Source organism: Zalophus californianus, chromosome 3, assembly GCF_009762305.2.
Source record: "Zalophus californianus isolate mZalCal1 chromosome 3, mZalCal1.pri.v2, whole genome shotgun sequence".
Classification (NCBI taxonomy): domain Eukaryota; kingdom Metazoa; phylum Chordata; class Mammalia; order Carnivora; family Otariidae; genus Zalophus; species Zalophus californianus.
The window spans coordinates 65761103-65881549 of record NC_045597.1 but is presented as its reverse complement, the minus strand read 5'-3'; the positions used below and the strand labels follow the sequence as shown (position 1 = coordinate 65881549).

The window sequence follows — 120447 nt, the reverse complement described above, 5'->3', positions numbered from 1 at the left end:
CATTTACATTCAGGGTAACTATTGGAAGATATGAATTTAGTACCATTTTATTGCCTATAAGGTTACTGTATATTGTTTCTGTTCCTTTCTGGTCTATGTTACTATTAAGCCCTTTCTTTGCCTAGAGGACCCCTTTCAATATTTCTTGTAGGGCTAGTTTGGTGTTTGCAAGTTCTTTTAGTTTTTGTTTGTCCTGGAAGCTTTTTATCTCTATTTTCAATGACTGTCTAGCTGCATATGGTATTCTTGGCTGTATATTTTTCTCATTTAGTGCTCTAAATATGTTATGCTAGTCCTTTCTGGCCTGCCAGGTCTCTGTGGATAGGTCTGTTGCCAATCTACTGTTTCTACAATTGTAGGTTACAGACCTCTTGTCCCGAACTGCTTTCTGGATTTTCTCTTTGTCTCTTGAGACTTGTTGAGTTTTAGTATTAGCTGTCAGGGTGTTGACCTATTTTTATTATTTTTAAGGGGGTTCTCTGTGTCTCCTGGATTTTAATGCCTGTTCCCTTAATTTCCAAATTAGGGACATTCTCTGCTATAATTTGCTCCGATATACCTTCTGCCCCCTCTCTTTATTCTCCATCATTTGGTCTTCTGTATCACTAATTCTCTCATCTGCCTCAATTATCCTAGCAGTTAGAGCCTCCATATTTTATTGTACCTCATTAATAGCCTTTTTTGACTTGGTTAGATTTTTCTTTTATTTCTCCAGAAACGGATTCTCTAGTATCTTCTATGCTTTTTTCAAGCCCAGCTATTATCTTTATAATTGTCATTCTGAACTCTAGTTCCAACATCTTACTAATGTCTGTATTGATTAGGTCCCTCTACTGCCTCTTGCTCTTTTTTTTGGAAGTGAGTTTTTCTGTCTTGTCATTTTGTCCAGAGAATAGATGAATGAGAGGACAAAATGCTAAAAAAAATGCTAAAAGGGTAACATTGATCCCAGAAAAATATACAGTAAACAAATCAGAAGAGAGCTGAAACCAGGGGGAAAATAAAATGATGAGGCTGGTGAAACTAACAGAGACACACACCATATTTTGGGTGTATTTTGGTTAGAAGAAATTGCCTCCCAAAATTTTAAAGATAGAAAAACATATACAAGGGCAAATACAATGAAGGGATGGAATATAACTGTAAAGATGAAAATTAAAAAAGATTTTAAAAAAGGAACTGATAAGTTGGTTAAAAAAAATGTAAAAATATTTAAAAAAAGAATGTGATCAGGTGGAAGACTAGGACATCATACACTAGATTTAGGGTATATTTTGGCCTGTTAGAAGAAATTATATCCCAAAATTTTAAAGATAAACTTATTAAAATAAAGATAAATACATTGAAGAGATAGAATATTATAAAAATGAAAAATTTAAAAAGATTTTAAAAAAGGAATTAAGATGTTGGTTGAAAAAGGAAAGAGAAAGTCAACTAAAAAATAGAAAAAGAAAAAAATAAAATTTATAAAATTAGCTTTGAAAGACTAACGAATCATGGGGGAAAAGCCATGAATTCTATTGTAGTCCCCTAGTGCTGGAGTTCTGCAGTTCGCATTGATTGGTAAACTTGGTCTTGGCTGTTCTTGCTGGTCTTCTGGGGGAGGGGCCTGTTTCAGTGGTTCTCAAATGTCTTTGCCTGAGGCAGAATTGCCCTGCCCTTGCCAGGGGCCAGGCTAGGTAATAGGCTCAGGTTTGCTCTGGGTAGCTTTTGTTCCCTGAAAGCTTTCCGTACAGCTTGGGAGGACTAGAGTGAAAATGGTGGCCTCCCAATCTCCACCCCAGAGGAGCCAAGAGCTCGCAGCCCCACTCCTTGGTGAACCTTCAGAGAAAAGCAATTACTCCTATCGCTCCTGTCTCCAGCCGCACTCCGTGCTCACGCGGCCTCTGACTGAGCGTTTCTCTCTCTGGCACATGATTCCATTTGGTCTCCAAACCCAGCAGATTCCTGTGGTGTGCTCCCGTGCCACTCCTCCTGGGGGAGAAAAGGCAGTCTCCCCGGATTTGCCACTTGTTGGGTCCCTGCTCAAAGAGTAGTGGCCTGACTGTGCCGCAGATCACCATTTATGGCAACCCCGAGCTGAGAACCCACTCCTTGGCTCTGTCTTTGCAGCCGGCTTCCCCGCTCCAATACCTGGGAGCTCTGCTACACTCAGGCACTCCCAGTCTTTCTGTGACCCCGAGGATCCTGAGACCACACTGTCCCAGCAAGTGTTCTACCTCCTGCTTAGCCACTGGAGTGACATCCCTCAGCGGAGATTTCTAAAGGTTCCAATTTTGTGCTCTGCTGCTCTATCACCTTTCTAGTAGCCAGCTGACAGAGGTTCCCTCCCTCCGTCGTCTATCGTTCCAAATATCACCTCGGATTCATTTCTCTGCACGTCCTATCTTCCAGAAAGTGGTTGCTTTTCTGTTCATAGAATTGGTATTTTCTTCGACCTCCTGTTAAGTTTGTAGGTGTTCAGAATGGTTTAACTATCTAGCTGAATTCCTGGGACCAGATGAAATTTAGGTCTCATACTCCTCCTCCATCTTGCTCCTCCTCCCCTTGGACCCTATCCCGTATCACAGAGATCTTGCTTCCTTGATAGAACACTCTAGCAATTTGCTCCTCAGCTGGCTTCCAAATTTGGACAAAATGGATTGGGGGTGTGTGTGTGTGTGTGTACCTGTGTAGAGGACACTTGGTATTAGTCATGGTTTCCTCCAGTGAATAGCTTCCAGGGTGATCAAACTATTTCTTCACATGTGACAACTTTTTGCATACAATACATCTGAAGATATTATTTGGGGCCTTTTTTCCCCCCACCTAATCTATGTTCTTAAAATTTTTTTTTAAATTCATCTTCTGTATCTTTAAGGATGAATAGAAAAAATCTGAAGAAAAGCTATTCAGAAACAACACAATGTTTTAAGTACTTCTGTTGCTAAACTAAATACAAAATGGCAAAATCCTTTAGGAAGTTTGCTTAAACTTGAGTTTGGCCAGAATAGATCAGAGAACTAGTTTCTGTTTGAGCAGAGCTTTATTGAGGCTTACCTAAAAAGTGAAACATAAAATGATTTCTGGCTAACAAGCCCTAAGCTTTGCTTTTCTTTGCTTGTGCTCAAATACCTTTCACAGTTATTGGAGAAAAAGACAAAAGCTCACACTATCACCAAAATCTAGGACTGATGACCTATTTGCCACATCTTGGGCAATTTTCTACCAACTATCAAGCCAGTGGAATGGTAATAAAACAAAACTAGCGTTAAGCAGCTGGAAGCAGAGGATATCTATAAACGCCATTTGTCCTTCTTTACCTCTGTTTAAGAAAAATGTCTGGCCTAACAATCACTCTACTGTGTAGGTCCCTCCTTTTTTGAGGCTAGTATATGACTTCTTTCACACTGTCCTCTTTGATGTTAGGAAAGATCCAAGGGAACAATAACCTCTCTTTAACCTCTCTGTAACTGTTTCCTATTCTGTAAAATGAAGGTTATAATAGTATGTAACTCATAGAATGTTACGAGGTTAAAATGAATTAATCTACATAAGAGCACTCAGAACACTAATGCTTCACAGAGAGCACTACATAAACATTAGCTATCATTATTTCTAGACAGCTGGTGCCTGGAAGTACTCCCAGGAAACTATCCCATACAGCATGAGGGAGGAACAGTCTGTAGAGGCAAAATGAGGCAAAACCCTGGTAGCAGTATATTGAGAACTGTTTTATACACTGAATCTATTGAGTATCAAAGAGCCAAGCAGAGCTTGGTAAAAGGCCTCTGTACAATGAAAACTGGACCAAGCAGCTGTGACGGTTAATTTTTTTAGTTTGACTGGGCTACAAGGTATAAACACCCTTGGCCAACTATTATTTTGGATGTGTCCGTGAGGTGTTTCCAGATGATATTAACATTTTAATCAGTACACCTAGTAAAGCTGATTGCCCTCCCAAAGGCAGTGGACTTCATCCAATCAACTGAAGATCTGTGTACACAAAAACTGTAAGATGGAACTCCTCCTATCTGTTTTAGTTGGTATATTGGTCTTTTCTAGCCTTTATACTCAGACTGAAATGGGCTCTTCTTGGGTCTGGAGCTTGCAGGTTTTCAGACTGGAACTTAACACCATCTGCTCACCTGGTTCTCGGACCTTCAGACTGGACTAGAACAATAACACATCAGCTCTCCTGGGTCTCCAGCTCACTGAATGGTTATCTTGGGAATTCTCAGCCTCCATAATTTCGTGAGTCAATTCCTTGTACTAAATCTCTTTATACACACATACGTGCACACATGTATATTTATCTCCCCTAATGGTTCTGTTTCTCTGGAACACTCTAATATAGAAGTTATACTTATAAAGATTGTGTCTATTAATCTAAAAAAGCAACCCATAACCAAGTGAGCAGAGCAGAAGGAAGTGAAATGGACAACTAAATACAAATCCAATTTTGACAAATCCAATTTTGTGGACTCTGCTCTAAGTTAACTTTGTAAACTTTAGGGTCCACTACTTGTGATTCCACTTCTCAAACTTAAGGCAGAGATTAACTGGAAGCTATTTACCAATTCAATTTTATCTTCACATTATCCTTAGCCTTAGGGAAAGGAGCCATTAATTCTAGGTGTTCCCAAAATACAATCCTGTGTATACATTTGAGGCCAAGTAATTCAGAAATAGTTTATTCATAAAGGGTATTTTTAAGACAGTTTCAAATAAAGTCTAATAAACTAGCTATTAAAGGTTCAGAATATCATTTATAATCAGTAAACAAAAATAAAATGCCATTATTTACTTATGTATTTGCACCTTATAGGTCTGTGAATGTCCTATCTTCTGCCAGAGTGGAAACTATTATACCTCACCCACCATGGATTAAGCCTAAAGCCTTCACATTCTTTACCATGATTATAAATAGAAGCTTTTCTTTCTAATAATTCATTGGCTTTAACATATACAATTCCAATGACTAAATCCCAAAATAAAAATATATTTACCATCCAAAAAATTCTGTTTCTTTTTTTTTACAAAAATTTAGCCTCCCGGAATAACTTAAAGAAGTAGATATGGTAAAATGATTTCTTAAAGTACTTTTCTGTCAATTAAGGTGATGATAATCACTTCAAATTTTAACACAATATCAATCATACACCAAAATTTCCTAGGCTCCTAGTAGATCAATACCAGTCTAAATCCAGAAGACTTAAAAATCTCTTTGTATTCATTCTAAATCAGAAAGACCATCCCCCTTCCTAACAAAGAGATAAGCTACCAAGTAATTTTATAGAACCTCATCTTATTTTTCATGATTAGCTTATTTCCTGTATTGAAAGTCTTTTAAATGTTATCTGAGAATTCTTTTAGTTTAGGAGTACAGTTGTTTTTAGCTTACACACTGAAATTGATAAGCACCTAGAAAAAAAAAATCCACATTTAGTGCAAAGCCAGCAGACAATATTTTAAGTCATTCTTCCAAGTACCAGAGCTAAGGTTACTAAATGCCAAATTTTAATTTCCTACCTTGCTTTTTGAAAGACAGCAAATACAAAAATAGTTTAACATTAGGTTTAATGAGGTTTATAGCACATGTATTATTAGTCTTATTTTAACTGCAAAAATATTTTAGCCACATTTAGAAAAAATAAACTTAATGAGAATATAACCCTATATTTCGAAAGGCCAGATGCAAGAATACTGATTCTTTTCCTTGTAAGTAGAATACATGCCATAAAGCTTATGAAACAGTCACTTCATAGGAATGAATACATTTTTAAAACACTGGTTAATCTGTGGGAAATTCCACATTTGCCTATTTAACAAAAATACATCCACCTTGTAAGGCTTTGGTATAGGTGATTCACAGCACTTCCATCATTTCTCTTTCTTCTTTGCCTCACTCTTCTCTAGTTCCTTTGTCTGCTCACCCTTCTCCCTTTTCATGTTTACATTTGCTCTTCCTTCTTTATTTCTCCCCTTAGAATTATCAATTATTTTATAGTCTTCAAGGAGTGTTTGTCCCGTTTCTTTTGCAGTTTTCTTCACCATTGCTTTGATACCAATGTTGTCGATATTATAGGCAGTTACACCAACATTGATGGCAGAATCTACTGCATCATGTGTAGCTTCTCCTGCAGTATGCCCATACCTTTAAAAGATTAGAAAAAAGTGTAATGAAATTATAAATACAAATTAAGATCTTCTGATGTAGTATTAAATAAGTCCCATGTTTAGTATGTTATTCCTGAAAGCAAAATAAAAGGTTATGTTTCAATTTAATTAATAACTTAAAACACAGTAAAGAATAAAATCAAACTGTGCCAAGGCTGTATCTCTCCTTTAGCAAAAACTGTGAAAATAAACTCAGGCTAGCTGAGATTAATGTAATAAAGACTGTTTATGTTGAAGAATAAAATGTAAATTATAATAAAGATTGTTCATCAGTCATTATTTCCTTTTTTTAACCCGCCCCTTCTGGAAATAGAGAATTTTCAATGAAGCAACCATAGGACACAAAGAATCTATAGTAACTATAAATGGTTTTGAGTTCTACCTTAACTAGACTTTGGTTAGGTCTTTATTTTTTAAAGAGGGAACAGGGGTGGGATAAAAGAGGCGAGGAGCAGAAGGAGAGGGAGAGAGAGAATCTTAAGCAGGCTCCATGCCCAGGGCAGAGCCCAACAGGGGGCTTGATCTCACGACCCTGAGATCATGATCTGACCTGAAATCAAGAGTCAGATGCTTAGCCAACTAAGCCACCTAGGCTAGGCCTTTTAAAGTATCAGAATTTGGGGTTGTCTTTAAGAAAGATTCTACAACACTTTCTCCCTCACTCCACTCTGCCACAGACTCACTGGCCTTATGTTCTTTGAACCCATCAAACACACATGTGCCACCTTAAGACATTTGTACTGGATGGTATCCACCTAAACTATTCTCACCCCAGGTATTCATATGTCTCACTGCCTCACCTTCTTCAAATCAGCTAATTATTATCTTCTTACTATTTCACCTATTTCAACTGCCTTGCTGCTCTTATTCTATAACTTATCACCTGCTACATACTATAGAACTTATTAACTCCCATTGTTTTTGCTTTGCTTATTGTCTTGCTAGAATATAAACCCTATTAGAAAAAGGACTCTGCCATGTTCATTAATGTATCCTATGCACTGAGAACACTGCCTAACATTTCATATTTGTTCAATGAATAAAATGATTAATTCCTGCCCTAATCCACCACACAGTTTCTATAGCATCAAACGTGTAGCAAAGTGGGAAATTATAAAAGCACTATACAAAAGTAGTTATTGACAATTACCAATATCTGTGTTTAATACCATTTCTATAAGAAAATACAAGTTAAAGGCCTATACAAAGATACTAAAAATTATTTCACTGCTTTTTCTCTTTACCACCCTTTTAAAAGCACCAGGTTTTTTCTTGCTTAGCAAGCATAAACTTAAACAACAAACAACAAAAAGGCAACATTTTACAATTTCTCCAGGCCACACTGAAATTTCCTAGGTGCTTTGTGACCTGTATCTGGACATTTTATACTAATACTGGATCTGTTCTTTGAATTCACAAGTCCTCTATCACCATTAGTCTGGCCAGGAACAGTGGACTGTGATCCTAACTAGCTTATTCATGCTTGTTTTTTGTTTTTCCAATCTCAGTGCTAGAAGTGTGAATCTTATGTTCCTGAATGAGGATTCCATTCTGTTCTGTGCCTAATGTTAATAATTAGAACCAGAGGATGACAGAACCTACAATTTGTCAAACCGTACATCTATACCACTCTTTAAAAAAAGATTATTTATTTGAAAGAGAGAAAGCATGTGTGATTTGGGGAAGGGGCAGACAGAAAGGGAGAGAGAGAATCCTGAAGCAGACTCCTCACTGAGTGCAGAGCCAGACACAGGGCTCAATTCCAGGACCCTAAGATCATGACCTGAGCCAAAATCAAGGGTCAGACACTTAACCAACTGAGCCACCCAGGCACCCCTATACCACTCTTGATTGGGGCTTTCTCACCAGTTACCAAACATCAAATCTTCCTTAACTGCTGTCTGCCAGTCCCTGTTGCTTTGCAACCCCTCAGCATTCCATAGCATTTGCTGATTTTGCAGAAGACATGGAAGCTTCTGTCAATCAAGCCCCCACAAATACTATCATCAGGTGGCAATGGCTAAGGTTAAATGAGAAGAAAGAGGTGGTAGCAGTTTCAGCACTGGAAGAGTGAGCATAAGTCTTGGTTGAGCAGGTTTCTCTTAGGGCTTTTCTTTTCCAGGTCTGTGTGAAGGATCTGGAAGCCACACTATAGATGGAATTGTTAAAGGAACTGGGAGTATTTAGAAGATAAGAAAAAGTAAGTGAAGGACATGAGGATAATGTTTAAATACTTGTATAGTTACTATATGGAAAAGAGAAAACTGATCTTATATAGCTCCTGAATAGATGCTATATAGAACTGGTTTTGGGTAATATGACATCTGCCAAAAGAATGACCTTCAGTGAATTTGAATTTGCCCCTTCACCTGGTGCAAATTTAAGGGCGAATTTTAATTAAAATTCACTAAACAAACCAATAAAATACTGTACCTTAAAAAGGTAAATTCCTTATAGAAAAACAATTGTACTAAGTTTATTCTTCAGAAAAATGTAGAACACATTGTATCTTAGAACAAGATAAAATTTTAATGAGGGGACAACAAAAAAGGATCTAACTTACTAAATTTATATGATTTTCCTCTAAGCAATTTATTTATTTTTTTTAGTAATCTCTATACCCAGTGTGGGACTCAAGTATAGGACCACAAGATCAAGGGTCATACCCTCTTCTGACTGAGCCAGCCAGGCATCCCATCCTCTAAACAATTTCAAATGGGAAAAAAAAGAGGAGCTTAAAGGTGAAATTGAAGCTATGTAGATAATGATGAATTATTTAGTAGATACCATATAGCAGATTAGAAGTTATTATTGATTTTTATTGTTCCTGTAGGTCTCATGTTCCTAAACTTAGAATAAGACAAAAGCATTAATGTAACTGACAAAAACAGTCTTAATGAATAGTTCCTACACATTTACCTAAATATTTTAAGAATTATATAGATCCTTAGATAAACCATTAATAATCAAGGAACATATCTGGAATCATAATCAAAACCATGAAAGGTATAAACAATATACTTCTCTAACACAATCTGCATTTAAATATGCCTACGTGAAAAGATAATCTTCTGCATTGGCTTGTAACACCAGAAATCAGATAAGGAAGTATATATAATACATTTGTTTTTCTCCTAGGCATAATGCATATAATTAGGCAGATTCAAAACAACTTGGGAAAATATCATAGGCAATAAGAATACAAATTTTATTATACTATCATCAGTTGGATTTGAGGAGAAAAACACAAATGCTTACGCTATCAAATACTTTTTCAAAGTGTAAACAAATGTAAATTCATAAATATAAAAATATAAATTTATTACATTTACATTCATAATTGTAAATTTATGTAAATAAACAAGAACTAAAATGAAATAACTAGCTCTTCCATTTCTTCAGGGACAATATCATTAAGTTATTACTGGTTTTAATACTTACAGTTTCTTCTTTTAAAAGACAATTTCTACTTCTGGGCCAGATTATTCATAAGTGAGGAAACAATATTACAAAACCCTTTAACATCCCCACTGCCCTCACATCTTTCCAAGGTTCTAATTAAATTACTGCTAAGACCAAAGTAGCTTTATAGTTAGAAATACAAACCTACTTAACTAAATTCTCACCTGTTTTTTCACTCCATGAATCTTTGGAGTAAAGGATAAAGAGAACAGCAATACATACCATAATTAAAATAAATTAGCTCAGAACCACTGTTAAAATGTCCTTTTTACCATATTAAGATCTCCTAAGGACCAAAAATATAAAATCTACACCAAAACCTTGCTAGTTATGTGAATCCCAAACCTTTAATAAAGCTCTACTTAATTGTACTTAGATACGCATTTTTTTTCACCAAAGTAGGAAATGGGCAAAGCCACTGGAAGGATTTACTACTTTCTAACATGACTGCCTACTTATTTCTGCTAACAAATGATACTGATAATCTAAAAATAATTCACTTTTGGCCTAAAAGGCACTTCTGACTTTTTTGGGCTCCTGCAACAAAAGAAAAAACTATTTTTCTAATTACGCCTAATCCACCAAAGTAACCTCACAGCCACAACACAAAGAGTATTACAGATCAAGGCTTTAGGTACCAAGAGGTAGTAAGCTGGAAGACTTGGTTTTTATATTTCCACCAAAAGAATTTCAGATCTATTCTGTATCTTCTTTGCCAAATCTTTTGGTCAAATTGACACTCCAAGATGTTATGTTGCTTTGACTCAAAAGGTATGCATGCCCCAGATGGAGATCAAATCAACTCAGACTGGAAATTAAGTTAGTTTTTCCCAAGCCACAGGTAATTTACTATAGTGGCAGGGAATGTAAATGCATGATAGATAGTGGTTTCTAACTCTAGATACTAAACTTGCACAGATGTCTCATCAAGGACAGGGTTGGTTCAGTAACTGTGCTTTCACACTGCATGACACAAAAAGACCTGGCTTACATCCCAGCTCCACCACTTAACAGGGCTATAATCTTTAACAAGGTATTTAACAGCTCTATGTTTGGGCTTCATTTGTAAAATGGAGATAATAGTGTTAAAGATTTCTGCTAACAAATGATACTGATAATCTAAAAATAATTCACTTTTGGCCTAACAGGCACTTCTGACTTTCTTGGGCTCCTGCAACAAAAGAAAAAACTATTTTTCTAATTACGACTGATCCACCAAAGTGGGTGGCTCAGTCAGTTAAGCATCTGACTCTTGATTTTGGCTGGGGTCATGATCTCAGGGTTATGAGATGGAGCCCCACATTGGGCTCTGTGCTGGGCATGAAGCCTGCTGAAGATTCTCTCTCTCTCTCTCTCTCCCCCCCACTTCAAAAAAAGAAATAGTGTTAAAGATTAAATACATATATTGAAAAGCACTCAACACAATGTCTGATACATAAGTATGAACTCAAATGTTGTGAGTAGATAATTAATACAAATAACTGAGAGTTGAGAATACCATTAATATTACTTTTTGGTTTCTAAATAAAAATTTAATATTAGGCTTTAAACTAATTCAAACTCGGGTCCTTCATACTAGATTTAATTTTTAGATCTAGATTCCTCTAGGACTTATAAAGAATAAAGAGCTAAAATCAGATGATCCTAAGTCTCACCTTTAATAGTTATCAGATTAGCTTGGGCAGATCACTCATTTCTATGTTTCCCCACTTCTTAATATATGAAATAGATGACATACCATCTGTCCATTCCATAAGAATGAACAATGGCAGAGTCAAATAAGATGTGACAATATTTAACATTCTTTGTATACAGAAAGGGCTAATGTTAACAAAGTAAAATAGATTAATTATAATACAAGTTTTTCCCATCAAAACTACCAGCAAACATCACCCATCAAGAACATGCAGTTAATAAGGTATTCAGAAACTACAGGCTTTTTTTTTCATTAAACTTATTCTTTGTATTAATGATGAACAAATATAACCATTAGTAATATAAGGCAAAATCACAGTAATTCTATTAATTTGCTTAAAATATTAAGAAAAACAGAGTAAAAAAAAATTGTTTCATCAGATACTCAATAATGACACAATCATTTTAACCATCCTGAATTTTTGCAAATGCTGTAAGAGATTTAGTCATTAAAATGATAAAACTCAACTTACTTGTATCTGACAGTTTGTACAGTTTCTGCTGAAACATTGTTAACAATACATTTGGCTGCACATTCCAATCCCTGCCAGACAGTTGAAAATCCTGCAAATATATTTAAAAGTAAGTAAAACTACAGCTAAACAAATGGACCTTCCTAGTTAAATTTATGGGTCTGTTACCTTGAACACTACTTGCTGCTACGACCATAGCACCATCCAAGGGAGACTTCCCATTTCTGTCTTTTTTAAGAGATTCTGGAACAAGTTTGCTTCCATGCTTTTTGACATGTGGAGCTAGTTCCTTTCCAACACAATTTGCTACAGTGCAAACTCCGTCAACTAATATAACCATAAAAAAGGGAAACACTTAGAAAAAATGTATTCTTCCCTTGATTTTACTACTCTTACACTTAGCAAAATTCTTACATGAGCATCTAAAGTTGTTTTATTGCATAATTTAGCATTTCTACATAAGGATGAGAACGACGGCTGGCTAGTTTTTAAACAAAGGCTACTATTTGGTTTAAAGATATGTTTGCAGAACCTAATGATTAAAATCTTGCCTCTTAAATATAATGTTCTTTTTGGCAATTTGCTTAAAAGAAAACCAAGACTGCTGCAATGCAAGACTTGTAGGTCCATCTTTCATGTTTTCCAGCTATGTGTATTTCTACGTTTTCTCCATACTGACAAATATTTCACTGACAGAGTAATAAAGTATTTAAGTCTATATAAAAGTAAACAAACCAAAATCTGATTCAAAGAATAATGAATACCAAAAGATAATCTTACTAAATCTAATGATAATTCATTAAGGAGTGATCTGGCCATCTTAAAATACCAAACTTTAGATCTATGATTCTCAAAGGAGAAGGAATTAGAAGCATATTACTTGGGAAGGCTGACACCAGAATCACTGAATCAGCTTAATTCAAACAATACATCCCTCCCACTTGATCCCAACTACTAAGCAGTGAGCTGTCCTTAGAAGAATGTGTCATATTCAAGGATAGCAAATACATTCAGAGCCATTCCTTTTCAAAGGCACAGACACTCCCCTGACACATCAAAATAACCTTTTAACCAATGTTTCTCAAACTAATATGCAAATAACAATCACCTAGGGATCTTGTTTCTGAATCAGTAATGTGTACCAAGTACCTGATATATTTCCAAGGCTCTCAGATAGGCTGATGTTGCTATAGATCCCACTATGAGTAGCAAGGTGACCCTGCTTTGTCCTAATCCTTTACTCTTAAGGTTAAACCATCTAAATGAACATTTAGATTAACCTGAATTGAGAGATCATTTTTAATTTAACTGAAAGAAGTAAAGTCCTCCAAAGTTACTTTACCCAGGAATTGACTGACTTTCGCTGCTCCTCCTGTAGCCTGCTTCGCTATATAAAGTCCCCTGGTCACAGCTGGACTAACTTCCACTGGTTTTTCTTCTGGTTGAATCCGTTCACGGAGTTTAGAAGCACCTTTCTGGATTGCTTTGCCGGTAAATTCAGCACCTTTGACCAAACCCCAGCTCACCCAGGAAGCACCTTTTTAGAGGAAAATTTAAAAGTGCACAATATTAGAGCTGATTATACCTATAAACCCTTTAATAAATCAAAAGGAAAAAAAACAAGGAATTTAATGTTCAGATCCCAAACATACCATAAACTTTCAAGCCAACTTTACAATTACAATATTCTGCCTAGAATACACTTTTTCTAAGTAAATTCATCTTTCAGTACTTAGGTCACAGATCACTCAGTAACATAGTTCTGTATTACCCTATGCTGCTACTACAACTTGTAGGTATCTTCTACATGTTACCACATATCACTATTGTTAGGGACTAATTTTGGGTTTTGGTTCCAATAACACAGTATTTGGCTTAAGGACTCAGGTATCCTTGTTCTCACCTTAGGCCAGGTACCACTTTTACTCTATAAAGTACTGAGAGGTTTAGACACAAATAATGCAAATTGGAATCCAGTAAGTCTAGATCTCAAACACCAAGGCAGAACTCTTGCTTGCTTGCTTTAAACAAAAGGTGTAAGGCAGGGGGTCCTGTTCCTCCCTCAATCCCAAACCCAAATCCCATGATCTCAGCATCTTTTAGTTTGTAACATAAACCTGAATGACAAAGACAGAAGAATACTCAAAAAATACATGAGAAGAAAAGATCTAAGAAGAAAACTGGGAAGCCTAGATGGTTTAGCCATTTCTCATGAGAGTAGTTCCCAGCCCTTTGCTTTGCTCAATGCTTCTTACAGCATGCATGAAAAATGAAACTGTCAAGAGAGGAAGCAGGATAGCATAGACTTCTCTAGTGAAAAGGCCCTGTGCCCACGTGAGGAAAGGAGAAGTGGGAAGGAGATGGGAAAAGAAAAAATACCAAGGAGAATAGTTTCCCCTAAGAGGAAGAAGAAAGTGTTACCCTGCTTTGGAAAGCTTATAATTTTAAGTATTTCCTTTTTGCGGCACCTGGGTGGCTCAGTCGTTACGTGTCTGCCTTCGGCTCAGGTCATGATCCCAGGGTCCTGGGATCGAGTCCCGCATCGGGCTCCCTGCTCCGTGGGAAGCCTGCTTCTCCCTCTCCCACTCCCCCTGCTTGTGTTCCTGCTCTCGCTATGTCTCTGTCAAATAAATAAATAAAATCTTTAAATAAATAAATAAATAAATATTTCCTTTTTGGCTACACCCTGGAAAAACAAGCTTTTAAAGCTAGACATATAAAATACCTTAGTATATTCTCCAAAGGTCTGTGGCACGGTTTTTACGTAATTACCTTGGTCTATGAGTGACTAGGCATCCAGTGATCATGTGAAAATCCTGTTTATTTAAAAATGCTAACAATTGGGGTGCCTGGGTGGCTCAGTTGTTAGGCGTCTGCCTTCGGCTCAGGTCATGATCCAGGGTCCTGGGATTGAGCCCCAAATCGGGCTCCCTGCTCAGCGAGAAGCCTGCTTCTCCCTCTCCTATTCTCCCTGCTTGTGTTCCCTCTCCTGCTGCCTCTCTTTGTCAAATAAATAAACAAAATCTTTTTTTTTTTTTTAAAGATTTTATTTATTTATCTGAGAGAGAGAATGAGAGACAGCACGAGAGGGAAGAGGGTCAGAGGGAGAAGCAGACTCCCTGCTGAGCGGGGAGCCCGATGAGGGGACTCGATCCCGGGACTCCAGGATCATGACCTGAGCCGAAGGCAGTCGCCTAACCCACTGAGCCACCCAGGCGCCCCATAAATAAAATCTTTAAAAATAAATAAATAAATAAAAACGCTAACAATGAAAAACAAAGTGCCAAGTGGTAACTGATTAGAAAAACTGTTGTGGAAAAAAAAAAAAAAGAAAAACTGTTGTGTTTCTCTTCCTGTTTTAGTCAACATGTCCACCTCTAGCTCAAACACTACCCCCACTGTCTGACCCCTGGGGGAGCACCAGGTATCAAACCCAGACAAATATCTTCCAGCCAGAAGTTCCCATAACAATAAAGGGATTGAAGACCTCTATTAAAAATATACATATGGGGTTTAGAGTTAACTTACAGGTTGAAAAGATCTAAGAAGTAAACAGGCTGAACTTGAAGGAAGACTGAGAAATCATAAAAGACAATGAAACAAAGGAAAGCTTAAACAGACTATACTCCTGCAATGAAACAAACAAGAGGGAGAGAGTCCACTGATGACTTAGAATAAATGGAAATTAGATAAATGAAAAGTCATAGGACTGATAAAGAGAAATACTAGATGCAAATTATAAAGAAGCTATCACCATGAAAGACTGTATAATAGAGATAACACATTAAAACCTAAGATATTACAAAAGAAGATCAAGAAATGTAATATTTTATTGGTAGCTATTAAGATCTTTTAAATGGCATGTTTAGTGCCAGATATAGATTTATTCTATCCATATTCGTATTATATGCATCCATTTAATGCGGAAATAGAGCAGACAATGAATGTTTCCTGAATAAATGAGAAGTTGCCAGATGACTTAAAATGATCTCACTCAAATCTAACCCAATGGGGGGCGCTCTAATCAGTCTATTGTCACAGATCCTCTCTCTCTTCCCAAATTAGCTTACTAAACTCTCCATCTAAAATATTTGGCAGCTGCCTTCTTAAAAGTGTAATTCTAGCCTTCCAAGCCAATATGCCAAGCCAATATTCATCCCTGGCAAATTTTAAGCAGTTACTTCACGTTTTTTCACCTTTTATATCCATGAAGCACAATACTGTAGCTTTTACTGATCTTTACTGATCTTCAGACACTGGACAGGAACCAATCACAGGTTAAAGTGAATAAGCTCAATTTAGATCCCTGATTACTTATCTTTGTATAGGGCCTGCATGAGTCAGGTACAAACAGTCTCTTGACAGATCAGATCATTTTCCCTGGAGTAAATCTTGGATATTTTCTGCCACTTTCTTTGTTACTTGTACCTTAAGTATTTGGTGAGCTAGTTGGTTTTCATTCTACCTATTAAAAAGCACGTAAAGGGGGCGCCTGGGTGGCTCAGTCGTTGAGCGTCTGCCTTCGGCTCAGGTCATGATCCCAGGGTCCTGGGATCGAGCCCCACGTCAGACTCCCTGCTCAGCAGGAGGCCTGCTTCTCCCTCTCCCACTCTCGCTGCCTACATTCCCTCTCTCGCCGTGTCTTTCTCTGTCAAATAAATAAATAAAATCTTTTAAAAAAGTAAAAAAAAATAAAAAGCATGTAAAGAGATATGTACTCTGATTGGCAGTTAAATAATTTTAACATAACCAACTATTAGGGCTATTGCTAGAACTGAGGAGATAAGATGAGAAGAAAAGAGTTACTAAAGTCAAGTAGTAAAGCAGGACCCTAAGTGTTATCATAGTGTAGTTTTTGCTCATTTTCAAATGATGCATTGCTGAGAGTTTTTCTGAAACCTCTAAAGAGATCTGTCCCCAGGATTAGCTGATTCTAAGGATGCTCTACCTCTCTGAATAGAACCAGTATGTGGAATCTGTGTGGTACCTAGGAGGCCTAAGATTTAGTGGCATACAATACTTTCCAAAGGCAGCCAAACAGTATCACCTGTTCCACATGTTCTTTCAATATGACTTTGACATTCCTCCCACTGAGATGTGGGTAGGTCTGTCACATCCCCTTAAGTCTGAGGTTTGTTACTTTCTTGTAATGAGTGATACTAGAAATTTCCAAGAATATGTTAGAAAGGGTATGGAGCTTCTGCCTGTTTGCTCTATTATTCATGCTTGGAACCCTGAGTCACCATGTAGAAGACCGACTAGCTTAAGGTTGCTAAGCTGTCAAACACATGGAGACCATGTCTAGGCACTCTATTTGGCAGTCCTGGATTTTGAGCTCTTCCAACCCAGACGCCAGATTTGTGAATGAAGGAGACTTCAGATGATTCCAGCCCCCAGCTACTGAGTCACACTAGTCAGCCTTTGAGTCTTCCTAGCTGAGGTCCTGCCATCATGAAGCAGATACAAGCCATCCCTGTTGTAACCTTCTGGAATACCTGGCCCATGGTACTCCTAAGTATAAACAAATGTGTTGTTTTATACCAGTAAGTTTGGGATGGTTTGTTACACAGCAATAGTAAATAGAACAATCTTGAGCAGTATGAATTAAAAAAAACTTAAGAAAATAACCTTTGAAATTAGTTATCTACATATTTGTGAATATAGGCAAGTTTTCTGAGTGCTGATGTAATGGCCTAGCAATTTGTGAAGTTATGGGGCAGGGTAGTAAGAGTGAAGATTTTTCTTTAGAACATCTTTGAAAATCTTTTTCAAGGCTCAATTTTAACTGTTAAAATTGTAACTGAAAAATTTGGCTTTGTCTTTTCTTATCTCTAGCAACTTTCTGACATGGGCAAAATATGTTAGTTCCTAGTTAATTAATTTCCACTTATTTTAGCTTGCTGGTTTTTCATGTTGAAGGTTTCCTCTGCTTTAGACATCTTTATTATTTTAATGGGTTTTTAGTACAGTGATGGAAATCTGTACTGACAGTCTTTTAACTGACTGGTCAAGATCCCTTTACAGGGTCATGAATTGGCTTAGTAAAGAATGACTGGCAATGTTTTCTAAAAACAAAATAGAAGGTCTAAATCTGAGAACTGTAACAGTTGAAAAGCTAAAATGTTAACCAATGAAAAGTGGAAAGACATGTGTCAGTAATGATCATTCTGGTTTTAAAATAACTGATCTGATGCCCTTTCTAAACAGAATTAAATAGTACGCCCTACATCCCAAACAGCTTAGCTATAATCCTCAGGTCTCTTCATACCTCCATTGCAGTGTGGTTAGGGAGTGCTACTTTGCTTCCAAAGATGGGATGAGTATCTTACCATTTTTTTAGAGGAAGAAGAAGGGGGAGAAGGGGAGAAAAAAGGATTAAAGGGGAATTACAAAGGGGAAAGGAAAATAATTTTATGTTCAGAGAACTATCCTGAAAGTTTTGGGATTCCCAAAGCTTTTCAGAGTGAAACAGAAAATAGGCATGAAGAACTTATACCTCTACGATAATATGTAATGTTCTAAAAGACTAGTTCCTTCTGTTTTTAAGTATTTATAAAATGGTCGCTTAAAACCAAAATACAAAATACTACGTATTCTCTTATGGATTCCAAAGGTTTCACATTATAGGGAAAAGATTAACATTACTGTAATACCTGACAAAATATTTTGAGCCACTTTCTCACTCCATTCAGGTAATTCCTTTGCTTTTTCTTCTGAAACTGGCTCATAGGGTACAATGTGACTCAGATTAACTTCTTCACTTGAAGTGTCTTTAACCTAGTAAAAATGTTTCAAAATGTAAAACAATAAAAAACTTAGATGGGGAAAAATTATAAGCATTATGTAATAAAATATTAAGTCAACAAATACTAGATATAATTAATAAAAATATCTGCAGCCAACATAGTTACCAGCACATTTTATAATATAAAGCAAAATACTACAACTGCCATAAAGTTTACAACTGTACTGGTCTTATATAAGGTCCCCCTGGTAAGTAAGGTTTAAATACCAACATACCTCCAATACAGCATTTATCAAATCATATTTAAACTGATGAGACTATGAGTTCTTTCATAAACCTATCAACCCCTTGATGATAGTATGTGCAGGATACTCAGTAAGATTTAAAAGATTTGTTAAATGACTCAATCATTAAGGAGGGATGTATCCAAATAAACTGCCTTTGATAGAAATCAAGTAAAAGCAAGTAAAAATATATGAGCACGGAAGAATCTGCTATTCCATCCAAATGGAAATGAGGACACAGATATACCTGTATTTCGCTAATTAAACAGCTGTTATAAGAACTAGGGCCAACACTTAAAATGTCAAAGCTAAATTTATTCATTCTAAGAACTTAGCAGGCTAACTCAGAACTCATAATACTATAAAGTTACTTGAAAATCAAACTTCCCAATAGAAACACGAAGAGAACTTCACTTAAAATAAAAAACATTAAAAACAACGTAAAAACTTCTATGGGGGGAGGGGAAGCCATTCATAAATAAAACCCAAAGACAAACTGAACATAATATTAGGAACTTCTATCTTTAATAATGAGCCAATGTCCTAATATATAAGGAGCCCCTGGAAATTTAGAAGAAAAAGACTAGCGACCCAGTAATAAAAAATGGACAAAGGACAAGAATAGACATCACACAGGAAACAAAATTCAAGGAACCCTTAAAAGCAGATACACAACAGCACTCATAATAAAATCAATGCAAATTAAGATATTCCAATACATCATTTCTCATCTACCAGACTGCCAAAATACAGAAAGGCTGTTCACCCACTTTGTAGACTAAGCTATGAAAAAATAGGTCTACACTGCTGGTGGGAATGTTAAACAGTATAGTCCTTAGGGAGGGCAACTTAACAAAATCTATCAAAATTACAAAAAAGCATTTATTTACTGATTCAGTAACCCCACTTCTAAGAGTTTATCTGATGAATTACCTGCAAATGTATGAATCAATGGATCTACAAATCCATCCAAATGGAGCTACAAAGCTACTCACCGAAGCACTGGTTTCTAATAGCAAAAGCCTAGAATACAATGAAATACGAGGTAGCTATAAAAAGAATTGAGAGGGTTCTCCATTTATTAACATTGAAAGATCCCTGGAATTTATTATCAAATAAAAAAAATACAGGACACTCTATGATGTTAACTTTTGTATAAGAAAGGGAGAGAAATCTGTTTTTATTTGCTTTTACCTGCCTCAAGGAACCTAGGGAAGAAATGTAAGATCTTGATAAAAAGTGATTACCTACTGTGGCAGGGAAAATGGTATGGACAAAGGTGGGAATAAAGTTTATCAATGTATCTACCTGCTTATATAATTTGATTTTTACAGTTAACAAATTAAATTTTTTAAAAATGGAAGTTTTAAATGATGTGAAAAATTTCCAAATATATTAAGTAAAAAAGAAAGGAGCAAAACAGTATGTCTCCCATGGTTCCATTTGTATTATTATGTGAATGTGTGCATATATGTGTATATTCACACACAAAATAAATGTGTATGTATATGTTTAAATATATCTGCAAGGATAAGAAGCTAGCAATAATATATCTGGAGCAGGGAGCTAGGTGGCTGAGGGATAGGAATGGGAGGTAGACCTACTTCTCACTAAGTATCTTTTGTTTTAGATTTGCTTTTTGTATATTAACTTAAAAATTTTTTAATAAATATATTTCTTGGAACCATCTTGGACTCCTAATGTCCTCCATAAAGCTGGTCTAAGACGTTCAACATAATCCACAAATAAATGTAGAATATTCAAGGGGTACTTGGGTGGCTTAGCTGGTTAAGTGTCTGCCTTCAGCTCAGGTCATGATCCCAGGGTCCTGGGGTCTAGCCGCATGTCGGGCTCCCTGCTTGGCAGGAATCTGCTTCTCCTCCTCCCTCTGCCCCCACCCTGCTTGTGTGCTCTCTCTCTCTCAAATGAATAGAATCTTTAAAAAAAATTTTAAATGTAGAATATTCAAGTGTATGAATCTATTCTAAGATAATTATTGAGCACTTACAATATAGTATACAACAACAAACAATACTGTAATTCAATACTAACACAATGCTATTTTCTTTCTTCATATATTTGCTTATATTACTACTTCTGCCTAGAATCCCCTTCAATCTGCTATATGTATGGCCAACTTTTGTTTCACCTTCAGGACTCATTTTAGCCATAATGCCCTCTCAGAAGCCTTCCTTACTGCTTCCCACACCACCATAGGCCCATACTGATGAGGCTAGGTTGTACATTAGATGGTGCAATCTAGCTTACTATATAACCTATGTACCTTTATCTAATGATCACACTGGCTAGAAATGCTCTTTGCTAATCTGTCCTCCCCACTAGACAATAAGTTTCTTGAGATAAGAAATTTAACTTTTCCACTATGCTCAGCATTCTTGCACTAAATACTTACTGAACTTACTATCACTTGGAGCATATCATATACTCAGGATCTAAGAAATAAAAAACTACTAAACATCCATTTATTTTTTTTATTTATTCATGAGAGACGGTGGGGGGGGGGAGAGAGAGAAGCAGAGGGAGAAGCAGGCTCCCAAGGAGCAGGGAGCCCGATGCAGGACTCGATCCCAGGACTCTGGGATCATGACCTGAGCTGAAGGCAGACGCTTAACCATCTGAGCCACCCAGGCGTCCTAAACATCTATTTTTTTAAAGATTTATTTATTAAGAGAGTGAGTGCTCAAGTGCAGGGAGGAAGGGTTGTTGGAGAGGGAGAGAGAGTCCCAAGCAGACTCTATGCTGAGCGCGAAGCTGGACGTGGAGCTCAATCCTAGCACCCCAAGATCTAGACCTGAGCTGAAACCAAAAGTCAGATGTTCAACTGACTGTGCCACCAAGGCACCCCACTACTAAACATATTTTTAAAAAACTCTCTTTCCTGATGACCATCCATAAAGAAACAAGGGACTGAATAAAAATGGTAGTGTAAAGAAAAGCATACCTAGCCCCAAGATTCTGGTGTATAAAGGAAGGTAGAGAACAACACAACACAAAACAAAAAGATACGCATTAATGCAAGTACAAAAATCTTTCCAATACTTCAAAAAAAGCTATCCCCCAAAACATAGAGTATGTTTTAAAACAGTTTAAGTAACAAACACTGGAAAGGAAAATATTAAAGCTGATTCTAATTATTTTTGCCAGTGATCAATTTGTGACTCTGAAAGTTGCTCTGCTTTAGTAAACAGGGATAAGATCTTATAAATAATTGAAACTGGTTAAAAGTACCATTAGAATAGGACACATACATATACCTTATTGCTTTTTTACTTATTTTACTTACTTTTTTCCCCCTTTTTCCTTTATGACGCACGTCCTTATTGTCTTGGTCCAATGAAGGACCCAACTGTCTCACATCAGTGCCACTGGCTTCCTTCAGTTGGTCAGAGGAGCATCTAGCTCTTCCAGGGATTTGGAATTCATTTTCTCCTTCTGCCCGGTTCCAGTTGGCCTAGGGGGTAGACCAAACCTTAGATCAAATTTGAATTTTCTCTAAGCTATGCTCTACTAATGTGCTTGTTCAAACACTGATGTGTTTGAGAGTCTATAAATACAACCACTTTTGCTTGTCTTTCCTCTATACTTTTATCTCATCACCAAACCTCAACCTCTTGAGTTCTTTAGTTCACAGCATACTAAACCAAATTTCTAAAGACAAAGCATAAAAGATAAACTTACAGAAGTTGTTAGTGTAAGTTATCATTAAGTCAGATGTAGCTACATTTCAATTTAATTAAATAACAAATGGTAAGTTTTAGGAAACATGTGTAAAACTAAATGAGTTTAAAGGCAATGAACAAAACTCATGTCCAGCTTAACCACTCTGCGTTGCTGGAAGACTGATTTTGTTTTGTTTTTGCACTTAATACTGAAGGTATTCTGCTCACATATACTTTGCTGAATGAATACTTAAGAGTAAAGACAAGTCAAAATTATAGCTAGTAACTAACTTTTGTTTACAGTTGGGAGTTCTGGGACAACAGAGCAAACTAAAAACGATGCACAACCAAAAAGTAAACATATTAAAAGTTGGTTTACTTTCTTTCCTAAAGCCCAGTAATATAGGTCCAATGAATGTAGGAGTGAAGGGAGAAACTGCTCCATGATAGGTCTGAAATAATTAAGAATGTCACTTCATTCAGCTAGTTAACAGTAAAGCTAAGACTTGAACTCTTATCCATTTGACCATGTTTCTGCCTTTGTCAACTACTCTCCATGAGCACACTGAGGCTACACATGCTTCTGTAAGGGTACCACGTTTTGTTACCATAGCTTAAACGTTTAGCATTGGCCATGCTAAAGTATATGTTGATCACCAGGTCATTCTCATATATGCTTCATACAACCTAATGCTATAGAGGACTCTGACCTTTTGCTTAGCTAGTCTGCTCCTGTCACCTGTGATCTTTTCGATATAGGTATGGAATGAAAGGGTATTCTACTTCCTGAGAAAACAGGAACAGAGCTTTTAAGACTGAACTAAAAGGAAACTATTTTGTAAAATATTCCCTGATAACCTTCCTGAACTGTGTGTATACTTTTATTTCATCACTTATCATCATCCTGTGCCTGAGAATAGGAGCTGTTAAATAGTATCTTTATGGTTAGTCTCTTGTTCTGTCTTCCCACACATCATTTAACACACTTAGTTAAATCATGCTGTCAATCTCCTTCAACTTCAGAAAACTGTCAATATTCACAATCAAAAATATTTCCCCCCTTGTCCTACATCAGGATGGGCAAGAACACCTGAAGAACACCACTCTTTAATACTCTATATTTTAATTCCTTATGACAGATCAACACGTGGGCAGAAAAAAAACAGGCTTATTAGTAAGGCAAGTTCACAGGATGACAGACCATATTTTAAATTGCACTTTATTTTTTCTCTTTATTTAGCTTTATTTATCATGAGAAAAAAAGACAATTCCCTCAACTAAAACATGTTTCTTCCTCAAAATGCTAACAATCATGCCCCTAAATTGTCCAACATAACCCATTCACTAATGCCAAAATTGCCTTCACTTCACCATTTAGTCCCACTGGGCTATTTTCCAACTGAGCAGGAAGGCTGTGGTGATAACAATTCAAAGAACATTACTACTTGCCAGCACTGATATAAGATAGTTAATGTATTAACCTTTAATTTCACCACAGCCCAATGAAGTAGATATTATTCCCATTTTATGATAAAGAAACTAAAAAGATCAATAACTTGAGTAAAACAGCTATTAAGTGCAAGAGTTCAAATTCAAATCCAAGTAATTTGATCCCAGAGCCCACAATCCTAATGACTATTTACGGCCAATTTCCAGCTAGTATTTGTGAACACACAAGCAAATTATATATTCTGTTTTCTAACTTTGATCATATTAGACCCTACTACAATTTCTTTAAAAGTGTTAAGTGCTTACATTAAAGTAGATTTCATCCTAAAGATGATCACACAAGTTACCTGAAGCCGAAGGTCAGACATCTGTCTTAATAAATCCTCAAAGAGTTCTCTATCATCTTCTGGTAATTCAGAAGACAAGACAACCCCCACAAAGCATCCTGATGCTTGTAACATGGTATCAGGAAACATGTAGGCTCCCACAGTACATTTAAGAACTGGAGATCTATCAGGAACTAGAGGATACAACCAGTCACAAACCTGAAAGGATTAGTTAGGAAAAAAAAAAAAAATCAATGAATAGAACTAGGTTTTCACTGGTTTTAGAATTGTTATACCCGAAAATAAACATTTCAAAATTCTAAATGCATTTTACGTGGCTTTACAAAATCATTGGCATCAACAAATCCCCACTTAAAATAAGCCATTTGTTAGTCTGATCTTTGTATATATATCACCCACAAGAACTGTCCTGAAAATGTTATTGCTCCACTAACTATACAGTCTTCAAATTAGTGGCCTTAAATAGCCCACAAATAACCAATAACGAGTTAGTTTTAAATAAATAACAAAGTAAATTAAGACTTTCTTTATAATTCAAATTAGACATGCTTTTGTGGAAATAAACCGTTTTCAAGTACATGTATTTACTGATTTAATCCTCACAATTCCATGAAGTTAGATATTGTCATTTTACATACAAGAAAGAGGCACAGAGAGGTTAAGTTGCTCAGAGTCTGTGAAAAAAGGGGAGCTAGGATTTAGACACAAGCAATCTGGCACCAGAGAAGCCAAACAATTCCTTTAACTAGAAACAGCATTCACAGGGGCATTTGGGTGGCTGAGTTGGCTAAACATCTGACTTGATTTTGGCTCAGGTCATGATCTCAGGGTTGTGAGATAAAACGGAGTCCGCTTTGAGGTTCTCTCTCTCCTCTCCCTCTGCCCCTCTCCCCACAGTATGCTCTCTTAATAATAAAATCTTATAAAAAAAAATAATAAACCCAGCATTCACAATGCTGCTTCATTTTTTTTTACTAAGTCTGAAAACCTGACATGACATAGCTAGAATAGATCATTATGTTTATAGATTTACCATCTACTATTAACTTCAATCAAAACAACACAAAGCTGCCCTGCAATATCATCAGATTGTCCATACACTAAGACTTAAGCTCACTTTCTGGAGATATAAATTCAGAAGAGACTAAGTTTAAATCATAATATCCAAATATATTCATTTCCATTGAGATTACATTCTTTGAGCAAGAAGAATACTTTTTTTTTAAAGATTTATTTATTTGACAGAGAAAGACACAGCAAGAGAGGGAACACAAGCAAGGGGAGTGGGAGAGGGAGAAGCAGGCTTCCCGCAAAGCAGGGAGCCCCGATGCGGGGCTCGATCCCAGGACCCTGGGATCATGACCTGAGCCGAAGGCAGACGCGTAACGAATGAGCCACCCAGGCGCCCAAGAAGAATATTCTAATTGTGCTGCTCATCCAGGACACACTGTTTTCCTAATTATTAAGAAACTTGGGAGAACAATCTATTATCAAAATATTGTGCAAATGAGTCAAAGAGCATGAAAGAATTTCATATAAAAAATGGAAAAATCTGGTACACTGCCATCATCTCTGACCAACAGAATATAAACCTAAAGGATCAGAGTATCTAAGTCTGATTCTTTCTTGGAAAATCCTTACAAACCTTTTCAAATTCTTCTTTTATAGATTCTCTTTTTGAGTCATCTCAAATGCCACTCTCCATCTTTTATAAGTCAAACTTTAGAGAAGTCATAATAAAACTGATTGTGTCTTCCAAAGTATGATATATTACCATGAGTGGTATATGAAATGACCTTAAGTAATATACCAGATTATTTAAATTTGAATAGTAATGTATCTCAATGTATTAGGAAAAAATACATCTGTTCCTCAATTTCGCAGTTGTTACTGGTTGGGATGATAAAATTAACAAATGAGACATTTATTTATCTACCTACCTATCTACCTACCTATTTATTTAAGAGAAGCCAGAGGGAGAGGGAGAATCTTGACCCTGAGATCATGACCTGGGCTGAAATCAAAATTGGACACTTAGCCAACTGAGCCATCCAGGAACCCAACAAATGAGACATTTAAATTGAAATATTAAGAAAGTAATAATAGCAGAAGTATGAAACTGATAAAAAAAGTTGCAAAGGTTGTACTTAAATAAAATTTGGGAAAGTTTTCTTTTATTGTCATGATTTCTCTAAGACTAACTACATTCTGGACACCCTGATTGAACTGGAGTATCTCCAAATCTTCTGAAATGAAACTTTATAGACCTTTCTCAGGGTAGATCATTACAGATTGGAAGGCTTATCCACCACAGGCTGATTTCTCCCAGATTCACTTTCAGAGAGAAACCTTATGTCTAAGTTCTAATGAACTGACTACAAATTTAATAGGTTTAAAAAGGTTATTAAACTAAAACCTAGAGAAAAATAGTTTTTAGAAACCCTAGAATTCTATGCCTGCCTACTTAAGACCAAATAAATTTCTAATTTCATGAATAGATGTTTGCAATATAAAAAGTTATATTTTTAAAAAAGTGTATTTAACTTCTAATACTCAGCTGATTTAGTGTTTGTTTTTCAGAACAGAGACATTCAGTAAACACAAGTTAACTGCCTTTTAGGTCACTGTTACAAATATCTGAATACATGCAAATGAGAGCCCCTTCAAGAGACTCAAATTAAACTTTGGGTGAAATTTTACTTATTATTTACAACCAAAAATAGGAGATACTAGAAAGATTAAAAACACTTTATTTAAAGCACTCAAACAGGATAAATTTTTACTACAGAACAAGTCATTTTATTGGTTGAGCTCATGTAACCAAGTAGAGTGTTTCTGATATTCATTTCCCATATCTCAAGTAGCCTGGGCCCCAAAAGTTTATTTTTTATTGTATTTTATTGTATGTATGTATTTATTTATTTATGGTTTTTTTGGGGGGGGGACAGAGGGGGAAGGAGAGAGAGAATCTTAAGCAGGCTCCATGCCCAACATGGAGCCTTGCTTGATATCACAACACTGAGATGGTGACCTGCGCTGAAATCAAGAGTCTGACACTTAACTGAGCCATCCAGGCACTGCCCTTTCCCCAAAGGTTTTAAATTCCACTGTTACAACACAGCTCTATTACCAGTTCGGCAGAAAATATTACAGCTTTTATCAGCCTCTTCACAATCCCAATCAACATGCCTACTCTTTCTACCTCAAGGATTCTTTCCTAAAATAACCTACGGGATACAAAATATTCTTCCTATCCAATAATGAAGTCTTTTTTTTTAGCAATGCCCCCAAATAACTCCTTCATACACACTTAGTAAGTCTCCAACTACCTTTAAACATCTTTCAAGTTGATTCCATGTAAAAGCTGCATAAGAATTAAAAGTGGAATATACCAAAAAACAAAATCAATCTAGGTAACTAGTGCTATAACTAAACCAACAGCATCATCTGGACTCTGGACAAAAAGACCTGCTTTGTTCAAATAGTCATCTTCCTGACATGCATGCAAACTTCTGTTATACCCAGTGTAAATGGAGTTCTCATTTCTAGAACCCAACTCCTTATACTGACATCCAATCATTTAAAAACAGATTGTTATTACAACATCACCTTCAAAATATTGCCTTTAGAATATTTCATTAATTCCACAGCAGTTCCCTAACAAAACCAGTTGTTATTTAGCACCAGTCTTTACTCTTGGACCAAGGGCATTTCCGATAAATTTATCTGCTTGGAATGTTAGAAATGCATCTTAAATTATCATCACAATTTCTACTTCTATACCAAAGTTTCTTAACCTCTGCATGATTAACATTTTGGGTTAGATAATATTGATTGATGAACTGATCCTGTTTAGAAGTTTAGCAGTCCCACCTGGCCTCTACCTACTATATGCCAGTAGCAGTAGCACAACCCACCCCCCGGTTGTGACAACCAAAATGTCTCCAGACATTGTCAAAATGTCCTTGGGTTGAAGAGTGGGGGCGGGAATCATCCCTGGTTGAGAACCACTGTTCGATATACTGGGCTGGATCTAGCCCAGATCAACCCCTCAGATGGGGCTTGACAACATTTGTGGAAATCTACAGTTAACACATCCACATGAGTTACATAAATCCCTTTTGAAATTGAAGTTATTAGGTTTCTTCTTCAATAAAGAATTAAAATTTTAAGGATGAATTCTCCGATACCCCTCAGATCTTGTCATCACAATTTTAATACTAAAACACAATTTTGAAAAAAATAAAAATATTTTGTATCTTTAAAAAAAGAATCTATTAAACACATATTTAAGGCTCATAAATTTCACAGAATATATTAATAAGGAACTAGAATAATCTTTTTGCACTTATTGTCCTAGACACATAATAAATACTGACAAACAAAAATGATGTATTCAATATATATTTCAAATTATGTTTACATTTTTCTTTGGCTTACCTGAAGAAACCCAGGAGGACGGTTTAGAACAGTATCAAGAGAATTATCCAAGAACCTCACAATTCGAAGGTACCCTGGATATGAAGGTGCACTAACCTCCCCTGCAGGATTTACAAAAAAAATCTGTACTCCGTTTGGTATCAAAATCAACTCATCTGCATCTAGCCCTAAGGTCTCAAGAGGAGGTGGCTGAGAATGATTCCTATAAAAGTCTTCTCCAACTGATGAAAATTCCCCAGATTCTGTTCCATAGGATACAGTGTAATGACCCTCAGCAGCCTGAGGAGTATAAGCAGGAGGTGCTTCTGCTGGATGACTCTGAGATGGTAAGGATAAAGAACTAGGTGCAGGAACCAACCCTGTACTTGTCGTTGAAGTGTTTCCATTTACTTCAGTGTGCTGAGGAGGTGAACTAAAGGACTGAGGCTCTGGTGACTTTTCAGGCATGTCTTTAGGTGGAAATTCTGGATATAACTTGGGTACTTCCTGAAGATCATTCCGTAGAGAAGTGGCAAGACCCTTCTCCAGAATTTCCAACCTGGTACGTACATTCTGTAGTGTTTCTTTCATTTTCTGTTGCATCTGCCTAGCAGATTCCCACCCAGCACCTATGTGTTCAGGCTCTGTCGATGATATGCTGATTCCTCTGAGCAAGTGTCCTATTCCTTGCTTATAGTAGTTCTTTGCTTCTTCCTTCTGACCTAATTCATCTGTATTCAGTCCCTTATTAACAAATAAAAAGGCCTTCTTGTATGCTTCCTTGATGATCTTAATTTCAGCAGGCTCTCCATCTTGTGGTTCTTGCTCCATTTCTGCCAAACAGAAAATATTATCTTTAATTATCTAATTTAACTATTTGTTTACTGAATTATTATCAATTTCCCCTACCTAAATATATTTCAACAAGACAGGAGCCTTGCTGGTCTGTCCTGTTCACTATTGTATTTTCTAACCCTATTATTAGATCTGACATAGAGAATGCACTCAATTTGTATTTGCTGAATAGATAAATAATGCTCTTGTTCCTAAATACCATTTTAATTAAAAACAGAAGAGAACAAGTCAGAATATATCTATTGAATAATTTTCTTGTTACAGTTTCTTATAATAAATAAATGTTTCCCACCATGTAGCTAATGTTGGAACCAAAGAGCCTCATTCTAAAATTCATTATAATATAAATCCAGATTATATCCAGCTAATTATAAATGAGGTTGAAGGGTGCCTGGGTGGCTCTCTCACTTAACCATCCGACTCTTGATTTCAGCTCAGGTCATGATCTCAGGGTCGTGAGATTGAGCCCTGAGTCAGGCTCTGTGCTGAGCAAGGAATCTGCTTTGGATTCTCTCTTCCTCTCCCTCTGGCCCTCCTGCTCATGCCCACAACTTTCTCTCAAATAAATAAACAAATCTTTAAAAAAAAAAAAAAAAAAGAGGTTGAATCATTGGAGAGGACAGAAATGAGAAAAAATTATCTGGATGAAGCTTTAAAGTTACCCAATTCCACTTAAGGGTGGCAGGTTACTCACATACAGTTAGCCCTGTTCCCTCCCAAAACTCCATTAAAATAACTCTAGCAAGATTAAAAAGGCATAACCTCTTATTCCTGTTAATGAGAAAAAAACATGAACAGGTACTTCACAAAAGAGGATCTTTAAATGGCACGTGAAAAGGTGTTCAACACCTGATCTTGTATATACCTACATTTCAAAGCTTATGTTACATGTGTGCTGAAAGATTTCCTGAAATAATGTGTCACTGGAGGAAATGGGCTGCCTACTGAAAAGAAAAGTGTGTGTGGGGCGGTGGGGGGAAGTGGTGATCGTGGTGTAATTCCATGGGTCAGCTGCTGAATAGCATTTCTTGCTGGCATCTCCATCTTGGGAGAGAGAAAAAGTTTAGCAGGAGAAAAAACCTGGAAATCAGGTGAAATGTAGTTGGGAATTTCTGCACAGAAAGTAAAAGTCTGTACTAAAATACTGTATTTTTAATTTGGGATTTATTCCAGGATTTGATATATTCTCAGCAGTCACTGAGAAAATGCATTTCACAGGGGTAAGAACTGCAAAATAGTACTTTAAAAAACAAAACAAAAATATAAATAATACCTGTCATATTCCTAATCACAGTTAAGACCTTATCAAGTGGCTTGAAAAGACAAAAACCATTATTACCTGATTCCACATACTTTAATTTTTATTTTTAAAATTTCTTTTAAAGATCAAGAGGCACCTGAGTCGCTCAGTTAAGCATCTGCCTTCAGCTCAGGTCATGATCCTGGGGTCCTGGGATGGAGCAGCATCAGGCTCTCTGCTCAGCGGGGAGCTTGCTTCTCCCTCTCCCCTCTCTCCCAACTTCTGCCCTCTCTCTCTCTTTCTCTCCAAGTCTTTAAAAAAGAAAAAAATAAAGACTGATTTTATTTATTTAAAGTGGGGAGGGGCACAGGGAGATGGAGACAGAGTCTTAAGCAGACTCCAGCTGGGCATGGAGCGGGAGGCCGGGATCTATCTCACCACCTGAGCAGAAACCAAGAGTCGGCAGCTTAACCAACTGTGCCACTCAGGCGCCCCTCACATACTTTCATTTTTAAAGTTGAGAACAGCAAGTTTTGGAATGTCAATCTATAGTATTAAATAAAACAGTACCCACACCAGTATAATCCTCTTAAATCCCAACCCAAATCCTGGTTCCAGACACAAATAGCGTATTTATTTTTTGACACGTTCTAATAAAAGCAGTAAAACGTGTTTGTTTCAGACATAACTATGAGCGGATGTGCAACGTGTAAGCTTTAAAAAAAAATCTCAGGAGAAAAGGTAAAATTCTGAATCAAACACCTGACAATTTAGTTCAATCCCATAAACACTAAAAGCAGTAACATCAAGCTAAGGTCAACATCACAAGTAGTCTCTAATACAAAAGGTGCTCTAATGCCTGCCTACCTGGCCCTTTACAAAAAAAGAAGACGGAACTTTTTCAAATACCTGTATGCAACTCCCTGCAATAGCATCCCACCCATTCTTGTCAAGGGAACTACACAAACGACGTTTCAGAAAGCCCACGGGTGAGAAAGAACCAACATAAAACCTTCCTGTTTCAAACCGGTTTCCTAGAAAGTCACCAAATGGGGTCTGTTATTGCACAGAAAGGCAATAAAAAAATAGCTCCGTTCGTAACTGGGGACAGTCTTACGTTCCTTTTTTCTTGGTTTTGCCTTTGGAAATTTCAAAGAAAACTTGTTGAATTCTTAAATATTTAAACCAGTATTTCAGAAGCAGCAACAATCTTGAACGCAAATCCATTAAATTACAATGCAATAAAGTAAATTTCGAGGATCCTTAAGTGAAAGAGTAAAACAATTCATTAGTGGGAAAATGGGCCAACCCTACCGTAACGCAATAATGCCGTGTCACGAAACAGTGCACATTCCAAGAGAAACTTTTTCCAGACATAGAAATTAGGTCGGAGAGAGCCTCTGCGATGCTCGATCCCTAATGAACATGAACAAATGTATTCGAAAGAGCAAAATCCGTGCGCTATCCATTCCCAATACAATTGCTATGAGTTGCCGACATTTTGTAAAGACTACGGAACTTTCACGAAGCTGTAAGGGCGCAAAACCACAGCCATTTTTCGAAACCAAGTAAACAGCGCGTATGAGGCAGCAAGAATGGTCGACAGGAATGTTCCAACTGCACGATCAAAGGGGTGGGAGTGCGAGGCAGCGTCAGCCAGTAAATGCGAGTGAAGGGCGTAGGGAGCGCGGAGCTCGAAGGTTAGGTTCCATAAATATAAAATGGGGGCTAAAAGAACAACTTGTCAAACTATTCTCTCGAAACTGCTTCCATCAACGAGAAAGTTTCATGTCTGATACTTGGATGAGGGCTCCGGGCCTTCTCTGCCCTGCCCCTCCCCCCGCCCCGCCAGGCGCTCACGCGACCCGCCCGCCTCGGGCTGGGGGCGGGTGGGCAGCCCGCGCCAAGGACAAATCCTTCCCCGCCGGCCACCGCCCCACCTGTGCCTTCCAGACCTCGGGCGCTTCGGCGCCACTTGAAGAGTTCCCCGCCTGGCTGCCGGCTGCCGCAGCCCAGCGACCCGCTCCCTCAGACGCCGCACCGCTACGAAGCGCTGGGCCGAGACCGGTCCCGAGGTTCTTAGCGCCTCGCACGCACGCGCGACCTGACGCTGGGACTCACAAAGCATTCCAAGTCGCGCGCTCCAGAGCGCGCCACGTCGCGCGGCCGCGCCGCCCCGCCCGTCAACCCTCGCTCTCGCGGCAGGAACCTGCAGATCGGCTTTCGCGTGACGCCCACTCGGGTGGCTTACCCTCCGCCGGCCCAGCCTAAGTCCTTCCCACGCTGACCTTCTAAATGCTGTGTGAGGAGACGTCAGCCAGCTTCGAATCGTGGAGTCAAGGTGAAACTCTGTGAGGAGAAAAGGACGAGGGCGGAAGGCTCCCAGAGAATCACGTGAACCAGGCGCTCAACCCGGACCCCCAACCCTGGTCTTCGCCGGCACGTCGTCAGCCCCCGCGCTTGCGCGATATCTTTCTCCCCAGGCGAACCAAGGCCGGTGGAGGGGCTAGGAAAGAGTGGTGGGCAGTGAGAGCGGTCGCGGCTAGAGGGAGCAGCCCTGGACACAGTGCACGTGGGAGAACAAAGGCTGATTCTCCCAACTCTTCTGGAACCTAATCTTTGTTACTAATGTATTCTAAGACGGTTACCTGCAATGGTAAAAGTCTCGAGGTGCGTGTGTGTGTGTGTGTATAGCAGTATGGTCAATGTTAAATTCCTGACTCCTCAGGATGAAGAGCAACTGTGCTAATTACCATTTATGATTGTGAGGCTAAAAAGGGAAAATCAAAGTGAACATACCTTACCTTTCTCCAAAACTTCTTTAAAATTACTAAAATGCTATAGATGACATTTTATATTCTTCAATAGACTTGCCTTTAAAAAATTATACATGTAGTGCCCTGAGCATTTACGCCTAGCTAAGTGACTTGTTGAGGGATGGCAGTGACTTAATTCTAGATGAATTATTTACCTCAATCAAAATTAATTAATGATGAGGACTGTTGTGTGATGCCTGGATGAGGCTTTTAAGTTAGGGGCCATTTGGGAATTTCCCCAAATCGAAGAAAGGTAGCAGTCATCCCAAAGAGAAAAACCTGTTAGGAAGGTATGCGTTAATACAAGGGTTTAAATGATTTTGCTCTTATACTCCCTAAAAGAATTCTGGAAAAATGTGACTGTACCTTTTCCCTCATTTTTAGATAGACCATACATAAAAATTTTGATCTGATTTAAATAGTTGCAAAAGATGCAAATTGTTCTATAGTAAATTGACATTTTTAAAATAAAACTGCTACATAACCCTTCTAAATGTAGCCAGTGGAACCTTAATACCAGGCAATTTGATATTCTTCATCAATTTTTATAACTACATGAACAAGCTTTTCTTTAATACAAAATTTTGCATCATTCCTCTTCTTCCTGAACCTGTATTTTCCATAGTTCTTCATGAAAATTTATCCCAATATAATATTTCTTTATTCTGGAAAGTCTTTTCTTGATCACCTATCAAACTTCTTTGCATCATAGGTACATAAATTTAAATCTAATTTTAAAATTTTGCAATAGCCATAAAAAAGTGTTTAAAAACTTGAAATTTCTAAATACAAGGTCATTATATATAGAAAACCGTAAAATTTACTACAAAGCTACTAAGTGCATCAAAGTTGCAGGATAAAGGATCAATGTACAAAAGTCAATAGTATTGCTAAACACTAGCAATGAACGCTCCAAAAATGAAATTAAGAATGTCATGAGAATACTATCAAGGACAAAATACTTGGGAATAAATTTAACCAAATAAGTGCAAGACTTGTACACCAAAAACTACAAAACATTGCTGAGAGTGTTTATAGAAGACCTAAATGAATGGAAAGACATTCCATATTTGCAGACAGATTTAATATTGTTATAATGGCAATATTCCCCAAATTGATCTACAGATGGAACATAATCCCTAAGAAAATCCCAGACAACTATTTTGCAGGAATTGGCAAGCTAATCCTAAACTCACATGGAAATGCAAAGGAGCCAGAATAGCCAAAACAATCTTGAAAAAGAACAAAGGTGAAGGACATTTTTTTGTTTTGTTTTATTTCTTTTATTTTTTGAGTTTTTATTTGAATTTCCATTGGTTAACATACAGTGATTCATCACTTTCATACAACACCCAGGGCTCATCACTACAAGTGCCCTCCATAACCATCACCCATTTTACCCATCCCCCTGCCCACTTCTGCTCCAGGAACCCTCGGTTTGTTCCTTATAGTTGAGTCTGTTTCCTGGTTTGCCGCTCTCTCTCTTTTTTTTCCTATAGGTTCATCTGTTTTGTTTCTTAAATTCCACATATGAAGTCATACAGTATTTGTCTTTCTCTGCCTGACCTATTTTGCTTAGCATAATGCTCTCTGGCTCTATCCACAGCATTGCAAATGGCAAAATTTCATTCTTTCTGGTGGCTGTGTAATATTCCATTATATAAATCAATCTATCTATCTATCTATCTATCTATCTATCTATCTATCTATCTATCTATCTATCTATCATCTATCTATTCTTTATCCATCAGTTGATGTACATCTGGGCTCTTTCTGTAATTTGGCTATTGTTGATAATGCTGCTATAAATATCAGGGTGCATCTATCCCTTTGAATCAGTATTTTTTTAAAATCTTTTGGGTAAATACCTAGTAGTGCAATTGCTGGATTGTAGGGTAGTTCCATTTTTAACTTTTTGGGAAACCTCCATACTGTTTTCCAGAGCGGCTGCACCCGTTTGCATTCCCACCAACAGTCCAAGAGGGTTCCCCTTTTTCTGCATCCTGGCCAATGTCCATTGTTTCCTGAGTTGTTAATTTTAGCCATTCTGACTGGTGTGAGGTAGTATCTCATTGTGGTTTTGATTTGTATTTCCCTGATGATGAGTGATGTTGAGCATTTTTTCATGTGTCTGTTAGCTATCTATATGTTGTCTTTGGAAAAATGTCTATGTCATCTGCCCATTTTTTAACTGGATTATTTGTTTTTTGGGTGCTCAGTTTTATAAGTTCTTTATATATTTTGGATACTAACCCTTTATCAGATATGTCACTTGCAAATATCTTCTCCCATTCCATAGATTACCTTTTAGTTTTGTTGATTGCTTCCTTTGCTGTGCAGAAACTTTTTATTTTGATGAAATTCCAATAGTTTATTTTTGCTTTTGTTTCCTTTGCCTCGGGAGACATATCTTGTAAGAATTTTCTATGGCCAGGTTAGGTTATTCCCTGTGTTCTCCTCTAGGATTTTGATGGTTTCCTATCTCACATTTAGGTCTTTCATCCATTTTGAATTTATTTTTGTGTATGGTGTGTAAGAAAGTGGTCCAGTTTCATTCTTTTGAATGTTGCTGTCCATTTTTCCCAACACCATTTGTTGAAAACTTTTTTTTAATTAACATATAATGTATTACTTGTTTCAAGGGTACAGGTCTGTGATTCATCAGTCTTACACAATTCACAGCACTCACCATAGCACATACCCTCCCCAATGTCCATCACCCAGCCACCCCATCCCTCCCACCCCCCTCCACTCCAGCAACCCTCAGTTTGTTTCCTGAGATTAAGAGTCTCTTATGGTTTGGAAGACACTCTTTCCCATTGGATATTCTTTCCTGCTTTGTTGAAGATTACTTGACATTATAATTGTGGGTCCATTTCTGGGTTTTGTATTCTGTTTCATTGATCTATGTGTCTCTTTTTGTGCCAGTACCATACTGTTTTAATCACTACAGCTTTGTTATATAAACTTGAACTCCAGAATTGTGATGCTTCCAGCTTTGCTTTTCTTTTTCAAGATCGGTTTTGGCTGTTCAGGGTCTTTTGTAGTTCCGTACAAATTTTAGGATTGTTTGGTCTAGCTCTGTGAAAAATGCTGGTAGTATTTTGATAGGGATTACATTAAAGGTGTAGATTGTCTTGGGCAGTATAGACATTTTTACAATATTGTTTTTCCAATCCATGAGCATGGAATGTTTTTCCATTTCTTTGTGTCATCTTTAGTTTCTTTCATCAGCATCCTATAGTTTTCAGAGTATACATCTTTTACCTTTTTGGTTAGGTTTATTCCTAAGTATCTTATGGTTTTTGGTGCAATTGTAAATGGGATTGATTCCTTAATTTCTCTTTTTGCTACTTCATTATTGTTGTATAGAAATGCCATGGATTTCTGTACATTGATTTTGTATCCTGTGACCTTACTGAATTCATGTATCAGTTCTAGCAATTGTTTGGTGGAGTCTTTAGGTTTTCTAGATAAAGTATCATGTCACCTGCAAATAGTGAAAGTTTGACTTTTTCCTTGCCAGTTTGGATGCCTTTTATTTTTGTTGTTGTTGTTGTCTGATTGCTGAGGCTAGGACTTCAGTACTATGTTAAATAACAGTGGTGAGAGTGGACATCCATGTCTTGTTCCTGACTGTAGAGGAAAAGCTCTCAGTGTTTCCCCATTGAAGATGATATTAGCTGTGGGTTTTTCATATATGGCCTTCAGGATGTTGAGGTATGTTCCCTTTATCCCTACTTTGTTGAGGGTTTTTATCATGAATGAATGTTGTACTTTGTCAAATGCTTTTTCTGCATCTATTGAGAGGATCATATGGCTCTTATCTGTTCTTTTATTAATGTGGTATATTACGTTGATTGATTTGCAAATATTAAACCACACTTGCAGCCCAGGAATAAATCCCACTTGATGGTGGTGAATGATTCTTTTAATGTACTGTTGGATTTGATGTGCTAGTATTTTGTTGAGAATTTTTGCATCTATGTTTGCATCTATGTTCATCAGGGATATTGACCTGTAGTTCTCTTTTTTTAATGGAGTTTTTGTCTGGTTTTGGCATCAGGGTAATGCTGGCCTCGCAGAATGAGTTTAGAAGTTTTCTTTCCATTTCTGTTTTTTTTGGAACAGTTTGAGAGGAATAGGTATTAACTCTTCTTTAACTGTTTGGTAGAATTCCCCTGTGAAATCACCTGGACTGGACTTTTATTTGTTGGGAGATTTTTGATTACTGATTCCATTTCTTTGCTGGCTATTGGTCTGTTCAATTTTTCTATTCTTGTTTCAGTTTTGGTAATTTATGTATTTCTAGGAATTTATCCATTTCTTTCAGATTGTCCAATTTGTTGGCATATAATTTTTCATAATATTCTCTTTGTACTTCTGTGGTGTTGTTATTTCTCCCCTCTCACTTGTGATTTTATTTATTTGGGTCCTTTCTCTTTTCTTTTTGGTAAGTCTGGCTAGGGGTTTATCAATTTTATTAATTTTTCCAAAGAACCAGCTCCTAGTTTCATTAATCTGTTCTGTTTTTTTTTTTTAAGCTTGAATATAATTTATTTCTGCTCTAATCTGTATTATTTCCCTTCTTCTGCTGGCTTTAGGCTTTGTTTGTTATTCTTTTTCTAGCTCCTTTAGGTTTAAGGTTAGGTTATTTGAGATTTTTCTTGCTTCTTGAGGTAGGCCTATATTACAATATACTTCCTCTTATGACTGCTTTTGATGCATCCCAAAGGTTTTGAACCATTGTGTTTTCATTTTCATTTGTTTCCATGTATTTTTTTAATTTCTTCTTTAGTTTCCTGATTGACCCATTCATTCTTTAGTAGCATGTTGTTTAACCTCCAGGTATTTGTCATCTTTCCAAATTTTTTCTTGTGGTTGACTTCAAGTTTTATAGCATTTTGGTCAGAAAATATGCATGGTATGATTTCAATCTTTTTGTACTTGTTGAGCACTGATTTGTGACCTAGTATGTGATCTATTCTGGAGAATGTCCCATGTGCACTTGAAAAGAATGTGTATTCTGCTGCTTTAGGATGGAATGTTCTGAATATATACGTTAAGTCCATATGGTCCAGTTTGTCATTCAAAGCCATTATTTCCTTGTTGATTTTCTGCTTAGATGATCTGTCCCTTGTTGGAAATGGGGCGTTAAAGTCCCCTACTATTATTGTGTTTTTATCAATGAATTCCTTTATGTTTGTTATTAATTGTTTCATATATATATTTGGGTGCTCCCCATAGATATTTACATATCTATGTTGGATATGTAAAGGGGACTATGTTGGATAGTCCCCTTTATTATGACACAAGTGCCCTTCTTCATCTCTTGTTATAGTCTTTGGTTTAAAATCTAGTTTGTCTGATATAAGTATTACTACTCTGGCTCTCTTTTGATGTCCGTTTTTATGATAAATGTTTCTCCATCCCCTCACTTTCAATCTGCATATGTCTTTAGGTCTAAAATGAGTCTTACAGGCAGCATATAGGTGGGTCTTGTTTTTTATCCATTCTGACACCCTATGTCTTTTGATTGGAGCATTTAGCCATTTACATTTAGAGTAATTATTGATTGATACATATTTAGTGCCATTTTATTACTTGTTTTGTCATTGTTTCTGGAGATTTTCTCTGTTCCTTTCTATCTTTGTCACTTTTGGTCTTTCCTTCCCACTCAAAGTGTCCCTTTTAATATTTTTTTGCAGGGCTGGTTTAGTGGTCACAAACTGCTTTAGTTTTGGTTTGTCTGGGAAACTCTATTTCTTCTTCTGTTCTGAATGATAGCCTTGCTGGATAGGGTATTCTTGGCTGCAGATTTTTCCCATTCAGCAGGTTAAATATATCATGTCACTCTCTTCTGGCTTGCCAGGTTTCTGTTGAGAGATCTGCCAATAGATTATGGGTTTTCCCTTGCAAGTTAGGGAAATGTCTTGCTGCTTTTAGGATTTTTTTTCTTTATCACTATATTTTGCAAATTTAACTACAGTGTCTTAATGTTGCCCTGCTTTTGTTGATATTGATGGGAGTTCTCTGTGCCTTGTGAATTTGGATCTCTATTTCTTTCCCCTGATTAGGTAAGTTTTCAGCTATTACTTCCTCAAATAAACCTTCAGCTCACTTTTGTCTCTCCTATTCTTCTGGGACTTCTGTGATACAAATGTTACTACATTTGATATGGTCACTGAGTTCTCTAAGTCTGCTTTTGTGATCCATAGTTTTTCTTTCTCTCTTTTGTTCAGCTTCATTATTTTCCATAACTCTATCTTCTATATCACTTATTTGTTCCTCTGCTGCTTCCATCCTTTAGGTCATTTTAGCCAGTTGGTTTCAAATTTCAGTTATTGCATTTTTAATTTCTGTCTAATTGTTTTTTAGCTACTTTATCTTTGTGCTAAGGGTCTTTCCAGCTTTTCTCAGGTCCAGTGAATATCCTTATGATTGTTGCTTTAAATTCTCCATTAGGCATATTACTTATATCTGTTTCCATTAGATCTCTGGCTGTGACCTTGTTCTTTCTTTTGGAATGAATTCCTCTGTCTTGGCATTTTGTCTAGGTCTCTGTCTTCCTCTGTGCATTAGAAAAGCCTGTTATGTCTCCTGTTCCTGAGAGTAATGGCCTTAAAAAGGGGAGGCCATATAGTGTCCAGGGCCTGGTGCTCCAAGGAGTGTCTCTGGTATGTGCTGTTTATACTCTGCTGCTATGTTTTGGTCTCTCTTTCCCTCAGGTCAGTCATCTGCAAAGGTTCTCCTTGCCTGCAGTGGGCAGTCTGTGGACCTTGGCCAGAGTGAGGTGAGTTTTAACCAGGTGTGCTCTGGTCTGCTTGTTAAATGAAACCTGATGCTACTTCTAGAACTGAAGCCTGTAGAACTTTGTGGTTGGTAGACATGGTGCATTCAGGATCTTGTGCTGGTCTTCTGGGAAAAGGGCCTGCTGTGCTGGTCCTTAGGCATACCTGCCCAAGAAAAGCAGTACCAGCGGAGAGCAAGGAGGTGGAACTTGGTGTAAGCAGGTTAGGCAGCCAGCGTTGGCACTGTGCTGTTTAGTGAAGTTGGTTTCTGCTGAGGGGTGGGGAAGGGAAATGACACCAGCCAGTTTCTTTGTCCCCAGAGAGAGGACTCAATGCTTGCTGCTCTTAGAGAGCACTCCCAGAAGAGCGAATAATTTCTCCTAGTGCATCCCAGGCATTTTTCAGATCGTTGTTTTCATGCTGTCTGTCTCCAGGGTGCTTGCCTGCCTGGAGCAGTGCATTGCACTTTGGGCTCTATCCCAGCCAAATCTGCTGACTTTTAAAAACTCCAAACTTTAAGGACCTGGTGAGGTGGGAACCTGCACTGGTCTTCCAGGGGAAGATCTCACCATGCTGGGACTGATGCAAGTCTGACTGAGAAGGGCAATCACACTAGAACACAGGGGTGTGGAATTTGGAGCAAAGCAGGCTAAAGCTCCAGTATTTGGGTTAGCCACCCTCAGCAGGTATCTCTGTGCCTATGCTGAGGGGTGGGGGAGGGAAATGGTGTCCACTGGATCTTTTGTCACCTGAGGGGCAACTCTGCAAATGTCTCTTCTCACAGGTGCACTCTAAGAAGAGTGAACAGTCTCTCCCCATGAGCCTTTGGTGATGCTCAGATTGTGCCATCCACCCCAGGATTGCTTGCATGCCTTCTCTCCTGGAGTAGGGGAGTCCCATCAGGACTCTATCCCAGCCAAGCCTGTGGACCTCTAAAACTCCAGTTTTTGAGCCCCACTGGTTGCAAAAACTCACGAAAATCAATCCCTCTTGTTTACCCAGCCAATGGCTTTGAGGAAGTGTTCCCCTTGTGTATATCCCTGTGTGCTCCACTCTGTCTTGCCTGTTTCCGCAACCAGGGCTCCCTCCCTTCTGCAGCACCCATGATCCTTTTCTCCCCTAAAGCCCATCTCCACACTTCCTACCTTCCTCAATGTGGCCTCTTCTTTCCCTCTAATTGTGCAGTTTGTCAATCTGCAGGTCAATTTCTTGGGTATTCAGAATGATTTGATAGTTATCTAGCTGTGTTTGAGGGACGAGGTAAGCCTAGGGTCTTCCCACCACCATCTTAGCTCCCCCCACACTTTATGATATCAAAATTTACTACAGAGCTTCAGTAATCAGTTCAGTTTGGTACTAGCATAAGGACAAACATGTGTAGGATAGAATTGAACAATGGAACAGAATTAAGAACCCATAAATAAGCCCATTTATAGTGAACTAGTTTTCAACAAAAGTGCCAAGAAAATCTGATGGGAAAGAAATATTCTTTTCAACAAATGGAACAATTGGAAATTCATTCAAAAAGTGAATTTGGACCCTTATCTCATACCATACTAAAAAATGAACACAAAATGGATCAAAGACTTAACTGTAAGAACTAAAACTATAAAACCCTTAGAAGAAAACATGAGTAAATCTTCATAAACTTGGGTGAAGCAATGATTTCTTAGTTACCACCCCCAAAATATAGGCAATAAAAGAAAAATTGGTAAGTTGTACATCATCAAAATTAAAACCTTTTGCTCTTCAAAAGACACCATCAAGAAATTGAAAATAAAGGGCACCTGGGTGGCTCAGTCATTAAGCATCTGCCTTCGGCTCAGGTCATGATCCCAGGGTCCTGGGATTGAGCCCCACATCGGGCTCCATGCTCCGCAGGAAGCCTGCTTCTCCCTCTCCCACTCCCCCTGCTTGTATTCCTGCTCTCATTCTCTCTCTCTCTCTGTCAAATAAATAAATAAAATCTTTTAAAAAAAGAAATTGAAAATAAAACCCACAGACTATGAGAAATAATTTGCAAATTATTATATCTGACTTGTATTTAGAATATATAAAGAACTATTATAACTTAGTAACTAAAAAGGTATGTAATATAATTTAAAAATGGGCAAAGGATTTGAATAGACATTTCTCCAAAGATGTACAAATGGCCAGAAAGCATATGAAAATATGTTCAATGTAATTAGTCTTTAGAAAAATGGAAATAAACACAATATGTCATAATTTGTCCACTAGAGTATCTGTAATAAAAAAAGATAGATACTAACAAGTGTTGACAAGGATGTGGAGAAATTCAAACCCTCATGTATTACTGGTACAATGTAAAATGATGCAGCCATATTTTGGTAATCAATTTGTTCCTTAAAAAGTTATATGTAGACTTACTTTATGACCTGCCATTCCCATCAGAGGTGAAGTTGTGTACATGTTTTCATCTCTTGGTTCAAAAAAATCAAGTGATGCTGCTGTTAGAAAATTCCTTCCACTTCTCTTTATTTAGTTTAGGTGAATAGAGTTTCTCAGCTTTCTCATCGATAAATGTTAAAATTGAGATAGAATTGGTGCTGAATCCTGCCTTATTCTGGAAATAGAACACCTATAATACATATAATACAAACAGTACAAATACTGGTACACATATACAAAGTGTCCAGGTATACTTGACAGAAATGTTCATAGCATTTTAAAAGGCCAAGAAGTAAAAATAACCCAAACAACAAGGATCAATCAACTGATGAATGGATTTCTGAAAATGTGATAAATCCATATAGTTGGTATTATTTTGTCCCCAAAATACTGCAACATGGATAAACCTCAGTGAAAGAATCCAGACATGAACATATATGATTCTATTTTTGTAAATTTTTTTAATGGCAAATAGAAAGTGGAGTGGTAGTTGCCTGTGGCTGTGGTTGGTAATTGGAATTGACTGTAAATGGGCATGGGTTTGTTTTTTTTAGGGTGATAGAAATGTTCTAATATTAGATTGTGATGATGGTTTTATAATTCTGTAAACATAAAATTCATTGAATTGTACATTTAAAATGAGTGAACTTCATGGTATATGTATTATATTTAAAGCAGTTTGAAAAATACCTCCTGGGTAGAGTGATTATTATAATTATTTATATTTATATGTATTTTATGTTTGGATAAATATTTATTGAACAAGAAGTACATATTTATTGGAAATATATCTTGAAGAGGTGACAGGGACTTTTTCCAATTCATACATTTCTAGATGATTATCATTTATTTCTAGAATGGGACAGAATTCAGCTTCAATTCTATTCTAATTTTAATATTTATAAATGTAAAGGCAGAGAAATTCTGTCCACATAAAATGAACTGATTTAGGTTATCACTCGTGATATTACCTTTGCTCCCAGCTCATGTTAAGCTCAATAGAATGACTCGGTGTAAAATAAAACTCCTGGTAAGTACAATATGTTGAAGACTAATGTGATGATAATATTCTAAGAGTTCCACATGAGGCTAGGTCTTCAATGTATGATATCATTACACTTTTCTTCCTTAAACTTTTTGCATATGGAAAGCATGAATTTGACCAAAGATCAATAACTGTGATGTTCTTAGTATAGTATAATTTTCCCCTCACAGAGCAAATAGTGGATCCTGGACAAATGCAGCATTTTAGAAACTGAGTAATAAATAGATAAAAGTAATTTCTTACTCATAGAGTTGGAGATACTTATGTAGGCTTTGTAAGTTTATATTTCCATATGAAATATTGAGTCTCTTCCTTAGCAAATTATATATATATATATATATATATATACCCTTAAAAAAACCAATCTATTAAAGTATGGAAAACAATTCCTTTAATATTTCTTACTAGCCTGATTTGGCTTTGTTCTAGCCAAGTTGATATTTTTTATATTATGTTATACAGAGGCTAATGGCTGGTTTAGTAAAATACCTCATCTTCTATACAATTAAAATGCATAATAAGGGGGTGGGGTAGAGTTTAAAACCAAACACCAAAATTCTTCTTATAGCAACTGCATTGCTTTAAGGAAATCTTGGTAAGCCACTTAGAGTCAGGGTGAGTCCCCAAGGACACAGGCAAATAAGAGAAAATAAATGAACACTTACAGCATTTTGTAATAGTACATTAGAAATGAGCAGACTGGCAGCAGGTGGAGTGGGGGATGTGGGGCAGTGAAAACTGAGAAGGTAGGAAAAACAACATGGTAGATTGACAGAGGACTCAGAAGAAAAAAGCTGCCTGATTCTGCATTTGAAGTTGTTTTTGCTATTGTGATGTAAGAAGCCTAAGTTCCCTGAATCCTTCAGTGTAGTTTTCAAAAAATTCTTTGTGTTCTGTTTTTGTTTTGTTTTGGTGAGAAATTTAGAAAAGAGGCTCCATACCCATCTTGTGTACATGGTCCAGAACAAGACAAATATATGAATAATGCTGAGAGAATCCATGAACTGAATTAGGGAAAGTAAAAGCCTAGACTGAGAGGTGTCCTTGAGACTGTAAAACCCTTGGGAATTTTTGGACATCTCGAAGACAGCATCAGATTTTCTCTAAGAGGTAAAGATGGAGCTCAAAGAAAATATAAATGCCCTTCAGTCAGAGATCAAGAATACACCCGAAGTTTGAACTTCTGTTTGAACTCTGCTTGTCTTTTTATATAAGAAACCTGTAAGTGGAATGTGAAAGAACCCCTTGATAAAACACCAAAGTGGTTATATTTTCAACATTATTAAAATGGTGGTTATATTTAAGTATCCCATGTAGACTTATAAAGGTTTTTCAAGTTCCATGTAATTGGGGGTTATAAGAATAAAGACTCTTAAGAAGGTATCTTTAGGGCTGGTTGGCTGTGATACTAGTTAGACACTAGCCCCTTCCCCTCTTGAGTATGTCACTTATTAGGGAAGCTAAGAAGAAAAATGTGTGATGACTTGCTGGTAAAATCCACTGAACACTAGGAATTCATTATTGGATATCCTGATTGTGTTGGAGGGATTCCCACTGCAGAACAGCTAACACTTTTCTGGCAATATCCAGGCAATTTCAGTGGAAAGATCTAGGTCTAGAAATCCCTTCTTCAGCACTCTCAGTTCTTGGAGTTGGCCCATCCCAGCCTGACTGCCCAAATAAACTGATGTTATAGCAAATAACCAGGAACACAATACTCAACAAAACACAGATTTGAATGCATAAGTTCATATAGAGTTCATAAACAAAGATGTTGTTCATGAAATTAAAAAAGAAAGAAAAACAAAAGCCTGCTAATTTTGTAACACTTTATAAAAATATACCAACGGTTACATTTTTATAGTTAAAACTTTTCAAGCAATTCTTTCCAGAAATTCTTTCTTCATCATCATTCAATCATATTTATTTTCTGAACAGTTTGTTTCTTAGTCTTTTTTTTTGTCAGTTTGGATTTCTAATTGAAGCTGTTTCTTTAAAAATAAAGTCTCTTTTCCTATAGCAACACAAACTTTAAAAAACACTCGTCCACCTAATATAGCTGTAAAGACTTGGTGCCATATGAAGATGAGAAATCAAATAAATTTGAATTTATTTTTTCTATAGGATCAGTCTGTTTGGAACAACTGGTATTGTTATTACCAACAAAGAAGTTATTGGCTTTAAAAAATCACATTCAGGACAGAAGTGGAACTTGAAAATACTTGTTTCTTTTTAAAAGAATCAGTTCTGTCATCCAAAAAAATTCTTTAATTTACATATAGACAAGTTCCTATGGTGTCAGATCACAGCATAGCTAAGCATCACTGAACTGTATTTAGTTGCAAGCCTTGCTTGTAACAGTGGGGTGCTCCCTATGCACTACCGAAGTGAAAGAAATTAAAATGCTAACAATACCCAGTTTTCAGCAGCCCACAGAAACTACATATGTATTAAGCCTACTCTCAGAGTCTATAAATTACTCCATCAGGATATATTAACTAAGGACTTTGGAATTTAACTCTTTCAGATGAAAACAGTTTCCATTAAATTTTCCAAAAAGTCAAATTTGGGGTCATAGTAGTATCAATTTTTTGAAGCCCAACTGTGTGGAAGGTCCTTGGCTGATCATTTTACCTCCCTCATTTTATTTCACCCCCCAATAAACCAATAAGGAGGCTATCGTCAGATGAAGAAATGGAAGCTCAGGAAGTTTAATATATTCCAAACAACACAGCAAACACCTAACAAAGCCAAGATTCCCAAAGATCGTTTTCAGAATTACTATTTTGTCAAAACTAATGTTTTGTTGAATAACTATTACTGTATGCTCAGTATGAATAGTTTCCATATATAATCTTTGAATTCCCCTTCTCTCCAAACCATACAGAATGAAGTTTGTTAACACTAAGTAACATGATCAAAATCTCATAACTGGTAAGTGGTAGAACTATAATTTAAAATGGAGTTTTTGGCTTTAAAACCTTAGCGTTTTTCTACTGGAACACAGTATCTTAAGGTTGGTTATCCAGTTCCCAAAAGGTAACATACTTTGGAAGAATCTGAAACATCCTAGGACAGAGAAAATTTTGCCAAGACTACAAATTTGCTGGTTTCTTTGATTTGGCTCTAAAAATAAATATATACTAGAATCATGGACTATCAAATGAATTTGTGTTTGAATCCTAGCAGTCTTACCTACTGCCTACATAAATTTGGGCAATTTCCTCTCAGTGCTTCAGTTCTCTCTTTTGTATAATTCAGGTAACAAGAGCTACTTCATAAGATGACACTGGGGATCAAATAAGATAATGTATGCAGTGCTCTGTACCTCACAAAAGGCAGCCGATTGGAGTAGTCAAGAGCACAGACCTTAAAACCAGCTGCCTGTGTTCATATTCTCAATCTGCCACTGATCGCCTCTGTGATCTTGGGCAAATTTGCTTTACCTATCTGCGCCACTGTTTCCTCACGGTAAAACAAGGTAATGATAATAACTACTTCATGAGTCAGTCTGTGTAAAATGCTTAGGATAAAAATTGTTTCCATTAAATCAAATGTGCCTGGCACATTGTAAGTACTACTTAAGAGGTTGTTAAATTTCAAAAATACACTTTGAACATAGCAGATGCTGAATAAATGGTAGCTATTTTACTTTGCAATCACTTGGGTGATTTTAAAATGATATATGCATATATATTTCTACTGGTATTTAAATTTTTTATCTTTGGAGAAAATTCCTCCATTGCCATTAAAATAACATGTAAAACTGAATCTGCAGCCCAGAATGGTTAGTCCTAGAGCTATCCTAATAGGTTCCCTGAAGTTTGGGAGCGGGGAGGGGAGGTGGAGCGAGAGGAGGATGTTAGGGTGTCTTTCAGATTTGGGGTTAAGCAACTGGACATGCCTCTAGATGCTATTTACTGAGATGGAGACACTGGAGGTGATTGTACATATGGGAAAAGCAGGGAGAAAGAGAACTAACAATTGTTTAGTATCTCCCAGGTACGAGCATTATACTGGGGCACTTTGTGTCCATATTACCTCATTTTACTCTCAGAAACACCCTATGGGTATTACTCTCTCTGTTTCACAGATCTGTGAAAATCTCTGAAGATGTGTGTTACTCCAGAGAGGCAAGCGAGTTCAACTTGTCAAATAAAAGTTTTTTGCATAAGGTGGTAAGAATTTGTTTTAGTTCCTGCTCCCTCCCCTACCCTTTTTTCTTTTTTTTAAAAGATTTTATTTATTTATTTGACAGAGACACAGCGAGATACGGAACACAAGCAGGGGAAGTGGGAGAGGGAGAAGCAGGTTTCCCGCTGAGCAGGGAGCCCGATGTGGGGCTCGATCCCAGGACCCTGGGATCATGACCTGAGCCGAAGGCAGACGCTTAACGACTGAGCCACCCAGGCACCTCTCCCTCCCCTACCCTTAAGTTCTGAATGTTCATATTGGTGTGTTAACACAGCCACCACTTTCAACCCAAAGTGACACTTTCCTATTCCCTGTAGTCCTTTAATACCTCCATGGACAAAGAATCTTTTGAGATGCCAGGGAGGCTCTGAAAGTTCAGTTATAACTTGGAAATCTGTAATAGATAGATTACTCTGCCCAGAAATGTCATGGGAGTTGTTGTCTTTCTCCAATACTTACATTAGGCACAGACATACTATCATAGAGCTAAAATTCAGTATAACAATATTGCCCATTAACCTAGTAATGTTGTCTCTATCGATTTCACCACTGATATAAGGTAATTGGTTCCAACTGGAAGCAAATCAAAGTATATACGTTTCTATTCCAATCTTCTGAATAATGCATGCCATCTGTATTACCTCAAACTTGGGGAACAAAATGCATTAAGCAGAACCTCAAATGGTTAAAAGAATTTGTCTTTTTAAGGGTGGTATTTCTGAACTCTCTAACAACAACAAAAAAGTTCTGAATCATAGAATCCATGAAGTTTTCAACCAAAACCACCACCAAAGCAAATTTCCCATGTTTTTCAAATTTACCATAATGCAAATATTGGAGGGAACAATATTAAAATGTGGATACAAGCACTTTCATGTGGTTCCACCTAATAGATTATCAAGAGCATAGTTCATAAATCTCAAGGAACATTAACTACCATAGTTATTTTTAAAATTCCTGCATTCTTTAAAAGCCCTCTCTTTATTCTAATGGAAAGCCAAAACTGAAAACTTACTAAACTTTACTATTTATGGTTATTACTTACTTTTCATATTACAACATTCCTATAATCAAGCTATACTAATTACAGCAGATATATTTACAGTTGATATTTTTGCTCTTTGGTTTTAAGATCAACTCTTGTCATCATGAATATCAATGATAAAAATATTTTATGCTTGTGTGATGCTACACAGTTGTCAGCAGGCTTGGGCAGATACTATGTTGTGCAATCCCTATGACCCTTCATTTTAGGTGGGCATTTATTATCACTCCAACCTTCACACCAAACGTGGGCAAATATGACTCATGTATTATGGAAGAAGAAACAGAGGTTCAGTGAGGTGACCTGTCCTGGAGGGGCTTGGCTAACCTCAGATCTCCTGGGTCATAACCGAGTGCAATGTATTCATTGTATCTCTGTTAAACAACCTGTCCAGTAGTGAGTCCATCATGGAACAAAACAGGCATTCCAATATCACACTCAGAACGAAGCACTGCTGTTGGATAGGGACATACCTCAGGATGTAGAATCCCTACTGCCTCTCTCCTCTCTGGCTCGTTCTGAGCTCCAGCCCCTCTCAGGCAGCCTCCACACTACAGGGAAGAGAAAGCTCCCAGCCTTGGCCAGGTGGAAGCCGTAGGGGCCACGAGTGTGGGCCCTTCCCTCTACCAAGCTCACCCATCACAGGGGTTGCTTGGCACCTGCGAAGGACCCCCCAGCCTGCTGCCTCTCAGCTGCTAACCCAAAACCAGTAGAAGAAAGCAGAGCATCACGTGCAATAGGAAGATTTTTTTTTTTAAATGAGATCTTTGTGGGACTTCTGGGTGGCTCAGTTGGTTAAATGGCTGCCTCTGGCTTAGGTCGTGATCCCACAGTCCTGGGATCGAGTCCCGAGTTGGGCTCCCTGCTCAGCGGGGAGTCTACTTCTCCCTCTGCCCCTCACTCCTGCTTGGGCACTCTCTCTCTGACAAATAAATAAATAATTTTTTAAAAAAAATGAGATTTTGTTCATAGAGAATTTAAAAATTAGTATCTTACTCCATGGATCTTTTTGATGATATGAAGTTATTTTTCCAACTTCTGGCAGTAACTGTCCTCTTTATTAAATTTCTGTTGGTGATAATGAATGTGGTGGAAACGCAGGATTGGCAAGACCAGGGCTTTGCGTTCTTTAATGTGCACACACATCCTCTGAATACTTTGAAAAATACAGATTCATCTTCAGTAGGTCTGGGGTGGGGCCTGAGATTCCCTATTTCTGGCAAGCCTCCATAGGATGCCAATGTTGCCGGCATCTGCAGACCAAATTTGGAGTAGCATGGAACCAAATCACTTCAAACAGTCCTTCCATCCCCCAGGATCTATGAGAAGAGGAAAATCTAAAGATTATTATTTTTCCTCAAAGCAACAACCAAAAAAATCTAGCTGATTTTATTTTTCCTTTATTAATTTTTCTGTGGAAGTATGTGAATGAAACAGAATCTGTTTTCCTAGTGTCTTGGGAATAAGTCAGGTGTTGGGTTGAGTAGGCATTTCTCCCTCTCTTCGATCCCTGGTGCCACAGAGAAATGCTGAGCTGCTCCCTGTTGGTTCACCCCCTTCTCAGAATTTTCCTGTCTAGTCTTCTCTGCCTCTGCCTGATTTTTTCCCCTCTAAAGATTTAGGGTTCTTATGGACCGGAGACAGATTATAGCAGGAATGTCACAGTTGTTTTAGCTTGTGCAGTTGGTTGCATTCTTTTGAAATTAGCCTGAAATTAGATCACTGCTCAAGAGAGCCATAAAAATAATATCAGCACACAATATCTTACTCTAAATTATTTGGCTGCTTTGGGTCAGCCCAATCCAAATGCTACAGCCTTGTTTTTATTTTTAACTTTTAACTTATTTTTAACTTTAACTCAGAAAAAGATGTAAGAATAGTGGTCTCACGTACCCATCAGCCAGCTTTCCCCAAGGATAACATCTTACAAAACCATCATACAGTATTAAAAACAGGAAATCTATACCAGCACAATACAGTTAACTACAAGACTTACTCGGATTTCACCAGTTTTTACATGTGCTCTTTTCTGGAGGGCAGGGGAGTATACAGGACCATGAAATTATATAGATTCATGTAACCACCACCACAATCTGATTGTTAAAGTCTGGTGTCCCTCAGGATTCAGCCCTGAGCCTTATTCAGTTCTCATTCTTCACACTGGCCCCAAACCTTCTCATCCATAATTGTGACATTAACTATCTTTTGTATTTGGATAATTCCCAAACTGATAACTCTAATCTCTCTCTTGAGCTCTGTTCCTGACCATTTCACTCCCCATTTCTGGATACCCACTGAATATTTTATCTGCACTTCTCACTTCAGCATATTCAGAATTGCACCAGTATTCCTTCATTTTTAAACAAGTCTGTCTATGGGGGTGTGGCACCCCGTAGCCCCAGCCAGAATGCCCAGGGATCATCCTAGATGTATCCATCAGCCATATCTCACCTCCACAGAATAAAAACAGCTGACACTCCTCTGGCAGGTACCGTGCACCACACACTCAGTGTAAATTAGCTCATTTCATCCTGAGAGCAATCCTAAGCATTGTCTGAAATGGCTCCAAGTTCCCGGAAGCCTAAAACTTAAACAGTTTTAGGATCCCTTTTGACGAAGAAGAACAGAAAAAATACAAATGTCAGGAAATCTTGCAGTATGTTACAACATGGATGAACCTTGAAGAAAGACATTGTGCTAAGTGAACGAAGCCAGTCACAAAAGGACAAATACTGCATGATTCCACATTTTTGAGATACTTGAAATAGTTAAACTCCTAGACTGAGAGGCTAGAGTGGTGGTTACCAGGGGCTGGCAGCAGAGGGAGATGGGGAGTTGCTAATCAATGGATAAAAAGTTTGAATTACACAAGATGAGTAAGTTCTAGAGATCTGCTTTGCAACATAGTGCAATAGTTAAGAACACTGTATTGCAAACTTACATTTTTTTGAGGATAGATCTCATGTTAAGTGTTCTTATCACAAGAAAATTAAGTAAAATAAAATAAAATAAAATAAAATTACAAATATCAAAATTAGTACTTACAAAAATAAATACTTGGATGGGCACAAGTGATGGGTCCTGAAAATTGACCTTCATTAGTCTCAGGACACATCCGCCCTCAAGGCAGGTACTATTCTTACTTCTGTCTTACTATGAGACAACTGAGGCACAGAAAGTTTGCATACTTAACTTGACCAGGGTCAAGTTCCAGAACAAACTATGCTTTCTACACTCTCTGCTTTCTAGATCTATCTCAAATGCCGTAACTGCCCTCAAGAGGAAACTTGTCCTCTCCCTCCACCAAAATGATTGCACTCCTCTCCCCACCATCAGCCCCACCGGGGCCACCACGACCACCCTTGCCTTGGGCACCTCCCTTGAAGTCTCTGGACTTCCTCATTATTTTGAAGCGAATCTTATATTTCTCTCCCCATTCCATCTTCCTGCCAGGATAGGAATTCTGGTTCAGCAATTTCAAAGAAACAGTCAAATATCTGAGTACCTATTATGTACGAAGCACTGACACCATTTCTGATTCTCAGTTTCCAGCTGAAATTTTGAGCACAGCTGAGTTCTTTTTTTTTTTAAGATTTTATTTATTTATTTATTTGAGAGAGCAACAATGAGAGACAGAGAGAGAGCACATGAGAGGGGGGAGGGTCAGAGGGAGAAGCAGACTCCCCCCCTGAGCAGGGAGCCCGATGCGGGACTCGATCCCGGGACTCCAGGATCATGACCTGAGCCGAAGGCAGTTGCTTAGCCGACTGAGCCACCCAGGCGCCCCAAGCACAGCTGAGTTCTGAAAATATATTAATTGTAAAAGGCTGGAAGCCTATGTGCACTTTTTTTGTGGTTTTAAAATAGTGTAATTTGAGCTCCTCTTAGAGCAGGGCGTCTGAGAACAAATGCGGAGGTAGATGTCTGTGTTTTGTCAGCCTTGTTAGTTACACAGGCAAAGGAGAGACAGAATTTCTGCTTGCCTGGTGACACCTTCTCACTCACCAGTGTGATGGTATAGGCTCAACCTAAAGAATTTTTGGTTCAAACATAACAATAGACACATTCATTAAAATTACTTTTATTAAGCTTTAAAAAAATAATACATTCTCTGAATAAGTATGAATAAGCATTTACCTCAGCAAATTTACAGTCCATAACTTATTTGTGTATTCCCTGTTCTTGCTGCAACATGCTTGAAGTCTAAATATTACAAACAAGAAAAGGATTCAAGGCATGTATATGACTATTCATAAACTCTAAAATGATCATGGCTACAAAATTTTAAAGCTCATTGTTTTTCTTTCAAGGAAATGATCAGTTTAAGATATTTTAAACATGTCAACAAAAAAATCGTGTTTCTTTGGTTGCTTCCTATCTCCCTTCCATTTTACCCACATAAGTCAGGAACTTCATTAGCTGCCGGGGATGCAGGAATTAACCACACAGGCATGTGCTCTCCCCCACTGGGCTCACATGAGCTTCCAAATAAACAAAAACCAATCCAGAAAGCTTTTGAGGAAGAAGGGTCATCCAAAACAAAACAGAGAGAATTTCAGCATTCAGGTCATGTTTATCAATCACTGAAATAGAATATGACTTCCCCACAATCTCCATGATTCCCAGCCAAGACATTTTTATTCCTCCTAACTTTAAAAAAATTGCCAATAAGGAAGTTATTTCTAATATGTCATTTCTATGCCTTTCCTAATAGAGTTGCAAGCTAAGGTGTTAGAACCTAAAACATCTTGTCAACTTAATCAGTTGGTTACTGTGTGTGTCAAATTCAATATTTAGAGAAGTCAAGCTATCTATATATTTAGATGTGTGTTTTATGTTTTCCAATAGATTTTTACTAAAGTGAAAATTTAAAATCCTAATGTATCAAACCATAAGTTTCTTGAGCATAAATATAATGTTTCAAAAAAATAAATTGCAGGGTTTTTTCTCCAAATACTTCCATTTTTCTCTAAACTAAATCAGCTATTGATTTGCCACCAAGGTCATCGTCCCATCCTTTTTTCTTCCAAGTGTCAACATCTTGTTCATGTCACTGTTTATTAAGACTTTAAATAGCAAAAGGCTCAGACAGAATTAAAAAAAATATTAATTCATTTAGTCACTTAAAATCTAGTGCAGAAACTGTAGTAGGAAAAAAACAGAATTATTAGGAGTATTGCAATGGAGAGTTTATCTGACATTCTAGTTTGATACTCCTCAGGATAACTGGTATCACAGTATTAGCAGACACCTGAGTTAAATGACAAATACCAATTTGTCTCCAAATCTCGGTATGATTTCACCATTGCTTTTTTTGGGTTAACTCTGGGTTTTCATTTGCATTTAGAACCATAACTTATCCCAGCTGTGAAGACTGCCTGGACTCTGGTTTGGAATGTTTCCCATCCCAGGCATTACCCTCTTAGAAAATACTCTTTTCCCAGACTTGGAAATACATAAGGATCTGGGTTGCCATGCTCGACTTCAGGGTGACCCTAACACGACTTTGTGTCCTCTTACTATCTTTACTCCTAAAAGTAAAGCAAAAATCAGAGGATTCAGTTCTCAGGAATTGTCCCTCTCGTCTGGCAAACGGGAAATTTTCCCTCTCCTTTCTATTACCGGTTTCCCATATTCCTCTCTCACACTCACTCAGTAATGCACCAGATATCCACGGAGCCCTTAGTGTGTGCAAGGCAGACAACCCAGCACTGCAGGAAGCACTGAGACATGGAGCCAGGGCTGACTCCATCCCCTTGCCTTCTGAGGATGTTGAAGGCCTGGTAAGAGGATGGGACAGACATCCAGCCCTTAAACAACAAAGTGGTCCCTTAAATGCTTTTTCAAAGGAGGGATATAGTGCATAAGTAAAATAATAGTGATTAATAATTATCATAAAGTTTATGCCTTTACTCACAAGTAATCCTCCCTGGGCAAGTCGCCCACAATTTCCTTCTAGAATTGAAGCATGCATTCGCAGAAAGAAGGTGGGGCCACTGCTGGTGCTGGGCCTGGCATGGGGGCAGGAAGAAGCAGGGAGTGAAAAGACTCTTTCATTCCTCTGGCAAAGGCAGCCTTGCAGCTGGGGCCACGGTCTGCTCCACTAAGCCTCGGCCTCCTGAGAGATAGATGTGTTCCTCTCGGGATCCAAGTCTTAGCCACCAGCCGCGGGTAGCAGCCCAGAGATGGGGAGGACAGTTAAACGACCCATTTAATTTTACAAAACGTGTGTAAACGTTTTATTTTTCCCTCCCAATCAAGAATAGCCACTGAATTTAAACTTTTACCTGTAATCCCTCTGCCTTAGAATTAGGATGGTGAATTTCTGATTAACGTGGGCACGTTGTTGTGTCCTTACCCCATTGGCTTCATCTGTAAAACCAGAAGGTGGTAACAGATGTTCCTAAGGTTCCTCCCAAATCAAAACAAATATGATGTTTAAGTCAAGAGAATTTCAGGTGACTCGCACTTGACTGTTAAGGAAAAGGATATAAAAACAAAAAAGTATTTGCCTATTTTCGCCTTTTTCTATCATTTTAGATTACTTATTGTAACTTAGCGACTCCACTTTGTGTTTACTATTCCTCCACTAACATCTCTGGCTTAAAACAAGCAAAAATGTAAAGGTTTCTATTACAATCCAAAATTCTAAACATAGACGCGCGCACATGCCCGGGACGCAGCATGGAAATGAGAGCCCAGCTGAAACGCAACTCCGTGGTTCCCAAACCAGCCGGCATTAGAATCGCCTTGCTAATATGGTAGGGAAAACGAGCCCAAGAGTTAATGGTTTTAAGAAGTTCTAAGTAAGACTGACGCTGTTGGTCCAGGACCACACTTTGAAAAAAACCACTGCTTTTTAGCAGAATTCCCTTGGAGACCTATCCCCAGCTTTTTTTTTTTTTAATTTTTTATTGTTATGTTAATCACCATACATTACATCATTAGTTCTTGATGTAGTGTTCCATGATTCATTGTTTGTGCATAACACCCAGTGCTCCACGCAGAACGTGCCCTCTTTAATACCCATCACCAGGCTAACCCATCCCCCCACCCGCCTCCCCTCTAGAACCCTCAGTTTGTTTTTCAGAGTCCATCGTCTCTCATGGTTCGTCTCCCCCTCCGACTTACTCCCCTTCATTCTTCCCCTCCTGCTATCTTCTTCTTTTCCTTTTGTCTTAACATATGTTGCATTATTTGTTTCAGAAGTACAGATCTGTGATTCAACAGTCTTGCACAATTCACAGCTCTCACCATAGCACATACCCTACCCAATGTCTATCACCCAACCACCCCATCCCTCCCACCCCCCACCACTCCAGCAATATCCCCAGCTTTGATTCTCTTCAAATCCCTTCAAGTCAGAATGGGCCTCAGGCAATGGCTTCTCCCCTCTGCTGTTTGTCGACTGTCAGCAAGTCCTGATGATAATGGCGTTTTTCTTCATGTCAAAGCACTTCCCACCTATTCCTAACCGATTGCCCACCGATTTCTCTGTTCCCTTGACGGGATTTCAAGCCCCGGTAAAGCTTGCATTTTAATACCTAGCATGACCTTTTCCTTTTGTTTGGTTTTATTTTGGCAGCAGATTAAGAAGTATCTCTCGAGCATATCCCCTTTTAATCCCTCGGCCACTGTGGTCCAAAACTCTGCCAAAAGTTCCATTTTGCCCAGAACACAAAATAAATGGAAGAATGCGAGGCCAGTCAAGTCAGGGTATTGAGGCCGAAAGTTGGCAGTGCGTTCAGCTAACATGCATAGAGGGGCAGTATGGAGTCTGTTGTACCAAGTTCTCATCTTTGCAGGATGTGATCCTAAGATTGTGGAAGGAAGGATTCTTCCGTTTAAAATTTTTATTTTGTGGTATTTAGTAGATAGTCTTTAGTAACAGAGAAACAGCTTTATACCCCTAATCACAGGAAATACTTTTCAATTAATCCTTCTTTATAATCAGTGTGTTCTCAGGTCCCTATCTCCAAAGAAGGGTCTCGAGAATAAATGATGCTGGAAGTCTATGGTATAGCAATAAAGAGGAAGAAGGGGTGTTTATTTGTATGAAATAAAAACCATAATTTCTTAAGGTACTTATATGACTTAATTTCTTAAAAGGCTGATACCTTATGCTAGAGGTATAGTTACATACCCTGTTCTCTTTTTATCTGCCAATAGGAGGAATCAAGCCTCATCTCTTGTTAGAGCCTGATATCCAGCATTTCAACAAAACAAAACAATCATAGAGGCTTATTTAGCAGCCCTCTTTTTTTTTTTAAAGTAAACTCTACCCTCAACGTGGGGCTCAAACTCATAACCCTGAGATCAAGGGTCACATGCCTTTTTTTTTTTTTTAAAGATGAGACCTGTATTTTTTTTAAAGATTTTATCTGACAGAGTGAGAGACAGTGAGAGAGGGAACACAAGCAGGGGGAGTGGGAGAGGGAGAAGCAGGCTTCCCTCAGAGCAGGGAGTCCGATGTGGGGCTCGATCCCAGGACCCTGGGACCATGACCTGAGCTGAAGGCAGTTGCTTACAAACTGAGCCACCCAGGTGCCCCAGGGTCACCTGTCTTATTAGCTGAGCCAGCCAGGCGCTCCACTAGTGGCCCTCTTTCAAGCTGATAAAGCAAGTTCCACTCTTCTGTTACCTGTCCCTCCTTCCCACTTCCCTTCCTGCTCAGACAGAGAGTCTTGGCACTTGGCAGGAAGAGGAATGAGTCAGGGGGAGGCCAGTGGGAACAGATGAAGCAGAGGGGCTGCTGCTGGTGGTGATTGCATGGGGGAAGAGATTTCGCCCCAGTACTAAAAAGATCCAAGTTGCTCTTGTAGACAAGCTTGCTGAAGCCAGCCACTCATCCCAGCCTTTCCCAGTTCAGCCAACCAATGGCCCTCCCAGGTACTAAGGCATCTCTTTTCCATTCATGGCCATTATGACTAATTTTAAAAATTACATGTATGTTTTTAGTATGTGCTGTATGTGTGTGTGTGTGTGTGTGTGTAAGGGTGAGAATAAGGCTTACTATGCTTCAGGCTTCACTATTCTAGCCATTGCCCTCCATCTCAAGAATTCCAAACTTCTTTTCATCTAATGCTTCTGAATTAGAACGTTCTGCTAAATTTAATCTATTCAATAGAACTTCAAACTTCCCTTTAAAATGGCTTCAATATATGAAATAATTTTTTTTGAAAGCTACTCACTCAATGACATCTTTGACTACTTCCTATTTCCAGAAACACCTATCATATTTTACTAAAGAGATCCCAATGTCACACAAAACTTATCAACACAATGCCTTGACTCCCGTGGCTGTGTCATGAATTATTACTGTGGGCAGAAGGTATTGTATTACTCCATGATTTTTATCAGTATACATTGGCGGTGACTTAAACACTTCCTTTTTCTAGATGACTTATATTTTTTTCGTCTTTAATTAGACTGAGGTACTGGAGTGGCCATTGGTTTTGTAAGTGAATATTGTCAGTTCTACTGCTATTCATGATGCAAAGATGGATACTTGCTAATTATTTACTCTGGCCAGGGGCATTATTTACTTATAGAGCTGGTAATGTTTTACGACTCTTGTGAACTGGTCTACATCCATGGTTTTGCTCTTGTTCTAAATTTTGCTTTCCATTTCATTGTAACCTTGAGCTAATACAGATATTTTTGTTTTTAGCTTTTCACTAGGTATTCAGATCAGGAAGATAACAGATCTCCGGCTTGAACTCTGAAAGCAGAAGTCCTTGAGAAGCCTTTAAGGATTGGATCCTTTCAAGGCTGAAATTGCTGTTCTCATCAGCTTGGTAAATCTAGATTAGACTTTTTGTGATTTGTGATATAGTTGTATATACTTACTGTGGAGTTGCTGAGACAATAAAGGTTAATGATTGCTGCCCCCCCCATGGGGGCCCAGGGAAGTGGCCTGGGGAGAGACCCCCCCATGATATGCCTGCCAGAGGGGCCCGGGGAAGTGCCTGGGGAGAGAAAATCTGTCAAGTCCTTGCCTTGACTTTGCTTCTCATGAAGACAACAGCATTCTCCAGAAGCACTCCTTCCCCCCAAGATTAAGTGAGTCCCACCACCAGTAAGCGCAGACATGCTCAGGTTTCTAGAGAGAGGCTACTCGGTGACTGACCTAATTCAACCAGCGGGAGACCCTGGCACAGCAGGCAACCAGGGGAAGAGCTTGGTACGCCCTTTTGAAAGGCAGTCAGATCAGTATAAACCAGAACATACTTTCTGAATAGAAAAATGCTATTAGTCATGAAAATGACTTCACCCCTCATACTGTCATCTCAAGTCTATGAATAAGTATGTGATAATATTAATAAAGATGATGATGATGGCTAATTCCTATGCATCTAGGGATCCACATTGTTTGCAGAGCAAAGTTACGTTCCAGAGACAGAATCAGCAGCCACAAATTTATTATAAAGTGTTTACATTCTTTGTTTTTATTCACTGAAGAACATTAAAGAGATATGATTCATAATCTGGGGCAACACCTTTTAAAAGCCCCTTCCTCCACTCTCCGATTTTCCTGTATGCTCTGGGCTCTCTCCTGCCTGTATCAATGCTCTAACACTGTCCCTCCAGGCTCCGTCTGTTTTACACTGAACTCTTCTTCTTCTTTCTTGCTCTTTTTTTTTTTTTAAGATTTTTTATTTATTTGAGAGAGAGAGAGCCATTTGAGCTTCAGAGAGGATTATTAATATTCCCACGGGCATGTTGTCTAAAAGTGGAAAAGTCCAGTTCTGAATTCAAATCTTTATTCCTCCAGCATCTACACATCTGCCACATCTGTCACTATGCTGTTATCCTAAATAATTAATTCAAGGGAAACAAGTCATTTGTACACAACATTTAGATTAGATATGGGCCAAAGTGTGAAGGCACAAAAATATGATTAGGTAAATTATTATCCAGCAACTTAATATTAATAGACTTGTGTGGCTACTGAAACATTATACAATAGATTGATAAAAAGTTTGGTATACATAAATGATCATAATCATTTAAAATTAAGCATACAGAATTAAAAATCATAAAAGTCATGAAGATTGCAAGATATGTCTATTAAGGTGAAGGGAAAGCGGTCATGTGTTTCTCTAAGATTAAACTTCAAATGACTTCTTCTCGTCCTTTGGAAGATTGTCATTCCTGATGTCCTGATTCTGTTGACTACAGACTTAACGAGCTCAGAGTCAAGCTGAGAAAGCTAATCTCCCATATCTGGTAGATCGAGACATTTCATATTTTTTCAGCTTCTTACCTATCCTGTTTCTACCCAAATAGTGAAATAACCTAGAACAAAGCCAGCCAAACCTCTGCTCTCCTCCCTGCAGGGGGCACTGTGGGCCTGTCTAAATGGAAGACCAGCAGCCACCCGCCCAGGCCAAGTGGTCAACAGGGCAGTTTAGCTTAACTGCTCAGCCTACAGTCAGGACTGTTCCTCTAATACCCAGCACTGAATGTTCTCTATTCTCCCTTTCCCTGCTCCCCCAGACCACTTGGCTAGTCGTCCAAGGATCAAAGAGCTGCTGCATATGAAGTGTGACTTGGGGAGATTTTGTGCGTCAACTCTCGAAGCCTTGCTCCTAAGGGAATTGTAGACCCTACGCTGAGGGGAATTTGACAGGGAAGATAGATTTGAAGCCAGGCTCTCTCGGCAGCTCAAAGTCGCCTTTCTGCTGGTGGGAAGGCTGCCTTTCTGAGGGCCTGGATCCTCACAGGGAAATAATCTATTTTTTTTCTTTTAAATAATCATTCTGGTGATTATCACTTTCATGGAAGAGCGGAGTTTGAAAAAGAGACTGACCAGAGCATATAAAATAGTCCTGCTGTGCTCACAGGTCAATTCAGGCATGCTCTCTAAAGAAGTACCTCTTTATTCTAGAGGTGCGTGTGGATTCTCTCTTACTAGACAAATGGCGTGAAAGGTCAGGATTCAACAATTCTACCATTCTCTTTGGCAGGTTTATTTTAAATTGAGTTGTTTTCTTTTATGGTTCAACATAGGAGGCCTCACTTTGCTCCAAATGCTCAGACTCTTGAGTTCCCAGAAGGTAAGGCATTCTGTGTCTGGGCAAGAGCTTGTGGTTGCTGACATGTGATTCATCCAGCCGTAGAGCTTAGGCTGCTTCCATATCTTGACTATTGTAAAAAAAAATGCTGCAAGGAACATAAGGGTGCATATATCTTTTTGAATTGGTGTTTTTGTTTTCTTCAGACTAATACTCAGAAGTGGAATTGCTGCATCACATGATAGTTCTATTTTTAATCTTTTGAGGAACCTCCATACTGTTTTCCACAGTGGCTGCGCCAATTTCTATTCCCACCAACAGTGCACGAGATCCCTTTTCTCCACATCCTCGCCAACACTTATTTCTTGTCTTTTTGATGAGAGCCATTCTAACAGGTGTGAGGTCATCTCTCACTGTGGTTTTGATTAGCATTTTCCTGATGACTAGGGATGTTGAGCACCTTTTCACATACCTGTTGGCCATTTGTATGTCTTCTTAGTAAAAATATCTATTCAGATCTTCTGATTTTTTTAAAAGATTTTATTTATTTATTTGACAGAGAGAGCGAGCGAGTACAAGCAGGGTGAGCAGCAGAGGGAGAAGCAGGCTCTCTGCTGAGCAGGGAGTCCGATGAGGGGCTCGATCCCAGGACCCTGGGATCATGACCTGAGCCGAAGGCAGACACTTAATTGAGCCACCCAGGCACCCCCCTTCTGCTGATTTTTAATCATATATATATATATATATATATATATATATATATATATATATTTTGCTATTGAGTTGCAGGAGTTCTTTATATATTTTGGATATTAACTCCTCATATATGATTTAAAGATATTTTCTCCCATTTGATAGGTTGCTTTTTCATCTTATCGATGGTTTCCTTTGCTGTACAGAAGCTTTTTAGTTTGATGTAGTCCCACATGTTTATTTTTGCTTTTGTTGCCTTTGCTTTTGGTGTCAAATAATTGTGAATGCTCTGAATGCCCCTGAAGTATACACTTAAAAATAATTAAGATGGTAAACTTTATGGTTTGCCTGTTTTATCACAATAAAAGGAAAAAAACCCCACAAAACTAAGATCAACTTTGTGTCTTCCTATAGATCAGCTTGCCACTTAAAACCTAAAATGCCCTTCCTGATATTTGTTCCTAACCAATGCCCTTGCCTCTGTCTTGAACTCTACACAGCCACCCGGACCCTGCTTGTGCCAGAATCACACTTGAGCCCATTGCTGCCTGACCTCTTCAACTGGCTTTACCCAGCTCCCTGGAATGTCACCTTGCCTGAGATTTGCACATTCCATTTATGCCCTTAACTGTCCCTCCGCCTGTGACTGGGAGATTGTATATCATGCTTTACTCTCTCCCTCTAGCTTAGATTCTTTCCTGGAGGGGCTCAACTTTGCTGCTCTGCTTGTCTGAGGGCTGACAGAACAGATGTATGTGCCACATACTTCCTCTGCCTTATTACTGTCCCCAGATCCCAGTACACATGTGTTACGTCTGTGAAGGCAGGCTGGAGGCACTGCTTGAAACAGCATTCTCTTCTTCTTCTTTTTTTAAGATTTATTTACTCGAGAGCGAGAGCGAGAGCAAACGTGAGAGCAAGAGAGAGCACAGGCAGGGGCAGAGGGAGGGAAAAGCAGGCTCCCCGCTGAGCAGGGAGTCCGGCCCCCCGGGGCTCGATTCCAGGACCCCTGGATCATGACCTGAGTAGAAGGCAGACACTTAACCGACTGAGCCACCCAGGCGCCCCGCATTCTCTTCTTTTTCATAGATTCAGACTTTTGTGGAAAAATTGATACTTATGATTTGTGAGGAAGTTATGTATTGACCACATTCATCTATATCAAATGCTAATCAAAAATCTCAGCTCACTTATGATGAAGAACATTACATGATACATATTGGTTGGAAATAACTACATTCTCCTCCTGGTGACATCTCTCTGTTTCAGGGATAGAACTTCCTGGATCCAAGTGTCCTGCTCTCTCCCCTCTTAGACCACCGAGTCTGCAAAGTAGCCTCCCAAACAACTAGTTGTTATGAAACATATCAAACCATAATAGGATTCTTCATTACTTGAGAACAATAGATTGTTATATGCTCAGTTGGAGAAGGCACTGCTTTCAGAGGAAAATCTTTTGATAATGAAAGTATGTTTGACTTGATACACCCTGCCATCTCAAATACTTGTTGAGAGTGGTGGTGGTTCCACTAGGAGTAAATAAGCTTAGTGCCATTTAGACATGTCATTCGTTACTAAAAAAATATTCAGGGAAGCAACTGCTTTTATATTTATTCATTCATGTACTTACGCATGGATTCCACAAATCCTGTTGAGTGTCTGCCGTGTGTCAAGCACTGTCCTAGGAACTATGATTATAGTGGCATGAGGGTGAGTCCAAGGTTCTCTTTCTTTACCTTCTATTCTTGGAGTTTACATATAAAACATTCTTGGTCCCAGGCACTCCTAAAACTTGAATGTTCTGGAAGTTGAGGCCGGCCAACAAGGCCAGACACAATGGGAACCCTCCTCCTATTCTCAGCCCAAACGGTCCTCCTTCTCTTTCTTAGATGGTTTCCCTGACTCCTGACACAATTTCCCACATCCATCCAAAACAATGCCCATGGGTGAAGTCTTGTTGGGGGAAAAAAATCACCTTCTTTAAACTATAATACCACTTGTCTGCCCTGAAATAAGATTGACTGCTCTTTTTTCTCTTTCTGAAACTCTTTTGGGAAACCCAAGTAATCACTAGAATTCTGAAATGTGAATATATATAATCTTTTAACCTTGGCTTATGTGAATCATAAAGCATTAGAGAAATTAGCTTTACAATCTTTCTTGCTGAGAAAAATTCAATTTTCTTTTAGTCTCACCAAATTGGCTGAAGGGATTTTTGCAAAAAGGCAAATCTATCATTATCACATTAGGATTTATCGGAGGCAAAAATGGGACCATTATTTAGAAACTACAATATAGACTATATTTTGGTATTTAAGCTTTCAGTGAAACTGTGTAAAACAAAACAATGTGTAAATAAGATTTTAGAGTAGCAGGATAATTTTAAGATCTACCGAGTCCTTCCCATTAGAGAACTTTTAAAAAAAATTTTTATGAAATTCTAGTCATCCTTAATATAAGAATGCTAATTACTCAAGGAGTAATTAAAAATTTGTCCAAGCCCAAAGAGACTGCCTATGTGGGCAACTGAAAAAGGTAGAAATTTCCCTTCACAGCTATAATTTGTAAAGAAAATTTCTAAACCATACAATTTACAAAGACGTCTTGCTTCCTCTTTGGAAAAGACTTGGACTTGATACAACACTTACCTGATGATGTGGAATTTTGAAAAATTTCAGAGAGATATAGACAGCACAAGCACTATGAGTGCTGAATAACGAGCGTATCAGTTCTACCTGGTACTGCAAACACCAGTGTTTCCTGGCTTCATTAGTAATCTTGTTGCTGCTGTAACACATTACCACAAATTTAGTGTCTTAAAACACACATTTGTTCTCTCACAGTTCTGCAGCTCAAAAGCCCAAAATGAGCCTTACAGGGCTACAGTGACGGTCCCCCTTCTGGACCCTCCAGGAGACAGTTCATTCCTTGCCCCTTCCAGCTTCTGGAGGCTCCCACATTCCTTGGCTCATAACCATTTCCTCCCATCACTCCAATCTTTTCCTTCCCTCATGGAATCTTCTACTGCTCTCTCTCATAAGGACCCTAGTGATTCCTTTGGACCCACCCAGATGATCCAGGATCATCTCCCCATCTCAAGATATTTACCTTTACCTTTATCTCTATGAAGTCTCTATTACCATGTAAGGTAACATTCACAGGTGTCAGGGATTAGGGTGTGGATATTTTTAGGGCACCTTTATTCAGCCTATCACACTGAGTAACCAGAGTCAATTATTTAACTTCTGTAAGCCTCTCAAATGGAGAAAAAATAAAGATATTTTGTAAACTCTAGAAGGATGATACGCATGTTAATATTTATGCCATCTTTAGCTCTGTGGATCTATGAAAATCTCACCCCGACCAGAAAAGTCTGCATCACTGGTTTTTTCAGCCTTATTTGGCATAATTGACAAATTGACAAATCTGTAAAGTGTACAGTATCATCTGAATATCTGACAAATGTATACTTCATGAGATGATTACCCCAATTAGGTTAACACATCTATCAACTTATATCAAGCTACTTTCTGTACGTGTGAGAATGCTTAGGGTCTATTTTCCTAGCAAAGTTCAAGCACGCAACACAGTACTATAAACTATAATCACCATGCTGTACATTAGACCACTAGAACTTATTCATCTTCTAAATGAATGCTTGTACCTTTGACCAGCACCTCCCCATCTCCCCCATTCTTTCCCTGTTCTGTTTCTATGAGTTCAACCTTTCTTTAAGATTCCACATTTAAGTGAAGTCATGTAGCATTTGTCTTTGTCTGGCTAATTTCACTTAGCCTAATGTCCTCTAGATTCATTCATGGTGTTGCAAAGGTAAGTGTTACTTGTATATCAATTCCTTCTCAGCTGGAGACTCTCCTAAAATTCTTTCGAGTCTTAACCAAAGAGAGGGGTTGAGTCTATGCTTGATCTTAAAAGAGAACCTGGCATCTCATTGCCCATAATGCTGAGACAAGCTGCACAGAGGGTAGGGCTCACTAAACACTTACAGCTGATTGGAACTGCACACCATTGTACTCATATCATCTGATTCTTTTTGACCAAGCACTGTCCCACGGGCTAGTCAAGGTATGAGGGGTGAGTGAGAAATTACTGAGATTATAAGATGCAGTTGGGGTGGGAAAATATCCTTTGGTTTCTACTTAACCTACATGTTCAGATATCCCAGAACACATTTTTATTCTCACCATCACAATATGCCGATAATTCTAAAATCAACAGCAGTTAATCCAGTTTGGAAATATGAGGGTGGATATAACAGAATGGAACAAAGGGACATGGAGGTAAGGCAGTGAGTGCTGAGAATGGTATGTGGGTTGGAGAAGGAATTAAAGGACAGTGAGATGCAGATTTAACCATGCAGCTGGTATCTGCCAATTAATACTATAGCTGTGAAATAAGAAAAAAAAAAAAAAGAAAAAGATGTGATAGCAAGTTAGTGATTATTTCAGGATGAAAGACCTACCAGTACAATAATTATTTGTTTAAGCGTTGGTTTTTACAGAATATCACGCTCATTAACAACTTGTGACAAAATTTAGGTACAGTCTGAAGCTGATAATTAATTGGTACCATATATATCTTGCAATGTAACTAAAAAGAAAAATAAATTTAGTTACAAAAATGTAATTACACACAAAGGTTACAGCTTCTCTTGGGAGGTTGATTGATGGTGTTTGAAATGCTTCCAATTATTTTTAAAATCTTTTTGTTATAATATGAACAAACCTGAGGGTGTTTAAAAGTAAGCATTAGGGGCACCTGGGGGGCTCAGTTGGTTGAGTGACCGACTCCTGATTTTGGCTTAGGTCATGATCTTCGGGTCCTGGGATTGAGCCCCACCCATGTGGGGGCTCTGCTCTCAGTTTGAGATGCTTTCCCTCTGCCCTTCCCCCTACTCACACTCTCCCTCTCTAAAATAAATCTCTTATTTATTTTTTTGAAGATTTCATTTATTTATTTACAGAGAGAGAGACCGTGAGAGAGGGAACACAAGCAGGGGGAGAAGCAGGCTTCCCGCCGAGCAGGGAGCCTGATGCAGGGCTCGAACCCAGGACCCTGGGATCATGACCTGATTCGAAGGCAGATGCCCAACTACTGAGCCACCCAGGCGTCCCTAAAATAAAATCTTTTAAAAAAGTAAGCATAAAATCTTTGAAAGTATAAGTCAATGGAAATTTTAAAACTGCTTCATAAACATTAAAATCTGGAATGCTAGGAAGGAGGCAAGATGGTAGAAGAATAGGAGCCTCGTTTCATCCTGGTCCCTTGAATTTAGCTAGATAATTATCATCATTCTGAACACCAGTGAATTCAACCTGAGATGTAAGAAAAGAATTGCTGGAATCCTACAAATAGAAAACCGACCACTTTTTGCAAGGTAGGAGGTGCAGAGAAGTGAATCTGAGGGGATATATCTGAAGATAAATGGTGGGGGGAGGAAGCCTCTGTAAACTGGCCATCGGAACGTGATATAGCCCTAGAGCACAAAATCCGAACTTTTAGAAGTCTGCTCCAGTGAGAGACATCCCTGCCTGAAAGGTGCTCAGGTGGCACAGCAGGGCAGAATCCTAGGTTGGACAGTGTGGTCTCAGATCCCTGGGGTCACAGAAAGAATAGGGGTGCCTGAGCCAGCAGAGTTCCCAAGCACTGGAGCGGGAAACCAGCTACAAATAGCCAGCCCAGGAGTGGGCTCTCAGCTCTGATTGCCATAAACCGCAAACTGCGGCATGATAGGGCGACCACTCTGTACAGGGACCCTGCAAAGGGCAGAAACTGCGTTAACCCTCCTTCCTTCCCCTGGGAGGGGCGGCATGGGTCCGGTGACCCATGGATCAGGTGACTCCTCTCCAGGCAGGGGCCCTGCATGCGGCAGCCCCAAGGTGACCCCCTCCCTTCCCTGGGAGGATTGGCACTGGCACACACCGCAGGAGTCTGAAGAGTTTGACTCACACAAAAGTGAAGACTGCTTTTCCCTGAGGGTTTACTGAAGAGAGGGGGCCGGGATCTCTCAGCTCTGGGGCTGAAGATCAGGGCTGGGCGATTTTTATTTTCATCCTCTAAAGCTGCGCAGAAAGACTTCAGGAAACAAAAGCCACATAGAACAACCCCAAGTAGCTTATACTGAGCCCGGCCCCCCGAGCAAGGGGTGATGCAATCCCACACAGCTAAAGATACCTGAGAATCAGTGCAACAGGCCTCTCCCCCAGAAGACCAGCTGGAACACCAGGCCAATACCAAGTTTACAGAGCACAAAGAACTGCCAAACTCCAGTGCTACGGGAAAATAATATATAGAATTCAAGATTTTTGTCATGATTCTTTTATCTTTCAGTTTTAAGTTTTCCTTTGCTTTTTTTCCTTTTCAACTAGTTTCTTATTTTTCAACTATTTGTTTTTAAGGTTTTTTTTTAACTTTAATTTTTACATTCACATTTTATAGATATAGTCTCATTTTTGGCTTCCTTTCACTGTATTCAATTTTATTTTTGTGTATATATATATAAGTCTTTCTATCTTTACAATGTGGGATCAAGTGTCTTCTAACAAACAGACCAAAATACACCCAGGACCAAGTGTATCACCCTGTTCTGTCAACCTGTTTGATTATATTCTTTTCCCCCACTTTTTTGGTTTCTGATCTCTTCTAATTTGTCTAGTGTATATTTTGCTGGGGTTGTGGTTGCTACTTTTTTAAAATTTTTAACTTTTCATTTCTCTTTTGTTCTCTCGTTTATCTGTTCTTCTCTGGACTAGCTAGAAGAATGACTAGATGGAGGAATTCACCACAAAAGGAAGAACCAGAAGTAATACCCTCTGCCATAGATTTATATGGATATATGGATATAAGTAAAATGTTGGACATGGAATTCAGAATAATGATTATAAAGATACTACTAGCTGGGCTTGAAAAAACCATAAAAGACACTATAGAATCCCTTAGTGAAGAAATAAAAGAACTAAAATCTAGTCAGGCCGAAATTAAAAATGCTTTAACTGAGATGCAGTCTAAACTGGATGCTCTAGTGGCTAGGGTAAATGAGGCAGAACAGAAAGTCAGTGACACAGAATACAGAATGTTGGAATGTAAGGAAGCTGAGGAAAAGAGAGAAAAACAACTAAGGGATCATGAGAGGAGGCTTTGAGAAATCAGCAATACCATAAAGCAAAACAATATTAAATTGATTGGGGTCCCAGAGGAAGAGGAAAGAGAGAGAGGGATAGACAGTATATTTGAACAAATCATAGCTGAGAACTTCCCTAATCTGTGGAAGGAAACAGGCATTCAAGTCCAGGAGGAATAGAGAACCCCCCTCAAAATCAATAAAAATAGATCAACACCCCAACATAATAGTGAAGCTTGCAAATTTTGGAGATAAAGAGAAAATCCTGAACACAGCTTGAGACAAGAAGGCCTTAACTACAAGGGTAAAAACATTAGACTGGCAGCAGACCTATCCACAGAGACCTGGCAGGCCAGAAAGGACTGGCATGATATATATATTCAGGGTACTAAATGAGAAAAACATGCAGCCAAGAATCCTTTACCCTGCAAGGCTGTCATTCAAAATGGAAGGAGAGATAGAGTTTTCAGGACAAACAGAAACTTAAGGAATTTGTGATCACTAAACCAGGCCTGCAAGAAATATTAAAGGGGATCCTGTAAGCAAAGAGAGAGCCCCACAGTAACATAGACCAGAAACAAACAGGGACAATATACAGAAACAGTGACTTTGCAGGTAATACAATGGCATTAAATTCATATCTTTCAATAGTTATTCTGAATGTAAATGGGCTAAATGCCCCAATCAAAAGACACAGAGTATCAGATTGGATAAAAAAAAAAAAAGCAAGGGCGCCTGGGTGGCTCAGTTGGTTAAGCGACTGCCTTCGGCTCAGGTCATGATCCTGGAGTCCCGGGATTGAGTCCCACATCGGGCTCCCTGCTAAGCAGGGAGTCTGCTTCTCCCTCTGACCCACCCCCTCTCATGTGCTCTCTCTCTCTCTCATTCTCACTCTCTCAAATAAATAAATAAAATCTTTAAAAAAAAAAAAGCAAGACCCATCCATATGCTGTCTACAAGAGACTCATTTTAGACCCAAAGACACCTCCAAATTGAAAGTGAGGGGATGGAGAACAATGTATCATGCTAATGGACATCAAAAGAAAGCTGGGGTAGCAATCCTTATATCAGACAAATTAGATTTTAAACCAAAGACTGTAATAAGAGATGAAGAGGGACACTATGTCATACTTAAAGGGTCTATACACCAAGAATATCTAACAATTGTACATATTTATGTTCCTAACTTGGGAGCAGCCAATTCTATAAACAATTAATAACAAAATTAAAGGAACAGATTGATAATAACACAATAATAGTAGGGGACTTTAACATTCCCCTCACTGCAAAGGACAGATCATCTACGCAGAAGATCAACAAGGAAATAAAGGCTTTGAATGACACACTGGACCAGGTGGACTTCACAGATATATTCAGAACATTCCATCCTAAAGCAACGGAATACACATTCTTCTCAAGTACACATGGAACATTCTCCAGAATAGAAAACATACTGGGTCACAAATCAGATCTCAACTGGTACCAAAAGACGGATTATTCCCTGCATATTTTCAGACCACAGTGCTTTGAAACTGGAACTCAATCACAAGAGGAAATTTGGAAAGAACTCAAATATTTGGAGGCTAAAGAGCATCCTACTAAAGAATGAATGGGTCAACGAGGAAATTAAAGAAGAATTTAAAAAATTCAAGGAAACAAATGAAAATGAAAACGTAACTGTTCAGAACCTTTAGGATGAAGCAAAGGCCGTCCTAAGAGGGAGGTACATAGGAATACAAGACTTTCTCAAGAAACTAGAAAAATCTCAAATATACAAGCTAAACTTACACCTAAAGGAGCTGGAGAAAGAACAGCAAATAGAGCCTAAAGCAAGCAGGAGATGAGAAATAATAAAGATTAGAGCAGAAATCAATGAAATAGAAACCAAAAGAACAGTAGATCAGATCAATGAAACTAGAAGCTGGTTCTTTGAAAGAATTAAGATTGATAACCCCCTAGCCAGACTTATCAAAAAGAAAAGAGAATGGACCCAAATTAATAAAATCATGAATGAAAAAGGAGAGATTATGATCAATACCAAGGAAATACAAGCAATTTTAAGAACATATTATGAGCAACTATATGCCAACAAATTAAGCAATATGCATTCCTAGAAACTTATAAACACCAAACTGAAACAGGAAGAAATAGAAAACCTGAATAGACCCATAACCAGCAAAGAAATTGAAGCAGTAATCAAAAATCTCCCAACAAACAAGAGTCTAGGGCCAGGTAGCTTCCCAAGGGAATTCTACAAATATTTAAAGAAGAACTAATACCTATTCTTCTGAAGCTGTTTCAAAAAATAGAAATGGAAGGAAAACTTCCAAACTCATTCTATGAGGCCAGCATTACCTTGATCCAAAAACCAGATAAAGACCCCACCAAAAAGGAGAATTACAGACCAATATCCCTGATGAACATGGATGCCAAAATTCTTACCAAGATACTAGCCAATAGGATCCAACAGTACATTAAAAGGATATTCACCATGACCAAGTGGGATTTATTCCTGGGCTGCAAGGGTGGTTCAACATCTGCAAATCAATCAAAAGAAAGGACATTAACAAAAGAAAGGACAAGAATCATGTGATCCTCTCAACTGATGCAGAAAAGCATTTGACAAAATACAGCATCCTTTCTTGATTAAAATTCTCCACAGTGTACGGATAGAGGGACCCTCAACATCATAAAAGCCATTTATGAAAAGCCCACAGCGAATATCATTCTCAATGGGGGAAAAACTGAGAGCTTTTCCCCTAAGGTCAGGAACATGACAGGGATGCCCACTCTCACCACTGTTGTTCAACATAGTACTGGAAGTCCTAACCTCAGCAATCAGACGACAAAAAGAAATAAAAAGCATTCAAATTGGCAAAGAAGAAGTCAAACTCCACTCTGCAGATGACATGATACTCTATGTGGAAAACCCGAAAGACTCCACCCCAAAATTGCTAGAACTCATACCAGAATTCAGCAACGTGGCAGGTTATAAAGTCAACACACAGAAATCAGTTGCATTTCTGTACACTAACAATGAGACAGAAGAAAGAGAAATTAAAGAATCAATCCCACTTATAATTGAACCAAAAATCATAAGATACCTAGCAATAAACTTAACCAAAGACGTAAAGGATCTGTACCCTAAGAACTACAGAACACTTATGAACAAAATTGAGGAAGACACCAAGAAATGGAAAAACATTCCATGCTCATGGATTGGAAGAACAAATATTGTTAAAATGTCTATGCTACCCAGAGCACTCTACACATTCAAAGCAATCCTTATCAAAGTACCATCGAGGGGCGCCTGGGTGGCTCAGTCGTTAAGTGTCTGCCTTCGGCTCAGGCCATGATCCCAGGGTCCTGGGATCGAACCCCACATTGGGCTCGCTGATCGGCGGGAAGCTTGCTTCTCCCTCTCCCACTCCCCCTGCTTGTGTTCCCTCTCTCGCTGTCTCTCTCTGTCAAATAAATAAAATCTTAAAAAAAAAAAAGTACCATTGACCTTTTTCACAGAGCTGGAACAAATAATCCTAAAATTTGTATGAAACCAGAAGAGACCCTGAGTAGCCAGAGGAATGTTGAAAAAGAAAACCAAAGCTGTGGGCATTACAATGCCAGGCTTCAAGCTCTATTATAAAGCTGTAGTCATCAAGACAGTATGGTATTAGCACAAAAACAGACACATAGATCAATGTAACAGAGTAAAGAACCCAGAAATGGACCCTCAATTCTATGGTCAACTGATCTTTGACAAAGCAGGAAAGAAGATCCACTGGAAAAAAGACAGTTTCTTCAACAAATGGTGTTGGGAGAATTGGGCTGCCACATGTAGAAGAATGAAACTGGACCATTTTCTTACAACATACACAAAGATAAACTCAAAATGGATGAAAGACCTAAAAGTGAGACAGGAATCCATCAAAATCCTAGAGGAGAATGCAGGCAGCAACTTTTCAACCTCGGCCGAAAAGACACGTCTCCAAAGGCAAGGGAAACAAAAGCAAAAATGAACTATTGGGACTTCATCAAGATAAACAGCTTCTGCACAGTGAAGGAAACAGTCAACAAAACTAAAATGCAACCAATGGAATGGGAGAAGATATTTGCAAGTGACGTATCAGATAAAGAGCTAGTATCCAAGATCTATAAAGAACTTATCAAACTCAACACCCAAAAAACAAATAATCTAGTCCAGAAATCGGCAGAAGACACGAACAGACATTTCTCCAAAGATGACATACAAATGGCCAACAAACACATGAAAAAAATGCTCAACATCATTTGGCATCGGGGAATACAAATCAAAACCCCAATGAGACCCCACACCAGTCAGAATGGCTAAAATTAACAAGTCAGGAAACAACAAAGGTTGGCAAGGTTGTGGAGAAAGGGGAACCCTCCTACACTTTTGGTGGGAATACAAGCTGGAATAGCCACTCTGGAAAACAGTATGGAGGTTCCTCAAGATGTTAAAAATAGAGTTACCCTACAACCCAGCAATTGCACTACTAGGTATTTACCCCAAAGATACAAATGTAGTGATCTGAAGGGGCACATGCACCCCAATGTTTATAGCAGCAATGTCCACAATAGCCAAACTATGGAAACTGCCAAGATGTCCACCAACAGATGAATGGATAAAGAAGATGTGATATATATATGTATATGTATATATATATCACATCTTCTGGTATTATGGAGGGTATTATGCTGAGTGAAATAAATCAATCAGAGAAAGGCAATTATCATATGGTTTCACTCATTTGTGGAATATAAGACACAGCACAGAGGATCATAGGGCAAGGGAGAGAAAACTGAATGGGAAGAAATCAGAGAGGGAGACAGACCATGAGAGACTCAACTATGGGAAACAAACTGAGGGTTGCTGGGGGGAGGTTGGGGGGGATGGAGTAATTCGGTGATGGGCATTAAGGAGGGCATGTGATCTGATGAGCACTGGGTGTTATATGCAAGTGATGAATTACTGATCTGTACATCTGAAACTAATAATGTACTATATCTTGGCTAACTGAATTTAAAAAAGGAAATAATTTTTAAAAATCTGTGGAATGCTAATGTACAGAATTCCAGACTATGGCCAGTGAGCAGAAATTATTAAGATGAAACTGGTCCTAATTTAAAGTCCTCAGATCCCAAACCCACAAATCCAAAATATGTATCTGTGAAATTCTCCAAGTGAATTATAAAATGTTACCATTGGCTCATGGGGTAAAAGGCAACTAGCTGTCAACCAATCAAAACTTGAAGACAATACGCCAGGAATAAAATTCAGAGCTCTACCACTTCATGCTGCATAGCTGGATATAGCCTGGAGGAGCTAAGAGGAGGATGGATTTTTTTTTTTTTTAGATTTTTATTTATTTATTCATGAGAGACAGAGAGGGAGACAGAGAGAGAAGCAGAGGGAGAAGCAGGCTCCCAAGGAGCAGGGAGCCCGATGCGGGACTCGATCCTAGGACCCTGGGATCATGACCTGCGCCGAAGGCAGACGCTTAACCATCTGAGCCACCCAGGCGCCCGAGGAGGATGGATATTTTTTAGGACATTTAGATAATCATATATATTATTGCCAATAAGATATTGCCAAGGAGAAACTTTCTGGCAGGTGAGCATTATCTTGGATAAATTCATGGTCCTCAGCTTTGTTAGGCTCAGAAAAACAAATATTACTGGTTTGTTTAAAATTGATGCAATTCTGGGGGGTTGATTTATTTAAACCAAAAAAGAGACTAATAGACCCGAAAACTGTTATTTATAATGGGGGCAATAGCTGGCAGAATAATTTGGTAACTGCCATTTGCGCAGGGCGCTCTGTCCTGGTATCTGCTCTGAAGAGTGAATCAGAGGCTAAGCACAATGATGGAAGGGGGTGAGTTATTGACCAATGATGAATGCTCCTTGCAACTCTGGAGACATACTCATTCAAATATTGGGTATTCCTCAGTAACCCTCTAGTATCTCAGGTGTGAGGGCTGTCTGGTCTTCTTGATATATGTTACACCTCTACAAAGCTTATCTGGCTGATGTATATCTATAAAGTATTTTGAGGTTGGTTAACCTCATCAGCATTTTAATTCCCTGGTTTTCATGTTTCTGGTTCCTTCCTTCCTTCCTTCCAGCCTTCCTTCCTTCCTTCCTCCTTTCCTTTCCTTTCCCCTTTCCTTTTCTTTTTCTTTCTTTCTTTCTTTTTCTTTCTTTCTCTTTCTCTTTTTCTTTCTCTCTTTTTCTTTTTCTTTCTTTTCTTTTTCTCTTTCTCTTTCTTTCTTTCTTTAAGATTTTATTTATTCATTTTAAAAAGAGAGGCAGAGAGAACACAAGCAGGGGGAGAGGCAGAGGGAGAGGGAGAAGCAGACTCCTCACTGCGCTGGGAGCTGGACATGGGGCTCAATCCCATGACCTGGGATCCATGAGCCATGCCGAAGGCAGACGCTTAACCATCTGAGCCACCCAGGCACCCCTAGATGGTCATATTTTCTGACCTTACCCTTAAATTTTCAGATGTTTTCTTGCATTGCTCTACAGACTGGCTATATATCTTGGTATTCAAATGGAATTCTGTCTTATGGTTTGTTTACCTACCACACCAATGGCACATGATATATCTTAAAGGCAAACTATGTAACTTCCCAGCTTAAAAACCCTTCAACGATTTCCTGCTGTCCATTCAGTAAGGCCTAAACTTCTAAACTTGATAGACAAGTGCTTCATGGGCTGACCCCCTGATTTTCTCTCCAGTCTTATCTTTTACTATGGACTCAACCCTTCCTTTTTCATGCTAAGGCCATGTGAAACTTTTTTGAGGTTCCTCTAACACGTCGTATGATTTCATATCAGTCCTCTCCGCACACACATGCATACTTCTGCCTGGGATGTCCTTGATTTCTCCTGCTGGCTTGGAAATACTTTTTCTATGAAGTCTTTTCCATCTCCTCCAGGTTCAGAATTAATCACTCCTTTCTTTGATCTGAATATTTCTATCACAGCATCTTTAGCACTGTATTCCATATACTCATTCATACATGTGTCTAGACAGCAAGATGTTTTGTATATTCATTGCCTGAAACGATCTCTGCTATATTGCAAGCGTTCAATGAATATTTGCTGAAACATGAATAAAAGTCCTAAATCTATAAATTTTCAGTCTACAGCACTGAAAGGAGAGAGGAGAAAAAAAGGAGAAAGAGGGAAGCTACATGTTAAAATCTTTGAAAGATGAAGCCAAGGACTGCTCAGATATTGCAAAATTCCCATGACTGGAGAAAGGAATATGATGGAGAAGAAATTTCTGAAGCAGATTCAATGCTCTGATGACCCTACCATATTTTATCTCCCAAATTTTGACAATTGTGTATATTTATCCATATTCGCAAATTTCTTTACCATTCCTTATCTCAGTTCTACCTTCTAGAACTTTGCTTCTTTCTAAAGTATATCCTTAGGAAAATGTCTTTTTATTTTTTAACGTACAGTCTCTTTTCCTTTTTTTTTCTGTAAAAAATTGAGTATAGTTGACACACGTTACATCAGCTTCAGGGATACAGCACAGTGATTCGACAAGTTCACATATGTTCCTCACAAGTGTAGCTACCATTGGTTCCCACACATCACGACTACAATGTCCCTGACTGCTTAGTGCTGTGCCTTTTGTTCCCAATGACTTATTCATTCCATAACTGGAAGCCTGTATCTCCCTCTCTCCTTCACCTATTTTTCCCAACTCCCTACCCCTCTCCCCTCTGGCAAGCATTAGTTGGTTCTCTGTATTTATATGTCTGATTCTGCTTTTTGTTTATTTGTTTAGATTACACATATAAATGAAATGGTATGTCTCTCTCAATCTGACTTATTTCACTTGGCATTATACCTTGTCGTTCCATCCATGTTGCCTCAAATGGCATGATCTCATCCCTTTCTATAACTGTGTAACATTCCGCTGTCTCTATATATACCACATCTTCTTTATCCTCTACTGATGGACACTTAAGTTGCTTCCATATTTGGCTACTGTAAATAATGCTATAATAACCATAGGGTTGCATGTATCTTTTCAAATTAGAGTTTTTGTTTTCTTTGGGTAATTACCCACTAGCAGAATTATATCATATGGTATTTCTATTTTTAGTTCTTGAGGAACTATTTTTAGTTCTTTTAGTTCTTTGTCTTCCACAGGGGCTGCACCAATTTACATTCCCACCAACAGTGTACAAGGATTGCTTTTTTCCCCATCCTCATCAACACTTGTTCTTTCCCAAAACTGCCATTTACAGTACTGCCATTCTTTATTCATATTTTTGATACCTTTAAAGGAACCACAATGAAACTGACAGCTGGCCTCTGTAAATATTTATATTATCCATCTGATAATTTCAGTGTCTGAATCCTTTCATGTCTCATTCAGCCATTTCAGTTTCTGATGACTTTTGCCCATGGTGGTTTATTTGCTTATGTGTTTTGCCATTTCATATTGGGAGCTATATTTGGCTAATTTGGGGCATCCTGAGTTCTGAGTTGAAGGCATACTTCTCCACAGAGGACTTGTATTTCATTCTATCAGGTGCTCCCATTCACTATCAACCTGATACCCCTTTAAGTGTTTGGCGTTTTCCTGGATGCTGTAGGTAAGTGTAATTTGAACCACAAATCCAAGTAAAAGGGTCATGTGGCTCTGACACATGAGTACGTAGGTGCACACTGAGAGTAGTTCACAGAAAAACTGTAGTTTATTTATTTATTTATTTTAAAGATTTTATTTATTTATTTGACAGAGGAGAGACACCGATAGAGGGAACACCAGCAGGGGGAGTGGGAGAGGGAGAAGCAGGCTTCCCGCGGAGCGGAGAGCCCGATGCAGGGCTCCATCCCAGAACCCTGGGATCATCACCTGAGCCGAAGGCAGACGCTTAATGACTGAGCCACCCAGGTGCCCAAAACTGTAGTTTAAACCATGTGAAGTCAACACAGATCTCCTTTGAAAAAAAAAAACTCACTAAAAAGGAGCTCACTAACCCTTAAAGGTCATTTAATACAAAATCCATCTAATATCTAATCTGTGGTGTTTCATACAAATTTTATTCTTATTAATAGATTGGTGAAGGGTATGTCCCTTTTTAGATGCTAACACTTTTTTTTCCAGAATGCTATTAAATGGGAATAAGCCAGCCATTCTTCCTGTAATTATATTTGTAGAGATTATAGATCTCTGCAGGAATTCATTGTTTTCCAAGATAGAGACCAGCAGTAGATTAACCAAAAGAATCTCCTAAGGATATCTAGTTTATATTTACTTTGGGGAACCACTACCTCATGCATATTGAGCCAAAGGGAAGCTAGGGTCCCTTGAGGCAGCTTCTCTATTTCAGTATTTGAGGCAGCTTCTCTATTTCAGTATTTGAAAAACTCACCAGGGAGTTGGAAATCCTAACACATCATGGTGAAAAGCTCCTTCTCTGTAAACATGAAACCTGCAACATATGTAGATCTTCAGGGTGCTTTATTAATAAAACTGACTCTATGGAGGAGGAGAATGAGGTGGAGAAGGAGCAAGGGGAGGGGGAGGGGGAGAAAGAGGAAGAAGATGAAGAAACAAGGCTCTAGTTCCCTGCTGTTCTGATACCTTGAGATCAGGTGAGACCTCATAACTAGATTAGCACTCAGATATTAGACTTTTTTTTATGTAAGATCCCTAGGCATGCTCTTACTTTTGTATGATCTCAGCTACACATTTTTTGTGAAATATATCTGGCATCTAGGTGTTCTGTTGCAAGAGGATTAAAAAACAAAACAAAACAAAACAAAACACCTGTCTGCCCTACTGCTAGAAGCAGACTATCTTATTTTTGATTCTTAGTAGGTAAGTGTGGTGCTTTGTTAAATTAAAAAATAAGCACATTCGTCAAGTCATTATTAAAAACAAAAGTTTGTGAGATACTGTCAGCTTCATTTCTGAGCAATAGTTTGTCCCAAATATAAGCGTTTTATCAGATGACCTTTTTGTTCATTGTATGGCTTCAGAATTTCAAGAAAACCATGTAAGAGAAATAGCATCAAACAGTTCCACATGCCCTTTTAATTTTCTTTCCAAAGCAAATTTAGATAATATACTGCTGTTTGTAACTTCGTACACCTTTGCTAGAATGCTTTTCTTTGTCTTAGCAAGAAAAAAAAAATCTCTGAAGCCTTTAAAACTCAGGGTTTTTTTTCCTGGAGCTTCAGTGGTATCTCCTTAGTATAAGTAAATCTGAAAAACCTTGCAGACAAATGTTTGAAAATGAATTTTATATCATTTCTAAAATCTCACAAGGGAAATTATCTCTAAAGAGATGAATCTCATTGACTTGGCAGCTTTATTAAATTTTAATCACCTTTTCAATATTTTCATTGAGCACATATTCCCACGAGGTAAAGATTCAGCCACCTAGAGTTTGAAAGATAAATATATAATATTCATAAAGGTCATGTAATTCTTATATAGTGGTTGAGTAATAACAGAATTAAATAGTACTGCCAGCACTGAATCTATCAGTGAGACCAAGAGCCATAGCGGATAACTTATTTCAACAAACTGTACCAGCAGAATATCATAAGAAAACTGATTCAGAATAGTTGGAAAGACAAAGCTTCAAATCTAATTAATCCTGAAATATTATTTAATTACTCAAATCAACTGTCATACTAATTCACATTCCTTCTATCACAGGGAAAGAAGACCAATAAAAAAATACTTTATTTAGGTTATAATTAACATACAAAAAACTTTATTTAATGTATATAATTTGATTAATTTGGGAATAAGTATACAACAGTGAAACCATCACCACAGTCAATGCCAAAACATATCTATCACTTCTAAAAGTTTTCTCCTGTCCCCCTTTTTTTTTTTTTTTTGGTGGTAATAACATCAAATATACCCTCATAGCAAATGAAGAGATCTTAATGTGACCTGATTTGAAAATCATCTTCATTCAGAACAGGTATTCAATATTAATTTAATTCTTCATCTCAAAGGGAAATAATGATGTCTGCTTATTTTAAATAATAAATTATTGTATGTAATTTCTAAGTAAAAATCAGTTAGTGAGTCAACAGTCATATTTAACCACAACAGAAAACACCATATTCTTCTGTTTTTAGAAATAAGTAACTGCTTTGGGGCGCCTGGGTGGCTCAGTTGGTGAAGTGTCTGGTTCTTGATTTCAGCTCCGGGTGTGGTCTCAGAGTCACGAGATTGAGCCCCACATTGGCTCCACGCTCAGTGCTGAGTCAACTTGAGATTCTCTCTCTCCAGTTCCCTCTGCCCCTCCCCCCCATGAATAAATAAAATCTTTAGAAATAAGTAACTGCTTTTATCAGTCCACAGAGAGTTGCTGAGCTTCTGCTCTTCCTAACATTCTGGGCACCATGGAGATCAACCAAATAGAATAATGGTGCATTAGCAATGGCCTGACATCTCAAGAATCCAAGTCCTGGACAAATTAGACATTAGACATAACTATTACCTATGAGCCAAAAGGTATACCTTAAAAAAAAAATTAACATTATGATGAAAAAGAAAAAGAACAATATTTTTCCTTAATTTCATTATAATAGATATAGAACAATATATATTCTTAAGATACATAAAAAGCATAATAACCCTCTTCAGTGTAAGAAAATGTCAGTCTACACAGAAGAACTTAGGGTGTGACCTGACTTTGCAGATGTGTGAGCTCTAGCTCTTTTCCAACAGAAGACAGTGTGTGCTGGATTCAGGTCTTTCCAGCTCTGAACATGGCCCGGAGCATCCACTGTCAGGCTCTCATCACCTCACAGACTGAGAAGAGAGCTTTCTCTAACAAGGGTCCTATCATTTCTTTGTGCTGCTCATTGGGACAATCTAAATTAGACCTTCTGAATTATTTCAGCGAACTCTATGTTGAATGGGCCTTTATGTATATGGTACTGCACTGGGTCACTTGTGTACAAAGATTAATCACACAGATAATGAATTTACTCCATAAAAATATGTATTAGCATTCACACAATGATACAAAGTGAAATGAAATCCATTTAGTGAAAATACAGACTATGTTATGTATGCATTTGAAAATAATAAATTAATGAGTACTAATATTTAAAAATATTATATATGTTGATTTAAAAAAAAACCCTAAATGAGAGCTAATCCTCTGACCTCATAATAAAAAGGATAAAAAAATCTTTTTGGTCAACATGAAAATACAAGCATAATGGATGTTAATAGGTCAGTCAGTGTTTACTTGAACTATGTGATAATGAATTCAGTTACATAATCATATTTAACATCATCTTATAAATATGTCCATTTAGAAATATGATGAGCCTTCACCCTAAGAGTCATCTTCTAAGCCATCTAACAGTTTCCTAGCTTTAAGTCCTTTGAAATAAAACAATTTTTAAGTTAAGATAAAAACTGAATTGGCATCTGATGCTATAATTGGGAATTTTATCCATGGAAAAAACAGGCAACTGTGAAGCAGTAAGACAGTTGTTTTTCATTATCTTGTAAGACATATGTTTGTTATTTCCACAAGATAAACAATTTACTAAATTGCTTTAAAAAAAGGTGATTTTGGGGGCATCTGAGTGAATTAGTTGGTTAAGTGTCTGCCTTCGGCTCAGGTCACAATCCCAGAGTCCCGGGGTTGAGCCCTGCACTAGGGTCCCTGCTCAGTGGGGTGTTTGCTTCTCCCTCTGCCTCTCACCCGACTCGCGTGCTCTCTCTCTCTCTCAAATAAATAAATAAAATCTAAAAAAAACCCCAAAATGTGATTTTCATCACCTTGTTTATATCCACATACCAACATTTACAATAGGAGGGTCCTGACTGAAATAATGACCGAGTCTGTACTAAAAGCCTTTGTCTCCGCATTTACCAGTTCCATTAGAAGATCTTAGAAAATTCCCAATATAACAGTGATTGAGACCTTTCCAAGTTAATGAATCTTTATAAATAGCTTCTTGTAATTTAAATAGAGTAATTGAAAGAATACCACCCCATCATATAAGAATTTTTAAAAGGACTTTGAATATTCAGTAACTCCCTTTTCTCTGAGGACTAATTTTGCAAAACACAAAACTAACAAAACATGCTTCACAAATAACTTGCCTTATATTCTGATTCAGATAATATTTATTCACCTTCTGTGCTAATCTTGGCTTTGATATTCCTTATCACTCCTCAGGGGAGGGCTTTTCAGTCCTCAAAGCCACAGAAATTCTCTATGCTGTTTAACTGTACATGGAATGGTAGTTTTAAAACATGGTCATACATTCTCTGATGTTTTTCTCATATGAAGATAGAATCTAATTCCCCTCCTTCTGAATATGGGCCAACCTAAGTGACTCACTTTTCACACATATAATGTGAAAGTGACGCCGTGGGACTTCTGAGGCTAGGCTAGAAAGGTGACATGGCCTCTGCCTGGTTCTGTCTCTCTCACCTCTCTTTGAACCAGTCACCATATTGTGAGGCCATGCATATAATGCTCTCCTGGCCAACAGCCCAGCTAAGGTCCCAACTGACAGCCAGCACTGCCTGCCAGGTATGTGGGTGAATAAGCCATCAGAGGATTCCAGCCTTTGAGCTGTTCCAGCCAACACCAAGTAGAGCCCTGCCCAAATTGTAGATTTGAGAGCAAAATACATCCTGTTGTTGTTTTAAGTCACTAAGTTCTGGGGTAGCTGGTTATACAACAGTGGATAACTAAAATGGGTTATAGAATAGTACATATCTTGCTCCAAAAAGAATGATGATAATAAAATAAGTATCAAGAAGATAAAATTTCTGGGGCACCTGGGTGGCTCAGTCTGCTTTCGGCTCAGGTCATGATCCCAGGGTCCTGGGAACGAGTCCCACATCAGGCTCCCTGCTCAGCAGGAGACCTGCTTCTCCCTCTCCCACTCCCCCTGCTTGTGTTCCTGCTCTCACTGTGTCTCTCTCTGTCAAATAAATAAATAAAATCTTTAAAAAAAAAAAGATAAAATTTCTGTTAAAGGCTCTTGGGATCAAAATAAAATGTCTTTCTTTGAAAGTTGTTCCTTATCAGGAAAAATAAAACTGTTCCCATTCTTCAATGGGTGTAACTGAAGAATAATTCAGTGAAAAAGAGCAATGTAAGAAAGAAAACAAGATAAAGGCAAGGTTAAGGGCATCACATTAAAAATGGGCACAGTCTCTAAGTCACATTTATCTGATGTGTCTTATGGTGCTCCGTGCATTGGTACCACATCTTCTACTTCCCGGCAAATTCTTCATGTTCAAGACTGTATCTCCCAGTCCTAAACATAGTATCTCACACAGAGTGAATGCTTAATAAAAAATTCCTGAATAAACACATGAATATGAGTTGTAATAAATCAAATGTCCTTTTTATGGATGGCAATGCTGATACTTGTTTTTTTCTGACATCATTCTTTCTCAAATGCTCTGTATGAACTGAACCATGTCCCCCTAAAATTCATATGTTGAAGCCCTAACCCACACTGTGACTACGTTTGGTGAGACGGCCTATTAGAAGGTAATTAAGGTTCAGTGTGGTTATAAAGATGAAGCCCTTACAAGAGGAGGAAGCGACAACTGGAGTGCACGCACAGAGAAAAGGCTACGTGAGGACATGGGGAGAAGGTGGCCATCTACAAGCCAAGGACAGAGGCCTCAGGAGAAATCCCAGCACCTTGATCTCGGACTTCCGGCCTCCAGACTGTGAGAAAATGAACTGTTGTGGTTTAAGCCACTCAGCCTGTGGTATTTTGTTATGACGGCCCTAGCAAACTAACACACATGCCAAAGAGGTTCCCTCTCAGGATCTTTGTACGTGCTGGTTCCCTTGCCTAGAGCTGTTTCCAGATAGCCACAGGGTTTGCTCTCTCTTTACTCAGATCTCAGCTCAAATGTCACCTCATCAGAGGTCTTCCCAGACCGTCTTATAAAGGGTAGGTTCTCCTCTGACTCTTTCCCCTCTTACTCTGATTTAGATTTTCTTCCTAGCACTTATCATTCATTCTCATTATATATTAAGCTGTCTGGGTTTCCCTCGATGGAAAGTAAAGTCCTTGACGGCAAGAACTTTGCCTTTTCCATCTTACCACGCTCTCCTCGTTCCTGTGACTTCTGGCTTCTGGCACAACGTAGCAGTCTGATACTGTCGAATGAATTTTAAAAAATGCATAATTTCAGATTGATGAGGAAAAAGGGTTCTGGTTTCAGAGGTAACATCCTCATAGAGTTAAAGTTAAAAAATACATATTTTTGATGTTGCAAAGGCATTTTTTTTTTTTTTTACCAAAAACATTCTAAGCACCATAGGAAGATCGGGCATCGGGCACCAGAGAGTTTCAGGCTGCAGCTGCAGGAGGAGGAAGGATGATGAGAGGTGAGAATCCCAAAAGGTGAAGAACTTTAGAGAGTCCTGTTCTCATAGAGGACACGGTTGCACTAAAATTCTGGTTACAGCACTGGCATTGGGCACCTCTATCATGTCTCTAAACATCCATGGCTAATTCTGGCCAGAAAGACCAGGAGAGGGAGAGAGAGAATCTCAAGCAGACTCTGCGCTGAGCATGGAGGCTGACCAGGACTCAACCTGGGGATCAATCCCAGGACCCTGAGGTCGTGACCTGAACCAAAATCAAGAGTCCAACGCCTAACTGACTGAGCCACTCAGGTGCCCCTCATCCAAACTTTTAAAAAGTTCTACATATAAATTAAACAAGTCAAAGATAGTAGTAGAAGCTAGATTTCAGAGTATTTTAGAGGTACCATGGAAATCAGAATTTTGGGGGTTTTAAGCCTATTTTAGTTCTGAGAAACAGTACTTAGTAAGAACAAAATAGTTCCTATTTAATATATATGTAGAATATGACAGACTTCAATTCTTAAATTATAAGTTTCCCAAAGATAACGTGCAGTATACAGTTTTCCCCCCAAAGGAATATAACAATATCCAGAAAAAACCAAAACTGGTGTTCAATCTTGCTTCTACATAACTCAGATTCTCTCCCCAAAAGTGCAGTTTCAAAGTGGAAACTTAAGAAAGAGGTGAACTATAACTTATAGAAAAAAAATTATTAAACTAAGTTTTTTTGATTAATGACTCAAATCAAAATTTAAATGGATATGTTTAAATCAGTTCTACCTTCAAACACCCTTAGCATACATTGCTGCAGATTATTAATTCATTTCTATGTGTTAGAATTTCCAGTTTACTCATCGCATAAAAACATTGCTATTGTTGAATGGACACACGGTTGATTAACCCTTAACAGATTGAAGTTTATTAACAATAGCAGTAAGGTAGAGCATTACGTCCCAGTGTATGTGGGGAACATGGCCTGCCTATTCCTCCTGGCTTCAGAAGCTTCCCTCCTTTATTTCTCCCTACGGGATTCAATTCTCATGGAATGTTTCTCCCTCAATATTGCTTTGGTCTTTGCTTGAAATCAACAGAAACCTTAATCAGGATTTGAGAAGTTTCCATATTGGCTATTCCTTTTGATTTACCAACAAAACAAATTTCTTTGTCTCCCCCCCACCCCCCCATATTCCTTTAGTAAAAGGATCAAAAGCTAGCTTTTTACAAAACAAAGACAACTTAAAAATGGTTCAGTTCTATTAAGATAAAATATTGATTGTGGATTCAAAGCAAGCAAACAGAAACAAAGAAAATATCTATTATTTTCACCACCTCAGATATTGCTCAGAGCATTCTCATTTCCAAATCCGTTTATAAAGTACACATGACTTCACTGCTTATTTGAACTTGTTTTCATTAACTGGGTAAATAAGTTTCTGGATTATTTTCCCAAAGAATTGGCACAGCAACACACTATTAGACTGATCTCTCTAGCTTACTAGCTTCCTTTCCCTCCCTCCAGCCCAAATTACAAACTCTCCATTTCTCTTCTCTGTTTCTGCCATCTTCAGGAAAATTTGTAATTTGTTCTAAATGGATTTTCTTGGATTTGAAATTCAAAGAAACTCATAATTATAGCTGTGTATCTTCTGTGTTCATTGTAATTATAAAAATTTCTCCCAAAAAATTTCTACCAGAAAAACTTATCTTAATAATGTTCCTAATGTATTCTCAGCACATCTCTAGAATTTTTACTCACTATAGTGTTCTTGCTTTATCAGGTAAATTAATAGATGAGGGGAACCACTATGGAATCTATTAAAAATCAACCTCAAACAAGGAAACTCAGGATAAAATTTGTTTCCAGTAACATCAAGAAGCAGAATTGTGAGCACAATGCTGCATAAATTAACTACTTATTTTCTGGAAAGCAAAAGTGTGTTCCTATAGATAAAGTGCCTCCTCAGTCAGGAAGCAAGAGACAAAACAATAGATCCCAAATGAGGACAGATCCTGGGTGCTGATGAGGTATTGGTGGAGAGGTGAAGATTTCACAAACACTGGTACTGGCCAGAAAGGTGAATTCTTAAATTAGGGAAGGAGAGTACGAATTTGGTCACAAAAGTCAACATACAACTTGAGTAACAAAAATGAAGTTTAAGTTTCAATTTACATTAACTGTTATACCAGCATTCAGCAAATCTAAGTAATAGTTTTATCTATAAATTTAAATGGTGAAAGTGTGATTAGTTCACCAGATTAACAGAATCCAACTTGATCTTTCAGTTGTTCTGGTTCTCTCTAGACAACTGCCTGACCAAGGAAAAGGATAAACATTTCATTTTAACAAGCAACATATAATTTCTAAATAAACTCTCCTTGTTCATTTATAAATGGGTCTTCTTTATGAACTGAACTGCATGAACTCAATGTTTCTCAAAGAACCTATACTGAATACATGGCTTCATCTCATTATTTGTTGGTGCACTTTATCCCAAATCATGAAATACAAGAATAACTTATAAAAGAAGTGTAAGAATAACTTAGGAGGAAGCTAGTCAAGAAGGATATTCACATTTGCATACACTGTAGAATGAGACTGTCCACGATGTCTATTAATACACTGGGACTGATCCCAACCACCAAATATTTTATCCTGCCGTGGCCAATATGGTAACCGCTAGCTACATGTAACTACGTAAATTAAATTACAAATTCAGTTCTTCAGTTGCACTGGCATATCCAATGCTCAAAAGCTACATCTGGCCACTCATCATATTTGACAGTGCAGATATAAAACATTTCCATCATTGCAGAATTTTATTGGACAGTACTGCTGGTCTGAGCCTGTGACTTGCATAATTTACATCTTTAAGAATAAGTTTATCTTATTGAGTGATTAACATTGTTTACGATAGGAAACTTAGAAACCATAGAGAAGCCAAACAAATTAAACTATAATCAGCTAATCCTATGATGCATAGATAACTACTTAATATATGGTATTGTTGGTGCTTTTCTAAGCACATAAAAATTTCATTTACTTCTTTATTTTTTTAAAGGTTTTATTTAGTTTTGACAGAGAGAGAGAGAGCACAAGCAGGGGAAGCAGCAGGCAGAGGGAGAGGAAGAAGCAGGCTTCCCGTGGAGCAGGAAGCCCGACGCGGGGCTGGATCCCAGGACCCCGGGACCATGACATGAGCCGAAGGCAGACGCTTAACCATCTGAGCCACCCAGGCGCCCCTAAGCACATAAAGCTTTAAACAAAAATGCAACATACTAAACTTACTGTTTTTTTACTTTATGGTTTAAAATGTATTATGAACATTTCTGTATCTTATTTTAAAATCTGCATTATTTTACATGGCTGCATAATAGTTATTCAGATTATTGCTATTTTTGAAGCTATATATGATCACTTTCTTGGTATAAGCCCTGGATTTAGAATCCTTGGGTGTTAATTTCTGTAACTTCACTTTCAGGAGTTGAATTTTGAAAGAGAGAGAAGTCTGAACCCAAGTGTCCTCACCTATTTAGGGCAGGGATTACTGAAATGACCTCCAAGTATCCTTTTAGCTTGCCAGGTCGGAGAATTTTTCAGTGGGTGCCAAAATCTGAAGTTACTAAAAGGAAGAAAAAAAAATCCATATAGTCTTAAGAAAGCAATTTAAAGAAATTAGTGTTTCTCCTCTTGTATAGTTACAGTATAGTGGGTTCAGGGATTCGAGAGCCCATCGGGGGAAAGATATGACCACAAGGTGGCAGGAGCACACAATGAACTTCATTTGGGTGGTGCTTTGAGCGGTTTGCTTGGGGAAGGGGTGCAGATGTGTGGAGGGGAAAGTTCCTCCATTTATGAAACCCTCCAGAGACAGTGGCATGGGACCACCACCCAAAAGAGAATGAAAGCAAGGGAACTCCAGGGGGAGAGAGGAATCAGAGATGGGAGGTTACCTGTCTAGGTGATGTCACTCTGCAGCATAATGGGGAGTCTCTGGGTCAGACAGTTGGAAGGGCAGCAGTAACTTGGGGGTTTTTATAATTCCAGGGTTTGTTTATCTAAGGCTAACAGATGTTTGGTGCAGTTTCGTGGGATATGCAAAGCAGGCAGGCTCCAGATAACTAAAAAACTTGTTTATTTGGGCATATTTAAAACAATTGCATGTGCCAGAATTTAAGTTTGGTGTTAAGCAGGCTTTTGAGCTAATGGTCCTGGCCTGCTGTGAAGTAGTAGACAACACAGGGTCAATATACAGGGGCCATTATTGGCTCATTTATGCAACAAGTGTAAAGTCAGTCATTCAATCAACAAACATTTATTAAGTGCCTACTATGCTACTATGTTCTGGGCACTGTGCCAGGAAATGATCTTACAAAGCTGAAGAAGATTCAGTCCCTGACCACAAGGGGCTTATGATCCTGGAAGAGGGCCTCTTGAATAGAAGAGTGAGATCCTGAAACAGGAGATAGGAAGCTGCTGATCTTTAATTCTTCGTAGTTTTTCCTGGAATTAGCATTTAAATACTAATAATTATTTTTTGATGGGAATACTAGATCAACACTTGAAAACTGTGTTACAATCCACCTCTACCTCCAATCCCATCATCAATCCCTGAAAACAAGTACAATATTCAATATCATTGTAACTCATACACACATAGAGTTGGAGGTAGAGGGAAACAGTGGTGGTCCTGGACAGTTATTAGAAAAAACTTCTATCATTATGATGTCCAAAATTAAACTCATTCTTCACTTCCTTTTTCCTCTGAATCCAGTTCATCTGGCATTGCAATTTATTCTGTCCACCCTACTATTCCTCCATCAACCTGACCTAGAAATTGCAAAATCATTTGCCCACATCTTCTCCTTCAAGCCCAACATACAATCACTTGCTAACTCATGTAGACTCCAGGGTCATGAGTCTTTTTTCTTTTCTGGGCCCACAGCATGGTCCTGGCTCAGGTCTTCATTTCCTCTAGCAATTGTTTCCCAAAGCATCTCCTAGCCCAAATCTTGGGCTATTCATTCGTCTTAGATTGTTTTCCTATAAACATAGTTCTAACATATCATTCCTCTGTTCAAAAGTCCCACAGCAAGTTCCTACAAGATGTTATCTCAATGTTCTAACTGTCCACTATTACCAAACTATATTGTATATTATAACCTCAGGCGACAGAGTACCATCAGCATTCCCCAGAATATATTTTACAATTTCCTCCTGTCTTTACTTACACAGCATGCCCCCCCCTTCCTAAAATAGACTCCTCAAATGGGGCCCATCCAAAACCATATTCAAATTTCAAGGCTAAACAGAAAAAGGCTATCTTCAAGTAACCTTTCCTGATTCCCTTAATTAACTGAAAACATACCTGGATTTTAGCCAGAACTTTCTCTGGACTTTTTAGACAACAGCCTTACTCTACCTTGTGGCAAACCAATTGTGTATATTTCTTCCTCTATAAGCCTGAACTTTAAGACTCTTACTCATTTATGTAACCCCTATGTCAGTCACAATTAAAATGTGTTGTGCTCTTCATATACAAAACACAATGCACTTCAGAGGGATACAGTGGTTTTGACTGACTAGACAAATGGTTCATTAATGATAATAAACAACTTTGGTAATATGAACAAACCACCAAGCTGTCTTAATCAGAAAATATATCAAATGCCTAAAAAAGAACACATATACATGCAGACAACTTTATGACTCATTGTTGCTATAGGAAAAGTTATATGTGTCTGAGATTTCTTCTATCCAGATAGAATTTTCACAAGTGAGGACTATATAAATTCTTTAGGCTAGATAGTTCTGATAGTAATCAAAATGGTTTAACAATTCTGCAACAAGGTTTGGATTTTTTTTTTTTTGTCTTTAGCATGGAAAACTTTGTTCTAACAATCAAAGTTTAGAATAGGAACTAATGTCATTTGCTGTGACCACTGTTGATACTATTGTAGATGAGCAATAAAAGGACTGAGGCAAGGCAAAACAAATTTTACAAATATTCTGTGATTTACTGGCAGTTGGATTTAATTAACAAAAATATTAATAGGCAGACAATATTACTAAATGGCTGATGGAGTTAACAGGGCATGAGCCTGTCCTTAGATACAGTATTTATCTGGACAATAAAAGACACAAGCAGCTGACATGGAAATTCTATAACATTTTTAAATTAGAGACTGAGAGAGATAAATGTGAAACACAGGAAACCTATTTTATAGAGTCCACTGTGTCACAGAACTGATGCTACAATAGTTGATTTGCACAGAAAAACTGGTATAAACAGGACTATTAATTAAAAGGATATAACCAGGAATGCCTAGGTGGCTCAGATGCTTAAGCGTCTGATTTTGACTCAGGTCATGATCCCTGGGTCCTGGGATCGAGTCCCACATTGGACTCCTTGCTTGGCAGGGAGCCTGCTTCTCCCTCTGCCTGCTACTCCCCCTGCTTGTGCTCTCACTTTCTCTCTTTCTCTGACAAATAAATAAGATCTTAAAAAAATAAATAAAAGGATATAACCAGTAAATGATAGTTAACTTTAAGGATGCAATGACGTCATATTAACATGAGTTATCAAATGAATTTCATTATTTTTTTTTTAAGATTTTATTTATTTATTTGACAGAGAGAGGCACAGTGAGAGAGGGAACACAAGCAGGGGGAGTGGGAGAGGAAGCAGGCTTCCCACGGAGCAGGGAGCCCGATGCGGGGCTTGATCCCAGGACCCTGGGATCCTGACCTGAGCCGAAGGCAGACCTTAACGACTGAGCCACCCAGGAGCCCCTCAAATGAATTTTAGACCTATGAAAGATTGTGTAAAATCCAGGTTCCTGACTTCCTCTAACAATAGATTGATTTTCACTAAAGATCTGGCAACTCAAAACTTTTTAAATTATTTAAACCACAATGGCTCCATCATTCCACTGAAAGTTGTTTTTCTCTTGGCTCAGTCTTGGAGAGGATAATACTCCCTGAAAACTCAACTCTGCACTCTGCACTCACAAGTATCTGATTTTAATTGTGCACCTCTAGTTGGGCACATTATTAGGGACTGTGTCTTGGTAACTAAAGTCACCAGAATCTTCTTCCTTCTACCCAAGTTCCTGGGAGGTTGACTTCATGAGATAGTTACTGTGGAGTCTGTCCCAGAGCCAGCAGAGACATACTTGAGGGATATTTTTGGACATCACAGTTTATTGCTCTATCTTGGAAGGTACTGGATAAACACAGCTGAAAATTCTTGTTCTTTGGGCTCCCCCTTTCTAGGATATATGTAGACTATACCATCTGCCCTGCCAATTTTTTTTTACACTAATCATCTTTATTGTCAGATCTAGATACTGCTTCCAAATCTCCACAGCATGTATTATTCCTTTTCTCTAAGCTCCAACTGCTCCCTGTTTATATATCTATGTTCCCCATGGTGAAATAAACACTAATTATACTGCACCATAACTATCTGTTTACCATCTCATTGCTTGGAACAAAAAGCTCCTTGAGGGCAGAAATTATTTTTAATTGCTGTTCCATACCCAGCTACTGCCTGGTATAAAATGGATGCTAAAAAAATATTTGTAAAATGAGTGAATGAATGAAGGGATGCACTTTGCACCCTGTGAGGATATATGCTTCCCAAGGTTATACATTTAGGGATGCTTCTCAAACTGGACTTACTTGATCCTTTGGTCATCTTCCCTGGAACTATGGGCTAAAATTTCACAAGTTGCCCACCAGCTCCAACATCTGTCCCTCACCTTATATAGCTATCTTCTGAAATTAAATGTATAGAATGGCAGTGGTAGGCCCACAAAAAGACAAAATATGTCCCTAGGTGGACTTCTGTCCTTAAAATAAAAAAAGGGGCTCTTCTACTTTTTCATCTCTTTTTTAGCCCTATGTGAAAATCAACTTGATTTCATACAAATTAATGAAAATTGAAATGTTTGAACAGGAGGTTAATTACTAGCTATCATGAGCAAATGTAATAGAATAACAGCTTCTGAAATGCCAGGTAATTGCTGGCAAACAGAAAAGATTGTCTTTGAATTGTAATTTGGAGGGGAGAGGAATTGATTTTAACAGGACCACTGGGTTTTCAAAATTCCTAGCAAAGAATTCAGCTGTCATTCTTATTATGGAAATTAATCCCAGTGTCAAAACTAGCTGAGTACTGATTATCAGGCAGAAGTGCTGACCACATAATTTTTAAGCTAAGAAAGTGTTATATCAGTATGTAAGTTTCCCCAAATATTTTAGACATTAAAGATGTATTTATAATTAAATGTATGGTTCACTTCTCAAGATATTAACAATTCAAATATTTAAAATTGACTTAACTTTGAGTTCTAATCCTGATTTTGCTATAACAGCAAAATTAAAACTGTATCTCACGGAAACTGCATAGTTTGTGAGAAAGTCTGTTCTACTCTCTCTGCTCCTATTTTTCTAAATTATAAGGCTGTTTTTTTGTTTAAATTCTTAATGAAAATTGTGCACCTATTAATGAGTTGGGTTTGTTTTTTATAAAACATAAATCATTATGATAAAGCATAGTTGGAAGACAGGCAGGCAGGGACAAGGACTGCCCCCCCTCGGAGAGGAAACCACCCTTAAAAGAATTTTACACCACCCTGGAAGGAGCCCTCCACCCTTTCCCTCATGATAGGCAGATGACAAAACCTGATTGGATGACAGGCACAGAGAGGGTTAATCAGATTAAAACAGCCTACTAACAAGTCCATAAAAACTCCTGGATTTAGAAACTCCAGTGACAGGTGCCTGGGTGGCTCAGTCGTTAAGTGTCTGCCTTCTGCTCAGGTCTTGATGCTGGGGTCCTGGGATCGAGTACCGCATCAGGCTCCCTGCTCTGCGGGAAGCCTGCTTCTCCCTCTCCCACTCCCCCTGCTCGTGTTCCCTCTCACGCTGTGTCTCTGTCAAATAAATAAAATCTTAAAAAAAAAAAAAAGAAAGAAACTCCAATGACAACCCTCTCCGGTTCCCGCCCCACCCCCCCCCCAGCTTTGTACTATCCCTTTGCTATCGCTCAATAAACCTTGCTTTGCTGCCCACAACTCTGTCTGGGCTACCTCTTCATTCTTTGAAGTGGCTTGACCAAAAACCGGGGGCACGGAGAGAGAAAAAAAATCCTGTAACAATTACTTGTTCAAATACTTAGTGAAGATTTAAGTCAAGAAAGCCATAATATTGTACAAGTTATACAAATACGTGGATTTATATGCATACACATAAAAATATATATAAATATCAGTTCATCTGAATTACTTCCTAATTTAAGATGTGACTGGAGGACTACAATTAATACTTAATTCTAAGTACTTAATTCTAAGGCAGCACAATAAAAACATAAGCCACTATCACTTCCCTTTGCCAAGTTTAACAAAGTGGAAGGAGAGGATGGTAAGATGTAATGATAATATTTCATATGTATAAGGGAAAAGGACTATGAAATAATCCGAGGATCTCACCTTGTTAAAAAAGTTTTCTTTTTTAAAGGCAGTTTTCAGACTCAAGACAGCTGAGTGACACTGGACACCTTAGAAGCCTGGTCTTCTCCGAGTCCCGACTAAGTTAAGGTCGGGAACACCCAACTTCAACAAAGCTGCCTCTGCTGCTTCTCAAGGAGCTGCAACCCTTTCCCTGCTCAAGCTTCAATCTCAGAAAAGTGGGTCGAAACCACAGGCTACAGGAACAAACACTGTACTGGCTCCTTTGTTTTGGAAGAAAGGCAGAGTGAGGTCTTTGGTCATTTTTTTGTCGAGGAAATCAGATCAAAAATGACGCACGGCAGGTCGGGTCACGTGAGTGCAGAGAATTCTTGAACCCGCCAAAGCCACCAAGACTCCAGACAAGACTTGCTCTCTCCCTGACGGAGTTCACCGCTTGAGGCCTTCAGCGTCCCCAGAAATCACAAGTGTCGCCAGGTGGGGGAGGGCTCTCTGGAAGACTTCCAAAACCCGCTCGAGGCGAGGGCAGAAAGGCCCTTTTCCTCCGCCAGGTGGAGGCACCTCGCAAAAGCATTTGGTCCCTGCCTGCATCTGACTCAACCGTGGCGGCAATCGAGATGTTGCTAGGGATCCTGTGTTACCTTCATTTTCAAAGGTACAGAATTCCAGGGCGCAAGGGAATTCCTGCCTCCCAAGGAAGGAGTCGGTGATAAACGCGATAAAAATTAGTTCCTGCACTCCGCACTGATTTCCAACATGCTTCCCAACTTCCTCAACAGCTGACTCGAACAAACGCTTTCATCTGAACTTCAATTTTCCCATTAAAATAATGCATACCCAGCTCGCTAATGAAGAACACTTAAAATATTTTTTTTGGTAAGATTAACAATCATTTCCATTCAAAATAAGGAAGAAGGCGATAACTAACCATTTCTTAAAGTGGCCATTTAAATAGCTTTTGGGGGGGTCTGCTTTAGAAATTTAGGGATATGTGTTTAAAAAAATTTAAAAAAACAAAACGAAAGCAGTAACACCATATATGCAATGTGTTTGTGTCTACACACACATTTGTAAAATAATAATAAAGATTATTTTACCTGTTTTGCCAGTTACCTCTGTAGAGTGCCAGAGCTCCCTGGTTTCAAGGACCCTCTCCTTCCTTTCTGCGGGAGGGCCCCTTCCCCTTATATAAGGCCCTCTGCTTTCTCCATACTTCGCCTTGGGCCTCGGGTTCCAGGGATTTCCCTTCCCACGTGGCCAGGCCGCCTGCCCAGCCCCCACTTCCGAGTGCCCGGCAACGCCCCAGGCCCCAGTGCTGCCGCCTGTGTTCCTTCCTCTTCCTGGGCCACTATCTCGCTGTTCCTAGACCCGCTTCACGCCGTGCGTGCTGAAACCCGTCTGGGAATACCTCTTGTGGGGACTGCGAGCACCACGTGCGACCCTAAAACCCCCAACCTCTCTCGCCCGGCCAGGCCACATGCACTGGAACTGGGCCGGCCAGGTGCGGCCTCTGGTGCACAAGGATCCAAAATGACCGAAGGCAAGCCGCCACCATGGATTAGGAGGCCCCGGCTCAAACCTTGGGCCAACCCGCTGCTTCTCGGCCTCTCTCTGGGAGGAAGTGTAGGTGTGTGAGCCGGGGACCGGGAGCGAGCCGCGCCCTCAAGACTCCGCGGCCTGCGCAGCCCCGAGGGCCCCGCGTCGCTCTCCCGAGCCAAGGTTCTCAGGAGCGGGCCGGGGAAAAGACGTTAGCGGGAGGAGTTAGCGGCTGTTGGGAGAACGGGTTTACGGAAACAGTCCCTTCCAAAACCCCGGCCATCGTGGGGTGGGCCGCCTTCTTCCCTCCCAGGCCCGGGGCGCCGGCCTGAAAGGGCGCGTGTGCTGACGGCGACCGCCTGCCCCGGCACGCCCGGGCTGGGCAGTGCTGGGGGATTCCGGGGCTGCTGCCCGTTGGCCCCGCCCGGCCCTGAACCCCCAAAGGGTCGCGGCGCGTCCGCTAGGAGCGTGTCAGGTGAGGAGGTCGTCATGGCGATGCGGCCCCGGGGCGCGCACGCCCGCTGCGGTTGGCATGGAAGCGGCCCCCGCGAGGCCCGGGAGCGCCGCTGATTGGCTGATTCAACGGACGCGGGGGGGTGGTGTTGAAAGTAATTAGCGCTGAGCGCCGCGGCTAGGAGCCCGGCGCCCCCGCTGGAATCTATTAACACCTCGGTCCCCTCCCGCCCCGCCCCGCCCCGCCCCCGCCCCGCCCCCTCCGGCGGCCCCTCATCCCCAATCCTCGTGTGCACTTGCTAATTGTTCGAGACTTATATAAAGATATAAGGCTGAGAAGAGCGAGGCCCGCTGTGGTTTCCAAGCAGGTTTTGGGGCCTTCTGTGTGGTGGAAGGAGGGTCGTGGAGGAGGACCCTGCTTGTCATTTGGGAAGGGGACGTACTTTCCCGCAGTGATGTATCCTGGATCTTTTGTTTGCAGGGAGGTGGGGGGAACGGTGGGGGTAGGAGGGGTAAGATAAGCATCGCAGTCAGGGAAAGACTCGGGTTTTAAACTACCAATTAACGTGGGGCTTAGTATATCCTTGCTTAGACGTTTGTCAGGATTAATCTCTCCCTCCAGCCTCAACCAGGTCTTGGAAGAAAGCCTTGAGAGATTCAAATCACTGTTTTGGTTCCAAGGAGCTTTGATCGCTTGCACAGAGGTTCATGCCCTTCCGTGCAGCCCTAATAATTGCAGAGAAGGTCATATGCCTTCGTGCTCTTCCTCCTAGAGATTCACTGCATGCTTGGAGCCCGTGGTGGAAGAGGTTGACTAACCGTTGGCTTGTCTCTTTCTCCTTCCCTGATTAGCTGCATTCTGTGGAGAGTGAGGGTATGCATCGCAGCAGCTCCAAGAGCGGAGTAGCCCTAGCTCCAGTGCCTCGAGGTCCTGATGCCTGTCAGATGATAACCAGAGCCCAGCTTGGCCAGGATCCCCCACAGAGAACAGTACTAGGGTTGCTAACTGAGAATGGGCAGTACAGGAGGACCTGTGGCCAGGTAATGACAGAGAACTGCTATGGAAGGTGGTTGTGGAGGAGGGCTATCATGTCATGGTGGGAGGTGGGTTTCTCTTGGAGTTTTACCTATAAATACCCTTGAGTATTCTAGCCTTGGAATCTGGATTGTAGGGACCCTGGTTTTGTTAAAGATCACTTTGGTCCCTTTTCCAGCTAGAAATAGTGAATAATTTTCTTTATTATTTTTCCAATATCAAGGAAATAGGTCTAGGAACTGTTTGAGTATATGTAAAGCTATTTCAGTGCTGGGCTAAGAGGAAGTATTACTGTACCAAAATAAACTATGGAACTGGGGTTCCTCCAGATCAGAGTGGTGTTCAGACTGATCGAGACTGCGCCTGAGGCAAACCTGAATAATCTTTGCTATGTTCATTGGAGATGATGTTAGAATCCAGATTGGATAAGGCTAGACCAAATTACTTCCAAAAGTGGGTTTTGAAAGTAGACATCTCCCCAGGACTGGACAAAGGCAGTTGGGCAAATTGATCATCGGCCATTAGATACTAGTTGCTTATGCTTAAACGATCATAGGTACCTCCCTCTACAGATTGGAAACAAAATCAGACACTTAAAAATGTAAATGAGGGGGTGCCTGGGTGGCTCAGTTGGTTAAGCGTCTGCCTTCGGCTCCGGTCATGATCCCGGGGTCCTGGAATCAAGCCCTGCATCGGGCTCCCTGCTCGGCAGGAAGCCTGCTTCTCTCTCTCCCACTCCCCCTGCTTGTGTTCCCTCTCTCGCTGTGTCTCTCTCTGTCAAATAAATAAATAAAATCTTTAAAAAATGTAAATGAGGGCTTTGGATCCTTAAGAATGAATTTTGGGATAGAAAAAAGCTTCCCTGAGTCTGTTATTAGGCAAGCCTCTCATAATGATGCCTTAAGCTTATATTTCACATCTGTAGTGGAATGATGCTGACAATAGTATAGTGAAGTAGATAGGCCAGGAATTCTTCCCGTTTAATAGGTGAGAAAATTTCAGAGATTTAGGAAAGGTAAAAAAAAAAAAAAAAAAAAGATATGGTAGAGGCCAGATTAGAAGCCCTTCATCCACTGACCGTCCATGCCTTTTGGTGGCATCTGATTAGTAGGGGAAAAATACCCAAAGTGATCTGTCCAAAGCTTTGGGAAAAAAATTAAATGAAAGCGGTTTTAACAAACAATGTGCTTAGCAATATTTACTTTTTTAAACTGGAAGACTGAAACCTTGTTCTTACGAATCATCAGTTCTGCCTGTGCCGCCCAGGCTCTGTTTAAATTCATAACAATTAGTTAACCTCTTATGTTGCCTAGAGTTACTTCTACGTTTCCCTGCTCCATTTCTCTACAACCTCCTCAGAAATCTGTTTTCTAGATTTCTTTTTAATCCTCCCAAACCTTTACCTCCATCCTCACTCTCAGCTCGTGACTTTGTTAGCCTATTTTCCTAAAAATATAGAAGCAACCAGAAGAGTATTTCCACATGTTCCCACGTGTCATATACTCTGCCATGCCCATCCTGCTACAGGACTTACGTGTCCCTGCTCTTATGCAAGGTGAAACCCCCCCCCAACACACACACGTGAGTACACCTTATGCCTTCTTGCCTCTTCAAGGATGTCCTTTCTGGCAATTCTCTTTTCTCTCCTCAGTCTTGTCTACTAAGTCAAACTCATAAGCATGCAAATATATTGTATTTTTTTTCCATCTTAAAAACCTTTCAACTACAAAGCTCTTTGCAGTGACTGTCCATTTTATAGCAATAATTCGAGAGTTTATCTATCCTGCTCGACTGTAAACTCCATCAGGATGAGGATTGGGATGTGAGGTTCACTGCTGTATTCTCAGTGCTTAGACCAGTGTCTGGCCAGGGTAGCATGCAAATATTTGTTGAATGAATACTCTTTGTCTCTAATTCTTCTTTTATTCTTAGTCCTTTCCTTACTTGACTGATCCAGCAGCATTTGACACAGTTGATTATTTTTTATTTCTTGAAATAATTTCTTTTCACTCTGCGTGGAGAACACCACTCTCTCCTGGTTTTCCACCTACCTCATTGGCCATTCCTCAATATCTAAAAGCATGCTCTAGGGCTTGGTATTTGATCTGAATCTGCACTCACTCCCTTAGCAACCTTTCAAGACTCTTAGCATTAAATATCATCTATCTGTTGATGACTCATACTTTTATCTCTGGTCTGGACCTCTTAGCTGTATTATAGGCACCCACATTCAGCCTACTTAACATCTCCCCTTGGATCTTACAATAGGCATCTCAAATTTATGCAAAACCAAACACTAACCCTAGCCCCAAACAGCTGTTCCCAAAGTCTTCCTCATATCAATAAATGGAATATCCATCCTATTATTCAGCCCCAAAACCTTTGTCATCTTTTACTCTTTTTCTCCCACCCCACATCTGATTTGCTGAGAAAATACTATTGGCTCTACTTTTTAGAATGTCTAGAATCTCTACTTCTCAGACTTTACTATTACTTTACTACTTTACACTAGTTCAAATCCCTATTGTGTCTCACCGTGAATTTGCAAGTTTCATAATTGGTCATCTTACTTGCTCTCTGTACGTGTACACAGCCAGGGTGATCATAATAAAACATAAATCATCATACCACTCCTCCTCCATGGCTGCTCCCACGGCTTCCCACCTCTGAGCAGTAGACAGTCTTAAATGGTCTGTGGTAAGGCCTGCTTGATCTGGCTTCTCTTTTCTTTCTGACTTTGTGACCTTACCCCTCTCTTTCTCATTCTGTCCTCTATGCTCCTTGCTCAGTCTCTAAGACACTCTTGAACGTCAGGGCATTTACCTACGCCGTTCTCTCTGCTCAGAATGCTCTTACCCCCTCTACCTGTGTGACTTACTCCCTTACCTCATTTCATATCTCTGCTCACGTCTATCCTCTTCATTAGGGCCCTCCCTGGCCATACTGTTTAAAATGGCAAGGACTCTCTTTTCCCTGTTAGTCTCCTCCAGAGCACTGAATGTACCATCTGACGTAAAATGTCTTATTTGTCTTCCCCCACACTCCAAACTAGAATGTGAACTCCATGAAGGCAGCCCTTCTTGAATGTTTTGTTCATGGCTAAATTCTGAGCACCTAAAACAGTGTGTGGTACATAATAGATGCTCAGTAAATATTTAATGAATATATGTCTCAACCCCCATTCATACATCTTTGAAGCAAAAGTCAAACTTGGTAGTGACCTGGAATCATGGTTCTAGTAACTTATGATTTTTATATGTTCCCTGTTCTTTTTTTTTCTAGTATTACCATAAGGAATGTTTTCTTGGGGCACCTGGGTGGCTCAGTCCATTAAGCGTCTGCCTTTGGCTCAGGTCACGATCCCAGGGTCCTGGGATTGAGCTCCGCACTGGGCTCCGGAGCCTGCTTCTTCCTCTCCTCCCTGTTCATGCTCTCGTTCTCTCGCTCTAATAAATAAATAAAATCTTCAAAAAAAATTTTTTTTCTTACTAGACATAAGCCAAATATTTAGCTGGCTAGCTAGAAGGGAGAATGCATACTAACTTGAAAGTAGCTTCAAAAGTAAACAACAAGATTATTAACAGTAAAATATTAATACAGCAGCTAGACCTAACGTTTGCATAAATATAACTCAGATTCATAAACCTTGGCCACCTTCCCTGGTTCAGCTGACCTTCAGGCTGTCCGCCATGACTCACCTTAATGTGCTTGTTCATGGAGGGGGTGCACGTAGTCATTCCCATTGCTAATGCTATAGGAATAAATAGGAGGGAGAAGCGATTGCGAGGTAGATTTCCCCAAGGGTAATTACATTATGTCATACAAGAGATTCTACGGCTTCATAAGAGCAGTTAGTAGTATGAGTTTCTAAAACAATCAGGTTTCTAAATATCTGGGTATAAAATGGGAACTTTATAAAGGCACTTACTGCCTAAAAGCTGTTTAAAGAGGAAGACTATAGGAACTCAGTGACTGTGTGTCAAGAGCTTTGCTGGGTACTTATAAAATCCTGTAAGGCTAGAAGTATGAAAGCCAATTAATAATCTCCCCCCACTCTTCCCTCCCATACCTATTTCATTTTGGAGGAAAGCTATGGTTTCTCTTGTTTCTATAATCTTGAGTTTCCTTTGATAAATATGTGAGGAAGATGACAAATTATAGTAGCTCTTTTCCCAAATGTTAGATGTAGACAAAGATAAGGGAGGAGTCATACTTCGGAAGCTTCATTTTCTGAAATTAAATTGCAGACCTAGATGTTTCAATTTAAGCCTGTTCTCGTCTTCCCAGCCTGCTGGTTTGAGTCACACAGGCTTACATCACCTATACGGTCTTTGGGGTGACCTCTAATAAAAAAACTTAACCCTCCTCTAGGGGATCACAACAATCAGGTGTTTCTCGGGATCAGAAAATGTCTTCCCTCCAGCTGGAAAGAAGGTGCTCTCTGACTGCACGGTCCAGGTGCCGGCCAAGCAAGGATTTGATATCTACATGGAGGAGGCTGAGCAGGGGGACAGGGAGAGCTGCACAGGGAAAGAGGAGATGGCGCTTGGAGATGTGTATGAGGCAGACACCAGCACGCTCAAGTCGGACCTTCACTTCCTGCTGGATTTTAACACAGGTAATCTGACTCACCTGTGGCTGACAGTACCCTATACCCACAATGGCCTGCAGCACTCAATAGCATGTAACTAGCAGGATAAAACCATGAAGTAATGACTTATTTTCACAACTACCTGTAGAGGGTTAGTGCATGGAATGAATTTTTAAATTGAATGTCTTACCTGGTATTGTTGAACCCCCGCAGTTTCCCCAATGGTGGTAGATTCATCTCTCCAGTCCCAGTGTGAAGATGCATCAGATTTTGGTACAGATGTGATAAACGTGACTGAATATGCTGAAGAAATTCATCAGTACCTTAGAGAAGCTGAAGTGAGTTTGCCCAAATTCTATTTCAATTTCTAGCACTCAAAACACTTAATAATAAGATAGTTATAAACTCTTGGCCAAAACCACTAGTGAATAGCATTCTTATGACATCTAAACACAGGAATATCTATGAAAAACAATAGTTATGGGGCGCCTGGGTGGCTCAGTCAGTTGGGTGTCCAACTCTTGATTTCAGCTTAGGTCATGATCTCAGGGTCCTGGGATTGAGCCCCATGTCAGGCTCCTCACTCAGTTGGGAGTCTGCTGGGGATTCTCTCTTAATCTCTCTCAAATAAATAAATCTTAAAAAAAATAATAGTTGTGAGGCAAGTAGCAATTACTTGGACTATTTCTCCATGACTCAAAAGGGTTTATACATAAGTATTGCACTCTTAGGGATAACCCATATTGCTCTTTCCCCCTCCAAGGGGAAATATTGCTATTTCCGCCCCCCACCAAGATGTACTTGGCTCTTGACCAGTTTCTTCCTAACCTTTGCTCAGGAGATTCTTTTTTTAAATAGCAACTGTACTGTGGAGTGATCTTTCTGACATAGCAACTATTTAAGTATCAGAACTCTTTTCTCAAACAGGTAAGACACAGGCCCAAAGCACACTACATGAGGAAGCAACCAGACATCACAGAAGGCATGCGAACGATTCTGGTGGACTGGCTCGTTGAGGTCGGCGAAGAGTATAAGCTTCGAGCAGAGACTCTCTACCTGGCTGTCAACTTTCTGGACAGGTTTCTTTCATGCATGTCTGTTCTGAGAGGGAAATTGCAGCTTGTAGGAACAGCAGCTATTCTTTTGGCTTCGTAAGTGTTCTTTCAGCTTAAATAATGTCAAACTGCAGCCTGTCAAAACACTTTTCTTTCCCATTTATTGAAGAAATCCAGTGCTCGATAATTAAAGCTTATTCATGCCTCCCTTGATAAAATATCATCATTTTTGCTGTATTTACTGAGAAACTGAATCTTAACACATGTTCGCTCTTCAGTTCAGGTGTTTAAGATTTATAGCAACAAGTTCAGTATCATGACTGCGGCAGCCGTCGGCTCAAATTCAAGATCCAATTTAACTATTTTGCAGGGTGTTTTTTTGACTGCATTCTAATACAAAAATATTTTGGTTATATAAAAGATTTTGGTTATACAAAAGCCAGCTTCACGATCTAGCAAATGACCTGTAATAACACAGTTTATTTGGTTACAGTGAACAAACTATCATTGTGTACGAAAAAGAGCTGGCTTGGGCCTGAGCTGCCTTAAATTCAGTGACCTGTTGGTGGATGGCAGTTTCTTAAATTCTTCTGGTCTCCGACAGTCTAGTCATTAATGCCTAGAAACTTGCCAACTACAGAAAACAGAAACAAAAGCAAAAGCAAAAAGTTGGTAACAATGAAATTATATCATTATCTTACTCTTGGATCCATAGCATCATTTGCTAAATCAGTAGAGATTTCTGAACATGATCTCTTTATTTTTATTATTTATTTGTTTTGAACATGATCTTTCTAAAGATCTAAGATCTAAGGAGTTGTTGTTCTACAATTGTGTTCAATGTAACATTCTTTTCCACAAGATGAGGGGGGTCAATAGAATTAAGACGAATTTATCTGTGTGTCTGTCATTCAGAGTCTTTCAGCATATCAGAGGCCCAAACCTAAAATTCTCAGTTGGAAATTGTTTCTGTTACTACTGCTAGCAGTAAGTACAACATATCCTTGTAATACTCATGTTCTTGTTCTGGCGCTTAGGTATGAAATCCCTAATATTTTTAAGGCCAGTACCATTTAGTGATATTTAGGAGGATATGTGGATACAAAGTAAAGAAGTCTGCAAAAGGCTTAGCATAGGAAGGAGCACTACAGGTTCCAAGCTTTACTTCCAAAAACTCTTTACCTTTCATAGGAAATATGAAGAAATATATCCACCTGAAGTAGACGAGTTTGTCTACATAACTGATGATACTTACACAAAACACCAACTGCTAAGAATGGAACACCTGCTCCTGAAAGTCCTGGCTTTTGATCTCACAGTGCCAACCACCAACCAGTTTCTCCTTCAGTACTTAAGGAGACAAGGAGTATGCGTCAGAACTGAGAATCTGGCCAAGGTATGCCATGTGACTTCTGGGAACTTGGGAGCCAAGGAGATAAAAAGTAGCTTTTCCCGATCATCCTTCAGTTCTTCCTTCTTTTTCAGTACTTTGTCTTGGCCCCAGAAAACTTTTTAGCAATGGAAGAGAGCCAATTTTAGGATCATGATTTCTGGTTACGAGACAGTATTATTGATCATGTTTGATAGGCACGGGTTGTCTGAGCACCCAACTTTTAAAAGAAATTTGAGTTTGGAAATTGTTCCCTTGTCAAATACAGACCATGTGCAGGCAACACCTCTTCTTAGTTTACAGAATGGGAGCAAAGTAAATGCAGTTTGATTTCACTCTAATCTTATCCTAACGTATTAAGTAATAAAGCCTTATTTGGTCATCTGGGGTTATAGTACTTTAGTTGAAGGCACTGAAGTATTGGTTTGGAAAACTTGGTGTCCAGCCACTGTGATCTAGTATATCTGGTATGTGTATGCTACTTAAAGAGTAATAAGGATGTATGTATAAATTTCCCAGTGTGTTTCTTCTATTCTCACAGGTACTGTTCTAGCCTCTGAACTACATGCATTTGCCTGACCAATTAATAGCTTCAATATGGTCATAGTTATGCCATTGACCAAATACTCTAGTCCCTCTCCAGTGGCCCAGAACAATGCTACTTTATGTGACTAACATACACCTGTACTGGTAGTATAAGACAAGAAAAGTAACCTCTCATATATACTGTGCAGGTGGACCAAATTCTTGTATATTGACATTTACTACAGCATAAATGTTATTCTGGTTATGGACAGGCATAGCAATTATTAACCCAGTGAATAATTTTAAGCATCTATTTCTTTCTGCTCATCACTAGATACAGGATGAACAAAGATAAGACGATTTTTTCCCTTGACATTTTTAGGTTGACTTGTAACCTCAGTCAAATTTCTAATTCCACTGGGATTTTCTCTCTTGTGCTTAGTATGTAGCAGAACTGAGCCTTCTTGAAGCTGACCCATTCTTGAAATATCTTCCTTCATTGATAGCTGCAGCAGCTTATTGCCTGGCCAACTATACTGTGAACAGGGACTTCTGGGTAAGATTCGAACTACTACTTTCTAGATGAAATTCCAGGCCCATCTAAGAATCTGTTCAGTAACTCTCAGGATTTAGAATGGACTGGCCTCTTAAGAGGGAAAGTTAGTTTAATAAGGAACTGGTTGTCTTGCCAGCAGATGACAACATGCCACTGAGTCTTGAAGGTCAGTGTTTATGACTTCGACTCAATGGCTTTGAGTAGAGATTGCAGATAGTCAAGGAGCAGGCCTGGAAACCTCAACGCCCACCTCACGTGAGGAGTGCTCTTGTGGTGCAAGCATTGAGCACTTCAGGCAAATGTTGTTGACTTTTGTCCTCTGTGTGTAAAACAACCTGGATCCAATTAGGATGGTCAGAAGGTTGCATCAGGTGTTCAGGGGAATAGGGCAGTTAGTGCTGCCCCTCTTGGTCCAAGAAGAAGCAAGATTGGAAATAGGCCCCTTGATTTGGTTCTGAAGGTTTACTTTTGTGCTAAAAGAAGTGGGGTATCTACTTCTCTTTTTTTTTTTTAAAGATTTTATTATTTGACAGAGAGAGACAAAGCGAGAGAAGGAACACAACCAGGGGGAGTGGGAGAGGGAGAAGCAGGCTTCCCGCAGAGCAGGGAGCCTGATGCAGGGCTCCATCCCAGGACCCTGGGATCATGACCCGAGCGGAAGGCAGACACTTAATGACTGAGCCACCCAGGCGCCCCTACTTTTATTTTCTAGAACACTTATTATTCTGCATTCACTAATTCACTTTCATATATAAGGTGTAAATAGGTTGTTTGGGTAAGTAGAGGCTTTTTTAGGGACCAGTAGAAATCCTGTTCATGAGGGAATTGGCAAAAGTAACCTGCCCCCAAACTGAGCATTATAAATATACAATATGAGCAAATGGAGAACTCTGGTGTTCTTCCTAATATTTTATTTCTAAAGTCACTGGAGGAGTATTACAATTTCTTTTGAGATGAATGTGGATACTTCTTCCTAAGTAATTAATTCCCTTTATTTCACAGTTTTTATCTTCAGCTGTCTGATATAAAGTTATATGATGCAGTTTTTTTCTTTTGTCTTGATTAGCCAGAAACCCTTGCTGCATTTACAGGCTATTCATTAAATGAAATTGTGCCCTGCCTGAGTGAGCTGCATAAAGCATGCCTTGATATACCCCATCGACCTCAGCAAGCAATTAGGGAGAAGTATAAGGCTTCAAAGTAAGTTTCTGAAATTTTCTTCTCTAGGCTTACTAATTTAAAGCTTGAATGGGTTATAGTCATGTCAGAACTAAAAATAGAACAAATTGGAAATCTCGTGCTAGGCTTGCATGTTAAATCAGGAAAATCAGTGTAGAGAGGCCTAGATTTATAATTTGTCAGCTTGGAGTACATACAGTTAGAAAGCTTTTTCCATTTCTGTTGAAACTCCTGGAAAGTTCCATGGCCTGAGCTTTTACAAAACTGAAGTCCTTTGGGTCTCTTTTCAGGTACATGCACGTGTCTCTGATGGAACCACCTGCAGTTCTCCCTCTGCAATAAGTTTCCTACGGAAGCACTTTCAGAACTTTACCTCCAGATCAACCGAATTCGCCTTAACTTTTATAGGTTTCTGCAGGTTGGGTCATCTAGTGTTGCTACAAGATAGATGCTGTATTTTTAAAAATGTAAATGTAGTTAAGTCCTCTTAGACGTTAGTAGCTTGTAATATCATCCAACATTTTTTAAAGAATAAACAAACAACTTGCCTTGTGACCATGTGTTAGACTTATTTATTAATTAGGATGGCCCCTATGTTCACCTGGAATTTTAGTGGGGAGCATTATAAACGTCATCTCTATTTCAAGAATTCTCCTAAGTTGGTTTCATAAATCTGGCATGCTATTAGGATTAAGTGTTTTGAGGAATTCAGAGATTTTTCTTGTTTGGTGAATGGCCCCCCTGAGACTTTTTCCTTCCTATCGCTTTACTCTTCACACAGCTCTCCATAAATTGGCAAAGGAAGGAACTCCAAGCTTAGACTCAGTGCAGGGATATAAACAGGCCCTCTCTATTCTAGCTTGCCTCAAGGACCCTACGGACTAAAGACAGTGAGCTGAGGACTAAATGCGGTCAGGTACCTCTGAGAGGTGATTTACATTTAATTCTAATCCAGGCATGTGACACTCATTTTGTAGATATCATTATGTCAATGTGTTTTCATTTAGTCACCCATCAAGCGTATATTTCAGCCTCAGAAGATGCTCAGAGAGATAGAAAAAGAAAATTTCACCACAGGATGGGACTTCAGAATAATGAAGCTAACCCCTCATACTTAACCCTTGGGAGATACCCATGCTAAGCTCTGCTCTAGCTCAAATTATTCATGATCCTGCAGTTCACTACAGGTTCATTTATGGCCCCTTGCAACAGGACTTATATAGTACGTTAAGATGAGGAGAATTGAAAAAACAGCCAAGCAACCAAATACTTGTTTTAACTTTCTTTTAAAGATTGGAAGGAAAATCCAGAGTACACTTAACCTGATGCAGGGTGCTGCTTATTGGGGATCGAATATAAATTTTGTAAATCTCATACCAGTAGGCCCAGGAGGCACATAAACTTTCTGTGCTGTGTTCTGTCTCTAGGTCTGCCCTGGCGGGGGGATTCAGCCCAGATGGCTCCATGGAGGCAAGAACAACAGGAAACGTGTTTTCTAGATCCCTTTACATAGAAAAGAGTAGACCCAGATAGGCTTTGGTAAAATGGTAGTAGGTGAAATTAACTCCAAATTTTATGTTTGTTTCAAGCTCTAATGAAATTATTAATATAAAAATACAGCCATATTTTACATATTTTGTGAAGACTTTTAAGTACCCACAAACTCTTAAAAGGTTTTAGCATTGCCTTTTTTTTCCCTCTGCAGATAAACATTCTCAAGGTGCCTCCATTTCTGGTTCCACTGAAGAGATCAACATTTCCTTAAGTATTCTGTGATTTATTTTGCATAAGTTTCACAAAGGAGATACACGGCCTATGTCGCTACTGTGAATTCTCTGTTTTTATGTTATATAATCAGCAATTTGTAATCTCCCGTTCTCCCTTAGGTCTGGGTATATTTCTGTTCATCGCATGTATACACTTAGCTCTGTGGGTATTCTTTTGCACTTGGCAGCATGACAGACATGCTGTGTGTTTGCCACAAAATTGCCCCCTCCTCTTAGCAATTCTGGCTAAGATTTTCATGGCAGAAGTGCTGTGTTTGTCCCCTTTTAGCATTAAAGTTTTGAGGGACCTGGCCGGGGAAGCTTCCTCTCATTCTCCACCAGTTGGCATGGGCCAACCACCTCTCTGTGAAACATGCCTGTCTCAAACTGCAGTTTGGATCCTGACAAAATAACGTTTTCTTTTACTAGCAGTATTCTTGTTTTAGAATGTTTTGCTTCAGCTAGACGGGACCTGAGAAATAGTCCTTCATTATGAGTTATTTTGCAAAGGAGGATTTTGTTGCTAACCTGGATCCAAAATGTAACCTTGACTTTAGGTCACAAAACCACGCTACAGCACATAGAGGTCTGAACCCATAATTCTTATGTTCTTTGCTGCCAGTGATTTACACGCACTTATTCCCAACCCCCAACACACACAGCCACCGGTTGCAAAGAACTGGTCCTCAACTTTGATTTGCTTGTCTTATTTTGTGTCCCTGAAATACTTTATTTAGAACTAGTATATAACTGCTGCCTATGGACCTCCCAGCCAGCTTGAGACAGAATAGCAGCCTTCATTCAATGTGTCCCTCCTTTCATGCCATTCTTTTTCTTCCCTGAATCTGGTGTTGATGACACATGGTTTTTATACTACATAAGAATGTGTCCATAAACATGAACGCTTGCTTTTAAAGTTTAATGGTTGTTGACGGCCTTGCATATCCTTCGGGGTTATGTGTTTTAGGCAGCACTGCATTTTGAGATTATCTGTGTTGAGAGTAGAATGAGAGTAGAATCCTAGTTATTTATACAATTGAGGAATGTTAAATGAATATACCATGATTTATCTGTTCTCTTGATTTTCTCACATCTTTTTCCCTGCCGCTCCCCGTGCATGACTTGTTCGCCAGCGTCGGAAGTTGGTTGGGACAGGGCCGTGGATGTGGGAGTGCCCCCCCTGTCTGCCTCTGTGGCCTCTTTGGCCTGTGGCTTCAGGCAGGTACAGGCCTTCCCAGGGAACTCTTACATGGACACAGATTGAAGGGCGCTTGGTGAAGTGGGCCATGAGAAAGGACCGTGGGAGCAGTATTTACCCACCCGTTATCAGGAGCCCAAGAAAGAGGTCGAATATACCCGTCGTCCCAGTAAGCTTTCTGTCCTCCCAGTAAGCTTTTGCCACCAGAGAGTTAAAACATCTAGACCCGACTCACCACTACAACCTTGAAATTGAAGCCCACGCTATTTGGCCGAGAGTGCCCTTGCCGCGGCTCCCATCTGGCTTTCTGTTTCACGTGTCCCGATGGTGGGGAGGATGGGATCTACGCCGTGGGGCTCATGGCTATGACCCCAGTTAGCCTCCGGCCTGCCGGGGAAGGCCCAGCATGGAAAATCCAGAGTACCCTGTTACAGTTTTTACTTCAGGGAGGACGTTCCCTTAGAAATTATAACTTTTATTAGTGATTGTTGGACTTGATGGTATCCTTACACAACTGAATGGCCAATCTTAATTCAAGAGCATCATGGTGGAGGAGGTGCAAGTGGAAAAGCACAAGGGAAAGGGGCAACAGGAAGGAGATCGTGTGTGACACGCACAAGTTAAAACAAGTCAAACCAGGATCTGTGGATGGAGTGTCCGTCATAAGGAGGAGGCTTACTGGGGCAGGCAGCTGACTGACTGAGCCCATGGTCCCATTCACCCTGTAGGGGAGGTGTTCACCCAGGCTACACATTTGCTTCTCCTTAGTTGTTTCCTTCCCTTCACTCTGACTAGATTTCCTGCTTGCATCAGTCAAGCTATTATTTGCATCAAGTTACTTGCTACCTTTATACTTGATCAACTAGGTAACAGGTGTGGCTATTCACACACTACAGTGAACACCGTGGAATGTTGGCTGGTCACTGTGTAGTTTCAGCCACACACTGCCAATACATAAATACTCTCAACTGAGTCATGATCACAGTAACTCTTTATCCTAAATGTCCTCCTACTTTCTCCATGGTTGATCATCACATTGGCTGCCCCTTTCCTGCACCATCAAGAGTTTACCTGTAGAAGCATCCTCCATGTAACATCCATGCTGGTCTCCCATCTTTATGCCCAGCACATGGGCCATCATGTTCAATGACAAAACCAACTTTTTCCCTCCCTGGTTGGTAGGCAAAGAGAGAAAGAGGGTCCCAGAGCCACAATCCCAGCAGGGAATCTGCTGTTGGGCTGCAGTTGTTATAGATCTGCCCAAGCCCCTGTGCCAGATAGAATTCCTTTCAACTGCATGGACCGTGCATATAGTACATACAACTGAGTAGACAGCAGCGCTCACTCTACCAAGCCCGGACTCAGCTCGTGGAGGCAGTGTGGTCAGGGCATATTTGTCATCACATTCAAATCCCACAGCGGAAGCCTGGATTCTGGAACTACCAGCTGCAGGAGCTGGGCTATCTTCTGGACCCCCTTGTTTCTCCAGGTAGCTGATGCTGGAGTCTGACTCAAGAATGAAAGGAAAGTGTTCTCAGGGTGCCTGCTCTCCTGCCTCAGCCCCACACTGAACTAGAGATAGGCAGTCAGGAAACTGTTAGGATCAGGTGCTGGAGGGAGGCAAGGGGGCTGGCTTGGGCTCATGTGCTTAAGCTCAACCTACTGGGAAGAGTTTTCTCTCCTCAGTTTAATCAATGATGAGAGAGAAATACATCCAGATGTGTTTGTGGAGTTGAGTGTGTCAGTCTTCAGAGAACTCATTTCAAAGGTGTGTCATCTAAAATGTCCTTTCTAGGGGCGCCTGGGTGGCTCAGTCGGTTAAGTGTCTGCCTTCGGCTCAGGTCATGATCCCAGGGTCCTGGGATGGAGCCCCGTGTCAGGCTCCCTGCTTAGCAGGAGTCTGTTCTCCTTCTCCTCCCAGCTTGTGCTCTCTCTCACTCTCTCTGTCACTCTCTCTCTCTCTCTCTCTCAAATAAATAAAATCTTAAAAAGTCCTTTCTACTGTTCTGGTGACTATCAGCAGCTCATTCTCTTATGGGAATTGAAACTGAGAGGCAGATACATGCGGTAGAAGGCCAGAGCTGCCTCTCTTTTCACCCAGGAATTTATCCTTAACCAAGACCCTTAGGAGACCAGGGTCCTAATTCCAACTTGAAACTGCCCGGCTAGCTCAGTCGGTAGAGCATGAGACTCTTTAATTCCAACTTGACTATTAACTGAGTGACGTTGGTGGTACTGGGTAAGTTGATTGTCTTAACCACCCCCAAATCTGTGTGGCTCATTACATTAAAGGTTTATCTCTTGTGTCACTTTCCAGTATGTATTAGGAAAAAGAGGGCTTTTGTTTTCACATGACCATCCTTCCCTAGGCGTGCCCCCACACTGGATTCTTGTTTTCAGCAGGTGAGGGAAGAGAAGAAACATGGAAAAAACACCCCCATTCTTACTGTGAGGGCCTGGGGAATGTAATTGAGCTGTAAGTCCTGGGACGAGAAGGGTATTCAGTGTGGATAAACAATCAGTCCTTGCCAGTGAGCATCTCACTTAGTGCCCTGACTTTAATCCCGTCACGAACGATGAGTTTGATTGGATCAGTCTTTGTCAATTTTGAGTTATTTATCCATTTTTACTATTTCTCTTATATCTAAGTATCTCCTTTAAAATGACCCTTTAAAGAAACCTTTTCTGAATAGTAATGTTCCTTAAATAATGGGTGTGATATGCTAGTTACAAATTTTCTAGTACACATTCCAATATATAATTACTGAACGTGAGTCACTTAAAATTCTGTATGATATGTCACCCCTTGGGAAACACCAGATTCAATTATCTGAGATTCTGTCCAGTTCTGTGGAAAATCTGTAATGCTTCAGAAAGTAAATGCCAACAAGAATTCACTTTTTTAATGTGTCTTAAACTTGAGGGTATTTGAAGGGTTAGTTGTGAACCACACTGAGAATGGCACTATCTTAGGATGATTAAGGGCCACAGAGAGGGGTGATATGGATGCAGGCCTTTAAAATAATGGGATAGCATCTCATTTCAGCCTTACTTCTTTGCCCTTTCCTTCCTCCTCAAGCACTAGAAACAAAAGCCAGGGAAGACAGAAGACTGACATATCTGTTTAGAATGGACACTTTGATGTGGAAGTTCTGACATTTAAGGGAAGAAAAGGGCTGGGAAAGGTGCCTAAAGTTGAGATGATATGTCATACTAGAATTTCCCAGAGAAATCAAACATAGTAGGGGCTATTTTCCTGATGCCTGCATCTATCTCTGTCCTTATCCTCCTGCTGTCACTGCCTTAGCTGAGACCCCGTCATTTCTCATATGCATCAAGCGCTGTGCAACCTCCTAATGGCTCTTCAGTTTCCTTTTCCATTTCCAGAGTTTTCTGAAGTGCAATTGATGACATCTCTTTCTTGCATCTAATTCTTCAGTGTCTCATCACCAGTGGGATAAAATAGAGGGCATGCAGGCCCTTCATTAGCCAGACTCTGCCCACCCTTAACTAACGGCTTCTGCTTTAGTTACCCTGCCAAGTTACTTGTGGTTCCCTGAATAGGCCATGTTCTCTCTTCCCTTACTCTCTCCCACAGACTACTCTGTCTTCGAAAAACATTTCCCACTTCTCAAAACCTATTGGCTACCGCTGAGGTGATTTTTCAGAACCCGGCTTTGGCTTCAACTCCCCATCAGCCTTAGGGTAAGTGTCTCTCACTACAACAAGCTGTTACTCGTCTGGTTGCCCATGTCTGTCTCCCCCCTAGAGTACACATTTCACCCCTGTACCCCTAGCATTGGGCTTCATGCTAAAGATTCAATAATACTTTATTGAATGAATGAATGCATTATACTTTTCATAGACAATTGCTAGCCCTCAACTTAATCAATTATAAAGTGATATTGCTGAAAAGTATAAAGCTTTTCGAAGTACATTTGGATAAAATAAAGTTACAAGAAGTTGCGAGGCACCCGAGTGGCTCAGTCAGTTAAATGTCTGACTCTTGATTTCAGCTCAGGTCATGATCTCAGGGTTGCGAGATCAAGCCCCTTCTCAGGCTCCATGCTGGGTGTGGAGCCTGGTTAAGATTCTCTCTCTTCCTCTCTCTCTGCACGCGTTCCCCCCCCCCCCCCGCCCATGCTCTCTCTCTAAATGAAAGAAAAAAGGAGAAGTCATGGTTGAAGGTAAGAGTAAAAGGTACCAATATATTATTGCACAAAATTCATTCTTTTCATAATTCTTACCATTAGAAACTAGAAAATAAAAGGAGAAGTTTCATTAGGGTCTTGAAACAAAAGGCATTTCTTAGATGAGAATTGGGAATACAGTGGCTTTTTGAGAGACAGATCTAGGGCTTTGCTGTCTTTTGGCCTTTACATATTTCTCCATCTGCCTTAAAGAGAAGATTTTTGCCTTCAGAAGAGGTCTTTCTGAGCTGCCATTTAATGAGCAACAACAGGTTTATTTTGCATGTGCTCTGATCTATCGTAAATCATACTCGCTTTTGAAATGCATAGAGAAAAGTCCTTTTAATGGAATGATTTATTCTTTGATCCCTTAAAGAAAAGAAAAGAAAAACTTTGGCTCTGTGGCAGAGTGGTAAGGGGGCACCTTCATCAAGGCTCACCAGAAATAGAGTGACTGATGCAGGGTTATTTGTGCTTATGGAGCAGTTAAGTAGCAAAGGCCAAAGCAACCAGAATGAGCTCAGCCTAGGGGGCAAAGGTCGTGAGGACAGTGATTTGGTGGGTAGGGGATAGGGGGTGGGTAGGAAATAGGTACAGAGAAAGGGGCTTTTGAGTTGTAAGGAAGACTCTTCTAGGGCTCATTCATCATGGAAGATACTCCTTCTTCCCTAAATTCTGGGGGATGGAGACAGACCTTCTTGCAGTAACAGCATAGAGCTAAGCTTTTAGGTTTTTGAAAGAAGCTTTGCAGAATTCACACCTTCCTAGGACTCCTGTACTGTATGGATTGTTACGTTAGTCAGCTTAGGCTAAGCTATGCTGAAATAACAAATAAGGCTCAAATTCCAGTGGCTTAAAACAAGTTGGCCAGCTTGCCTATATACTTGCTTTACACCATGACTCAGAGCCCCAAGTGGTTTCCATCTTTTCAGCTCTGCCAGCCTGGAGACCTCTGTTTTCAGATGCATCAGTGGATAAGAGAACATGGAGAAAACACACAGGAACATATCTACCCTCAGGCTGGAACTGCACATATTTCTGCTGACACAGGGGCTGGAAAAAGTAGCTTAATTTTTTTTCCCCGGGTAAAGGAAATGGTTAGATGAACACATACCAAGGGCTGCGATGGTTAACATCTCTGTAGATTCTCTGTTGAATCTGAGAGTTGGGAATTAGAAACAGAAATAGCCTGGGCAGTAAAACTGCATTCTGAACTGCAATGAAAGCAAAAAATGTTCTTCAAGCATTGAAGTTTGAACAATTACAGTCAAGGATGGTGGACAAGAACGACAAAAGAATCAGAACAAGAATGGTATTATTACCCTGGTGTAGTGTTGCCCAGGCTGTGTTCTGGGGGACCCGAGTGCTCCTTGAGATGCTGATGAGTGCTCTTTCGTGGAGGCCGGCAGGGGAAGCATGTGCATGTGAGTAGTGGTGAGGCATTTTGTAGTCAGATAAGCCTGGTGGTTAAATAGTTTCAACGATTTCTCTATTATTGGAATTAGGCTTTAACTGGCTAATGAGCTGTGGTGGCCATGATGTGTTCCCTTCAAAAGGCGATGTGAGGGGAACATAACTGATGGCGCGCCCAGCTGTTGCGCTCTGTGGTCCCTTGCTGTGTTTGCGTGGAGGAGGCCCACTTCTCTAGCGGCTCCTGACGACTGGGCAGAGCAGGGATACTAATGGAAGACCATTGCAAAGAGATGTGGGATTCTGACTAGGGACTTTGGCTCCAGGACTCATAACAAACAGTGTCCCAAATACTTTCTTTTTTTTTTTTTTTTTTTTGGCAGAGAGGGAATACAAGCAGGGGAAGTGGGAGAGGGAGAAGAAGGCTTCCCGCTGAGCAGGGAGCCCAACGCAGGGCTGATCCCAGGACCTTGGGGACATGACCTGAGCCAAAGGCAGACGAGTAATGAGGGAGGCACCCAGGCGCCCCTCCCAAATACTTCCTTAGCACTGTACTACAGTCTGAGTCTCTTCATCTTCAACCCTCATTTCTCCCTTCTCTCCTTCATGGGGCCTGCTTTGTGGTCTGAAGGCTCCCCCTGCCTCCCTCCAGCTCCATCCCCTTTTTCCCTCTCTCAGGCAATTTCCCCAATAAATCTCTTGTGCATCTACCATCTCGGTGTCTGCTTTTCAGAGGCCCCAGACTAGCACAGAAGTCTTGTAAACCTGTAAAGGGGGGATAGACAGTGTTTCCCAAATGTACTTGGCCAGAGAAAATGTTCTTCACACAAACCCGGCACGTAAAAAAGGACACTAATATTTCAAGGAACACGGATTGGAAATGCTGCCCTAGAGAAAAGGGATTAATTAATAATTAACTAAGCCAATCTACATGTTAATTTGTATGTTATTTATCATTTGATTTGTACACATATGTTTAAATTCTCTGTTAATTAGTGTAATTCTTTCATTAGCTTACCTAATTACTTCAGTTTTCTGGATTAAAACAATCCTTCAGATGTTACTAAGGACCCAACACCACTCTAGTTATTGCCCTGGGCATCAGGGCAGGACAACGCTACAGCCTTCTACCTCCTGTTCCCTGGGGGTATTCTGTTGAATGCTGGTCACACAAATCACCAAGTTAGTGACCATATATTAAGTATTGATGCAAGAGGGATTTCTGGAATCCTTAAGAATGTTATCAGGCATTTAGAGTTTTTATTATAATATCTCATTCAGGAGGAACTAAAGTTCTGGTTTCTAACATTTGACAGTATGGAATGCTAAACATTTATAACTCCAGGGCAGTGGCTTTTTGAAAAGAATTGAGGGGCGCCTGGGTGGCTCAGTTGGTTAAGCAACTGCCTTCGGCTCAGGTCATGATCCTGAAGTCCCGGGATCGAGTCCCACATCAGGCTCCCTGCTCGGCAGTGAGTCTGCTTCTCCCTCGGACCGTCCCCCTTCTCATGCTCTCTCTCTATCTCATTCTCTCTCTCAAATAAATAAATAAAATCTTTAAAAAAAGAAAAGAAAAGAATTGAACCCCCACAGCACATACTAATATTGCATCTAGGAGAATCCTTCCAGTGTTACGTTTTGAAAATTATTCAAAGATTCTTACAATTATCTAAAAAACAGCATCCTAAAGAATTATTTATACGTGCATATTGATCGTAGCATTATTCATAGTAGCAATAGGTGGAAGCAATCCAAGTGTCAATCAGTGGATAAATGGATAAATAAAACAAAATAAATAAATAAATAAATAAAATAAAAATGGTATATACATACAATGCAGTATTATTCCGCCTTAAAAAGGAAGAAAATTCTAACACAGGTTACAACATGGATTAACTTTGAGAACATTATGCAAAGTGAAATAAGCTAGTCTCAAGAAGACAAAGACTGCATGATTCCAATTTTATGAGGCATCTACAGTAGTCAAACTCATAGAAACAGAAAGTAGAATGGTGGTTGCCAGGGGCTGGGTGAAGGGAAAATAGGGAGTTGTTGTTTAACGGATATAGTTTCAGTTTTGCAAGATGAAAAAGTTCTAAGAATTGGTTGCACACAACGATGTGAATATAGTTAACATTAATTGTACACTTAAAAATGGTTAGGATGGTAAATTTTACATGTGTATTTTCCTACAACTAAAAAATAATCTGAGAATCAGCTTTACACTGATTCTTTTAAGCAATAATGTAAGATTAGTCCGTCTTGTGGCAAAATCCAAGCTCCTTAAGAGCAGAAATACTATTTCATCTATTTTATTTATCTTTGCATCCCCTACAGCTTCACTGCTCAAAGTGTGGTCCGTGGGTCACAACATCAGCATTGTCTGGGTGCTTGTTAGAAATGTACAAGCACCCCACATTTACTGAGTCTACACATACTTTTAATAACACACCTGGGTGATTCACATGCACTTTATAAAGTTTGAGAAGCACTGTTCTACAGCACCTACCTCAGAAATATCAGAGAATATTAGTTTGGCTGTTGTTCATGGATTCGAATCTTCTATTGATAGCTGCATTTAACTTCTTTGCTCTAGGGTTGCTGTGAACTTTAGATTTCACCAATACACATCTGCTAGAAATAAACAGTGAGCCCAGATTTACATAAATTTAAAGTGGGATTTTTAAGCACCTTCTATTTGATTCTCCATCCTGCACTTGGAACAAAACACAACTTGAAGATGGAACCATCTCTGCCACCCTCCCATTTTCTGTGACCACGTAATGACCTCTATGTGGCAGTATAACTCTGAGAAACGTGAGGAAAAGTCAGCATTTAGACTCCAGTTACCATTTCTCAGCTCTGAGGTGTCTGTCCCACACCCATGTAGGGGGAAAAGACCATGGGTGAGACCTTTGATTACAGTTGGTAGGCCCTCAAAGCTTTTCAGTCTTCCTTCCCTTCTTCTCTCATCATTAAACTTCACAGGCCAAGCTTGCCAGATCTGGCCATATCACAGTCCTATGTACCCAACCAACTCCTCTACCTCAACCTAGGATGCTTAAATAGAAAGGAACCAAGTTCACATCCAGGACTCCTAGCTCCTCCTCCTAGGACAGCACCTGGCTCGGGTCTGAGGGAGATGGTGGAGGAATAGCCCTTACATGGAATCCTTCAGCAAGACTTCTCTTGAGCAACCCCCTCGTGGTGTTTCCTGAGACTCATATGAGCTCCAGGTATCACAATATCGAGAGTGGAGGATCTAGGCAAGAATGGTGTGTATCCACGGATACGTGTCCCATGGTTGGAAAAGTCAATACTTAGTACATCCTCCGCATGTTAAACATGCTATACTATCACACAGAGCTTTTGTAGCTCTGGGCTGGGGAAAATAGTCCCATTGCATGTGCTGACAGAACAACAGGATGTGGTAATTCAATGCTACAGTGGCTGGAAAAAGAATTAGTATCTTGTATGTTATTGGACCTACACTTGTCAAAGCACTTTATATTATCTCATTTGATCCTCAAAAGACTTTGCAACATCAAATAGGACAGGCGTGATTAGCCCCATTTTATAGAAAACTAACCCAAGTCTTGGCAAGGTTAGAGTTTGTAGTGGTAGTTGACAGCTGTGGCTTAAATTCACTCACTTCACTCATTCCTTGACCATGAGCAAGTAACTTAATGTCTCTGGGATGGATGCAGTTTCCTCATCTGCAAATGGGAAGGAAAATAATTGAGTCTCGCCCACGAGGTAGATGGTGCATGTGAAGACTATAGCATAGTGGCTTCCTGAACACAATAAGAGGTGACACCTACTAGCTACTATGATTACTGACAGATCACACAGCTAATGTGTGATCACATTAGACCTAGGACTCAAACCATCTTCTTCAGGTTCTAAGTCCAATGGTCTTTTCACTTTGCAGCAGTGTGCGTGATTTTAGACACATTTCCAGCATCATCTCCTTCAGGAAGCATTTTCTGATCCCATCCCATTCCCGGCCAAGTGCCCCAACACTCTTCCTAGTTGCATTCTGTACATCACTAGCTCTCCACACTGTGTGTGAATCCACTGTTGTAAGCTCCCTCAGGGTTGGGATCATGCCTCCTTATTGGTCTTGGTATCACCAGAGCTAGATCGTCACCAGCACATAGTAAGCACAGTGTTTGTTAACCTAACTCCAGTATGGCTTAGTGATGTGGATTTTGATAGGAAGCAGTCTTGCATTCAATCTTTGCAGCCGAGATCACACTGTATCCCCCTCTGCCTGTGTTTCTTTGCCCTTTTGTCTTTTTTAGCTCTTCTCCTAGAGGCCTATTTATTATTTATGTCTATAATTCTCCAATTCTCATGCAGAGTTTGAATAAAATCAGTTTAGCGCCAGCTGTGTAGATTTCTACAACCCAATGTGAAGCTCTTGCTTGCTGCTGAGAAAACACACAGATGCAATTTATAATCAGATTTCAGGGGAATGCGGCACGTTGTTAAGGTTTCATTTCTGGCCAAACAGGAGGGAGGAACTAAAAATGGGACTGCTAGAACAAGACGAAAATGTCAGGTGCTTAAAAGGAAGCGCAAAACTCAGACTTCAAACAACTAGATGATGCCACAATGGCCTTTTATTTATTTTTGCTTTGTCTGTCTGATTTGGGGGAAGTGAATTATGTTTGAGCAAATCAAATTCACTGCAGATTATACGTATATGAATACACAAAGATATACACACACATATGGATATAGATGTACGTATGCTTTGTTTTCTGGAATTAGAAATGTTCATCCTATGTAGCAAAGCCTTGACATACAAGCCCGTCGCATCACTTAATCGGTGTTATTACTACAAATAAATTATTCAAATTTCTTACTGTGATATAGTAAAGGTCATAATCACAACCCATTGCCAAGCATTAGCTACTGCTATTATACACAACACACTGAAAGATGTGACCATTAGTCATTTATGAAATGGATCTCCATTCTAATAAATTAAACAGTTTTCAGGAGGAATTTCATAAGTTTAGGGCAGTATTTCAGGGCAACAATTCATTAAACAAGTATCAGCAATCTTTTTCTTCCATACTAGAAATCTTGTTGCTTTGGACAATATATTGAAAAAATAGCTTCTACTATTTTTGCAAGTCATCCATGAGAAGGAAAAAAAAAACAGTGATTGCTCAATTTGAAACTTCTAAAAGGATGGCATATAATATTTAGAGCTAATTTAATATATGAAATACAAATAAAGGCTTTCTGGATTGGTACAACTATTTTTAAGTTCTTCTATCCTTATGAGAATAACAATCTTGCTTAATTTAAAACATCACACCCCCTGCATTTCCTTAGTTTGAGAAAATATAAGCAGTTCGACTTCACATTATTTGGCAAGAGCATGGTTAGCTGATGAAAGGTGGGATGTGACATGTTAGTCAATGACAGCCCAAGATAACCATGAGATCATCAGAGTAGTTTTAAAATCAATTGGTAACACAGTCCCATGGCGAAGTCAAGGGATAATTTTCTCAGACACCTAATGTTTCAAAAAGTGTTACACTATTAATTTTGATTATGGTCGTAATTTAAACTGGCCTCCAATTTAAAAATGATTACATAAAAGCACTGATTTGGTGTCTGAGACACATTTCCTCAGAAAGCACACTGAAGTGAAATGAGCAGTTTTTAAATGTGCAGTGAACATTGTCTTCACTTTAGAAAACAACTAGGTAATACA

At 39.3% G+C, this 120447-nt stretch overlaps 2 protein-coding genes and 1 long non-coding RNA gene across 19 annotated transcripts; 2 read left to right on the top strand and 1 right to left on the bottom strand.

Annotated features, from left to right (window-relative positions):
* Positions 1 to 4657: 4657 nt before the first annotated feature.
* Positions 4658 to 95053, bottom strand: SPART (spartin). 8 transcript variants are annotated; one of them, XM_027591268.2, is made up of 10 exons: positions 32764 to 32871; positions 32123 to 32224; positions 28735 to 29546; positions 24295 to 24492; positions 22123 to 22290; positions 18443 to 18566; positions 13132 to 13326; positions 11958 to 12116; positions 11790 to 11880; positions 4658 to 6136 (listed from the first exon to the last, which is right to left on the bottom strand). In XM_027591268.2, the coding sequence occupies exons 3-10, from the start codon at positions 29542 to 29544 to the stop codon at positions 5863 to 5865; spliced, it is 2019 nt and encodes a 672-aa protein (XP_027447069.1). In that variant the 5' UTR covers positions 29545 to 29546; positions 32123 to 32224; positions 32764 to 32871; the 3' UTR covers positions 4658 to 5862. The 8 variants fall into 8 exon arrangements, with proteins under 8 accessions (XP_027447069.1, XP_027447073.1, XP_027447072.1 ...); XM_027591272.1 differs by lacking the exons at positions 32123 to 32224; positions 32764 to 32871 and adding an exon at positions 94926 to 95053; XM_027591271.1 differs by lacking the exons at positions 32123 to 32224; positions 32764 to 32871 and adding an exon at positions 33097 to 33223.
* On the top strand, positions 33346 to 68745 carry LOC113920892. 4 transcript variants are annotated; one of them, XR_003519415.1, is made up of 4 exons: positions 33346 to 33478; positions 40353 to 40417; positions 58779 to 58905; positions 68592 to 68745. It is a non-coding gene; the product is annotated as an uncharacterized LOC113920892 (long non-coding RNA). The 4 variants fall into 4 exon arrangements; XR_003519417.1 differs by lacking the exons at positions 40353 to 40417; positions 58779 to 58905; positions 68592 to 68745 and adding exons at positions 46757 to 46803; positions 47131 to 47350; positions 47963 to 48048 and having other exon boundaries at positions 33367 to 33478; XR_003519416.1 differs by lacking the exons at positions 40353 to 40417; positions 58779 to 58905; positions 68592 to 68745 and adding exons at positions 47131 to 47350; positions 47963 to 48048 and having other exon boundaries at positions 33349 to 33478.
* Positions 95054 to 95236: 183 nt separating the features above from the next.
* On the top strand, positions 95237 to 106704 carry CCNA1 (cyclin A1). Of its 7 annotated transcripts, none has more exons than XM_027591280.2 (9): positions 95237 to 95368; positions 96670 to 96858; positions 101225 to 101471; positions 101658 to 101782; positions 102372 to 102595; positions 103691 to 103895; positions 104857 to 104970; positions 106037 to 106170; positions 106440 to 106491. In XM_027591280.2, the coding sequence occupies exons 2-9, from the start codon at positions 96694 to 96696 to the stop codon at positions 106489 to 106491; spliced, it is 1266 nt and encodes a 421-aa protein (XP_027447081.1). In that variant the 5' UTR covers positions 95237 to 95368; positions 96670 to 96693. The 7 variants fall into 7 exon arrangements, with proteins under 7 accessions (XP_027447081.1, XP_027447080.1, XP_027447082.1 ...); XM_027591279.2 differs by lacking the exon at positions 95237 to 95368 and adding an exon at positions 95478 to 95839; XM_027591281.1 differs by lacking the exon at positions 95237 to 95368 and adding an exon at positions 96059 to 96181.
* Positions 106705 to 120447: the final 13743 nt, after the last annotated feature.

Coding starts and splice junctions, on each gene's coding strand:
- CCNA1 (XM_027591274.1), top strand. CDS start 96,694: ATGCATCGCAGCAGCTCCAAGAGCGGAGTAGCCCTAGCTCCAGTGCCT. Junction 101,472..101,657: donor CCTGCTGGATTTTAACACAG/GTAATCTGACTC, acceptor GAACCCCCGCAG/TTTCCCCAATGGTGGTAGAT. Junction 103,896..104,856: donor GAACTGAGAATCTGGCCAAG/GTATGCCATGTG, acceptor TCTTGTGCTTAG/TATGTAGCAGAACTGAGCCT.
- SPART (XM_027591272.1), bottom strand. CDS start 29,544: ATGGAGCAAGAACCACAAGATGGAGAGCCTGCTGAAATTAAGATCATC. Junction 24,493..28,734: donor GTCCTCCTGGGTTTCTTCAG/GTAAGCCAAAGA, acceptor TAATCCTTTCAG/GTTTGTGACTGGTTGTATCC. Junction 18,567..22,122: donor AAGGAAAAAGGGGGAAAAAA/GTAAGTAAAATA, acceptor CATTTTTACTAG/GTTAAAGACACTTCAAGTGA.